The 144,179-nt window shown below is 38.5% G+C and overlaps 7 protein-coding genes across 17 annotated transcripts in view; 4 read left to right on the forward strand and 3 right to left on the reverse strand.

Annotated features, from left to right (window-relative positions):
* Positions 1-3,290, forward strand: part of iqsec1a (IQ motif and Sec7 domain ArfGEF 1a) — a 91,050-nt gene extending 87,760 nt beyond the window's left edge. For 7 of the 8 annotated variants that reach the window (XM_036591652.1, XM_036591653.1, XM_036591649.1 and 4 more), the window contains exon 14: positions 39-3,290. In XM_036591652.1, coding sequence (XP_036447545.1) covers positions 39-569 — 531 coding nt within the window. In that variant the 3' untranslated portion in view covers positions 570-3,290. The remainder of the gene's footprint in view (positions 1-38) is intronic. The other variant, XM_036591656.1, reaches the window with a different exon arrangement.
* A 7,901-nt stretch (positions 3,291-11,191) lies between these two features.
* On the forward strand, positions 11,192-14,148 carry gp9 (glycoprotein IX (platelet)). Its single transcript, XM_036592494.1, has 2 exons — positions 11,192-11,347; positions 13,013-14,148. Exon 2 carries the CDS (start codon positions 13,020-13,022, stop codon positions 13,743-13,745), a length of 726 nt encoding a protein of 241 aa, XP_036448387.1. The 5' UTR covers positions 11,192-11,347; positions 13,013-13,019; the 3' UTR covers positions 13,746-14,148.
* Positions 14,149-17,826: 3,678 nt separating this feature from the next.
* cnbpa (CCHC-type zinc finger, nucleic acid binding protein a) lies at positions 17,827-21,681 on the reverse strand. Of its 2 annotated transcripts, none has more exons than XM_036591606.1 (5): positions 21,564-21,681; positions 19,870-19,981; positions 19,729-19,794; positions 19,400-19,598; positions 17,827-18,878 (listed from the first exon to the last, which is right to left on the reverse strand). In XM_036591606.1, exons 2-5 carry the CDS (start codon positions 19,976-19,978, stop codon positions 18,761-18,763), a joined length of 492 nt encoding a protein of 163 aa, XP_036447499.1. In that variant the 5' UTR covers positions 19,979-19,981; positions 21,564-21,681; the 3' UTR covers positions 17,827-18,760. The 2 variants fall into 2 exon arrangements, with proteins under 2 accessions (XP_036447499.1, XP_036447501.1); XM_036591608.1 differs by having other exon boundaries at positions 21,568-21,651.
* Positions 21,682-23,823: 2,142 nt separating this feature from the next.
* Positions 23,824-48,331, forward strand: raf1a (Raf-1 proto-oncogene, serine/threonine kinase a). Of its 2 annotated transcripts, XM_036591028.1 has the most exons (18): positions 23,824-23,927; positions 32,822-33,040; positions 33,591-33,703; positions 34,780-34,882; positions 34,975-35,132; positions 36,455-36,547; positions 37,664-37,817; positions 38,824-38,883; positions 39,146-39,179; positions 39,290-39,399; positions 40,003-40,120; positions 40,249-40,333; positions 41,668-41,844; positions 41,976-42,022; positions 43,124-43,242; positions 43,565-43,696; positions 45,420-45,554; positions 47,141-48,331. In XM_036591028.1, exons 2-18 carry the CDS (start codon positions 32,840-32,842, stop codon positions 47,279-47,281), a joined length of 1,980 nt encoding a protein of 659 aa, XP_036446921.1. In that variant the 5' UTR covers positions 23,824-23,927; positions 32,822-32,839; the 3' UTR covers positions 47,282-48,331. The 2 variants fall into 2 exon arrangements, with proteins under 2 accessions (XP_036446921.1, XP_036446922.1); XM_036591029.1 differs by lacking the exon at positions 38,824-38,883.
* Positions 48,332-54,014: 5,683 nt separating this feature from the next.
* Positions 54,015-80,748, reverse strand: LOC118822119 (peroxisome proliferator-activated receptor gamma-like). The gene is made up of 6 exons (XM_036590987.1): positions 80,490-80,748; positions 75,221-75,378; positions 73,661-73,799; positions 70,471-70,670; positions 66,657-67,137; positions 54,015-55,539 (listed from the first exon to the last, which is right to left on the reverse strand). Exons 1-6 carry the CDS (start codon positions 80,725-80,727, stop codon positions 55,292-55,294), a joined length of 1,464 nt encoding a protein of 487 aa, XP_036446880.1. The 5' UTR covers positions 80,728-80,748; the 3' UTR covers positions 54,015-55,291.
* A 21,019-nt stretch (positions 80,749-101,767) lies between these two features.
* syn2a (synapsin IIa) lies at positions 101,768-127,761 on the reverse strand. The gene is made up of 12 exons (XM_036590886.1): positions 127,394-127,761; positions 123,576-124,241; positions 108,302-108,359; positions 108,091-108,182; positions 106,758-106,914; positions 106,100-106,189; positions 105,532-105,594; positions 105,143-105,285; positions 104,982-105,056; positions 103,996-104,098; positions 103,767-103,904; positions 101,768-102,796 (listed from the first exon to the last, which is right to left on the reverse strand). Exons 2-12 carry the CDS (start codon positions 123,899-123,901, stop codon positions 102,662-102,664), a joined length of 1,380 nt encoding a protein of 459 aa, XP_036446779.1. The 5' UTR covers positions 123,902-124,241; positions 127,394-127,761; the 3' UTR covers positions 101,768-102,661.
* On the forward strand, positions 126,215-134,866 carry vgll4a (vestigial-like family member 4a). Of its 2 annotated transcripts, none has more exons than XM_036590887.1 (5): positions 126,215-126,830; positions 127,756-127,927; positions 128,920-129,139; positions 129,253-129,373; positions 129,788-134,866. In XM_036590887.1, exons 1-5 carry the CDS (start codon positions 126,740-126,742, stop codon positions 129,985-129,987), a joined length of 804 nt encoding a protein of 267 aa, XP_036446780.1. In that variant the 5' UTR covers positions 126,215-126,739; the 3' UTR covers positions 129,988-134,866. The 2 variants fall into 2 exon arrangements, with proteins under 2 accessions (XP_036446780.1, XP_036446781.1); XM_036590888.1 differs by having other exon boundaries at positions 129,815-134,866.
* Positions 134,867-144,179: the final 9,313 nt, after the last annotated feature.

Raw genomic sequence — 144,179 nt, forward strand, 5'->3', positions numbered from 1 at the left:
TTCTGATGACGTTCTCCTCGGCCTGTCTCTGCCCACAGGGCTCCATCATTAGCAGTCCTCACCTGCGCCGGAGAGCGCCCTCCTCAGCCCGGGAGTGCCCTTCCCACCCCGGCCCGAACCCCCCATCCTCCTCCTCCTCCCTGCTGGGATCGCTCTTTGGCAGCAAGCGGGGAAAGCCTTCAGCGCAAGGCTACCCTCCTCATCCTCATCCTCATCCTCTGCCTCCGCACCACACGGGGCAACCCACTCTCATTTCCCACAAGCCCCACCCCACCAACCTGCACCACACAGCTCAGGCCCAGATGGCGGTTGCCCACACTTACCACGGACAGCGCTGTCCACTTCCGCAAAACCCTCCACCGTATCACCACCATCACCACTACCACCCGCCCCAGCCTGGGCCTGGGCCCCGCCTCTACCGACAGCACTCAGGCCATGCCCCCATCCCGCACACCCACACACACCATCCTCAGTTCGCTCACCACCACCACCATCACCGGCACCACAGAGAGCAGCAGCAGCCGGCCAGCTCCAAACCCAAGCACTGTGGCATCAGCACTGTGGTGTGACCCCGGCTACACTCTGAGCCATAGAACTTCACAAACACACAGCAGACTTACGGTCACTGTGGGCTGCCGGGGAGCGCCAGGCTCGGTTGGCTTGAAAAGCAGGTTGGACTCAAACTGTGGAGAGGCTTTCTGCTCCGAAAATGCAGGTTGAACTCTAGCCCCGGAGAGGCTTTTCTGGAGCTTTTCTGAGGTTTAACGTAGCCACGGTCAGGTTTCGGTAGGGGTGAAAAGGTTTAAGGATTGTGAACCAAACTATATGTCCAAAACTATCCAGACATCCCTTCTACTTAGTAGATATTCAGCGGCTTTAAGATACATCCATTGCTGATACAGGTGAAATGCAAACAACCATAACACCTCTGCAGATTAGCATTACCAGGATGTCTCTGTAGCTCTCTGGAGGCCCTGCATTGGACTGTGGAGCAGTGGAATTGTGTTTCTTGGGGTTATAAAGCTCTATTGAACATCTTTAAGATGCATTAGAGTGATGAAACTCCATTGAACACCTTTAGGAAGAGTTGGAGTGATGAAGCTCCATTGAACACCTTTGAGACAAGTTAAGACTGATGAAGCTCCGTTGAATATGTTTGAGATAAGCTGGCATCATGGAGCTCCATTAAACACCTTTGAGATGAGTTGGAGTGAAGAAGCTCCATTAAAAATCTCAGTTTGTGATCCAGATCTAATCCGTCAGCATAACATCAAAATACAACTCACTGATGCTCTTGTAGCTGAATGCAATCAAATTCCAGCAGCAATAGCTCCAACATCTATTGGAAAACCTTCTCAGAAGAGCAGAGGCTGGTGTTTAAGGACAAACCTTGTGCTAATGTCCTTCATTTTCAGAAAAAAAAAATGCTGGACAAGCAGGTGTCTAGATACTTTTGGACATATAGAGTATGAGCAGTGGTTCTCCTCCACATTCCCCTACCCAGAGGGTCAAAGGCGATGAGAGACGGGCTTGTTCAGACAAGGCTCCGTGTTTTCCTCACAATAGCTCATTGTAAACAGTCTCTAAAGACTTTGTTGTTGTTGTTGTCGTCATTTCAACACTCTGCCTACATGTATCTCCAAGATGCTATTTTTATTTCGAAAGAAGTGTGCGTGTTGCTCATTGTAGGACGCTTCATATTTTTTATGAGCCTGAACATGCTCTCCTCCTCCTGGATGGCTAGCAGGCCCAGCTGAACGACCGAGCTGCCAGTCACGAGAGCATAGTCATCCTAATACTGTATTTATTGTGGATAACAGCTTTATTTGTTGTCCTAGCAATCATATATAAATGTGCCAATAACCATTGCATATCTACTCAGTCAAATGCTCTGCTCTGTGTATACTGTATTGTGTGTAATAGTATTTAGTAGTGTAATTGCATCCATTGTAAGATGTTCTATAATACTGTAAAAAATAGACATATTCAGAATTTTTTTTTTTTTAAATATTATGGTCAAATATAAGTCAAACGAAATGGTCACAGGTGCAGTCAATGTCAGTTGTACCATATATGGTACTGTGCAAAAGTCAGAGACCACCATTCCTTTATTTGATTATAATTTTGCCTTTATTACAGCTTCCATGCTTTCACTTTTTAAAAAAGTATATTTTTTCACAGCTCCAAAGTTCAGTCTTAGAAGTTGGTTGCATTTTCCGCTTCTCGCAAACCAAGATATTCCCAAACATATTCAACGATGGAAGCTTTAAGTGCTGTTTATCTGATGGGAATAGTTTTGGTGGTCTAGCAGATCTTGCAGGTGGTTGTTAGGAATCACATTTTTTCTTTAGATTTTAATCATTGTATGAACTTTTGGAAGCTCCTGTTTTTTTCACTTACTTTTCCTCTGACTTTCTCCTTCCTTGAACAAGGGGATTATCTTCCATCCAGTCTCCTCAGAAATATCTTCTGAAACATGAATAACTTGTCCTTAGTAGCTGTTTTGACTAGAAATTAAATAAATAAAGGGTGGTCTCTGACTTTAGCACAGTACTATTTTGGAACTTTTGATGCCTTTGCAATATTCTCTGAAGCAATTTTGGAAAACAGAAAGCACGCCCTAAGCAGCCTAGCACAGATTGTCTAAGCTGGACTGTACAGTTGTTAAGGCTGCTGAAACTAAGCAGTGTGGTGTAGATAAGGAGTTACTGACCCTCATGTTTACAAATGTAAATGGCTCAGTAATTGAAAGTAATTGAAATTGAAAGCTAACAGACTATGAACGGTGTAAAGTACAGCAAACCATGAGCAAAAGGGGCAAACACAGCACTTTTTATAGAGCTCAATGTGTGGTAACAATTCACTGAGCACTTGGACGATCCTTTTACATTACACCTTATACAAATATACGAATTGTTTTCCGAGAACGGGGAAACTGCTAGTGTTTTACTAAAAAGAAGTAAGCTTTCTTTTACATTTTTCAAAGAAAGTGATGAAATCTAATTTCGTTTTGTTTTTTTGTTTTTGTTTTTTGTTGTTGTTTTTTAGGATAAGGTTAAGTAAAAGTAGGATAGATAGTCAATGTTTGTCCTGCACATATCCTACAGAGTTATGCACAAACCATATGAGGGCCAGTGACTGAAGTATTTTTCTTTTCTTTGTATGTGCAATATATTTGTAATGATTTTGTGAAGAATCCCTTCCTGTTATGCTGAGTGATGGCATTTTTTTCCATAATTACAAACACATTACATTATTGTAGTGGCTCTCATAATTGACCATTTGCAAAAGTCCCTCGTCCTTTAGTTAATGTTGCTATGTCCGTCGAACTTTCAGCTCAGGCCACCTGGTAGCAACCTTAGCACTTGTGCTAACAGGCTAAAAACTTTTGCAGCACAAAGGAAAATGTAGAAGCACATAGAGGAGTACATATAAAGATGAATCATTATTCAAAAATAAACTTGCTTTACAAGATGTTCAGTGCAGACATACATATTTGAGCAGTTAAAGTGGTAGGTTTTATGTCTGACGAGGAGATTTGGGCCATGGAAGTTGTTCCTTCAGATGAGCTAATGCTGAAGCTAATGCTGGAGCTAGTCGGTGCTGAGAACACCTTTTAGCAAAATTTAATGAAACAATAAAAATGATTGTTTGCATACATGTGCATTAATATTACAAAGATAGCTTCAATCACAAATGTGAGTGCAATACATTATGGTTGTGTTTATTCTATCAAGATAACTGCCAACAGCTAAGATATGAAATGCTAACATTTAGCTAGATCAGTGGTTCTCAGATTGGTTCACAATTTTGTTCAAACTCAACTTGAAATGCAGAGACAAAAATGTGTACGTTCTGAGGCCGGTTTGAGAACCACTGCACTAGATAAGTGATCTTAACATTGTTCTGTAACGTTAGAAATCACATTGAAGTCAGTGTTAGCAGGTACAGTAGCCCAGGTAAAGTTTAGCTAACCTTAGAGCTAGTCTAAGTCATAAGTCTGCCTTGTTACTAGTTCTGACATTGAGCTATGAGTTTGGTCTTCCACATACAGTCATAAAAGTTTGAACACCACTGATTAAATGACATAATTTGTTGATTAAAATAAGATCCTCTACAGAGATCAACTTTAGTGCAGAATTTCTATTTATTTGCTAATAAAATGGAATATAAAATGTGCCATAAATTTTGCACAGGACATATTTTATGTTTTTTTTTTTTTCCAAATATGTTAACCCCTTAAAATCCCAAGCTTATGATATACTAAGGCTTATTATGCAGTAACTACGTGGGCTACAGTGCTAACTAGCTGAGTTATTCTTAGGTTATAGAAGTATGTAGTAAAACGTTGGGCCTGCTGGTGGGTCCTGGCCATTTAAGGGGTAAAATTCAGCAAATAAACAGTAATTGTATATTAAAATGTGCAGAAGGATGTTCACTACAGAGGATGTGTTTAACTTGTTTTCACTTAGAAAGCCAAGAAAATATGTATTTTGACCAGGGGTGACCAGAATTTTCCAGCTTCAGTCTGCATCTGAATCTCAAGCTCCCTAAATAACATTTTTGCACTCTTTTGCATCTCTTATTCTGATAATTCTGAGTAATTTACTACCACCGACGTTCTTACTGTAGCTTTGTTAGAGTAGAGTTTTTACTTCACGTGATGGAGGAAGTACCACTTCGTAGAGACGGCTGCGATTGGCTTAATTCATTATTTTGCAAACGGTCAATGCAGGTGGCACCACAATACAGTGAACCACTCGCTTGGGATTTAGTGGAAATAGGCTGTTGTGTCCTCTTGTGTATGATATGATACCATTTGGCCAAAATAAATCAGTGTTACTTTGGCGATGAAGTGCAATCGTTTAGAGTGCATTCACACATTCTAGATAATAGCAGCATCTGTTATTCCTTCAAGAGATTCAGGTGAATGTTCAGACAAATTATGCAAATATCTTTCCTTCCAGAATGATGAAATGCGATGGCGAATGTATTTAGGAAGATAAAATGTATGTTTAGTGTTATTTGTTTTTCTTTTTTTATTTTTGCTTTATTGCACCATAAGGATGCTTTGCAGAGTTGGCTCTTTGCTGATTGGTCACTATATCTGAATGGCAATTTAACATTGTTCTCTGCAGGCATGTTTATTCATGGCTTGTGTTTTATCGTCCCACTTAATTTAAAGGAATATAAGCATTTTCAAACATAACCCTTGTCTCCTACACTCTTAAAAAAGATGGTTCTTTAAGGGTTCTTTAGTAAAGAAAATGGTTCTATATAGAACCATATAACCTGCATGATTAAAGCGTTCTTTGCATCATGAAAGGTTCTTTAGATTAATGGAGAATGTGCTGTAGATGGTTCTATATATCACCAAAAAGGGTTCCTCCATTGTAACAAGCTTAATGTTGTAACAGTAGAAGACACTTTTTTGGTATATTTTCCAAATTTTCCCAAATTTTCCCAGAAAACTTGAAGCATCTTGCCATTGACTTTCATTGTAAATGCGTTTCAGGTCAGTGGGTTTTCTGTTAGGTAAAGATAGGTAGAGATATTGAAATTGCCATCCATGGTATTGACCATGTGTTACAGATGCAGCAGATAGAAATTAGGTTGAAAAACTCTGGAATATACAGTCTTAAAAGATGGCTCTTCAAGGTTATTTAGTAAAGGCATTGGTTCTAATTAGAATCATGAGTTCTAGATAGAACCATTTCTTGCTCAAATGGCTCTTTGCATGGTGATATGGTTCTCCAGATAGATGGAGATTGTGTTGTATATGGATCTACATAGAATCTTTATTAAAACAGTTCTTCTATTGGAAAAGTGTTCTTCTATTGTTACGCTGTTAAGTTTGTAGCAATAAAGGAACCCTATTTAGCACTAGGGCTGTACGGTAGCACAGTGGGTAGCCTCACAGCATAAAGGGTTTGATTCCCCAGCCTGGCGACCAGGGTCCTTTCTGTGTGTGGTTTGCACATTCTCCCTGTGTTTGTGTGGGTTTCCTCTGGGTGCTCCAGGTTCTTCCCATGGTCCAAAGATGCTAAACTGGCCCTAGGTGTGTGTGTGAGAACGTATATGTCTGTGTTACTGGCCTGTGATGGACAGCTGCCTGTCCAGGGTGTTTCCTGCCTTCCAACCAGTGACTGTGATAGGCTCAAATAAGGATAAGAGGCTCAAATAATGTGTGCATGTATTTCGTCCTATATAGAACCATAAACAACACATTCTCCATCAATCTAACAAAACTTTTTCAACATGCAAAGAACCATTTAAACATAGTTCTATATATAACCATTGTCTTTACTGAAGAACCCTTGAAGAACCTTCATTTTTAAGAACATACACGAATCAGCTTATGTTTGTTGTGCAGTGTCCTTCCTATAGTTTTAGGCAACATATATGTGAATTGTGTTCTTTTAGGCATCATGTCTTTGTAACCATTTTTTAGAATTCTGTTACGAAATATTTATGAAAGTAATGTTGAGAAGAGCATCGGTCCTTATCACTTGGACTGTTCTTCAGTCGCGGAGTCCGAGAACGTATCCCAACGAAGCACTGCATGGACCCAATGCATCTTGTTCACTGTGAGCTGATGGACATTCAGCCTGGGGGAAAAAAAAGGTTTCTTTTTATTTCTTTTCTTTTTTCGTACCCTCGACGTTGACTTGCAAATGCTGTTCCGTACTGCATTGTGTTTTACTAAGTGCAGCATGCAGATCATTTTACATATCCACTGTAGAACAACGAAAGAGAGAAAATACAGGAAAGAATGAGTCCCACTATTGCACAGGACATAAGTCCATCAGTTGAGGACTTTTAGCTGTGTAAATATGAGCTGTAGACATCAGAATTGTCTGAACAGCAGGTGTAACCGGATATGTAACAGTTGCAAATCTATCAGTGGACCAAGTGGGAGAAATAGACCTGTACATAGTGTTCATAGTACAGTTCCTCGTAACGTAATGTCCTCATTTAAATGGAGGGTGTGTTCCCGTCTCGTCCAAAGTGGACGAAAGCTATACGGTTTTGGTTCATCTCCGCTTTGATCCGTACTGAGCTGTGATGCTGTGCATTTTAGAAACAGACTGTTGGAAATGTAAAGAAAAAAAATCACTGCCTCTCACATCGACCCACCAGACCGCTGCTGTCCTTAGAGCATGTTTCAGGAAAGGGAAGGATTTTGGAAAAAAAATAAGGGAATGAATGCTTTCATTTTGATATGCAGTCTGTTTGTAAGTGCTTAAGATCTGATCAATGTAAAACTTCAACTGTGACAATGTTGAGAAATAAAACATGATAGAAAGAAGAGTTGGTTTTTTCTTGCTGTGCTTGAACTCTCCATTGTGTGGTTTACCCAGAACTGTGGCTCTGTTTTGGCAAGACAGCAGATTATTTACTAGTGACAAATATATCAGATCAAATATATTTGTCACATTGTAAAAATAATTTGATGCTTCATCTTTAAAAAGTTGATTTAAAATTTTACTATTACTATTAAACTTTAATAGTAAGTTAACAGAACAATCGGTTTTGCTTTCAGTGCAAAATGTACTTTTTTATATAGAAAGTTGAAAACATTCTGACTTTTAACGGACTTTAGACTACTTTTTTTTTTGCTGTGAGTGACCTAATGTCTTGATTATGTTTATTTTATCAAAATAAATGATTAAACATTCCATTTTGTTACTAACAAAACAACCATAACACTACTGAAACTTTACCAAGTATTTCAGTAGTGACTGTTTCAGTAGTGACACTTTTAGCTAATTCTGAGCAGAACTCAAAAACGCTAGCTAGCACATAAATAGCAAACACAGCTTTTAACAACAGCTGTACACACATAAAATCATAATATTTTTAATAAAACACAAAAAAGTTTACTAATTGTAAAAGATTTGTGTTTTGGTAGTGACAATTCTTAATGTTCCACACTGGTTTTCAGACTTTCGGGACCCATTTACTTCAAAACGATGAGATCTAACTGTTCACCACATGGCCATGAGGGACAGGAATGCAGTCTCACTTCCTGCTCTAAAATGCAGGGGCGTGGCTAAAATAAGGCTCCACCTACAAACTAAAACTCTGTTTCGGTAGTGATATCAAAACATGGAACAGAATATTTTGAACAAAGCTTTTTTTTATTCAAAAATAAACTCATGATAAGTCTTTCAACTTTAAAATACATTTAAAAAGATTTTTTAAAACAAAACATTGATATTATTTTCACAGATGTATATTTAAGGGTTAGGTTTAGGTTTTAGGTTGAGGTTAAGGTTAGGGTTAGGATTAGAGCCAGGTTTAGAGTTAAAGGAAATGATGGTCAATTAAGTAGATATTTCGCTGGGGACTACAACTAAATGATCTATAGCAGACTTTGGTGGACTACCCAAATAAAGTGAGACCCAAATGTCATGTCCTCTCATTCTCTGTTTAGAGTTCCAATGATTTCAGTCATCACCCTCAGTTATCAGATGACTGAACATCATAGCTTCACAGTTGCAGATTAAGCTTAAGCCTAGGCTAAAAAGAATTTCCAGGGGTGAATCAACACTGGCACTGCTATTTAGTCCAAGACTAGGCTTAATCCATCTGGGAAACTGGCCCCAGTGACTTACAGCAAAGCCCACCATGAGCCCTCTTCTTGAGGGAGGAGAGAGAATTCAAATACCAGACTGCTTATTTTAGACATTCAGGACTGACTGCAGATAGAATTGACACTAGAGCCGTGCAGTGTACACACATGGTTCTACAAGGGTTCTTTAGTAAAGAAAATGGTTCTGGATAGAACCATGGACACCATGGAACCCTTTGCATGATTAAGAGGTTCTTTGCATCATAAAAGTGTTCTTCAGACTAATGGAGAATGTGTTATAGATGGTTCTATATAGAACTTTTTTTAAAAGGGTGCTATATAGCACCCAAAATGGTTCTTCTATTGTTACATTGTAAAGCTTGTAACAATAGAAAAGCCCTTTTGGATGCTATATAGAACCCTTTTCAAAAAGGTTCTATATAGAGCTGTCTACAGCACATTCATGCACAATTTTTATCAACCCGAAGAAATGAGTGTTCATGGTTCTATGTAGAACCATTTTCTTTTGGCACCATCTTTTATAAGAAGAATATTTACATTCAAGATTAACCACTGATATATTAATACTGCATTAAAGGGGAATTCTACACAGTCTAGTTGGTAGCATCCTGTATAAATAAAAATAATGCGTGGCCACAACTTAGTACGGTGTGAGAATGAGATAATTAAGCTTTAGTCACAGCTTAATAAGGCATGACCTCATTCCCACATCTTATTAATTCAGGGCCATGATTCATTTATCTTGTTCACACACCTTACTAAATTGTGGCCATATCATATCAACGTGTGGGAACAAGATCCCAATGCGTGGCCATGACTTATTAAGGTGTGGGAATCAGATAACTGAGTCTTGGCCACAACTTACTAAGGTTTATTGTTATTTATACAGGATGTCACCAGCAAGGCTCCATAGATTTAGATCTGAAATAGTTCATTGTAAAGAAACATACTGACTCAGATTTCTTTACAGTGGTGGTGAGAGGAACCAGGGGCCATATTACAGAAAATTCTTAAGTCTGAGATCATATCATCATATCATATCTTATCTGCTTTGTTGTCATGGTAACTTCAGTTAAGACTAAAGTTAGGACAGAAGTTATTACAGAACAGCAGTTCTTAAGTCTATAATCTTATTTCCAGATAAGAAAACGATATTACAGAAACATCCTAAGTTGCCAAAATATCCTAAATATTTTCTTAACTTTAAGACAACCCCAGAACTGTCTTAACTTCTTTTTTAATTGTCTGTTTCTATTGTTTTATGTAGTGATAAGCAGCACAGTTCACTATAACTAGCATAATGATGCTACATTTATCTACATTGAAAACTGTGCTTTGACTTGTGAGTTTGTTTTTAAAACAGCCTTTTTTAAGAACTCACGCTGCAGACACGATCTCCACCATCCTCTTATTACCTTCAGGTGTTAATGTTTGATAAAAACTCATTGGAATAACGTTAGCATGCTCAGCTAAAGCGTTTGGGAATGGAGACTGAAACTGTGGAGCAGCGACGCTCTGGAAAAACAGCGCGAAGCACTGCCTCAATATTCTTACCTTTCAGTTTATCTCGCTTTAGTTTTATTTGACTTTTCTTTACATCAGTAACAGTAGCTAACGTTAGCTGTCTGACTAACTAACTTGATTGCGTGTTTACGTTTCAGCTGTGCACGTATAGCCGGTTGCTAGGTAACAGACACGACAGTTGATTGTTGACTTCAATCAAGAAAGTTAAGATTTCCTAACTTGAGATAAGAAAAGATGCTGTAAGATAAGATTTGTTTCTGTAATACAAATTTCTGAAAAATCTTATCTTGACCTGTCAGATCTTAAGTTAAGACAAAAAGATAGGAAGTTTCTGTAATACGGCCCCAGGAGTCTCAATGCCTACAACACAAATATAGCCATTTTATTTACTATCCAAACCCACCAGTGAACCCACACATGAGTTTTTATGTATAATGTTGAGGATGGTAAAATGGAGGTAAATCTGCATGCATGTACCCCTCCACCATGAATGGATTTCAAAACAATATTGGTTTAGCCACAACCTTCTAAAAACTGCCCTAAAATGTCTCATGTCTTAGGCAGAGTATTTGTAACCATTTGATGTAATAACTTTCAGTGAAGTACCTTTAAAGGCATTAAAAGCTTAAGGTGTCTGGTTCCCATCACCACCACTGCAAACACCGTGACTTTGGGAGTTTCTCTAGAAATTTAGAAAAGTTGGTGAAATTCCTCTTTATCTGTGCTGACTTTACAAAATGCAAGCTTGGACAAACTACGACCACTAGAGTCCAAACCAAAAACTACAGCTCCACTCATCATTCAAATTCCTGTCTCAGTCAAGTGCTTTATATCATTATAACATCATAGTTTCATTACTCATCATTATTCACTGTAAAGAGGCCGTAGTTGTAAAAATGAAGCCGCACACTGAAAAATAAAAGTCTAAAGCACACGGAGGCCTTTCCACACAGCCGTTAGAGCACTGGTGTGAGAGATAGTCTTATCACGGGGCCACAGGGAGAGATCCCTACTGTCACATGATCAGTGTGAGCAGAGTTTTGGTCCTCCAAACCCTGTCCAAGGCAGAAACGTAGAAAGGTCTGCTATAAAACACAGAGACTGCTGCGGGCAGAGGGCTGAATTATTTACAGATAACCACTGACAGAGAGATTTATACATTTAATTCTTCTCACAGAGTGCTAAGAGCTAGAAATGCCTCTATCACTGCAGAGTCCGCACTGAAAGGTGAGTTGTGTGCAATTTGCAATACTAAAATTCTTAGTTTCCTGTATTTTCAAAAGTCAAGATATCTGTCTACCGAAATATCTGAAATGAACCTTTTCAGATATTGAAATTTTAACTAAAATGAACAATAATCTGTCTTCTATTCTAACTTATTTGAAGTTCAATACATTTTATGTCAGCTTTATTGACATAATTTTACATTAAAAACTAAAAGTGGGAGAGGGGACAGAGGGGGCAGAGGAGGCAATAGGGCCCATGGCTCAAGGAGGTCTATGGTGACCAGCCCCCCGAAAGTCTTTAATGACATAGACAGCGAAAAAAACTGTACAGCAATGGCTCACAGAAAGATCCAGTTCTTAAGAAAACAACACCAGTTAGCTTCCATTAACACCACAGCGACAGAACTGATGTCTATTTATCTTGCTCTTCATTCATAATGCAGCTCATCCATGGTAACCATTTTCAAGCGTTCAATCATTCACAACCTGTTTTTAATTACTTATTATTGCTTAACAAAGCCAAAAAACAGCCTAGCAACACTTTAGCAACTTCTTGGGATACCATAGCAACAGCCTAGCAACACCTTAGTAACCTCCTGGGGCACTGTAGCAACAGCCTAGCAACACCTTGAGCAAACACCTGGGATACTATAGCAACAGCCTAGCAACACCTTAAGCACACACCTGTGATACTATAGCAACAGCCTAGCAACCACCTTGGATACTATAGCAACAGCCTACAATACCTTAGCAACTTCCTGGGGTACTGTAGCAACAGCCTAGCAACACCTTAAGCACACACCTGTGATACTATAGCAACAGCCTAGCAACACCTTAAGCACACACCTGTGATACTATAGCATCAGCCTAGCAACACCTTAGCAACTTCCTGGGATACCATAGCAATGGCCTAGCAACACCTTAGCAACCTCCTGGGATACAATAGCAACAGCCTAGCAACAAATTTGCAAGCACCTGGGATTTCATAGCAATGGCTTTGTCAAGCTAACTTAAAATTAGTTAAGAACTTTCACCCCTGGTTTATAATTATATACTTTTGAATAGGTAGTCAAGTGTAAATATTAATGTTAATGTTAGATGCTGCTGGGTGGATTTTCATGCCTTGAAAGTATGAAATTGTTTGAGACATACAATCTTATGCAAAAGTTTGTGCACCGCTAGTCAAATGACATGTTCAGTTGATTTTCTAAGTGAAAATAAGATCGTCTACAGGCAACACAGTTCTGCACATTTTAATTTATTTTTTTTTTGTTGGTGTATTTAACATAATGGAGAAAAGGATAAAACATAAAATGTGGCCTGTGAAAAAGTTACTGCACGTTTTGTATTTTATGTTTTATCTTTTCTTATATGTTAATGGGTGTGTGGAGTCAATACAACTTAGAAAATATAATTTCAGTGGATTATTATGGTACAATTATGTTCCCTGACTAAAGATACTGAGATTTACCCTTGAGGTTACCACCCCAGAGACAAGAGGGGCAGTTTCTATAAGTTTATATAATTATATTGTACTTGGCAGCTTTGAAAAAGTTCTGTAAAATATGTAAAATGAAGGTACATAGTTTTGTTAGCACGATTAAATAAAATATTAATATTATTTTATGATAGTATATGTTTCATAATATGTTCCATGTTCCCACAGATACAGGATGATGTTGGGTCCAGGGTTTGCTGTGCTGCTCTTTCTGAGCTCTTCATTCGCACACAGCTCAGACTCCTTCAAGTTCTCCACTTTGCCCTCTGGAGGACTAAAGGTTAACTGCATCTCCCACGGCCTCAAGCAAATTCCCACATTTCCAGCAGACACCGCTGAACTGCACCTACAGCACAACGAGCTGAGCACCGTGCCTGCGGGGCACTTTGACGCTTTCAAGAACCTTCGGATGGCAAACCTGTCAGAGAACCCTTTCCACTGTGGCTGTAACATCCGCTATCTGCGAGCTTGGCTCCTCAGGAACAAAGCCGTGACCCCAGTGACCCCAAAATGTGCCAGTCCACCATCACTGGCTCACAAAGCCATAGTTGAACTCAGTGAGAAGGACTTCTCAGCCTGTGTGCAGGACCCATGCTCTGAAGTGCGTTACAATTTCACTGTGGCCTTCATGCTCTGCGTCCTCATCGGCCTGCTCTTCTGGTGCTTCCGTTTGGCCAAAGACCTGACCTTCACCCTGGGCATCGGAGAGAGGCACGTAGGCCTCGAGGCCGAATCCCTGCGCTCGCTCAAACCCAAGCACAGGATGAGAATGAGTTTCGCTGCAGGTTCTTCCAGCTCAAGAGGCGATGAGCTAGAGAGGCCTCTACTCAACATGGAGATCCTACCGCAGATTATTGATGCCCTGCATAGGCAACACAACATTAAGATCAAAGAAACATGAAGAGGCTGAGACTGTGCTGTATTTCTGCTTATACACCTGTGAAAAAGTCACATACAAGTATGTCTATCCAAATATGTCTATTCCATTTAAACTAATGACATTCACACAAAAATGGTGCATGTTTTCTGAGGTAATGCAGTTCTGAGGCCCATTCTTATTGTTTCTCAATACTAGTTTTCTCTACATTCAGAACCTAAAACTCTGTTTCTAGAACATCTGCATTCATGTAATTTTACATGTTCATCCCTAACCCTATTTTGAAGGATATTGCATATCAAAATTCTTAATATTTTGCTCATAGTTGGATTTATGCCAGATTTTGTACTAAAAAATAACCTGAAAAGAATTGTAATAACAGTGCATAGTGTTTTCTCAATTAAACAATAAAACAATGACATTTCAATAGTCTTTTCTGTAGAAAACTTTCTCTGGAGTGTGTCATCACAATGACAGACAAGTGTTCATTGTGATATGTTTTTTTTAATTGCCTTTGTGAATAAAAGAGTTGGATGTACTATGTAAACACTGCTGAAGGTCCAGAACATGCTGTTCACTCTCCAGCACATACAGTCCATATATGGAAACTAAGCTGCAAAAACAGCATGTTTTGAAATGATCCTGGTTGTGATGTCACGAGGCACAGTGCAAAGCAGCCAGTCAGAGCAGAGGTCATTTACATATCAGTCTTAAAGGTCCAGCTTACTCAATTCCAAGGTATAAAAAGTGATTTTACCCTGGAGAAATGATTTTAAATAAAAAAACAAACACACACATGTTTTAAATGGAGGAAAAATACAGAAGTCTGTGACATTTACACTGAAAATGTCATAGTTGGGGTTTTATATTAGTATGTAAATTATTTTTTGATATGATGTCAAAAATCAAAACTGACCTTTGTAACCTTCTTCATTCATGATTTGTCATATCATATTAAGTTCTCGCAGTATTGCATCATAATATAATTTTGCCCCACCTCTAAAACATCTTCTCATTCTTGGTGACATCACTGTGCACCAGCTGTCAGGGAAGAATAATAATAATAAACAATAATATCATGTCTCACCCTCCCACCAATAATGAACAGAAAACACTACGCTAGCTCAGAGATCCCCCCCGATACTGTGATTCGCTTGGAAATACACTATATGGACAAAAGTATTGGGACACCTACACATCACACCTACAGGAGCTTTTATGACATCCCATTCTAAAGTCCATAGGCATTAATATAGAGTTGCTTCCCCCTTTGCAACTGTAACAGCTTCCACTTCTCTGGAAAGCTTTTAGAGTGTGTCTGTGGGAATTTAGCTAGGGTGTATGCATAGCTGAGTTCTATACCAAGAACACCTGTATTCTAGAACAGTAGAAAAGATAGAACGACAAGCTGGGGTTCTACAACACAAGCGTTCTGATTAAAACAACTAACCTTTCTTGTTACTGTACAAGTGCCATAGTTAGAACATAAGTACGCACTAGCTAAGCATTCTACAACCCAAGTGCCTTACTCTTAGAGCACTAGCTAGGAGTTCTACAACACAAGCGCCCTAGTTAGAGCACAAATATACACTAAGCATTTTATATGACAACTGCTCTAGTCACAGTGCAAGTAGATACTAGCTAAGCGTTCTACAATACAAGCACCCTAGGTAGCACAAGTACACACTATCTAAACGTTTTACAATGCGAGGACCCTAATTACAGCACAAAGGAGCACTAGTTAGCTGAAGTGTTCTTAAGCACAAGCGCAAATGTGGTCTAGCTCTAGTGCCCTATGACACAAGCACCCTAGTTAGAGCACAAACTACTTTTTTACAACGCAAGTGCCCTAGTTAGAGTATAAGTACGCACTAGCTCAGCATTCTACAACCCAAGCTCTCTAGTTACAGCACATATGAGCACCAAGTTACTTAGGTGTTCTTAAACACAAGTGCCCTAGTTAGAACACAAGTGAGCATGACAACACACACTAAGCTAAGCTTTCTAGTTAAAGTACTGGTACATATTGGGACACAGTCTAGATGTTCTTGATACAATGCAATGAATACTTTTTTATTTTTGCTTGATCATCATCGTGATTGTCATGTCCTCCAAAGCATTGAAAACATTTTATCTTCATGCCTGACTGCTGGAATTATTCTCTCACTGTTAAAATGTGCTTTTAAAACCAGGGCCAAAAATATTTTGCGCTCCATTAACCTGCTATTACAAAAAATATTGCACACTCGGATGCATTTTACTAAAACTGAAAGCAGTACTGCTTCACTTTCTTGCTACTCTGCAAATAAACCTACATTTCTATAATGAGCTACTTAAGAAACATTGATGGCATAGTCACAAGATGAAAAGTATGTTTTTATTATATACTGTAGTTATTAGTGGTTTATTTTTTAAAGTAAAGGACACTTATAGTTTGTGCTTGGAAATTTGTAAACCCTTCCCAACTTACCAACAATGAGTTGAGTGACAAGTCATGAACACACCATTTCCCATTTGGGAGAGCACATTAAGAAATCATTAACCTCAACCTTAATCTTTATTGAAATGTAGGGCTTTCATTTCTGATTAGTAGCTGCATCATCAGATACAACCTATTATAGCAGATATAAGAGCAGTCACCCAGCAAATAACCCAGTAAATCACAATTGTTTCTGCATACTGAACTAGTCTTATACATGGCATGTACAGTACTGTGAAAAAGTAAAAGACCACCCTTCAGTTATTTACCACACAGTCAAAATGGCAGTATGCAAAAAGCATATTTAACAGAAAATTATACAGAAGCATCAACAACTAAACAACATCAGTTTTCTCAGTATTTAGTGCGCCCACCCTTTACCTTTATTACAACTTCCAACTTTTTAGACTTGCTTTCAGCTTTCCCAAAGAAATCTGCAGGGATACTTTTCCACATTTACAAATTTCAGTTCTAGACTTTGATTACCAGTCAATTGTTCTAAGAACACCAGTATATTCTTTGTTTTGGCTTCTTGACAGCTACACATCCTTTTAGACCCATAGTGCTGAGTTCTTACAGTGGAAGGATGGACAGAAACACCAGTGGATGTTTTCAGATCTGAAGCAGCTTGATTTTCTCCTCTCTCTTAAAGATTAAAGTTTTAAAGTGGAACTCCACCAATATTTCAAAATTTCTGCATAATTAAACAGTTGACGCCAACAAAGTCAGTCAGAGCGGTTTAGTCTGAAATGCTTCATTCTAGAGCAGGGGTATCCAATCTTATCCACAAAGGGCCAGTGTGGCTGCAAGTTTTCATTCCAAATGAGCTGGCGCGCACCTGATTCCACTGAGACACCGTTTTACACAGGTTGAGGATAAAGTCTTGGTCTAAAAATGACTTTAATCAATTTATTTCAAACCATTCATTGCGGAGGAGTACACACAGGGCACTGTGAGGCAATAGTCCCCAAAGAGAACTTATTTGTTCAGATTTTCTAGTTTTACCATCATCAACATTACATTTAAAAACTCATAGCTTCATTAACAGCTTTTGGATAGTCAACAAATTTGCTTTATTTGTGTTGTAGATATCGGGACTCCTGGTTCCTATCACCACCACTGTAAGAAATCTGAATATGTAAGTTTCTCTGCAATGAAACATTTCACACCAATCAACTCCATTTCTATCTGAACCACTGAATTATAGAGAGCTTTTGAAAAATTCGTGGAATTTTCTTTAAAACACTTTATCTGATGGAGTTTTAGGTCTTACAACAGGTGGTTGTTAGGAGTCCCAATTTTTCTGGATCTTTTCATCTCTTTCGAACTTCAGTTTTGGAAAGTCCTGTTTTTTTTCAACTTATTTTCCTTTGACTTTGTCCTTCCTTAAGCGAGCAGATTATGTTCTACGTAATCTCAGGAATATCTCCTGAAAAATGAACATTGGCACTTAATGGTCATTTTCACTGGACATTAAATGAAGGGCAGTCTTTGGCTTTTGTACAGTACTGTATATAATTGACCCAGAGTGCATTATGGTATTATTAGGCTGCTTTTTTCCTTTCTCAGCCATAGTACCATAATTATTGAGATTTTAGGCTAGAAATAAATATCACCAACACCATCACTTTCTCAATCCTCCTCCAGCTTTATTGATAGTTTAAAATTACATTTTCTATGTTATAGGACTCAAGTTGCATCTTCTTTCCGACTTAAAAACTGAGTACAAGCAAATGATATTCTTACAGTAGTCCAAGTGATATTGTACAAAAATAATATTTGATTTCTGTGAAAACATTCTCCTTTTGCAAATTACTGATAAATCCACAAGTTTATTGTTCTTGATAATTTAGGATAGAAATGACTAAAATTACTTTTGGAATATTTAGGCATTAATGAGCAACGTTTGCTGAACTTGCAAACTGATGACTTTGTACAAAAAAGTCAAAAGAAAAAAAAAAAATAAAAGGAAAAAGAACCTCACAAGAACTTAGGATTTCTCGAAATTTCTGAATTTTGTGTTATCAGCATTATTGATACAACATTTCTTCACAAGTTAACGCCCACCTTGTTTGTGGGGCCCGGATTAAGATGGATTCCTATGCTGTGAATGGTTATCCCGGTCATACTCTCTTAAGCCAACTCATTTATCCCCAACTGAATCTAACCAAAAAAAAACAAAATCAAAAAATCTGTACACAGAAATTGAGGCTTCCCCAACTTCTGCCCCTCAGCGTCAGGCTCGCTTCGAGCTCAGAGGTCCTACATAGCACACTGTGCCCCAGTCATTGATCTTCTCACCAGCGGCATGAAAAGGGGTCTTTTAACAAAGCATTATACATAACACCTCTACCAAACTAAACAGACATTTTGTATTGAATGCAGAAAGATTTTTCCACCCCTTCATTATTTTTTGTTTTTTTAAGTTTAAACATGTCAAGAAGCTCACTGGCCTGGGACAAGCCTCTGTCTGCCAACCTTTGGCCAATGAAGAGGATTCCGAGAAAATAATACAACCAACCATCAATCTGAAAAAGGAGGGGGTGACAGAGGAAGCCGGTTATGCCGAAGCTTCAATCGTGCATTCTCTGGCCAGGTGACCGGTCTTGCCACAGTTGTAGCAGTTCACCTCACTGGCCTTGCTGCACTGCACTGCCACATGGCCAATCTCACCACACCTGCAGTTGTGGTAAAAAATTAGAAATGCATCCAATAACAATCTCTTTCACTTTTTATCAAGCACTATTAAAAAATGCCAAAGTGTACCATATTATGAAGAAACAAAGGAAAGATATGGACCACAATTAATCAAGCATCTGATCTAAGATCAGTTCAGGTAATACTATACAAGGGACTACGTATTCCATACTATATATGGAAAGGACACAAACTGATCCCTTATCTGCTTACTTGCTCTGTGAAGTTTTAAAGATCTAAAGATGAAAAAATACATTTGTTTCTATTTTTGTTTCGATTTCTTACCAATTTTCTCCGCATGTCCAATTCCACAGTTTCATATTTTTAATATGTATTTTTCAGATAACCAGTTAAGTAAATAAATACTAAGATGAGCTGCCATATAGAATTATGTGAATATCCATGCCCATCCCTAGCAGGAACACGCCAGGATGTCAAAATTAAATAAATCAATGCATACTAAAGTTTTATTTTGGACTCACACTCAGTGGCAAAGACCTACCGATAGCATTTCACTTTGTCACAGAGTTTCTGGATGTGTCCAAATCCTCCGCAGGAGTAGCACTTCTGCTCATTGGCATGGTCGCAGTCTCGAGCCACATGGCCGGCCTTGCCACAGTTGTAGCAGCACTGCTCTCGCTCCTTCTTGGGCTCCTTACAGTCCCTCGAGATGTGACCACTCCTGTGGCAGTTGTAGCATGCTGTAAAATAAAATACATGTGAAAATCCCACCTGGTTGGCTTTCCAAGCACCCCTTTGCTACACTAATGCCTCTAACAGTTCACACCAAAACATTACAAGTGTAAAAGACTTTGAAAAACAGTGCCTCACCGTCCTCCGTCTGTTCACAATCCCTGGCGATATGCCCTTGCTCTCCACATCGGTAGCAGAAGAGATCTGAGGAAGACACAAAAATGAACGTCTAGCAGGTAAACTATATACGCTCTTTGGCAACTCAAACAACCAGCTTACCCTTTCCTCTTCCTCTGCCCCTCCCGCGGCCACGGCCAGCATTGGGACAGTTCTTGACCCAGTGGCCAGATCGGCCACATCCAAAACACTCACTGCTGCTCATATCCATTATCTAAAGAGGGACAAAAATATGCATATACAATTTATCAAGTAAATCATAAGATGCCAACAGAAAAAAATTAGAGGGTTCATGGAAAAGTTACTGGTGTAAAACCTAATAAAAAGAATAATTCATTAATGCTGGCTGACGAACAGTTGGTGTTTTTTTTTTTAAGCTGAGATCACAACTGTCAAACCTGGCTTTTAACTTAGCTGTCCATAAAGACATGCAAATTAAATAAATATAAAAATGAAAATCTTATATAGCCAAGAGGCCAACTAGAGATTTGTTTTTTAAAAGTCTATAGTTACAGAACGTCCCATTCAAAGCCTATGCAGTTTAAATAAAAGTGAGTTAGCTTGCTAACCTAGCTTGCTAAAGACACATGCCATGTGAACCAGCCCACATGGAATGAGGCAGGAATCAGCCAGCTGACTTTCCATGAGGGTGCTATAACTCAAATTAAGCTACTGTAAGAAAGGCCCGAGATTAGGGGTTGTCGATCTGGCAAAACAATTATATCATGATACTTCAACACATCTTCACGTTTCCCGATATGTAGCAAGCTATTTAGTTTTTCTTAGATTTCATAAGTTGAAACCGACAAAATAGAACCTGTAGTGTCATAACAGTTAAAATAATAATAATTATACACATAAAACATATTTAACTTTACTACACTAAATCTAATTAAGTAGACCTAATTATATTTACTTTGTAATTAAACATGGTTATTCGTTGTTCTTTAAGCACTGACGATATGCTCAGAAGTACAGGAGCGTATTATGACACGATTGATCACGATAACGATAAAACATCCTATTGCCTACCTGTAGTGAGCTACTGAATCGTCGTGTCAAAGTTACTTAAACTAACAAACTTGGAGACCAAGCAATAGCCCGATAACGTCTTTAAAAACGTGTTGCAGGTCTTGCAATACCGATCAGGGTGAAATTCGAAAGTTGATCACAGAAAAAGCGAATAAGAAACAGAAGAGCACTAGTGTGAACGGGCGCCAGCCAACGTGCGCTGCGCTCAGAATGTGCAGCTCAGCGTTTCTTCACAGGGCCGCAGCAACGAGGCTGAAGTTGGCTTCCTATTCGCCATCTGCTTATTCTAAATACCCTGTTCCACCTTAAATGGTGCAGCAGTTACATTCTGGAGGCACCAGAATGTAACTGCTGCACCATTTAAGGTGGAACGGAGAAATTCGAACAAGAAGCTGACTTAAGCTTCGTGCCGCAGCAGTGCACCACGTTACAGGTCCAACGATGTCGACCGGACAGTCTTCGATGGCTTACATTTCCCAAACGGACTAAAACCTGCATTTAATCGGTTTCGCATTAATTTAATTTCAAACGAAAAATAAACACGAGAAGTCATTTTTTTTCCCGCGCAGCCACGCTGCAGCTAGGCCACGAGACCTGGCTAACCAGCTAGCCTAGCTGAGAGAACTCACTCTCCGCTGCATTTACTTGCTATTTTAAGACATTATTACTGCCCAGCTTTAAAGATTAGACGTTTTGTGTTTAATATAAACCGACAAAGTAGTAAGTTTGCGAACAAAAAGAGCGTAAAAGCGTCTCGGACTCACCTACTTGCTTCGCTACAGGCTAGTTAGCTACGTGACTCACTGGCGTGTGACTCCGCCCCCCTCTCCGCTGCGCCACATGCGGTTTGCGCATGTCCGTTTAGACTGACGGACACAGCAACCAATCACAGATCGGCCGAAGCGAAAACCCGAACCAATGACAAACGCGCGATGCTGGCCACCACCCCCATGAACTATCCAATCAGAGGCGGCGTGAAAACCACAGTCCCGCCTATGTGGAGTTTGCTCCAACGCGATGATTCCAGTTCCCTACTCCCTATGCCCTACTCTCTCTGCCCTGCTCCCTATGCCCTACTCCCTATGCCCTACTCTCTCTGCCCTGCTTCCTGTGCCCTACTCTCTCTGCCCTGCTCCCTGCAGCCTTGGCTTCGCTGCACTGCAAAGCCACATGGCCAATCTCACCTCACCAGCAAAAAAGAGTTTTGTGTTAATAAGGGCTGTAATTAGCACTTAGAACATGTAACAATCAGTGTATATCACAGTGAGTTAACAAAGACGACATTAGCTACAATTAATTAAGCATCTGATCTAAGATCGGTCCACGTAATACTATTCATGGAACTATATATTCTGTACTATACATGGAGAAGACACAAACTGACCCCATATCTGCACACTTGCTCTGTGAGGTTTGGTAAATAAGGGTCTTTATATTAAACACTCATTTATTGTATGCAACTATGATAAGAGGCAATGCGTACTTGTGAGCTTATGGCATATACAATTTAACTTAGGTCATGTATAACTACACATTAGGGTAAGAACAACTACGTCACATTCTGTTCTCTGCAGTGCTTGAAAAACTACAAAACATGCTTATTTTTATTTCTTTCCAATTTCCTCCCCATGTCCAATTCCACTATTTCATTTTCTTAGTATTCTTAGTAAACTACACGTGCATTTCCCTACTCCCTATATGTCAGGGTGGACGGTTGTATGCAAAAGTTTGAAGGTCAAATTATACATTTTGTGGATTTTCTAAGTGAAACACATCCTCTACAGAGAACAGAGTAAATATGGCATTTTCTCAAAACTTGGACTGGAGACTGGAGGCCTCACCAAGATACCCCACACAAAGCAGGAATGTTCATCCAGTGTGGTATTTAAGTTGCTTTGGCAATTTTTGCCAACAGTCTGAGTAGCTGATGTTGGTATTTAGAAGTGTTTAATGCAGAGCAGTGTTAGCTTGCTTGTAGCATGTATGCAGCATTACTCACTGTATTTCAAACGATCCATGCATGTATGCAGGACAAAACGTGTCTGGTCTTGTTTACCACAAAGTGTGACAGCAGCGATTTTTAAAACTCTATTCATTTCATTTCTCCCATAGAGAAATCTGTCAAAACCCAGAGTTCCTAATGTGTGCATGACACCAACCAGAGAGCCATAAAATGAAAACACATAAACAAAAAAAAAAAATTAATTAATTAAAAAAAATTGCTTTCCAGCATCTTGTTTCCATCAAACTGACTTAAACAGACTTTTAGTGATTAAAAACAAAATTAAGTAATGATGTCATTCCCTGAAAAAACTGTTGCTGCATATGTTTTGGTTTGTTGTTATAAAAAGCTGTGTTTGACATGCTTCCATCTCAAATTTCATGTAGGTCACAACTTATGCACATTTCCTGACTTCCCCATTACCTACTGATTAGGAAATTGTGTTTATGTTATTTATTTATTTTTTTTTCCCATCGCCTCCTCTTCAGTCCAGCTAAGCCTCTCCACCATCCGTTTGTTAATGAGTTTGTTTGTGTTTGAAGCATGTGAGGGAAATCTGTCACTAAATTTATGTCTATATGTGACATTTTGCCCCCCAAAATGTTACAAACATAGGTTTTTCGCAACACTTCAACAAACATAAACAATGTTTTGATAAACAATTTTTAACCATTTTTTATCAAAATACTACATGCAATGTCCGATTCCATAGCCTATATAGACACATTTTTAATGTGCTTAAAATGCTTTATGGAAAAAAAAATATTTCAGATGGAAACAAAGCTACTGACACAGGTCTTCTTGGGATAATAATAAGGCAGTTAAAGAGGAACGAAAAGTAAACAGCAATAATAAATAAACAATTGATAATCGTTATTGAGGAAGGTATTTCTTTAGAAAATATTAAATTGCATTCAGCTTAATGTGTCTATCTGGTACTCTCTCCTCTTTCGTTCTCTCTTTTCCTTTCACACAGACTCTCTTTTCTCTTTCTATGTCCCTCTCTCTCTCTCTCTCTCTCTCCCCTCGTTTGAATATGCAAATACGATTACGTCATCGGACCTCCGCTTTTTTCGCTGAAGTTAGCTCGCTATGGCGGAGCTGAAAGTTTCAAACTTTCCTTAAGGTACGTTTGTTTTAGTTTGTAACTTTGTGCGTTTGGTCCTCATTTCAACGCTTCTTAAACTTTCCCTCGCCTTCTTCCCACAAACGACAGTGTACGGAGACTCGCCTTTCAGATAAAAATACGTGTAAATAATAACGCGCAGTGTTTCGGGAGGTTTGTATGCGTTAGCTTAGCTTAGCTGAGTTTTATGAAGGACGTCGGTTTGGTTTCTTTCGGAAAAAATGGGGGCTTTAAAACGGCACGTTTAGGTGTTTTTCCTACCCCAGTACATGTATTTGAACCTCAGGGTGGTCTTGGGGATTAATTTGAGCTGAATCAGCTGTCTTGGAGCAGGACAAAAACAGTAAAATGTGCAGAGCTTTGAGAAACTCTGCAGTTAAACTCCAGCGCTACAGGGCTGTATAGGTGTTAGCTTAGCCTAGCCTGGCCGGGTCTTAAAGTGTAAACAGTGCTGGTTTTGGTGTGTGTAGGTAAATTAAGTGAGAGCAGTGTGATTCATTCAGATTTTTAGGAAATCCGGATTACCTTTTAGATAAGTTAACGGTAGTTTTTTTTCTCTCCCTGCGTTTGTGGTGGTCAGACTTTGCGCGGACCGTCTGCCAGAACGATGCCAGCGTTGGTTTAGCAAACGTTACGAGTGCAGAGTGAAGTTAGGTGGACTACTTTAAAGGGGAATTTCACTGATTTTTCTAAAATTCTGCATAATTCAATGGTAGATATGTAAACAAAGTTATTTAGAGTGGTTTGATGCGAAATGTTTTATTGGTAGAGAAACTTGCTGACTACTACTTCCTTACAGTTGTGGTGAGAGGAACCAGGAGTTCCGATGTCTACAGTGCAAATATAGCCATTTTATTTACTATGATCCTGCTCGTGTCTTCTGAGTGTGTATGTGTTTATCTATCTATCTATCTATCTATCTATCTATATATATATCTATCTACACACACACACACACATACTCCAAGATTTCATTTAATTCTGTGTATGTATATATATATGTATACGTATATTTGTGGGGACAGTTTTGCCCTACAGCACCTTGCATGTATGCCTCCACCATGAGTGGTAGTGTATTCATAACCACTTCATGTAATATCTTTCTGTGAGGGAGCTTAGAGGTGGTTCCTTTCACCATCACTGTGACTAATTCTGACTCAGTAAGTTTCTATAAAACAAAGTGGTTCGCACCAAACCACTCTGAATGATTTTGTTGACATGTCAACAATTTAATTATGCAGAAATTTTGAAAAATTATAGGAGTTGCCCTTTAGTGTCACAATTAGGCTTTTGTGAAAGTATACGTTGGGCAGAAGTGACAAAGCAAAAGAGGTTTTGTAGCTGAGGTGAGTAGTAACTAGTTACATTTATTCCTTTACATGCACTTAAAGGGAAATTCCACCAATATTTCAACATTTCTGATTAGTTCAGTGGCTGAGATGTAAACAAAAGTGGTTTGATTTGCACCATTCTGGAGAAACTTAACAGTAAGTTGGTTTTGAATGATGGTGAAGTGCACATCACACTGAACAATCTATCATTTAAGATGATGTTAATACTAAGATGCTTTTGGAAAAATTGTAATGGATTTGTACTTTGTATTTTTAAATTATAATACTTGTACTTCTACTCAATGTTTGTGAGGAAAGTAATCTACTTTTTACTCAGGTACATTTTAATCACTAATTTACAGTCACAATTTTCTAATTTTTAAGCTTAACCTTATTTTATGCTGATAACGACACTTGAACTGTTTTTGCCATTACTCACACCTCTCACTTTGGAGCTTTATTGTTTTAGTTTAGACAAAGAATGCATCAAAAAAAAAAATAGAGGCTAATAAACTTCTCTTAATAGATCCTGGATTTATTAAGAAGTTCCATTGCTCTATAAGTTGCTCAGCAGTTTTTGACTTGCTACTTTTGTACTTCTATTCAGGTTGTTTGGCATTTTTACTTTTGTTTAAGTCATTAAATTACTAAAGTCACAGTATTTTTTCTTACCTATGAGTTTAGGCTACTCTGCCCTCCTCTGTTTTGTCCACTTTAACACTTTACTTTTAACTTAATGTATGTTTTATTGAGTTTGTCAAGAAAATGTTCTGCTTGACTTTGTGGTGGGTGTTTAAAAGTGTTTTTCTCAGTCGTTGCTGTTTTGACCGACAGAAAAGGAGGGTGTTACTGCGTAGTGCAACATTGTGGTGCTGTCAGCTAATACGTGCATACTTTTTGCCATAGAAGTGGCCTGTGATGCACTGGTGGTCATTAACGGGGCCAAAATCCTAAATTTGCCTTTTATTTTATTTTTTTGTTGCCCTGATGATGATAATGTGGTTTTATGTATCATAATTTATCATAATTTATTTTTACACTATCATTTTCCAACCTCGTTTTATCCCTTAAAGCCTTTACACGTTTATTTGTATGTCAGTAAATGAAATCGAGCGCAAGTACATCTGATGTCTTGAACACACAGCCTGATTTTCCACAGGGCAAAGAGTCAACATTGTTTTATTTGGCCTTTGTTTGATTTTTGCTGATTCTTACTGGTGACCGGTCCAGTCACTGCGGTCTTTGGTGTTGGATTAGCTGTCTTCCATCAACTGCACTGTTAGAAATAAAGGTCCTGTGCATGTACATTTTTCATTTATCGAAGTACAAACAATGTAAATGTACTCTTAAAGGTACAACAGTGGTTTTAAGGTCCAGTTATGAACCTTAAATAAGTTTTTCCAGGTAAAAAGTACATATTTGTACATTTTCATAACCTAATGTTTTAAAACAGTACAATAAAATATAAAGCCTGGGGATGAGATGGGGTGTGTGTGGTCAATACAACTTAGAAAATATAATTTCAGTGGATTATGGTACAAATATGTTCCCTGAGTAGGATGTACCCTTGAGGATACGACCCCAGTGACAAGAGGGGTACTGCCCCAGGGACAGTTTCATACCTTTTTTTCTGAGAGTGTAAGAACGTTCTGACAAATGTGTAGCTTTCACTAATTGGTTTTCTGTTTCTAATCCAAAAATAGAATGGACTGAATGTTTCATGATGAATCAAGGAAATTAAACCGTTTCTGCAACATCCAAGCTTCAGCTCCTGAATGAGTCGTCGAAACTTCCTCGCTGATATGTAAATGGTCTCTGTTCTAATTGGCTGCCCTGTCCAAGCGTTCTGCTTCCCACCTCGGAGCGTTCATGTACCATCATTTGTTTTCGATCTGAGAAAATAGATGCTGACAGTAAGATGTCACATTTAAGAGCTTAGTGCATATAAAAGGCTCTTAATAAGCCTTTACACTGGAATTAAAATGTTGTTTGGTTTGTTCATTTTAAAAGTGAATGTAACTAACAATCTGTTCTTAATGCCCCAAAGGTTACATGATGGTGCTCAACTCAGTCAAAAAGTAACCATCCAATTACACAGGTGTCCTCTTTATTTAGCAAAGTAATATGTAATTAGAATGTCATGCGCAAATAAAAACTCGAAAGTCTACATAAACAGCTTAAAATGCACTTTTAGTCTTCATCATGACGACATTGTAACTGAGAATTCAGAGCTCTTGAGAACTTTGGAGTAATTTTCAAGTACAGTTTTCCCACTTACCAGTTCAGACTTTGTGATGAGCATATCATTATGAATTTAGTGGGACTGGGTGTGTTAAGTTGTATCTTCGTATATGCAAAAGTTTTATGACCTCACACAAACAGTAAATTCAAACTGGGCTGTTTATTTTCAGTATGTGGACTGTAAAGACTGGGTAGTGAAATGGTAAATGCTTACATGCAAAATCAAAATAAAAAAAAACAACCAAGAAAACTTCCGTTTTTTATGACGTTAGCTCTTTAAGGTCTACAAATACTGGCTGTTATTGTAGTGCACATTTGGAGCAAATGCCTATAACCAAGGCTTGGATGATTGATGCAGAAGTTGAGTACATGTTTATGAGAATGCATTCTAAATAGTATTGCAGCGGTTCGTTTTGTCTGTGGATGAGTGTGAAACTGTCAGGTCCAGATCCGTGGCTGTTTTAGTAGTGCAATATTGACATTCATTTCAATTGAATTTATATATATATATATATATATATATATATATAAAATATGCATGCCTAATGTGTGATTCCACTGTATTTTTGCAGGATAAATAGCCCAAAAGCTGCATTCTTGCAGACTTTCTAGGGTTATCAACACCTGTGAAGTATCAGCATTCACCTCGCGCATGCATTAGCATAGAGCAGAAATGTGTACTAGTATTGAGTTACACATACCAGCATGATTAAAGGGGTTATCTGTTATAAAACTAACATTTGCTGTTATTTGTCATGTTATTTAAGGTTTTGTAGTGCAGTATTGCATCCCACAGCCTTAATGGTTTGTCAAGCTAACAATTTTGTATCCTTTTTGTGTTTTTTCGTTCATTGGTGATCTCTCACTACAATACCCAGCATGCATAATGTAAATATATAATCATTGACGTAGAGGCTTTAAATATAGAGGTGATATTTGGCTTCCTAGCAGTAAGGTTAGCTAATTAGCTTGCATTCGCCAGCTAGCAGAAAACAAAAACATCACAAACAATCCTTCCTCAAGTATCTGCCTTAAAGAGGTTTTCAAATATTCCTCCCACCTTCAAGAGACATTATCAGGGGGTTTTCCTGATCTTTAAACAGTAACATTTTGCTTTAGAGTTTGCTGCGACACCTCTGCAGGATGCAAGTAAGCATGTTTATGAAAGATGTAGCGATGGATACATTTTTCATTTTAGTCAGTGAGCCTTTAATGAATTACTCAGAACTGTGATATTTGGTATCTTGACGGTACTTGTTGTCAGTAGGCTAGAGATGCTCAGCTCTGCCCTGCGCTGAGTTAACCTTCCTACTGTTTAGTACCAGAGTTAACACATTTGATGCAGTTAATTATGGTTTCAGGAGCATATGGGTGATAACGACTGATATGTCCGATAAGAGCTGTATGAATGTGGCCCATATTCAGAAGCTGGATTGGGTTTTCCACATGAGCTGAAAACACGCTCAGACAGTGTGCTGGATTGACCATGAATATTCTCATTGCCATCTTGACAGCACAGATGAATTGTGGCAGCCCAAAGGTCCAGCTAGGCTATGCTGGAAGGTTAGCATGATTTTGCAAGATGTAGTTCTGCGAAAATGCTGTCAAATCATGCCTAGTGTAACCTCTCAGTAACAATTATGGTTTTGGGAGCATCTGGGTGATGTCTAATGTATGAATAAGGTCCATAATTAGACGCTGGATTGGCAGTTCTGAAGGTGGACGTTGCCTATTACCAATTGGTTTATTATTTTGAATTTTTTCAGTTCTGGTTCTTGTTCCTCATTTTGATTCTTGGTCAGTGTTGGCATTTACTGCAGTAATAGCTAATTCCAAAAGGGCAGTAGTAGACCTAATCAGTGTTGTTCTGCATGAAAAGCTGTCCAGCCCTTTATGTTAACAGGCAGTATTGTAGGCCATGTGTTAAGAAGGAAACAAACCCACACAAAAAGAACTCGCCATACTGCTAATGCAGCTGAAGTTCTGTAATTCTCTACTCACCTCTGAGCCTGTGAGTTGGATTATCATACACTTTTTTTCCATTGTGATATGATCAAACAGTTAACCAACATTTTTAAGTTTACAAGTTGGGATGTACCGATTGTGAACCAATTAAGAGTACTGTGAGCAAAGGACAGTGATTATTTTATCAATGTATGGACTAATTTAAAACATGAAATTTTGTTACAGAAAAGGCCCTAGGACAATATAAAATTCAATAAAAAGTTTACCTGTATTTCCAACTTGGGCTGTGTATGGGTCATTTTTTTTAATGCCAATCCGGATTACCTTGACTTCAATTCTGACTTCTGAACGACACCTTTTTTTGTTTTGATAGCTTTTTTTGAATTACAAACAAAGTGGATGTGGCTTAAACCAGAAACTTAACTAAACATTATATTATTGTCTTAATACATAGAGATTTATAACTACCAAACCACACCATGAACAAAGCTAGTTTGACCAGAAACACTCAAACACAGAGCACTCTGGTTTTTGCAGGCTTTTCCATTGCATTCCCACATTACTTCTCATGCTGCAAACAGGTTATCAGAGAAAGATGCTGCAGATATTGATTAAAGTTCTCTACAGCCCATAGGTTAGGGTTAGGAGCAGCTTCTCTGGGAATATTGGGATCTTTTTTCCCTGCATGAGCTGAAAACATGTTCAGACAGTGTGCTGGTGGTGCATTACAGAAAAAAAATCTGGATCTAAATATGCAAATTGCTGTCTTGACAGCACAGATGAACTGTGGCAGCCTAAGGTCCAGTTAGATTGTGCTGGAAGGTTAGCATGATTTCACAAGATGTAGTTCTGCGAAAATGCTGTCAAATCATTCTTGGTGTGACCTCTCAGTAACGAGAAGGTTTAAGAAGCTGTAGTTTGGGGAGCTGTGGTAGTCATTCCTTTTTCCTGACTGTTTTCTACCTGACAGCTTCCATATAGCACTGACAGAGATGTCTGAAGAGTAGCCTTGGAAACCATAATGTTGCTGTAATAAATGGAGCTACTTGCTTCTAAATGTGCGTTTGCCATCTTTTGCCAAGATATGCTTTTTTGTGCGTCATTACTTCTTAAAGAACTCTGAACAACTGCAAGTTTCATTGTAAAGAGAGCATGAACAGTCCTGTTTAATTAGATTTAGTGCAATGTAGTGTATAATGTATGTAAAATGTACAATAATGTGTAGTTGTGGTTTTTTCCACAGTGTTTTTTGTGGCACCACTGGATCTTTTTTTGTTTGGTCTGATCCAATTTATCAGATATTTGGACAAATCATGTATAGTGAAAATTTCTTGAAATATTGTGATGGTACATTTTTTTCAATTTTCCCATCTCTACGATCTCGCACACTAATCACTGTGTAGCAGTCCTCACGTTCTGTCACATACAAAACAGTGCATTATTAATAATCCGTATTGGTGTAGGTATGGCATTTTACTACCTGTTGCAGTGCATTCTGGGATTGCAGATGTGCTGTGGAAACTCTGCTATAGCTGCGTACTGAGAGCTAGGCTGCAGCCGAGAAAGGGAGGGCTGCCCTATGAAGTATCCTCTTTTGTATTGCATAATGCAACGCAGAACAATCTACCAAGGCCGCTTTGTCATATCATAAAAAGCACAAAATTAGTGGAGAATTGGTGCATTCCATTTCGCTCGGAAGTTGAATGTCGGAGCTGGGGAAGACGTCACACCTGAATTGACTGTGTTCCAGGAAAACATTCAAAAAACAAAATGGACGCCTCCAAAAAAAAAAAGGTTCTTGTGCCAGTTGATAACTATGCATTATGTAGTATTTTGTGAATTTGAACACAGCAGCAACAAGATAGAAGTTGGACAGTACTGTGTATTTAATTATAATCAGTATATTACTACAGCTTTTACTTACTGTTGATGTATAGTGCAGCCATCTTGGATTTTGAGTTTGGAGTTGTTGAGGCTCTCCTGAGTTTTTGAGTAGGAAATCTTACTTGTGTGGGCATTCCAGTTGAAACTTCCTTCTGGGAACTTGGAAATTCGATCTTCCCAGTTCCGATGGAATGCATAATATGATGAGCTGGCAAGCAAAACGCTGATGTGAGTGAAGTGATATGTGGCAGGCTAAACTGTTTGTCCTGCAAGCTAAAAACTATAAGCAGTTCACACCCTGTATTCAACGCACACCCTCTTAAACACATATACAGCTAATAAAAGACCATACTGTATATGATGCTGTATATTTTACTGGCCTTTTTATTTGCTTCATCAGATTAGACATGTGCACAGAGGATTCTGAGTGACAGAAGATCGTAAAAGATACTTCGGTATTGTCTTGGAGAAATGGTCAGAATGCAGGTTGCATTTTGCAGTCATATCTGAATAATCCTTCTGATTGGAACAACCTAGGATGATGTAGCAGTCTAGAAATGCAGCCTAGTTTTTGGAGTGCAGGTTATGGCTCTGTTAAAAATAGCCCACTGCATACTGCTCATGTAGTGATTGTGCTCAAAAGAAGAAAGGAGTATGCAGTTTGTGGTCAACGTAATTTTTTTCCAGTATGCTAAAGATACCTGCTCTGGCCAAGTTTTCCTGTATACATGGCATACTGCATCCCATAATGCATTTCCGGAGGATGTAAACATGTATGTACCTTGTAATATGGTACACAATGGTAATTGTTGCATACTGGATACTATACAGCATATCACTAGGAGGAGTAGCATAGAGTAGGGGTAGTAAAAATAATCGATTCTTACATACGTCATAATTCTCTCTTGAAAGATTCTGAATTAAATTACTAAAATATCATAATCAGATGTTTATATAGGCTCTGCTTTTCCAGGACAATAAACAATAAAAACCTAATTTAAAGTACTAACAAAGGTTAGTAATAGCGTAGCGGTGTTATTTGGTTAAAAAGTCATTTTATTAAGTTGAAGTTTCTGCAATGAACTCTTCTATATATTGTGATTAAACTGTTACTTTTGTTTTAATTCTTAGGTGGTGAAATAGGCCTAAGCCTAGGCATAGACTTAACAAGTGCACAGAGTTTAGCCTATGTTCAAATTCAACTAAGCTATCACTGTGTAATCGAATTGAATTGTGAGGTGCCTAAAGAGTCCCACTACTAGCATGGAGTATACAGTACACACTGGTAAGCAGTACACAGTATGCTATTTCAAATGCTCTGTTTTCATGCACCCCTATGTAATGTCACACTTCCAATGTAATGCAGCATACAGTGTACAGAGCATAGTTTGAAATAGCTTGACTCTGCTGCTGCTTAAGGTATGTTTAACCACTTTCGGAACCTCTGAAATTCTGAATGCTTTTCTTCCGCAGTACTGCAATCTTATTCCAATGGAGCACCTCCAAGGAGCCTGGAAGACCCTAAGCAATGGGCTAGGAATGAAGGATTCTGTCTTTGACAGTACGTGCGTCTCCCCAACGACGGTGCAGGGATTCCCCTACCAGCGCCGCTCATCAGATGACAGCAAAATCCCGGACTCCAAAACAAGCAGCACCATCCGAGTGTACCTCCCCAACCAGCAGCGCACTGTTGTGAGTGAGAAACAGAGTCTTGCCAGTGATGCACAATGTAGTAATATCACAAGACCATTTTGGACCATTCTGCTGTTCCATTCATCATGGAATGCTCACAAAATGTTGAAAGGGGCAGCTGACAGTTTTAAAATTATTTAAAATAAAAAAAAATCATAGGAATAACCTTCTGTGTATATTTTGTGTGTTCTCATGAATCATAAACAGTGGAGTCAATTTTATTCATGTTTGGCTTTCTGTGGTTTTAGCCTAGTGTTTTGGAGGCCTACCCTGTCCAGAAGGCACTTTCTGACAGTTTATGAATTTCTGCTATTCATGTACTGTAAGGAAAATTCTTTTACAAGGCATGTGTTGCTGTGAAAAGCCATAAAGAGTTGTAATTATACTACTCTTTTCTATGCCAGAGTAAATAAACAAGAGCTCTAGTTTTCATTTGATTCCTTTGTCCTCCAGCGATGACTGTCACATGCAGTGCTTTAAACCTTAAATCTCAGCTGTGTTGATCCTGTAGCAAATAAAAAATAATTATTTGTTTGCTGTTACTGCACAGGTGAACGTGCGGTCCGGTATGACTCTCCACAGTTGCCTTATCAAAGCCCTGAAGGTGCGAGGGCTTCAGCCTGAGTGTTGTGCTGTCTACAAGCTCCATCCGGGCCACAGAAGGTACAGTTGCTGTTGCTTATTTTGTTTGTTTTGAATAGGGCTGTCACTATTGATCAGTAATTATGTAATCTACTAATTATTTTGATGATTATAAAGTTTTTGAAAATGGACTTAATAATAACAAACCATGAAGAACATTTTCAAAGACAAACCTCATTAAATATACATATAAAAAACACAATATGGCAAGAAATGTTTATAAAGTGTGTTTGTTTATCCATTAGAATATAAAAATATCATACAGATTTGTAATTCATCAGTCAGATGAGTTATAAAATGTACATATTGTTATACATTTATACATTTGTTATACACATATGCATTTGTTGTGTGTACTAATATTGTCCTGTTAAACCTCAACCCTGTGATGTTACTTGGATATTTTCGTTTGTAGCATCTCTTTGAGAAGTTGCAGTGTTTTACTTGCTCTAAAATCAACGCTTTTTTTACATTTGTAAACAAAGGACAGAATTGTGGGTTTGTTGTCTAACCACAGAACTGAGGTCAGTAGAGGTGATGCAACTGGGCGGGTGCATGTGTTTGTAGAAGTTTGAAGAAGAGACGGAAATGAAACAGCACAGTTGTTGGAGTTGAAAATAGTCGACATTTAAAACAACATGATAATAAATGATATTACAGATCTTGAGCAGTGCTCTGCTTGTTTACTTGAGCATTTTTGGTATAGGACAGCAGAAGCAGAATGTTCTTCATATTAGAGATGATTTTTCTGACCAGTATTGCAATTCTGGTTTAAGTGTGATTATTTTCTATAAACTAAACTCCAGGCCTTTTTTGCCATGAACACAAGCACATTTTTCAGGCTTGAGGCTTGAATACTGAATATAGTCTGCCAGACTACCAGTTTATGAGCTCTGCATTATTAGGTGAAATTTCCTTGCTTAAAACTTATCACAGCTTTGAATAATAATTTAAAACAGCAACTCTTGTGATTTAAAAAAATTCACTCTTTCAAATTACAATTTCGATATAAAAAGGATTACTCAATCAGCTCTACTTTACTTTAATAAACTGGTTATTGCTTTTCCACATCACTAATTTCTTATTTATTCTTGCAGTAAAAAGTCGCGAATGGATTGGAACACAGACTCTACCTCGCTCATCGGGGAGGAACTGCTGGTGGAGGTTTTAGACCATGTGCCTTTGACCACGCACAATTTTGTGAGTGCTGCAGAATACAGGAACAAGTACATAATTTTTGACTCTAAATTTAGTTCTTGGTCCTAAATATGCTCTCCGTGTTCATGTTTTAGGTTCGGAAAACATTTCTGAAGTTGGCTTTCTGTGACATATGCCAGAAGTTCCTTCTGAATGGCTTTCGTTGCCAGACATGTGGATATAAATTCCATGAGCACTGCAGCACAAAAGTTCCTACGATGTGTGTGGACTGGAGTAACATCAGGCAACTCCTGTGAGGCTCTGAATATTTGTTTTGTTATTTACACAAAGAATCAAGTCAAGTCAGCTTTATTGTCAGTACTCCAATATGTACAGGACATACAGAGTATTGAAATTGCGTTACTCTCAGACCCCATGGTGTAGCAATAACATTAAATAGACAGTAATGACCATATACTGAGACTCAAGTGTTGATTGTATTGTTTAAAATGTTGTGGTGAGGATTGGTTGATATAATCACACGCACACATGTATGTGTGTGTGTATAAATATATGTGTATATATTTATTGAATGTATGTATGAAACATAATCATGTCTGATATTAATGCACACTTAAATATTGTCTGATATTGTGATATAGTTAGAAAAAATACATCAAATTTGATCAGTATCACCCAGTACATTTTTGTAAAAAAGGCTACAACCAACACATCTGACTTCTAGTGTTAAAACCCTTCCTAGAATGCTTACTATCAGGAATTATGTAAGATATACCAGAAGTTGCAAACCTCGCAAGCACCGAAACTAGATTTCAAGAATAGTAAAAACTACAGGAATGAGTCACCAGAGTTCGGTTTAATGTGTTATGCACAGATGAGACAATGATAAACCACCACTAAAATGATGTGAAGGTTAAAATGTGGGGAAAGTTGTTTCATCCGTGGCAGATGACTAAAGATAAAACCATGACAATGAGTTCAGAAGAGAAGGAGCATCAGTTTCTGAGGGGAATTCTAGCTGCCTCAGGTTTGACAGATAAGAATTGCATGTTAACTTCTTAACTACTGATTTAGTGTTAATTTGAATATTATCAGATGTATTGTATAGTTTGGAGCTTGCTCTTATACAGTCAGCATGTTTATACTGTTAGAGATGAGTCCTGGAAGTTGTGCAGCACAACTGCAGGGTACTGTAAAAGCTGTAAGCATGTTAATTTTATTTCACAAGACATATTCAAAAAGCAGCACCAGTGAGAGGAGCTAAATCAGCACTTGGCTTATTACCTGAGTGAGAAGCAGAGCTAAATAAGGATAAATATAGGTGGTCTTTCTATCTCAGCACTACTGTTTTTGATTCATAGAATCAGCTTACAGTGCAAGTGTTTAAGAGGAGGCTCCCCAGTAAATAATAGGCCTGCTTATCCCTATTTAAAGTTTGATCAGTTCTTGGCACTTGTTTTCCTAGTTGAAATATATGATTCAGAACTTTTTTCTAAAAGTTATTCAAAATGCAGACAGTGTTTGGAAATATCATAAATTCAGCCCGGAATAACTCTTAAAATGCGTGGCTCTGTTTGATCAACAATTTTATCTGGACTGTGTTCATTCTGGCAGGTTGTTTCCAACCCCTGGTGAAAGTGGGGCTCCATCTCTGCCTCATATTACCTCAAGGAGAATGAGGGAATCTTTCTCCAGAATCCCCAGCAGGTAAAAACCCTTTTTTGAAAGCTCTTTGATGCAATCTTTAAATCTGCAGTAGCTGTTTAGGTGCTGACTAGATGTGTTAAACTATGCTAACAGACTGAGTGAACCCAGTGTTTCAGCAACTGTCAAGGCACAGTCATAATAATTTACTAGCTTTTTGGGGAAGACATGGCCATGTTCAGTTAGTTTTAACATGTTAATTTGTCTTATAATGTTAAGTTAAATGACCCCCCTTTGGGTAGGACACATTAAGTTCATGCTGTGAATGTTATTAACTAATGTTGGTGCAAATGAGAATGATAGAGTAAAATTATTTGGCTAAACCTGTGTTTATCCAGTCTTAAGTACTATTTGGACAGGATTCATTTTACACGGGGAGGTGGAGTAATGTAATTTTATCACAGGAAGTCTGTAACATTTATGACATGCACACGAGATAAGAAATCGCGGCAGAAGTTGTAGGGATGGGTGTAGCTACTTGAGCTATGCACTGCCTTCACTCCAAAAAGAGAGTTGAAAAAATGTTCATTTCACATTATTATTTTACATTGTTTTGTTTATTCTAACCATCTGCCTCACTGTCTTAAGTAAATGCAATGTGTCATTATCATTGTCATTAACTTGGGTATTTACAGTCAACATGGCTACATTAAGATAACATTTTTTTTCAGTCATTTTACATGTTATAATATTGGTCCTTGAGGGACCAATATGTAAATTTTATAATGTTTATGTATTAGTATTAGCATCAGCAGATATTTACATGAAAAGTATTGGATATTGGCATCAACCCACAATTTCTAAATGAGTGCATCACTAATATAGACTGTAGAATTTGGTGGAATATGTTTGTTGATGAAGTTTTGTATTTGGAAAATAGCTAGATAGCTTTATTTTAGCAAAAAAAGCAAATATCTTATAATTATAATGCAGTAAATTGCCACCTTCAGGTGAATCACAATGCATTGTTTTTTTTGTTTTTTGTTTTTTTTTTTTAAACATCACTGCTGATGAACATTTTATCATGTAACAAGTGTTCTGGGCAAAAAAGCATATGTTGTACTTGATGCTTGCTTTTTGGCATGACAGCCACTTATATTTCTTTTGTCTCCCCTTCAGCTCACTGCACAGACATTCGACCCCTCACGCTTTCAATCACACCACCGCGTATCCACCCTCGGGAGGTGCACTCTCGCAGAGGCAGCGGTCCACCTCCACGCCTAACGTGCACATGGTCAGCACTGCCCTGCCTGTTGACAGCAGCCTGATCGAGGTAACAACAGGACCTCTCTCCGCTTCTCGGGTTTTCTTAAAGACGCTCTTAAAATAGCAAGGAGTGCACGACCGATCCCAAGCATGCCTCTGCCATGATTTTTCCCCTTCACTTCTTCTCACTGTTGGAGCTTTTCTTTACTTCTGATAAGTAAACTTTCTTCTCTCGTTGTGTCTGATACTGTCCCTTTATTTTCAATTTTTTCTGCACGTCACTAGCTGGTGTAAAACGGTCAGCAGTCCTGGAGAACAGGGCTGCACAATGTGAACGAAATACTACTATTGCAGTTATTTTGCGACATATTGCTAGTGCGATATGCATTGCGATATATTACAAATGCACTGATGAACCAGTAATGTGGCATGGTTAAAGATTGACCTGCATTATTTTGACCAAGATAGTTTACTTTTGTTTGATTACCTTAATTTGTCCGAAGCCCAAATACTCATCTGTACAGTATAATTGGTCAGAATGTCCAGAGACCACAGTAAGTCATTCAGAGTGGTTTGATGTAAAATGATTGTGGAGTTATTTACTGACTTAACATGAATATAGCCACTTTATTTACTATCCAAGATTATTAGTGAGCCTACACATATCTTCTGAATCTTCATATGTAATGTTAAGTATCAAATAGTGGTAAATCAGATTTTTTTTATTTATTTATTTTATTTTCTTGGGGACAACTTAAAAAAAAATCTTACTTTTATCACCAATTTGAGGAATTGTGAAATGATATTTTTTCTCTAGAATGTCACAACAAACCACTCTGAATGACTGTTTACATCTTCTTGATGGAATTATGCATAACTTCTGGAAAAATGTGCAGTGCTGTGGTACTCCTAGATTGGCCTTGTCCACCAAGCCATGGCTAATGTTTTCAAAAGCAGGTTCATTTTTGATCTGGACACCAGTTAGTGCTCTGTCCACTTCTCTTTTCACCCTCACCCTCTCTCTATTTCCCTTTTTCTCTTTACTCTTGTCGTTGTGCCATGCTGGGGAGTAGCTAGATTGCCTGAATACTTCTCCTAGCTCCTGGTGCCGACGATTTTGTCTGAAGAGAAGAGTAGGTATTGTTTGCCTCTTCAACACCTCTAGTTTTAAATATGCAACAGTTCTTGATCTAGTCAGAGACCAGCAACCGCCCAGCAGCTGCTCTGTAAAAGCACAGCATGTTTTAGTATTTATTGTAAGCTTTCCTCAGAATGTAATGGAAAGTATGAACGAAGGGGTTGTTGGAATTTGTTAGTCATGTTTTGTTTTTGTTTTTTGTTTTGTTTTTTTCTTTAACCCTCCTTTTATTTTACTTCTTTTACATTTCCATATAGGATGCAATACGTCATGGTCACGGTCACGGCTCAGGTAAGGGGAGCACTATTGCATACGAAGCTTTAACAAATGATTTAATGTGTTACATTTATGCCTTTTGGCATGGAAACATACTCGTTCTAATTGTTTTCTCTTTTCTACAGCCGGTAGTTCCCCGAGCCAGAGTCCGACTGGCTGGACCCAGTCCAAAGCTCCAGCACCAGCTCAGAAGGAGAGGGCATCGTCCTTCAATTCTCAGGAGAAAAACAAAATCGTAAGCTCTCAAACAGGCTACTTCCTTTCCACCTAGAACCAGAGTAAATGTATTGAGAACACTTCCCCTTTTTCAAGCACATCCTGTGAAACATAGAAGAGAAGGAACACTTCTGATAGACCGTGATTAATTCTGAACCTGTAGCCCTCTGCTTATTTGAATCATTATCTCTGTGTGAGCTGGGGTACTAAATGAGCAGCCCCCTGCTGCATTATTTGTTTCCTTGTATCCTCAAAGACGAAGGTACTGGAGCTACTGGGAGTGTAAGAATAAACACATTTTCAGGTTCGATACAGTTTTCAGTTCTAAAGTCAGCATTTGATTCGATTTAAGATTTTATGTTTCGAGAGTGCTGATTCTACAGAGCTCTAGTTACATTCTGCACAAGTTGGGCAAAGTATGTCCTTGTGCAAAAAAAAAAATAAAATAAAATAAAAATTGAATACACCTAGATGCCTAGATTGGTAACTGACTATGGTTTTCAATAAAGAGAGCAAGTGAGAGACCCTTGTTTTGTATATATTGTATATTTCCAGGAACCTTGATTCTAATATAGTTTTGCTGTGTTGAAAATTGACTTATCTTGTTTATTTTGTCTTCTAGCGCCCAAGGGATAAGAGAGACTCCAGCTACTACTGGGAGATTGAAGCCAGTGAGGTTGTGCTGCACTCGAGAATCGGATCAGGTTCCTTTGGAACAGTATTCAAAGGGAAATGGCATGGTAAGCGCTTTTGTTGCTCCAGCAAGTACGGCCTCAGCACTTCTTTCATCACAGATTGTTCTCTGCTGCAATGTTGCACATGGACTTTGCAACACTTCAACTCTCTTCCTCTCTTTGGTGACTCGTAGGTGATGTGGCAGTAAAGATTTTAAAAGTTACAGATCCGACACCGGAGCAGTTCCAGGCCTTCCGCAATGAGGTGGCAGTTCTACGGTGAGCAGTGTTATTAAAGGAACATTTACTGTATTTCAGCATGAAGCTCCATTGTCTCAGGGCCTTCACTGAAACCCGCAGTCTGTTTTTCAGCTGCTCTAAAATGTGTTCTCTACAAATCAGAGACATCAAATTGAAGTGTTATATGATAATTATTGGCAATATTGAGTGCTTAAAGTGGTTTGGCCATAAAATCTAATCAGAACTTTCACCTTGCACTAGAATTTAGCAAACGTAATGGAAGCATATAGCCGCATGTTTATCACCATGCAGATTGCATGCCTAAACGGAGTGTGATTTGTTTGTGTGATTTATTTGGACATGCTGTGCCCCAGCAACTAAAACATTTTGACAAACATCAGACGGATGTTCGTGTTTGGCTTCATCACATATGATGCTGCATCCCCAAAAGCAGTTCAGAATAAGTTATGGGCATCTGAGCTGTGTGCAAAAGCAGAAGTTTTGACTCCTGAATGAGGTGATGAAGCTTTCCAAGCTTATTTCACTTTTTTGAAAAGTAGCCTCCCCAGTGGCACCGTTTGCCCGTTTCATGAGAAGCAGAGGATCTCTTTTTGCACCTGAAGACTGTCTATGCGGTTGTTTTTCTTTCTTTTGCAGTGAACAACATGGTGAAGTTAAAAAGTGAAAAAATATTTTGAATATTTCACATTTGCATCTTGTGTCAAAGAAAGCTGCTCTTTATACAACGTGGACTTGATTTTACTGTTTCCCTTGACAACTGAGATCATTTTATATTCGAATATTAATTAGAACTGTGTGCTACAATGTTTCTGTCAGTCTGTAGAAGATGCATGAGGCTTCCTTTCTTTATGGATGCCCGTGCTTTTGACTCATTCAGATGATAATTCCAATCAGCAAATGCTTATTATTATCATTATTAATTGTTTAAAGTACCAAAGAAGTGTGACTGATGTGTTTATTCCTATTCATGTGTTTTCAAGTAGTGTGTCAGACAAATGAAATAAAAATCTCAGGATTTTCAGCTTTATTAGATCACATTCTTTACGTATCAAGTAAGCACAAGGACTGCATTCAGAAATCATACTATTAATGGAAAAAAAAAATTAAATTGCAGAAACTGACATTTTTTTGCATGAGCCTTTAAACGTTAAGTGATCTCAAGTAGATTTGCGAATGTCATTTCTGACACAGACCTGCTGTTTTCATAAGAATAGAGGAAAACCGTTTTTAACACAGGTTTTTAATGCTATGTTGGTGTGCACCATGCTAAATTGTCACTACTAAATAATTTGGACCCTGCTTGTGGTTGATGGCTGCGATTTTGATTCCTCTGGCCCTCTGTCTGACCACAGGAAAACCAGACATGTCAACATCCTGTTGTTCATGGGCTACATGACAAAAGATAACCTCGCTATTGTGACGCAGTGGTGCGAGGGCAGCAGTCTGTACAAACACCTCCACGTGCTGGAGACCAACTTCCAGATGTTCCAGCTGATTGACATCGCCAGACAGAACGCTCAGGGCATGGAGTGAGTTCAATTAGGACATAAACATCAGTGTTGATTGAAGTTCGGAAAATGTCCCATTTGCTTTTGATATTTTAATATCTCATCTGTTGTGAATTGACAATGTAACGTAGATTGTTATCTCTTCTTTTTAGCTACTTACATGCAAAGAACATCATCCACCGGGACATGAAGTCAAACAGTATCCTTCTTATGAGAACATATGCTTTCTTTTATGGATTTAAGGCAGCTTTACATAAGTGCCATATTTTCTTCACTATTGAATTTAGTGATGTTGAGGATGAATCTTAAGGGATTAAAGGGCCCCTGTTCTGTGTTTTTTGTTTTTTCCCTCAATTTCCATTCATCCACCAGTCATGATTCATTTTATGTGAAGATTTTCCAATCTCTCTTTATCCCTTGCAATTAAAAAGGCTAATTTCATGTGAATGGGCAGAGCAAAACTGTTGTAGGCTGAGTACAGGTGGATATATGTTAATGTGTTTGTTTTTGTGACATCACAAAACAGTGAATTCCTAACGGGCTGATGATATGAGAGGTTGTAGCCATGATATGAGAGGTTATAGCAAAATAAAAATTATTATACTGTAGTCATTCCATAAGGGTAACACTAATATTTATAACTGTTTAACTCTTGTTTCTTGTTTCTAAGGGTGGGCCTACACTACACAATTTTTTGCCCGTTTTAACTCCAAAACGCCCCTTGCGACAAATTTTCACAATCTGTTAGTGTGAGAGGAGAAAAGAGTAAATCTTTAGCCCTCCGCTCAAACTCTGAAGTGATCAGAGACCCTCCGATACTGTCAAACTTGTTTGATATTTACAACTCAAAATGTTTACAAGTCCTGTAGTGTGTGAAGGTCAGAGATTTACTCAAGTTATTCATGCAAAAGCCAATCAGTGAGCTAGAAGAGCAAAAAAAGCAAAGAGATGTGCATGCACACCGCCTAAACAGAGGAGCTGCGTGTAAAACACTGGCAAATAAGAGCGGTTATCATGTTTATAATTTGTGGATCCAGATGTCAAAGCACTCTCTTTACAATTTCAGCTCAGCTGCTAGTTTGTAGTGGAATATTTCTCCAGCTCTCATTGTATCAGTGCTTCAAACTGACAAACTGAAGTTAAGTTTGTGATGCTCTCTGTTTTAGAAATCTGTGAAGATTTTACAAGTTGTGTAGTGCCCAGTGTAAAGCAGCCCAGAATTCACAAACACAGTGGAGGTTGTCACGTATGTGTCATATGCTAAGCTTTTCAAACCTGTACACCTTTAACTCAAACACAGACATCTTCTTGCATGAAGGCTTGACCGTGAAGATTGGAGATTTTGGCCTAGCCACAGTGAAGGCCAGGTGGAGTGGCTCTCATCAAGTGGAACAGCCTTCAGGATCCATATTATGGATGGTCAGTTGCTGACGAAAACAGGACTAAAATATTTGAGATCACCTGTAGATGCTGGAATATACACACATTTACCGTCATGCACAATTTAGTGGGCAAATGCATATACATCTTTCTTTTGGAATGATCTGACATTAACTTTAACCTTTGATCTTAACCTTTCTAGTGAAACTGTCAAATGTGTTTCTGTAGAATATGATAACGGCTAGAACTTCTGCAACATGAATGTGGTTCTTGAGGCTTTTTTGCTCAGCTTGTTGTGTTTGTCAAATTGAACTACATCCCTTACCTGGCAATAATACATTGTTTGTGCTCATTGTTTCAGGCTCCTGAGGTGATCCGAATGCAAGACAACAACCCATACAGTTTCCAATCAGATGTCTACTCTTACGGCATTGTTTTGTATGAACTGATGACTGGAGAGCTTCCATATTCACAAATAGCTAACAGAGATCAGGTATGTCCCTGTGTGCACACCAAATTAGATTCATTTAAATCATTACAACCAGTGACCACTAGTGTGTATATGGCCGTGACCTCACTCCTGCCTTAAGGCTTACAATAAAGAGTGGTTGGCATTTTTCCATCTGTCAAAGGGCATTTATGTTGGAAAACTGAATTTTATGAATTTTTTTTAGAGTTTAATGTCGTCTGTAAACAGCGTTAAACATACTGTTTCCTCCCCAGTCCATATGATCCCTATGCAGACTAAGTTGAAAAAACAGCCTCATTTGAATTCACTGCTTTTGTGGTGTAATACAAACCATCATGTTCATTGTACCTTTTAAGCCTGTAGCAGTTCAGCTCCACCCATTCACACTGAAGTTACAGAGTGTGTTTAAACCCAGACTCTAATTGGATTAGGCACAATACATGGCAGCTAATCAGAACAGAGATTATATCATATAGCAGTCTTAACGGCACAGTAAGAAAAAAGCCTGGTTAATTCTAAGGGAGAAAGAAAGGTTGGAAAATGCCATGTATAATGCATTATGACTGTTTGTTTTTGGTACATAAAACCACACAAACATTATAAGTGGACCTCAGGGGATAAAATAAAACTCTTACGTTTAATATATTTGTAAATATGTTTTAAATACAAAATTCAACACTTCTAATGTATTCAAAACAAATGCAGTGCTGGTATTACAATATTGGATGCTCATAGGTACTCGAATATCAGAATTAGTCAGAATGCACATCTCTAAATTGTCTTGTTTGCTCAGTGTATCTGTAGAGAGCAGTTACCATATTGTCCCTTGAGAATAAACAATATCAGTGGATTCCTAATTTAAAACGCTATGGAACATTTAAAACCATAGACTACATAAAAGTATGTAATTAAATGCTATTCAATAGCTGTCTTTTTACAGTTTAAGAATAGCTATGCCTCCATTTGTGGTTTAAGAGGAAAGAAAATTAAGTCAGTGGTTCATTTATTATTTTGTGTGTCAGAGGGAGAGAGAGACGGACATCTCTCCTGGCATGGCCTCAGGCTTGCTCTCTGACTGGCCCAGTCACTGTGGAGCCTCAAGACTAAATTTAGCCTGAAATCCAACCTGGTCTCCAAAGTCCCCACACCACGAGACAGACTCGCTCCGCAGCGCCTGCCCCGCTTGTTTGTTTGTTGTGTCGGCATGTAGCCTCACTCTATTCCCTTTGGCCTGCTCTGGCCTGCAGCCCACAACTGCATTCTTAGTAAAGACTGTGCTGGGTCTGGATACTGTGGCTTCCAAATCAAGTGTCTAAAAATGCCTTAAGACACTATTAGTGTTATTCGTATTACTACTAGAAATTCTTTTAGGACCATATTAAAAATCAGCCTGTCAGTCTAATAGCCTAAGAATTATATTTGGCCAAAAAAAATGGGCAATATTTGTTGAATATTAATTTAATCAGTTATAATATGATGCAAATTAATCGCTACCTTTTGAATTAACCTTTAAATGGATGATGCTTGAAATGATCAGCATGCCTGTTTTTACGCCCCAGTCATTATGTTTCTCAAACTGTGTTTAATACATTGTCTTTGTGCTGAAAATCTTCTAACCTTGAATGCAAGTGTTCTTCTTGTTTGCAGTCAAACATCTTTAAAAAGGAACATATACAACGCATTGTTTAAAGTACCATTCACCCTGTCCTCTCTCACTCTTTTCGCCTTTTCTTCTCTCTGTTTGTAGATCATCTTTATGGTCGGCAGAGGTTATCTGTCCCCTGATCTCAGTAAGCTGTATAAGAGTTGCCCCAAAGCCATGAAGCGGCTAGTCGCAGACTGCATTAAAAAGTCCAAGGAGGAGAGGCCTCTGTTTCCACAGGTACGTGTTAAAGTTATCTTACTTTCAGATCCTTACAGCTTGAATTAGGTGCACATCATAATATTATGTGGTTGAACTTTTAAATAAAGGTCATAAGGCATTGCACCATCCTTTGCTGTCTGTATAGTTCTCTGCTTGATATCAGCTGTTTGTATCATGCAGTTTTTCATTTCTACTGTTGAGCAAACAGCATTGTATAAGATTGCAGTTGATCTTTATAGATTCTAGTCTATACAGTACGAATCACTGTTCAAAATTCTGTATACCATGACGCTGACTTTCTGTAGGTTTTAAAGAAAGTGTAGGAAGATGAATAGGTTTACAGTGAACGGAGCTGTAGATGACTAGTATAGGATAAAGCTGTATAGGATCAAGAGTTGTTCTACCCAAAATGCTTCAGATTGAGAATAAACCTTTGGGTTGTTTTGGTGTCTGGCTGATATATTTGAATGGTAGTGTACATTCTAATTAATTTCAGTGTTACTAGGCCTGGGCGATAATAATTACCAAATAAGTATCTGAACATTTTTAATTATCCTCTTAAAATTTTATTACTTATTGTTATAAACTAAGAATAGCTCTATTAGGTTGCATTTAAGTCCCTGTAGTTACTGAATAATAAGCCTTTGTACAAAATAAACCTGGATTATTAAGGGGTTTATTTTGAGTATTTTTAATACAATGATTATACAGTTTTGTTCCTCAGTCTGGTTTTTGCAGCAAAGGCTTGAACTTTAAGCAGTTGCGAATAGCAAGACGTCTCTGCTATTCACAGGTAACTACAGCTCAAAATAATTGTCTGAACCTGATAGGACTGCTCACAACTGAGCACAGTTTGGTTTGGTTTGGACGGGTTTAAATTTAATTCCCGAATATGTGTCTGGTTCAGGTCAGGTTAACATTTCATGTTCAGCTTTTCACAGCCCGCCTCCTACTTTGAAGAGTTTTAAACATTCTACGTGCAAAAATAGAGTTTTAGTATTAAACAGGTGAAGCCTAAAATCAGAGAACAGCACAACATAGAAAGACTTAATGTTTTAGATGCTGTTCAAAAGTATTACTTGACAAATCGGTTTGTTAAAGCAGACTTGATTTTGGTCAGCATATTGTTATAGCATATCACTTTAAATTGCTTTTTTTTTATAACAGCTGTTATCAGTACATACTAACTGGCACTGTCCTGACAGGTTTTATTCTGCACTTTGAATGATGATGGGCCAATTTGGGTCAGATTTGGACAGAATTGGTTCGGATTGGGTTCAAAAATGATTTTCTGGGGGAGTCAGGTTCAGACTCGAAACAGGATGCTGCATATCAGCCTCAGACAGAAAATTCCTGGACTGAATTCAGGTTCTGACCAAAATTTCTGGCCCAATTAAAAATCTAATTTGCTTTCTTCAGGGTTCAAACTACTATAGAACTTAAAATTTAGTGTTATGCATGTAGTATTATGCATACAGTAAATATTGATTGAATATGAAAAAGTAGGAAGGATTTAAACTTCTGTTAGTCTTAACAGTTTTATTTGCCTGACCTAATTCTGATCTGTATCCCCCTTGTTCTCTATCTATCTTTTGCCTCTGTAGATCCTGTCCTCCATCGAGCTGCTGCAGCACTCCCTCCCCAAAATCAACCGCAGCGCCTCGGAGCCGTCTCTGCACAGAGCTGCACAGCCTGAGGACATCAACTCCTGCACTTTGACCTCCATGAAGCTGCCTGTTTTCTGAAGCAACAATCCATGCCAAATGCTCACCGGCCAGCGAGCCACTGCCGCCCGATCTAGCAGGACGAAACAAAGGCGTCCCGGAGCTGAAGGGAACTCACTTTGGGTTTCAGATGTTTCTGGAAGTTTCGCTGAACCTGCTACTCTGCTCTGATGGCAAAGTCTGCCTAACTTAACTATCTAAATCTCTCAACTGAAAGCAGAGACCCATAGAAGGATGGAGTATATAGATTTTTTAGCCAGTTTATGGACGAATGCACTTGTCAAGAGAGAGTGTGGGTTTGTATATGTACTCCCTTAATTATTCATGTTTCTGAAACAGATCTCATCATTGCTGTGAGATCTAATTCATGCACAAAATTATTTTAGATTTGTATGTTTGAAAACTCCCCAAATGAATAGATGTATTAATTGCGACACTTTCAAGCATGTAAACATGTAGGCGGACAAAACTGTTCGATTTTAAACGCAGAAACAATAAAAGTTACCGCTGAGAACTGGATTTTGTGATCCCACCACAAGTAGCCTGTAATAGTTCTGCTGTTTGGCTGCAAAACAACAGAATTTTGATGGTTACCTTCACAAATTACAGTAGAAAATATTTTCCATAGCTTGTCGCCACACTTTGCTGTGCTGGTTATGTTACAGTCTGCAGAATACCTTTGTGTGGCTCTGTGAGAGTGAACGAGATTGTGGTCCTGGTTAGCAAAGCACAGAAGTGGAAGACTTTGCGAGGATCGCCACTGTACAAAACAATTTGCAGTCTTTCTCAATCGCCGTGCCTTTTGCGTGTGGAGTTTTGTAACCATTCAATCAGTTTTCATAGACGTTTATAATGCCTTGTTTGGAGAAATGTATGGACGGTTCATGTTCATGTGGTCAGTGTTCAGCTGCCGTTTAATGGTGTTGAATAGTAAAGTAGGGCTCAACATTGTATAATGATTGAGTTTTTAGTGATTGTCAACTGTTTCATTTGAAGGTTTTGTTGCAGACTCTTGAGTACATACTGTTTATCATTAATGGTTATTTTAATAAAATTAAGTTAAATGCCAAATTCCTGCCTATAGTTGGTCAAATTATCATTTTCTGTAAAGTACCTGTCAGATTCACATCAAGCACCCAGATGTGGAAAATGTTTATTAGATAGTATCAGGGCAGAAGAAAATACTTGTTTTTAAAGTCATCCTGAACTCCAAATTGACTTTTCTTAAAACCCTGTTAGTTCATGCCCCTTGTCAAATTAAAGGGGAACAGAATTAATAATTTAATGGTTTAGATGGAAACGAAATAATTCAGAGCAGTTTGGTGTGAAAATGCACTTTTCTAAAGAAATTTACTGAGTCAAACTTGTTCACCATTGTAGTACTAGGAACCAGACGTCATGTCTACACTACACTACGTCATGTCTAATATTACCATTTTATCTGCTATCCAAAATGACCAGTGAACTTACATGTCATAAGTTTTTATATAAAACGCTGAAAATGGTAAAATAGCGCTAATTTGGGGAAATAAAACGTTTTCTTTGGGTACTATTTTTTTCCTTACAACGCCCTGCATGTACCTCTCCGCCCCGCACGCGTTTTAGAGAAGAGTCTGACTGCAGAGCCGCAGATTTACACACCCGCAGTTTCACTCCAGCAGAAACAGGATTCAAGGTAATATTCGTGAGTGCAATAAAATAGTTGTCGTTAGCTGTTAGCTTATAACACACCGTCTAGAGTAGGCCATGCAATAAATGAATGAATAAATAAATACCTCGCTAATCTACCCCATAAACTGGTAAGCAGAATAGCAAGTAGTTCGTTGTTGACACCAGTTTTCATTCTGCTTTGGCGCGGGTTCAGTCTCTCCCTCTCTCCCTTTTGGCTCCGTCTTCTTTAAACCGCTGCAACTCCTTTGTGTATTCTGGTTTGGTATGAATCTACGACATTTTGGAAACAGACCCATCTTCGCCATCTCCCAAAACAGGTAAGAAAACCGTAAAAACAAACTGTAAACAAAAGCCGGCGTTGGCCGTGTTGATCGGCGGTAGCTACAAGATAATAACAACAAAAGCACGTTAGCTTGCGCGCATTGATCTCAGTTAAAAATGCGGTTTTGAGAGGAAACACGGAAGTGATCCTGGAGTAATAGTTTATACTAAAAATACGTTCTAGGCCAAACCTTTATAACAAAACTATCACAAAACAACGTATCAGATATCAAGCAACGCATTCATAACTATTTTGTATAATAACTTAATGGAATGTAGCTTTTAGAGGCATTAAGTGCTTTGGACATCTGGTTGCTTGTATGGTGAACCGTTCAGTGGAGTTCCCCTTTAGGCGCGATTCATCATATAATTTAAAGGACTAAATTCTTGCTTCCTGCAGTCTTCCGTCAAAATGTAATGGTATTTGCTCCACCTCTAAAGTATCTTATGGGTTTTGATGACGTCACCAGGGCCTGTTTATGAGGAGCCTGCACTTCCTACCGCCCCCCTATCAAAAACAGGACTGCTAAACAGCAGAGGGCGCCCGCGAGCGAGTCCTCAATAAATGGGAGAAAATGGAGCTCAAGAGGAAAAGTAGTTTCTAATCACTCACCCAGAGCTTTCCTTTAATTTCAGAAAGTAGACGGATTTATTTCACTAAAAAGTCAAATACCTATATATTTCCTTTTTTTCTACTGCAAACGGGTTTTGGGCAGCAGAACACTGGCATTACTACAGAGTGCTGATTGGTTGACGAGCGGAGCAGCTCATTGGCTGTTCACGTTCACTGATGTCATGAACATACATGAGGCGCCGTTTTGAACTTCTGTAACTCGAGTTTAAAACTTTAAAAATATAACAGCGGTGTTCATGTTTTATGCTATTCAGTGTTCAGGAAATCAATGTATTATTTTATCTTTAAAATGTTTAATCATTTAGAAACTATGATTTTGCTCAAATGCTCCATCTTAACCCATTCATTTGGACTCGCTCTTGAACGCCCTCTAGTGTTTGAGAGACCTGGAAGAAATTACAGAGTGGTAATTCTCCTCTCTGCAAGTTCTCTGACGTCACCCTACACCTGCGGGTGGGGCAAAATAATTAACCACTTATCGCTTATCATCAGCTGGCTCAGAGACCCACCCTGATACCATTTTTCAATTACAGTTTATTGTTTAAAAACATTTGTTAATTTTTTTTTATTATTCCCAAACTGCTTCAGTCTGTGAGTAAACTATCGGTTTGTTTTGGTGTCTATCTTACAACATTTCAGTCTATACTGTACACATTATTACTGATTATTAATATGACAAGTGAATCCAAAGTTTTGTGAATCCAGAACTTTTTCTTTTCAATTAATATTAAGTATTTTTAATAAAACTATTACATCGTTTTGTTCCTCAGTCAAGTTTTAGCAACAGCATTTTTGCCCTTCAGCTTCTGTTTTGGGGGGCATCCACCATTTTTCAAAACTTCTGCATAATTCAAATGTTGAAATGTAAACAAAGTCATTCAGAATGACGCAAAATGCTTCATTGTAGAGAATCTTGCTGATGTTCTTTACAGTGGTGGTGATAGGAACCAGGGGTCACAATGTCTGCAATGCTAATATAGCCATGTTATTTACTACCTAAGACCACCAGTGAACCTACAAATCTGAAAAACAATTTTTTTGAGTACTGTTTAGACTTGCACTGCATGTACCCCTCTGCCATGATTTATTAAAAAAATATAAATATAAATCTTCTCAAAGATATCCCAACTATTTCAGATAATAATTTTGTGATTGCACTTTTTTAAAGAGTAGAACATTTTCACATCAAACCACTCTTTGTTTACATCTTCACTGAGCTATACTTTTAAAAATTTGTAGAATCCCATTTAGAAGGCAAGTTAAAAATGGTTTCTGAGGCTGAATGCCTGGCACGCTCTTGTGCATGAATGGTGAAAATAATGAGCTTGGAGCTTGTTAATTTAGTTGGACTTTTGATGTCAGAACTACACTTAAGCAAAAACGTTCTCTGAAAGCCAACTGAGGCAGTTTGGTAACTCCAGTTATTCTACATCTCACACATGTGCAACAGTTTGACCGTGCATGTCATGTTTGCTGTGGCAGGGTGGTGCAACTTGCTGGTCAGTCTCAGCTGAACTGCACAGCTGTAGAGCTCCGAAACTGAGATAATCAGGGAGCACGTTCTTTAAAATGGCCAGAGTGTGTTTTCATAATCCTTGCTGCGTTTTTGATCAGAGGTTTCTGCTGAAGATAATTTGGTCCCAAATCAGCAAAATCAGAGGTGCACAGACGAAACCTGACTAACACACTGTAGTCATCTATAGTTTGCCTGCACTGTAGTATTTAGCTGCAGTTTAATTACTGCCAGCTGAGAAAACTAGATACAGTCATGTAGTAGTACCACCCTGCTGAAAAAACATAGAAACCATGAAGTGTTTCTGTAGGTTCCTAATAGTTTTGTAAGGTGTCTTGGCTTTTTTAATGGGTTGATATCACAATGAGTGCGTTTACATGCACTCAGTAGTCTGATCATATTTGCATCATGGGCTAGAGGTTAGGGAAACAGCCCCGTGACCGGAAGGTCGCTAGTTCGATCCCCTGAGCTGACAGTACGTGACTGAAGAGCCCTTGAGCAAGGCACCTAACCCCCAACTGCTCCCCGAGCACCATGGATAGGGCTGCCCACCACTCAGGGCAAGTGTGCTCACTGCCCCTAGCATGTGTGCTTTCACTAGTGTGTGTGTGGGTGTTTCACTGCACGGATGGGTTAAATGCGGAGGTGAAATTTCCCTGTTGTGGGACTAATAAGGGTCACTTAGTCACTTAGTAATTTCTGCAGTTATCTGATTATTCAAATGGTCATGTAAACAGCACACTCTGATTTCTTAGATCGGAGTAAAGTCTAGAAATCTGGTGAAGAAATCTGATAAAGAGAGCTGGATTTTAGCTCAGTAATCAGATTTCTCAGTGCATGTAAACTCTTACTCTAATTTCTTTCGGATTTCTCTGTCTGTGCATGTGCAAAAACAGACTGCGGTACCGGACTGGGGGTGTCAAAATCTCAGTATACAACTGTATTCATAGCTGGTTTACTGTCAAAGTTGATTGTTCTGTCATATTTTATCTTTCTGTGTTCTCATAACGTATGGGAATAGGTAGTTCTGCAGTTTCTTGAATTATTTTTTCCAAAAGGAAAACGTAGCTTTGTCCTACAGCAGTATACCCATGTGGAAAAAGTATATGGACATACTTTGGTATATGAAATATACTTCAAATACATTGCAGTCCATGCTGAGGTACATTCCAAACACTACAAAATGTATATCTGTATATATTACCATATTAACCAAATACATTTTAAAAAACATTTATTTTAAACGCGTGGGTAAATATTACACATATACCATATAAAAATAAATGTATGTAAATATACATACAAATATATTTGAAAATGTATGAAAACACCCACAACACTTGTGTAATGCACTTTATTGTTTGGATACCTTTTGAAATGTGTTTGTATTCCACTATCTTAATTTTAAATATTAGCAAATGAACCTTTAACATGACAAAAGCAAGTGTTGTAGGTATTGATACATTGTGAAAAAAGCAGTTATGGTTGATAGCTTGTTCATAGTTCATGTATATTTGGTCATATCTGTAACCTTTGTTAAAACTACGTACAACAGAAAAATAACAAATACAAATTAATACACTTTAAATGTATTTAACAAGTACATTTTTTGCCATTTTCATACATTCCAAAGTATGTTTAATAAATACATTGGGAATATATTTTTTTCCTTATGGGTACAATTGAACACAGATGCGAGTACCAAAATTGCGAAGTACTCAAAGTTCTTTTTTGTACTAATTTCTATTCATTTTTTACTGCAGTTGCATCATTCATGCAGTAATGGGGTTAACAGCTAAATAAACCAGCATTCAGCTTGTGGGATGATTTTTCCAAACAACTGTTTAGGCCTCTGTTAAACTCAGCAGCTCTGAGTGGAGAAAAAATCCTCAGTTTTCCTCGCTGTCATCAAAAAATCCAAGTCTGAAAGTTACATAACTGGATGGAAATGGTGGGTAGCATCTATTCCTACACCTCACTGTTTAGGCATATGCTGACTCCTGGTTTTCCATTTTAACCACATCTGTCTGTTTCTGTGACTCCTGAGAATTCAACTTTATAAAACGATTTCCCAAAATCATCACAGTAAATGAGTTTCACTGTGAAAGCTTGCTTTAATAGTTGATCTTAATGGGGAACTCCACCAATTTTTCAAAAATTCTGAATAATTCAGTCCTTGAGATGTAAACAGAGTCGTTCATTGTGTTTTGGTGTGAAATGACCATGGATCACTATGTCCGCAACACAAATATAGCAATTTTATTTATTATCCAAAACCACCAGTGAACCTACACGTGTCTTCTGAGTTTATGTGTGTAATGTTGATGATGGTAAAATTATGGAAAATCTGTAGAACGTAGAATATTTTTCCCTTTAACACTAAACAGCTTGTAGGGAAGCTTCCTATTTAGTCAACTCTAGATAAAAAACTAATAATTATCATTACAGAGTCTGAGAACCTATAAAAGTTTGGGTTATTTCTACATAATAAAACATTTTTGCAAATAAATCTCTGTAAATGCATCTTCTAAGTCAGTCAAGGAGGCAAATTCTGTAATATGACTATAAATGATCATTGCTTGTTTCCTGTGTAGACATTCAGTCCACAGCTTTAAACAGAGGTCACTGTTCATTAATGGAGATGGACAGGCAGGAAAAAAAAAGAAGAAATAGGGCGCCCCCTTGTGGAAGTCATTGACTTCTGCATTGCTGGATTACTGCCAGTCTGCACAGCCAGTTAATGAAAAGTTGAAGTTTTCACTTCCTTCACAATGTATTCTCAGCTGTTTTCTGTTATATGCATGTATATGAATATAAAAAATTGATTGTATTTTATTTCTTACAGATTAGAACTGCTGCAGCTGAAAACACTGGTCTGGATTCATTCCATATTTGCTGATATGGTTTTGATATCCAGGACAAAAACAAGATAATCTGCCTGTTTTTTAAAATGATTTATCAGGTTTTAGCCTCATATGTTTAGAATTAAATTGCTTGTTATAGTAAACCTATTTGTAAATACAGTGATGTCCAAAAAAACACCACAATGAAAGAAATAATGAAGATCTGGCTCTATTTCTGAGTCACTTTAATTTAAAATCAGCGAAATTTAACCAAAATATATTCGTAGTGCTGTATTCCAAATTGTTTTTGGTCTTATCTGTTCCACTGCAGCTCATGTTCAGACGACTCTCAGGTGGATTTGATCTGCTCATCAGAAGCTTTTTCACAAAGTCCATTTGGAAAATATGGCCATGTATTTGTAATATGCACTGTAAATGTATTGTTTTATTCCAGAATGTATTTCAGTCACTAAAATACATTAAGTAAAAATATATTTGTGGCCATTTTCATACATTTTCAAATGTATTTGATAAATGTACTCAGTGGGGTTGAGCTTGAGTGCTTGCTCTCATTAAAGCAAAAGAGGGACATACCATCAAATACTAAAATTACTAAAACTTCATATATTCTACTTTTCACTCAACGTGTTATTCTGATAAAACAATTTGTAATTAAAAATGTTCTATTAAAGGGCCCATATCCTACATTTTTCTTGTATTTTGATGTTTCTCTAATGGTTTTGTGTGGCTTTATGCAGCAAAGCTTCAGTGAAAATAGGTGGTGCCAACCTGCTGTAGGCTGATGTGGTGGATACATGTGTATTTTCATTTTCCTGGTTTTGTGAGGTTATTAAATTGCTTGCTGTACAGAAAATAAGGAACGTTTTTATCCACATATTAACAGCTTATCATTACTGGTGGCAGTAGTTGGTAGATTTTTGTTGGTAAAATTCTTTCTTCTCCTGTTCACATGTTTGTGGAAGCTTAGGCTGCATCACATCGCTAGCAAAAAGGACAAAAGCTCCTCCTTTCATCCTCAGATAGACTCTCTAGTAAAGATCCTTCATGATCTCTTTAAAGAGCGGGTGAAGGCACATGTCCAGCTCAGTCTTCTTCAGCAGGTGAATGATGCGGACATGTTCGGCCACCAGGGGCCGGAGGTCTGTCATCTTCTGCAGCAGTTTGGCGAAGAGATGGGGTGATTCAGGGTGAAGAGTTTTCAGCTGGAGCTCCAGAGCCTGCAGAACCTCATCCTGCAGCTCCTCGATAGCTTTTGCATTCACCAAACCGGGTCTATCTACAAATTAGGCATAAAAGAGTGGAGTATGAGCTGGTTTCAGGGCTGTGGAACGTGGAATGCTAGAATTAATCCTAATAAGTGATGGAATGGGGGCCAGCTGGCATTATCAGAAAGAAATTCTGCTGTTGGGACCTTATGAGCATTGAATAAACCTTACGCAAGAGTTACATAATCTTGTGCATGTTCCCATCCCCCACCCCCACACACACTGTGTACAGCATATCATTATGAAGAGTATTCAAAATATACAGTACTGTGCAAATGTCAGAGACCACCTTTCATATATTTAAGTCAAAACAGCCATTAAGAACAAGCTATTCATTTTTCAGCAGGTATTTCTGATAAGATCAGATGTATGATAATCCATGTGCATTAGGAAGGAAAATAAGTGAATAAACAGGGAAACTTTTCAAAAAGGGTCCATATTGTGGAAAATAGTTTTTTTTTTAATTAAAACATTTGATGTAGTATGCATCAATGTAGCAAACTGTAAAATGAAAAGAAGAAAATATCTGCCTATAGACCACTGTAGTCATGTCGTCATTCTGTAGTCGGCGCCATGTTCTTATGCCCATATTAGGAACTCCGGGTCTAAGCTTCATTTCTCTATGGGCAGAATGAACAGGATTTTCGAAAAATTGCCTCTATCGCACCCTGTGTTAAATGAAAATCTTCAGAACCCGATACGTTTTGTCCTGTGAACATTCTTCTCTCGAATAACACTGGATCCTCTGAATTATGAAATCGTTACAGAGTTGAAATATGAATATTACTACATGTAAACTAAAGCTACTGCGTACTGAATTCACGTCACTAGACTGCCTAAAAGCCTCATCTGTGAAATAAAGCTTACACGCTTAAACTCGCGCCTTGAATCCGGAGAGAGTGAAGTGTCAGAGCTGCAGCTCATCACAGTTCAGTTCTCTAAGTGAAACTCCTGATTCCCAGAAAAAAACACGTAATTTACGCACGTAATCATAACAGAGCAGCAGCAGGAGGAGGAGGAGGAGAAGGACCTTCAGCTCCACTCAGTAACGCATCTCTCTGGATTCAGGTCTTAAGGACCTCCCAGACACAGAGAACAGTAGAGGTTCTAAATGAGCTTCAGAACTTTCCAGAAAGAAGATGATCAAAGGAATAAAATCATTCCTGAAACATTCCTGATTAAAGGGCTTTAAAAACCAAACCTACTAAAGAAATACAGCAGAAAGAGCTACAAAGACTAAAGGTACCAAAGTAGACTCTGAAAAGGAGGATCCGCCATAGAAGACCTTCCTCATAGAACTGATTTAGACAGGATGGAAAGCAGTTTAAGGTTCTACGTCTGTGTGGAGGTTCTTTAAATGTCTTCACACAGAAAAAAAAACATTCTCTAAACTTTAGGGAACCAAATGTGATTCTTCAACAGAATCGCACAGAGAAGCTTTCTGACACCTTTATTTTACTTCAGGTAACAGAAAATAAATAGAAATAAAAATTATTATTCAGCTGTGTAGATAGACAGACAGATAGACAGATAGATAGATAGATAGATAGATAGTCAGACAGACAGACATATAGATAGCCAGCCAGATAGATAGACAGACAGACAGAGACAGACAGACAGACATAGACAGACAGACAAAGATAAACAGACAGATAGCCAGACAGAGACAGACAGACATACATAGACGGACAGAGACAGACAGACAGATAGATAGCCAGACAGAGAGAGACAGACAGACAGACAGCTCCACATCCTTGATAAAGTGATAAAACAGGCCTCTACTCTTTTGTATCTTACTCTTATGTGTACAGCACTTTGCCAATGAAATAAATACATATTAAAAAGTTGAAATATTAAAATATTTAAAAATATTCATTTTTCAGTTCATTTTGAGGACAGTTTCTAGATAAAAGCTCAAATTCACTATAAATAAAGTCCTAGATGAAGCTACAAATATTTGACAGTAGTCTTCGAGTGTGGCCACAAAGCCAAAATAGATAAAATGAGTTTCTGGCTGAAAACACAAAAAGTACAGGCTGTAACAGTGGACACCTTAAATCACTTCCCATGAGGTGTAAACAGACATTGCACCCTTTTCACAAACAGCTTACTTCTGGTTTAAAGCATTAACAGGGTAAAACTCACTCACGCTCCATGAGGCACTGGCAAAACAGCCATTTCCTGCACTGTTGTGACAAATAGTGAGAATAAGTGGATGGAGGTGCTGATTTAACTTTAAACACAGCTACAATGCTGTATGTGTGCTGTAGCCCTGGTGGGCACCTGCAAGAGAGTCACATGGCTAAAAACAATACATTACGGAAAGTTAGATGGAGGAAGCATGTACAAAGAGAAAAGCAAAGGCCCTAAAACTGAACCCTGCGGGACTCCACAAGAAATGTTAAATTTTTTTAAAGAATGATTTCCCAGTAACACCATGAACTTTATACTAACTAAATATGATTTTAACCTTTATAAAACTGTGCCTGAGAGGTGGAACTGTATTCAAGTCCAAAACAGAAGGATTGAGGTATTCTGAAGGACTCTTATTGTGAAAACGGGGCTAACCTGCAAGTTGTGTTTATGTGTAGTCAGAGGCCCTCCTCCAGAGGGAGACAATAATCATTGGTCTAAAAGGTACAACAGTGTGCGACTCTGAGTGAGTCAATGAAACGGAGGAAATGCCCGAGTACCTGAACAAACTGCAGATCATAATAGAGTAAATTGCCTGTTCTGTCGTTCATCATCATGTTATCTATTGCATGTCCATTTTTAAATGGTTTCATAAGAGGAGTAATAGCAAGTTGGAGTTGCGACAGTTAGGGTTCATTTACAGCACTGTGCCAAAGGGAGACGGCCTGACCAACAAAAGATTAAATAATGTGGAACAGTATGTGATGACTGACTGGTCCATACTTGTACACTCGTTTTAGATGGTAAAATAACTGAAGATGGTTTACTTTATGTTGTTTTTCAGATATCAGCCCATCAGCAACACTGCGGTGAATTAGAAGCTTCAGCCTCGCACTTATTAGCTAAGTAATTTGCTAAGTCTAAGCTAACATTAGCTCTGCTGACTGACTAAACTGAGTAAACGAGGCTAAAGTCAGCTTACTTGAATTTCCCCGTTCCACCTTAAATAGTACAACAGTTACAGTCCGGCACATCAGTTTGCCTCAGTCACCAGAATGTAACTGCTGCACAATTTAAGGTGGAACGGGGAAATTATAAACAGAAGCTGGTGAACAAGAAGCTTCAGCCTCGCACTTATTATCTAAGTAATTTGCTAATGGTAAGCTAACATTAGCTCTCCTGACAGACTAAACTGAGTAAATAAAGCTAAAGTCAGCTTCTTACTCAAATTTCCCCGTTCCACCTTAAACAATGGACCCTCCATCTAACAGTTACATTCCGGTGTTACGGTAAATTCAGTTCCCCCTGTTCCCCCTCATTGCGCACGTCAAAATCATGACGTCTTCACTTGACGCTCCTCTGCGGGGCTTAGATAGGTTTAATTAGTTTTTGTACCGTAATATCGCCCTATTCCTCACGGTAAGCGATTATCATGTTGTTTGTAAAATAACTTGTAGTTAAACATGTTTTAAAAGTATAAAATGTGTTGTTAGCAGATGTTTTAATGCCCAAACACTACGTGGGCTATCTTTCTAATGCTAGCTTTGGCTCCGTTTCAACTACTCCAAGTAACATAAGTTAGATTTATTGCGCCATTTCTGATTTAATTACCGTACATGCAGACACATTTTGTTGTTCAGACTTCAGTGATTTTAAGGTGTATTTATGTCCCATATTCTCATCAGTCTGGCTAAGTTCTCTAAATAGATTTGAAATATTTGTTGCTGAAATAAATAAACTGCATTAAGTTACACAGCACAGTAATTAGTCTGTGTTATTATTGTTAGACTACGTATCTCAGTGCACCTAGGAAGTTGGTTTCCCTGTAGTCTTTGAGGCTGAAGTCTGTTACTGTTACTGTTATGGTATTAATGTGATTCATATTTTATAATCTTTAGCACTGAGAATACAGGGGGAACATCTTTAACCAGAGCCTAAGAAAAGTGGTTTCCCCTTGTATATTACAGCTGGAGTGGATTTAAAGTACAGCAATGATGCTGGTAATCTTTACACTGAGAATACAGGGGGAACATCTTTAATATACAAGGGGAAAGCACTTTTCTAAGGCCCTGGTTAAAGATGTTCCCCCTGTTTTCTCAGGGTAAAGGTGGTATAATATGAATAAAAGTTACTGGGTGAAATGATCATGCACAGAAATAGAAAATCAGCATCATTGTTGTACATTAAATTCACTCCAGCTGTAATATACAAGGGGAAACCACTTTTCTCAGGGCTCTGGTTAAAGATGTTCCCCCTGTATTCTCAGTGTAAAAGTGGTCTGGTTAAAGATGTTCCCCCTGTATTCTCAATGTAAAGATGGTACAGATTGACTAAAACTTACTGAGTAAAATGATCTTGCACAGATATAGATTTTCAGCAGCATTGTTGCACTTTAAATCCACTCCAGCTGTAATATACAAGGGGAAAACCACTTTTCTCAGGGCTCTGGTTGAAGATGTTCCCCCTGTATTCTCAGAGTAAAGATGGTATAATATGACTAAAACTTACTGAGTAAAATGATCTTGTACAGATATAGATTTTCAGCAGCATTATTGCACTTTAAATCCATTCCAGTTATAATATTCTCAGTTCTAAAGGTGGTATAATATGAATAAAAGTTACTGTAAAGACAAGTCACATTAGTACCATAACAGTAAGACTTCAGCCTCAAAGACTATAGAGAAACCAACTTCCTAGGTGCACTGAGATACTTAGTGTACCAATAATAACACAGACTAATTACTGTGCTGTGTAATGCAGTTTATTTATTTCAGCCACAAATGTTTCAAGTCTATTCACACAACTTAGCGAGACTGATGAGAATATGGGACATAAATACACCTTAAAATCACTTAAGTCTGAACAACAAAATGTGTCTGCATGTACGGTAATTAAATCAGAAATGGCGCATTAAATCTAGTTTATGTTACTCGGAGTAGCTGGAAACGGAGCCAAAACTAGCATTAGCAAGATAACCCAAGTAGTGTTTGAGCATTAAAACATCTGCTAACAACACATTTTATACTTTAAAACATGTTTAATTACGAGTCATTTTACAAACAACGTGATAATTCGCTTACCGCGAGGAACAGGGCGAAATAACGGTACAAAAACAAACGAATTAAGTCTGTCTAAGCCCCGTAGAGGAGCGTCAAGTGAAGACGTCATGATTTCGACATGCGCAATGAGGGAGAACAGGGGGAACTGAATTTACCGTAACACCGGCACATCAGACTTTCCTCAGGCACCAGAGTGTAATGCCATTCACCACCATCACTGTAATATTTCATCATCAATATTAACAGATTAAGGTAATCAGAGGGACGGTGGAGTTCGAGTCTGCAGCGTCTGAGATTTTTAAAACGCAGAGTTAGAAAAGAAGAACATCTCACAGTGAAAGCAGCGTTTTATAGTATGAACAAATGTAGCTCATTATGCTAATAGTGAACTAAGCTGCCTGACTCAGCTGCCTAAAAGCCAGATAATAAAGGCTCCAGGCTCCCTTTGTAGTGCAGGTCAGACGATGGCATCTACACCAAAATAGTGAATTATATGTTCAGTAAGAAGTCGTGCAGCCTATGGCTGAATCCCAAATGACTTTCTATTATATTTACAGCGCCTTGTTCGGATGTAGAAGCTATTAGCTGTTATAAGAGCTACGTAGTGCACTAGATAGGGAGTAGGGAGCGATTTGAGACGGAGCTAAAAAGAGAACGCGCTCGCTCGTCCCACTGAAGCTCTCAGTAGTGAACAGCAATGAAACTCCAACCAGCACCGATAAACATCGCCGAACGGCTTAGAAATGGTCAATAAAAGCTAAGAGTTTTATTTAATGGGGTTTATTCATACACACACACACACACACACACACACACACACACACACCCACGTATGCATGTATAAAGTGCAGAGTCTGGTTTCCATGGTAACCGAGCAGCGTCGAGGACACTACAAAGGGGCGGAGCTTGCCTATAAATAGCGGAAGATTTCAGCCTCGTGTTCAGTCGGATTGATGACCTCATTGTGTTCGGATGTGCGACGTCATTTATTCTCTCTCTCTCTCTCTTCTCTCTCTCTCTCTCTCTCTCTCTCTCTCTCTTCTCTCTCTCTCTCTCTTTCTTCCATTTTCTCTCTCTTGCTCTCCCATTCTCTCTCTCTCTCTCTCTCTCTCTCTCTCTTATGCTGGTTATTATTTTGTGTATTTTACAATCAGTTATTATTAGTACTAATGTAATTATTATTGATGTTATTATTACTAGGCTACTAGTACTGTGAGTACAAGTACTATGAGTATTTTGAAGGTCTAAATGAAAATGAGGAGTAAAAATGTTGTTTTCTTTTGCTGTTGTAATTGAGTAAAAGTACAAATATTCAATTTCAACATATCTTCCAAAATAATACCAACAGATTAAAAAATTTCTGTTATAAAATCTCAGACTTGTGGTGTTTTCCTACCTTTCAACAATGCACCTGATAACTATTGTGCTAGTAGCGCCCCCTTGTGGAGAATGCCACTTTGTCAGCAGGAGAAATGGTTGACACATTAAAGTTTGTGTCATACCAAGCCAAAGGCTGCTGTGGGATGAAGTTGGTAGCTCTGTGTAATGGTGTAATCTGGTAGGTATTTCAGTTCCCTGATTTCTTATTTTTTCTGTGTTTTAATATCTCAGGAGAGTCTAACATGGCAGAGAAATCTCTTCATAACGCAGCAGCAGGTTCTCTCTCGGAGCCTGGCGACTCTGCTAAGTATCAGCATGTCTCCCGTTTCCTACAGAGCCTGACTGATTGGTATGTACCAAATACAAACATACAAATATCCAGCACAATGTACAAATGTATATACAACGATAGAAATATGAAATATACATATGAATAACATTACTATGCATAAGCAATAAAACACATATATGGCATTTATTATGGCTTATCTTCCATTACAGCTGTGTTGCTAGTGGGTTAGCTTTCAAATTACTAATATTATGGTAACAGATCTGAATCCTGATTGGTTAATCCTGGTTCTTTAGCTGCTGGTAGCCAATAAAATGTGATGAAACAAGCTAACAGACATGACATTTCCCTCTAGGGTGGTTAAATATACAAGACTCAATAATGATGAATTTGTCTACATTTATGATCATGATTTTAGTGCAAATGTCGCTGTCTCTGTTACATTAGCACTAAATGGCTGTTCTCCTTTTTTAATCTTTCAGGCAACTACAAGTGATACTTGGTGGAATGCATCAAATGGTAAACTTTTATAATTCAAATACAATTCATTTATATTTTTATTTTAATATCATTATTGTGAAATCACAGCAGATGAACCCTGTAAGACTATGCTAGTGATGACTAATACTGTCAATATGTTCTTTTGCTTGAAGTTCACGAGGGGCGAAATCACCCCAATGAACATGGACATTGAGAAGACTGTGACCACATTGTCACAGAAAGTCATCATTCCAAAAGTATGTGAAGTTCTGAATGTGGATGCTAGGTCGCTTTTCCTTGTGAGACCAGGGTTCTCAAACCATTCTTTGGAGTCAGTCACCAAAGAGGTTCTGAATGCCATTGTGAAGACAGTCACTGACGCTCTTGATGATTCTCACGTGTGAGCTGTGTAGAAATGTGACAGAAAAGACTGAGCTCCTGGCATCTTCATGTGGGTCAGTTGAGCTCTGTAATTTGTCACTGTCTGTTGAGCCCAGTGCTGAGAGCTTGACGTCCAAAGACCAGGCACAACTTCAGGAATGTGCTAAAGATGTGATTCTTGAGGTTTACACCATCTATCGGGCCAAAGAACTCAAGAGTGCGTCAGATTTGTCTTGCCCTCCAAAGATGTGCGCGACAGATTTTGCAGAATGTTTGCTATCAGAGCTGGGTGACATGAAAACATCCTCTCGGAGTTCATCGATCAGTGATGATATCAGCTCTGATCCAGCCTGTGGTGCAAGTGACAGCATGGCTGATAAAGCACTCAAAAGAGCTAAGTCCTGTCATAGAATCCCCAGCCTCATGAAACTCACAAATATGGCTTGCAAGATGGAGACTTCTGTTCCTGGACAAACTCTGAAGAACGCGTCCTTGTATGCCAAAATTGTTGTGGATGAGCTGTTATTCCAACTGGACTCATTTACAAAGTCCGAGGTATCTGAGGATGCTCAGTCAGTACTTGGACAATGTACCTCTGATACATCTCTCATATCAGAGTTGCTTGTAGACCATTTAATGGCATACATCCAAGAGGTGTCAGGTTCATCCTTTAGAGACCGCATACCTGCCACTACTCTGGATTGTCGGGTACCTTCTTTCTGTCGAAGCTTCACAGCTAAGAGCTTCCAGAAAATCCAGAGTGAGGATACTCAGACCAAGGCAGCTCAGGAAGTGAGTAAAATCTTACTCGAGTCTTCAAGCTTCCTTGTGAGTTCTGCACATTCCCGGAATGCTCACACTAGCCAAAGACATTGCAGTGTGGAACCAACTCCGTCGGAATGCTTGGTTAAGGCCTTCGACCTCATCGATTCTGTCATCGATGGAATTTGCAAACGTCTGGATTCTGCATCACCCGATGTCCCTGAGGAGATTCTGTGGTACACTGCGTGTAGTACTGACAACAGTGCCATGAGACACCTAACGGATTTTTCTGCAGTGTATCAGCAGAAACCACCTAAGGTCAATCCTTTAGAGATCAGTGTTGGGGGAACTGTTGGTAAGAAATCACACCTTGAAAGACCATCAGTGATCGATGAACACGAGCCACTCAAGAGCAGAGAGAGGGTTTCAATGGCCTCTTTACTGGACACCATGATGGCCTACCTGGGTTTACAGAGCTCAGGTCCTTTTAACTCTCTTGAGGAGTTATCTGCAGCAGCAGAAAGAGTGGAGGACCTGTTTTCGACCACAGCCCCTCAGGAGTTGGCCAACATGGTCCAGCTCATACTGACAGACAGATTAAGTTCTCTGAACATGTCAGCATCTGTTCTACAGCACTACCCTTACCTACAACGACCCTTTGCTTCTGAGTTTCTTGTTGAATTTGCAGACAAGGCGGTGAAATGTTTGCTCAGGTCTTGCATTGCTCCCTCAACCAGCTTCTACCACTGCTAACGGCATTCCAAGTCTGGTGATGCCCTTCAGAGTCACTCCTGAGAGTTTTGAGATCTCAAGACCCCCATCTGAGGTGTTTGCTGACAAAATGGATCTGTTCTCCGAAGTAATGGTGAACAGTGTGATGGACAAAGTGTCAGCACTGTCCGATCATGAGTTGGGATGCTGTGGATTCAAATGCTGAAGAGACACCTGAAAGTGACTCACACAGCTCTGAAGAACTCAATGCATCTTCTCCAACCATTTCCGTGGATGCTCTCCGTTGTTGCATACGTGCAATATTACACAAAGTACAGGAGATTTCATCCACTGGGGTCCTTGGATCTCCTCTCTTAATTGATGAGGACCAGGTACAGAATGTTACAGACATGGTCAAAGGAATTTTAGCCCTTTTCACTACTGTCACAGTAGAGGATGGAGAACACGCACTCAAAAAACTTCACCGCTCCATCATTGATGCTGTGTACGCACAGCTTCTTCTGAGAATGAGATCCGAAAATCAGCTCATTGACACAGTAAAAGCCCAGAGTGAGCTGTTGGCAGGATCTCTGGCTGTCTCCATCGTCAGGGCAATTAAGAGTGCAGACCCTAAAGACTTGTACCATCCTGCATCGGTTGAGTCTGGTTCCTCTCCCTCTATCAAAGAGGAACGTTTGGTCCCCAGCCAGACCATTGACAATGTTTTTTTATCAAGCCAAGTCTCAAGCAGAGGCTTGCTTACATCAGAAACAAAAGATCATGCCATCCTGGCAACTTGGCTTGTTCTTCGGCACAGTCAGCAGCAACTTCATCAGACCTGAGAAAAGAAGCAAGCTCGAACGATCCGAAAGAGCTGATTGAGGGAATTCTCAGAGAGCTCTCTGCATCCTCTAGTGCTGAGGTTAATAATTGTCTCAAATGCTGTGAATAGACCTTGGAGAAAAAAATAGTGCAAGAAAAAATGTAGGGTATGGGCCCTTCAGAAGATACACAGAAAATCTGACTCCTAACAATTGTGCAAAACCTGGTAGACACCAAAACTGTCCCCATCAGATAAACAACACTTAAAGCTTTCATCTTTGAGAGAGAGGAGAAAGTCAAGCTGCTTCAGATCTGAAAACATCCACAGGTGTTTCTGTCCAACCTTCAACTGTGAGAAGACAACTCAGTGCTATGGGTTTGAAAGGATGTGTAGCTGTCAAGAAGCCCTCACTGAGAAAAGGAGATAGACAGAACAATGTATTGACCAGGCCAGACCTAAACATCACTGAATGTGTCTGGGATTGCTTGGATTGTAAGAAGCAGAAAATGCTAAACCAACTTCTAAGACTGAACTTTGAAAGTTTTTTTCTGGAAAACTAAAAGTGAGTCTCCCGAGCAGAATTGAAGCTATAATAAAGATAAAGAGCAGACACACTAAATACTAACTAAATACTAAAAATGTTGATATTGGAGATAGTTTTGAAGTTTCTACATAAATGTTTTAAAATTAATAACTTGTATTTACTGGCCCCTTCGACTGGAAATGAAATACTGAAGGATGGTCTTTGACTTTTGTACAGAACTGTAACTTACCACTTTACTAGCAATGCATGTCTCTGTACTTTCACTCACTTTGATATCCGCCTACCAGTCCACATTATAGGTGTACAGTGACAGATGGTAGCCCATCTGTTGTCATGCACTATTTGTCAGCCAGCCTCAGACCCATTCATCATTGGTCAGTTTCTGATCACAGGGCTGCTGTTGGCCAGATACTGTCCAGCCGTGAGCAGTTCTGTGTGCATCAACAGATAGACTACAGTCTGTAATGTCCAGCATGATGAAGCTACAAGACAGGAGTTTCTGATAAAGTGGCTCATGAGTGTAGATCTATAAAGCGTGATAAATACTAACAAAAACAGTTTCATACCTCCACAGAGAATGATGGCGGCGATGAAAAGTGCCAGGTCACAGTCCTCCAGCTCCAGTGTATTGAACTTTGTTGAAAACTCAAATTTTGGCTCCATCATGTCACAGAATGGCTTCCGCACGCTCTTGAGGAACTCTCGGGTCACAAAGACATCACCGTAGGCCATCAACGCACCGTCCTTATTGGTGAAGTTTACCAGGCAGATGATCAGCACCTCAATAACGCTGTATTTTAACATGGTCACTTGGTCATTTATGTCCAACTTCGTGAAGCCTGGGATGCTCTTGGCGAACTTGGTGACCTGCTGGACTCCTGCAGCCTGACGGAACTGGACTTGACGGAAGAAGGAAAGTTCTACCTCCTCGCTGAGCTCCTGAGATGGGAGCGGCTCAGGGGTCAGCATAGGGAGAGGAGGGGTCTGTATGGAGTTTAATATTTCCTGCCCAGCTATCAGAGACTTCATATCATGGATGACAAAAGGCTGATGGAGGGAAAGTTTATTGTAATTATTGTTAATAATAAAGGGTGTAAAAATCTGAATCAGTTGTGGAAAATTAGAATCAATTATGATCAAACTATGTTCAATGAAGTGCACATTTTTTATTGTATAGATTTGTCTAATGCATTAATAGTTCCCTCAGCCCTGTTTGTGTATAGCCTTTAAAAAGGGCTCTTCAGGGGTTCTTTAGTAAAATCAGTGGTTTCATACAGAACCATGCCAACTCAGGGAACCATTTGAATTCTTAAATGTTCTTAGCTTGGTTAAATAATTCTTCGTCATGACGGAGAAGCTGTGAATGGTTCTTTGAAGAAACTTCAACAAATTTTTTGTTATACGTTATTCAGTGTATTTTTAAAAAATCATTCTAAATTCTACCAAAACGACTGAATTGAATCAAGTTGTGATTAAATTTGAGATTTCACATTGCATTGAATAATTTCTGAAATGATAATAATCAAAAAGTCCAAAAGTATCCAAACACACCTTCTAATTAGTACAGCCCCATTTCCAAAAAAGTTGGGGCGCTGTGCAAAATGTAAATAAAAACAAAATTCAATGATGAGCAAATCATTTAAACCCTATATTTAATTGAAAATAGTACAAAGACAGCATATCAAGTGTTGAAACAGGGAAATTTTATTGTTTTTTTAAAAATATATGCCCATTTTGAATTTGATGCCAAAAAGACGTTCCAAAAAATTGGGACGGGGCATGTTTACCACTGTGTTTTATCACTTCTTCTTTTAACAACAGTCTGTAAGCGTTTGGGAACTGAGGAGACACTGCTGTAGTTTTGAAAGTGAAATGTTTTCCCATCTTTGCTTAACATGGGATTTCAGCTGCTCAACAGTTCAGGGTTTCTAGCCAGTTTGTGCCCAGAGTCTTTTAATACGGAGCCATGCTGTTGCAATACATGCAGAATGTGGTTTGACATTATCTTGCTAGGCCTTCCCTGAAAAAAATGTTGTCTGGATGGCAGCATATGTTGCCAAAGCATGTCTGTATCGTTCAGTATTAATGGAACCTTCACAGATGTGCCAGTCACCCATGCCATGTGCACTCATGCCCCCCCATGCCATCATGAATACTGGCATTTTAACTTTAAATGAGCTCAGGCCCAGAGAAGGTGGCAGCATTTCTGGATCTGGTTTATGTACAGTTTCTTCTTTGCGTTTTAGAGCTTTAATTAGCATTTGTGGATGCAGTGCTGAAGTGTTATCACAGACAGTGTTTCTCAGAAGTTTTTCTGAGACCATGTAGTGATTTCCACTACAGAATCATTTCTGTTTTTAATGCAGTGCTGTATGAAGGCCCAAAGATCATGGCCAGCAAATACTGGTTTTTGGCCTTCTCTGAATCTTTTAATGATATTATGTACTGTAGATGATGAAAATCAAAAGCTCTTTGCTATTTTATGTGGAGAAATGTTATTCTTGAATTGTTGCACTACTTGATCATGCAGTCTTTCACAGAGTGGTGAACTCCTCCTCATCTTTACCTCTGAAACCATCTCTGATGCTCATTTTTTCCAATCATGTTACTGACCTGTTGCCAATTAACCATTTTTAAGCATTACACAAATTGTTGCCCCTGTCCTGAATTTTGGAACATGTTGCTGGCATCAAATTCACAATAGGCATATATTTTCAAAAACAATAAAATTTCTCATATGATATCTGATAACAACATCTGATATGTTGTCTTTGAAGCATTTTCAATGAAATATAGGGTTTAAATGATTTGCACATCATTGCATTTTGTTTTAATTTTCACAGCGTCCCAATTGTTTTGGAAATGAGGTTGTAGATTTTTCTGTTAACCATTGGAGTCTGGAGCAGTAACATCCTCTGGAAAGATGAAGCTCCTCAGTGTTCTACTGAAGAATAGAATGAGTTTGAGAGATAAAGTTTGACAACTTCTTAATGAGTTACAGAGATGTAGCTCCTAGTGTTGTACTAAAGACTGAGACCAAGACACATCCAACTCAAGACCAAGTCTTTTAGCAGTCAAATCAGATATATATACATAAGTGTCTAGAGGCCAGCACCAGCCAGTAGCATGTTGAAACAAAATATGTATATCTTAAAACATTATTATTTATTACTTGATTAGTCTTTGAACTCTGCATTGTATTTGAAAGCAGTAGTGAGGTCATTCTCTGTCCTTCTTCTCTAAAATATTTTCACCACCTAAAGGCGAACATAAGCTAAACTACATCAATTTTTTTTAAAAATGAAAACATCATAGTAATAAGATTTTGATCAGCACTGAAACTTTGTGAACTTTGGAATAAATGAACATCAACAAACCGTATTCAGTTAAGCCATCCTAGAAAGGCTCAATTACACCCTCAACAAACAGATTTTAGCTTTGAACAATTTACATGTCACTTGGAGACTAAACACAGTGAATGTGTATCGGAAGCTGTCAAATTGTGCCAGAGCTCTGATTGCAGCTTTCCTGTATTCAGCCTGACATCCAGCACGTGGTAGCTGCCAAATCAGCCTTCTCATTAGGTGAGTAAAAAAAAAGTGGGCAAAATACAAGGAAGCTTTTGTGGCCGCTTGTGTGGACCGTAAGTTGCAAATGTTTGTGAACCCTTGATGATTCTGGTTTTGTTGATATTCAATAATAATTCAGCTTCCACTTACTTCAGACAGAGTTATCATGCTCGCCTGGTCTGGACAAGAATTTCCAAATCCTCTTTACCAAGACTAGACCTAGTCTAAATGAGGATGAGACTGAGACGAGACGGAGACTGGACATCTACAACTCTAGAAGCTCCAGTGAACACCTTGGGGTGAGTTAGATCACGTGTCAGGCTCCAGTTCTCAGGGACCAAAACACTGCAGACTTCAGCACATTTAATGCCTCATTAAACACACCTGATTCAGCTCATCAGCTAATTTGCAAGGCCTTCATGAACTAAATTCATAGCCTTAGATGAGGGTAAACATTAATCTCTGCAGCACTTTGGCCTGGAAGATCTCCAGTTTGACATGCCTGAGTTAGAGTAATTAAGCTCCAGTGAACATTTCTGGGATAAGTTAGAGTAAAAAATCTCCACTGAACACTTTTAAGAAGAGTTGGAGTGATGGAGATCCATCCAGCACCTTTGAGATGAGTTGGAGTGATCCAAACCTAATTAATGATCGAACTAATGTTTAAATCCTCACAGCAATGTTCCAACATCTAGTGTACAACCTTTCCAGAGGATTAACTTCCTATTAATACTGGATAACAGAAGAAATGCTTGACCATGAGGTGTCTGGCTACTTTTGGACGTACAGTAAAAATGTGTCTGGATCTTACCGTATGTTCACCATCCTTTCCTGATAGAATGGCCCTTGCTTTGCTTTTCGTCAGAGGGAAGTGTTTGAGGTAGGAATCATATAAGTGCTTGGCAAGAGCCTGCAAATTTGCAGATTGTGGGTCCAACTGGCCTACTTCTGTGCGGAATTCTGATATCAGCCTGTCTTTCTCAGCTAGGGGCGTTCGACCAAAACGAATAGCTGTGGACACAGAGGGAGAGGTGAAGAGAGCCATACTGGACATCTGTTCAGCCACAGTGGGAGGCGTTACTAACAATATTTAACTCCTCTGCAGGTTGTTTTTATGGACATACAGTCCTGCCCTAAAACACGATTGAATGTAGGGGTAATCAGGACTCAGAATTCAGGACATGAATTAAATTTAGAAGATGTTTCTAAATAAAGCTTAGCAGGTTTCCAAATGCACGTGAGCTTTCTGAATTTAAGCAGTGCATGGCTGCTTTAATATAACTGGGAATGCTGTATTTGGCACCAAATGGTGCTTTAATAACTTTACAGTTTAGCATTTAGCATTCAGAGCTCCTACACAATTATTATGGCTAAGCCATAACCATAACCATAACCACTGTTTAAGCCAAAACTCTTTTCAGTCGGTAGAGGCCATATTCTGTTCAGGCTGCTTAACACCTCCCAATTTAAAAGGAAATTTCCCCATTTTTCCAAAATGTCTGCATAATTCAAATGTAAACAAAGTCATTCAGAGTGGTTTGGTGTGAAATGGTTTATTGTAGAGAAACTTACCACTCAGATTTCTTTACAGTGGAGGTGATAGGAACCAGGGGTCGGAATCTCTACAACACAAATATAGCCATTTTATTTTTATCCAATACCACCAGTGAACCTACAGGCATCTTCTGAGTTTTATATGTAATGCTGATGATGGTAAAATAGTGAAAAACCTGAAAAAAAGGTTTTCTTGGGGACTATTTTGCCTCACAACACCATGAATGACTTTAAAAAGACCTAAATCTTCTTTCAAAACTATCATAAAACAGTATTTCAGGCGTCATAACTTCCTGTAATATAGCTTTTAGAGGCATTAAACTCTTCAGATGTCTGGTTCTTATCACCACCACTGTAAACAATTCTGACTCGTAAGTTTCTTCAGAAGGAAATATTTAACATTAAGAAACTGATTGACCTTATTGACATCTTTACCATTTAATTATGCAGTAATCACAGAACAACCATAAAAACCTCGTAGTGCTAGTGGATAAAGTATGTGAACCCTTGAGTTAATGATCTCAAAAAAGCTGATTGGAGTCAGGTGTTAGCATACCTGGAGTCTGAAGGTGTGAACTAGAGCTATTTTCACTGATAAAAATCACTCAAACTTTTTAAGTTTGCTCTGCACAAGAAGGATACGCGTATGTGAGCCATGCCTCGCCAAAAAGAGCTTTCAGAGGATCTACGATCAAAAATTGTCGATTTACATAAAGCTGGAAAGGGTTACAAAGTGATTTCAAAGACTTTAGAAATTCACCAGTCTATAGTAAGGCAAACAATCTACAAATGGAGACAATTTGGGACTGCCAAGAAGTGGGCACCCAGTCAAAATGACCCCAAGAGCACAACGGAGACTCATCAATGAGGTAAAGAAACAACCCCGAGTAACAGCCAAAGATTTGAAAGCGTCATTGGTGCAGGCTAACATCTGTGTTCATGAGTCTACAGTCCGTAAAACCTTGAACAAACAGAGTGTCTATGGCAGGACACCACGAAGGAAGCCGCTGCTTACTAAAAAGAACATTGCTGCACGCCTGAAGTTTGCAAAAGAGCACATTGACACTCCACAACAGTACTGGCAAAACGTTTTGTGGACAGATGAAACTAAGACTGAACTATTTGGAAAGAACACGCAGCGCTACATCTGGCGTAAAAAAGGCACTGCACATCACCATGAAAATATCATCCCAACCGTAAAGTGTGGTGGAAGGAATATCATGATTTTGGCCTCCTTTGCTGCATCAGGGCCTGGGCAGCTTACAATCACTGAGGGGAAGATGAATTCCCAAGTGTATCAAAAAATTCTACAGGATAATATGAGAGTGTCTGTACATCAGCTGAAACTCTGTAGATGTTGGGTGATGCAACAGGACAATGACCCAAAACACTGGAGCAAGTCCACAACGGAATAGCTTATGAAAAACAAAATCCGCCTTTTGGAGCAGCCAAGTCAGCGCCCAGATCTCAACCCTATAGAAATGCTATGGATTTACTTGAAGAGAGCCGTACACATGAGGCGTCCAGGGAACATGACAGAGTTAAAGCAGTTCTGCCAGGAAGAATGGGCTAAAATTCTTCCTGAACAATGCGCAGGTCTGATCCACAGCTACAGGAAGCGCCTGGTTGATGTTATTGCTGCCAAGGGGGGGTCAACCAGCGATTAATTCCAAGGGTTTACTTACATTTTCCACTACCACTTTGAATGTTGAATGAGTGTGTGCAATAAAGACCTGCAAGATCATATATTTTTTTGTGTTATTATTTTAGCCACATTATATTTGTCAATGCACTTGACTTGAATGAGGATCAGATCACATTTTATGACAAATTAATGCAGAAAACCATAAAATTCCAAAAGGTTCACATACTTTTTCTTGCCACTGTATATATGTATGTATATATAAATATATATATATATATATATATATATATATATATATATATATATATATATAGAATCTCCACTTTTGGTTCCCCTACAGAACCTTTGAATGGATCTTGTACATGAATTGTGTTAAATTGTGTTATAAATTAAAGAACCTCCACATAATGTTAAGATTTTATATAAACTAAAAGCTTTTTCCTAGAACAGTACATTCAAGCCAAGAAACTTTGGGAATCTATTTTTGAGAATTTACACAAATAAGTAGTGACTAATAGTGACTTTATTGAAATGTGTACTTCAGTTCCACATATTTCATCAACCAGTTATGTTCAAAAGTAAGTAAACTGAAAGGCAATATATTTTATTCATGTGAAACCAAGATTCACATTTAAATCAAGTCAATTCAAAGCACTATTTTTCCAGTGTGGGCATCTTCAGTCTAGAAAGAAGTCATAAAGTTATACATGAAATTCACACTGTGACCTGCCAGTAAATGTACAGCATTTTCACTGAAGGTATATGTGCAGCAGAGTTCTGTTCATCGAGCGCTGAAACCTACCAGCGTGTGACATTCCTGCCAAAATACACTTCTTGAAGCGACAGAACTGACACTTGTTCCGGCTCTTTTTGTGAATGCGACAGTTCGAGCCGCAATATTTGTACATCAACTTTAAGTGAACCGTTCTCCGAAAAAAGCCCTGAAAGAGAGCACATTACAAAATATTAGAAAAACAAAACTATACACTATACACAGTACCAGATTAAACTTAAATATGGCGTTTTTTCAGCATAATTTCTATTTATTTCTGAGTTTGACATGATACAAAAAAATACAACACAAAATAAAAAATGTGCCATAACATTTACACAGGCCACTTTTTTTAATTCAGCAAATAAACAGTTGTTGTGCATTAAAATGTGCAGAAGTTTGTTCTCTGTAGAGGAAGTGATAACTTATTTACACTTAGAAAATTTAACAATATATATATATATATATATATATATATATATATATATATATATATATATATTTTACTTTAATGTAAGTCAATGGAACCAAACTTTTGTCCAAGTCATTTTGGGCTGTTTTATTTATGGTCTATTCATTATGAAATTTACACACAATGTAAAGGTCAACAGACAAAAACTGAAAAACGACAAAAGTGGAGATACAAGGTTTGACAGCAGCGATATATACAGGGTGATTCAAAAAGATTCATCCAATTTCAAAGCGCCATATTTTTACAACCGTGAAAGAGGGGGTCATAGAGTTTCTGAATGTCACCGGAAGATGGCTCCCTTCAGTTTGCGAGGAGATGGCGACCCCTGAACACAAAGCGTTTTGCGATCTCTACTTCAATAAGAATCTTTTTGAATCACTCTGTATATCTCATAAACTGGTATCTCTATTTTTGTTGTTTTTTGACATAATTTGAAAATGGCCCTTTACATTGTGTGTAAATGTAATGATGAATGGACCAAAATAAACAGAACAGGTTTTGTTCTGACAGCAGCAAAATTTTATCAAGTCAGTATCTGCTACTGGCTGCTTGTTACTACTTTTAAGCAATTACTAGAATTAATTAACATTTTCAAGATCTCTTTTATTTCTCTCTTGTACATCATCACATTAATGCTGCATTCACATGTTTGCAGTAGATGGATGACAGCTGGATATTCTGTTGTTTTCAAAGGAGCCGTGATGGAAAATTCTGTCAACTTATCAAAAGTTCAGTTTTACCAATTTTTGCTGACTGCAGCAGTGCAATAAATTAGATGTTGATTTCAACCAAAGACCCAAATGTCACGCTGTTCAGTTCCAGACGAAACCAGTTTTGTAAAACAAACAGAAGAAGGCACAGAGCATCCTTCTGCTATTTTCCACCTTAAATAAGCTACACTGCTAAAGCTCTCCTCTGTTTATCATCCATTTAGCTGGCACTGCAGTCACGGCACCAGTTGTGTGGCTTCATGCTAGCGTTGGCCACGTATCGCTATGAGTAGAACGCAGACATGTGAAGGCATATGTTGTGGTTCTTAATACTCAAATTTATTTTTTTTCTCAGTGATACAGATATCTAAACGCTAGAAATCATAAGGATTTAAATCACACCATTACCTTACATCCTTCACATACATGGACTCCATAGTGGTACCCCGAGGCCTTATCACCACACACTTTACACTCTATGTTCTGCAAAGCACTGAACACGTCTTTGTGAGGTTTTGCATATGAAAAACTGCTTTCTGGAGGCTTTGGAGCCACCTGTCTGGAATCTGAATGGGGAGAAAGAGTACAGAAAAAGAGAATTTTTTTTAAATTGGTCATTACTAAAAAAAGTTTCTTTTTTTTAATCCCCTCTATCAGAAGTGAGTAGAGTAGCTTGAACTTGTTCTCAATAGTAAAAAGTGCCTTTCTAAAGTGCTGCTCCATTCTTTTTTGGATCCTTTAGGTCACAAAGTAAAATAATAACCCTTCAAAGTGAGATGTGGGACCAATCACAATGTAGTACACATACTGTCACCAACAGAACCGAATAAAATTATAAACTCAGAAAAAGAATTAGCATCAGAATTGTAGTACAGAACTGAGTAAATGAAGTTGGCTTCCATGCCTTTGCTGGGTATTTTATATGAGGGTGAATTTTTCCTTTTGCCATAATATTTGCACAGGCCACATTTAATGTGTACAACTGTATAAACTGTACATTGGAAATGGTGCAATATTGGTGTATATTAATGTGTATATTTACAGCCTAATGTGTATATATTCTTTTAAGTACTTTAAGTACTTTATATTTTTTGTATTTACCTAAGATTTTCACTCACCTTTGCACCTGTGTTAACATGATTTAAATAGGCTTGATTCCCCAAGGTCAGCAAATAAATTGACCAGGGGTGCCCAAACTTTTGTTTATGACTGTATGTATATGTTTTTTTGTGGCTTTATAGTAATTGTAATACAATACACAATGTACTATCTATCTATCTATCTATCTATCTATCTATCTACATTTTTGTTAGAGGACTATGCCTAGAATGGTGCTATATAAACTTCTACACAAAATAAAAACAAGCAGTATACTTAATTATGACCTTCCTCTGCTGTTTACTACAGGTAATTTAATCAGATTTTGTGTAAAACAAACAAATAAAAACATCATCTGTGCATTCTGAATTTTGTAATTCCTAAAGAAAGTCATGTTTCTGAGAGGAATAGTAATTCTGTATTTGAATAAATTGAATATAAACCCATGAATAGGTGATTTAACACAACCTTATCATCCACTTCTGCTGATTGCCTTATCACATTTATGAATACATGCTGTAATCTTGCAATTACCAGAAAACATTTGTACGTCTTGAACTCCAGGCGAGCTTTCAGTGGCAGCTGGCAGTCTACCAGCTTCAGATAAGCAAGCTTTTCATACACAGAGGTGGCACACATTGGCATAGAAGATTACAGTGCTTTTCTTCTGTGGAGTGTAGAATCCCTATCAGCTCAGGAGGGAGTGCCATGCATTTCAAAAACCAGCATTAACATCAGGGCTTCAGTCTGACATAGTGGTCTTACTGACTGACGTCTGACTAAGCAGAGAGCTATGATCTGAGGGCAGTGGTAGAAACAATGGGCTTTCTGGATCTCGTTCCCACGCCTGATGGTTCTTCATGGATTCTTTAGTATAGAAAATAATTCTATAAAGAACCATGAACACTCAAAGAACCCTTTGCCTGATTAAGGTTGCATCATTAAATGGTTCTTCTTCAAATTAACAAAGAATGCACTATATATCGTTCTATATAGAATCTTTTTGAAAAGGGTTCTGTGTAGCACCAAAAAGGGTTCTTATATTGTTACAGTGTCAAGCTTGTAACAATAGACGAACCTCTTTGGTGCTACATAGAACCCTTTTCAAAAACGTTCTATATAGAACCATCTACAGCACATTCTCATTCGGTCTGAAGAACCCTTTCACAATGCAAAGAACTATTTAATCATGCAAAAGGTTCTTTGAGTGCTCACGGTTCAATGAAGAATCATTTTCTTTACTAAGAACATCTTTTTTAAGTGTGTACTTGAAGTACATATCACTCAGTGAAGTATCTTTGAAGCTACTTAACACACTAGTGTGGAACTACTTTACAGAACATTTTAAGTAAATGCAACATTTTATTTTTAGTTTGGTGTGAACTGAGAGAAACATGTCATGACACATGGGCTTTTTCATTTGGGATTGACCAGCTCCAGCTCCATCCACTCATTACTATGAACACCTGCAGCATGTTTCCAGAACTGATTAGTACCTCTATATGTTCCTGAGTGGCTGGTCTCAGCCCTTGCAATATCTGATCTGCAGTTTGTGCAGTTCTAACCCTGATTAAAAGGGGGGGTTCTGGCTGTGGTTTATCATTTTGGTTTAACAGTCAAAGAACTGTTCAATACTACATCCTTTGAATATATTGCTTTGAAGGATGTTTCCTCTTCGCCTCTGTCGTTGTTGTTAGTTTATCTCCCTCCCAAACCTGCTGCTATCTTCTTGTCAGTCCTTAATGAACACCTCACAATCATCTCATCTCTTTGCTTTGCCGTAATTGTGCTTGGTGACTTTAATATCCATGTCGATACTAAATGCTCTTTCACAGTATTAGAGTGTTTTAACTTGATACAGCATGTTGATTTTCTAACTCACGTTCATGGTCATATTCTTGATTTACTCTGTTCCACTGGTTTGAATGATATCTCTGTCTCTGGTTCAGTCTCAGGGATCTCTGACCATAAGCTAATTGAATGTAGCTTCATATTTCTACTCCCCTCTGAGAAATCTCTATTGTCTATCGTGATATTAGGTCTGTCAATCACAATCTCTTTGCTGCTTCTCTTCAGTCTTCAGCCCTGTCTCACCTACACAACCTATCATCCCCTGACAGTATGGTTTCCCTCTATAATGACACTATCTCTGGATTGCTTAATGACTTAGCCCCTTTAAAAAAACGGACTTCTCCCAGCCACCCACATTCTTTGGCGTCTTGAGCGCCTTTATAAAAAACTGGCCTTACACAAGTATAGAGATGCCCCTAATACTGCCTGCTCCAACTACTACTCCTGCATCATGAATGGTGCTAGGTCTAGGCCAAAAACACTCTTTAGAATTTTTAATAAACTCCCTCATCCTCCTGTGTCAGTATGCCCCTATTCACCTGAGCAGTGTCAGGCATTTCTACATTCCTTTGAAAACAAAATTGATCAAATCTATCATTTACTTTCTTCTCAGTCACTCACCTCTACTAATTTTCCTACTCTGGGCACAAAACTAACTTGTTTCACACCTGTTGACTCATTGTCTGTCTCTGAACTCATCATTAAGTCTAATACTTCCTCCTGTCAGCTTGACCCTGCCCTCACCCTTTTACTCAAGGTCTGTTCATCTGTAATAAAAACTCTAATTGCCACAGTGATAAATTCACATCTCTCTTCTAGTTTTGTTCCTACTGCCCTTAAAACTGCTGCAGTTACTCCCATACTTAAGAAGCCTGAACTGGATCTGTCTTCTCTTTCCAGTTACAGACCCATCTCACACCTACCCTTTCTAGCTAAAGTAATGGAAAGAGTGGTTGCTTTGCAACTCCAGACCTTTCTCAGTGATAATGCACTCTATAAGCCATTCCAGTCTGGTCTCCATACACACCACAGCACTGAGACAGCTCTTCTGCGTGTGGTTAATGATCTTTTCCGGTCTGCTGATAGTGGTTATCTCAGTATTCTTCTTCTCCTTGACTTAAGTGCAGCATTTGATTTTTTCTCATTTTTTTTTCTCAATTGGTATCAATGATACAGCTTTACACTGGTTCAGGTCATTCTTACAAACAGACAACAGTTTATCACACTAGGTCCACACAAGTCCTCCACATCTCCTGTTACATGTGGTTTCCCTCAGGACTCAGTTCTTGGACCCCTACTTTTCCTAATCTACATCCTACCCCTTTGGCCATATCATTCGTAGCCATGGCCTTAACTTTCACTGCTATGCTGATGATATTCAGTTATATCTCAGTACACACTCCCCCTCAGATTCCCCTCCCAATACACTGTAATACACTAGAACTGTATTTCCAGTGGTAAACATGGATAAAACTGAAGTTTTACTGGTTGTGCCTAAATCTTTACTATCAAAATCATCCAATTTTCTGTTTGTATTGAAGGTTTGCTTATTAAGCCTGCACCTGTTGGCAGAAATCTTGGTGTTTTACTCGACCCATCAACCCTTAATTTTGGTCTACATATCAAGTTCCTCACAAAGACTGCATTCTTTCATTTACGTAACATTGCTTGTCTCCCGTTCCTGACTAATAATGATGCACAAACTTTGGTTCATGCCTGCATTATGTCCCGTATTGATTACTGTAGCTTCCTCTTTGTTGGTCTCCCTGTAAAGTCTATACAAAACCAGTATACAGTATATTCAGGACTCTGCAGCCAGAGTTCTCACCCATACTAAGCGTTCAACTCACATCACCCCATTCTCTCTCAGCTACACTGGCTACTGATCCTGTCCTGCATGAAGTTTAAAATTTACTACTCAGTCTCAAAGCTCTGCATATACCTTGCTCCCCTCTACCTCAGAGAACTCCTGACCTCTTACTCTCCCTCTTGCTCTCTCAGGTTTTCTTGTAATAACTTACTTGCTGTCCCAAGCTCCAGATTTTCCACTTTGGGAGGGAGGTCATTCAGTGCCTCCTCTTTTTTTACTTTCAAATCTGATTTAAAGACTTCTTTTTCATGAGCATTTCTCTTTGTCCTTTACTGCTTAGGGTACTGATTCTTAGGGATTTTTTGCCTTTAGTTCTTTGTTATGTAAAGCAACCGTGGGATTGTGAAAGGCGCTATTTAATGTAACTTGGGCTAACAGTGATTAAATACTGCAGACGCTTTTGCTTTGCCTCAAATATGAATCAGCTGGTGATCTTCCAGCAAGAATGAATTGAAATCCCATAATTAATTGCGATGCTATGATTAATAAAGCTGCTACAATGAAAATAACAATTTACATGAAGGCTATATCAGCGAAATAAGATCAGATCATTTGAGGTAGTCTTTGGCTTTATTATAGCTCATGCCCAATTATTATTTGAGCTTGTCTTTGGCTTTTTTTAAAGGACTACACATTTGTTAATAACCAACTATATCTCATAAAGAAAGAACAACACATGTTTATTGTGTTTATGCTTAGCACTGTTGAGCTGAGCTAAGTCGAGTATTGTGCAATGGAACATCAAGAACCTTTTTCCCAAGAATGCAAGTCCGTTCCTGGTATTGAGAATCTCCCATGAACATATGAGTTCCTCAAAGCAGACTGTTTGCTAAGAAATAAATATCAGAGCTTACATACTTTCTCCTTTCGTCCAAAGACGGTGACTTTCCATATGTGTTGCATCATTGCTGGTTCCAGGTCTCCCATGCGAGTCCTCACTAGAGGTCCTTGAGACATTTGATAATGGGAAGGACATCCCATTAAACTCACATGTGGTGGTCTCATCCAGTCCAAGCTGACTTAGTCCAAAACTCATGTTCCAGGTGTCTGCATGGCCGACATCTGAAGACAGCGTTCCGTAAGAACAACTGACCATAACTGATTTGTTCAAAGAGGAGTCACAATATGGTCAAGAAGAAGTAAATGATTTACTGTGTTTGCTGAGTTGTAATGACTGCAACAAAAACTGGATGATCTCAAAGGTCTGCTTTTCAAATATTAACCTGAATTTGATTTATGTGTTATAAATGTGGTTACTATCAACACATACATCTTAATTTGATTGAAAGAGTCATTGATTATAAAGGTCAGTTGTTATCGAGAAGCTACAGTGACACAAATACAGTTATATAAAGTTGCTATAAATCAAGTCAAATTCATTGCAGACGAAAGCCATACACTAATAAAGCAACCTAATAGAGAGTCTGTCTCTGTTTTGCTGCAGTAACTCTACTGGGAAGGCTTTATGCTAGTTGTTGGAACATTGCTATGAGGATTTGATTGCAGTCATAATAGCATGAGTGAGGTCAGGTGCCGATGTTGGATAAACAGTTCTGGATCACTCTAACTCATCCCAAAGATATTGGATGGAGCTGCATCACTCCAGAGAACAAAGTTTTACTGCTACACAGCCCAATGCTGGGGGGCTTTATCCCATGCATTACACTGAGCATGATGATTTTAGGCCCACTTTTAAGCTCTAGAGCATCTCATTCAGTTATTAATGCGTTTCTGTGGAGATCAGATAAGCAATGTGTGGAACTGAGCACCGGTCAGCTATTTATAAAGAGTCACAGTAATGGTCCAAATAGAGGTGGAACCCAACAACTGACTTATACATTCTTCTCCCATGTGTCAAACACAAGATCAGGCCTGCCACAAAATTCAATCCAGCCAGCAGAAGTATTTTAATTTTCTTTTAATATTAGCCCATGTCACAGTGTGCTGCACTTCAATCCCCAACGTGCACTGCAACGTAATGTGCTCCCCAACAACAATCTATGGGACAGTGGTTACATGTTAATTCTACACAATTCTGTGCAACTTCACACCAGTTGTATCACCAAAATGCATTTCAGCTGCAGTTCAACCAATATGAACACTTAACATCAGCTCAGCAGCTTGAAAATTGAGCCCAAGTCTTAATGAACTTGCAGCAAAGAAAGGATGCCAGGTTTCTAGTTCAAGCAGACAGGTAGATTTAAAAGACCCTGGGGACATTTAAATTTTGAATATTTCAAGTATTCATGTAATATTTCAAAGTCTACTACAAGTGTCTGCATTTTACTGTTGAAGTTTTTGCATATTTTGAATAAACAATGGCCAGGTTGGGTTATAGAACAACATTAATTAAAATGAAATAAAAACATTTTTTCTCTGGCCCACAGATTTGATAAGATTTTTTTATATGGCCTTTTTACTGGTTGAGTTTGACACCCCTGGTCTAAACTAAGGCTGCTTGTGTCGGTTAGTCAAAAACCATTGGTTAAAAAGCTGCATATATGGTTGTCTAAGGGAAATCTTAAAGAGTAAACAGACAATGAGTATAGATAAATGGTTTTATTCACTTTAACTTGTACACATCGTTCTCTTCTAGGCCTGATATTTTTTCCATGGAAAAGTTAGAGCCAACTGCCATTGTGTTTCCATGGCAGTAGGTTTTCGGATTGGTACTGAACATGTTGTCATCATGTTAAAGAAACATACACATTAGTGGTGGTAAAAGGAACGTTTAAAACTATCTAGTGTAACTGAGGACTTGGTAAAGATTTTATGCTCAAACTTAAGTATAAACTTACACCAGTGCAACCCAGACCTGGTATTCCCACATGGTCTCCCATCCAAATACTAACCAGGCCCAATCCTGCTTAGCTTCCGAGATCAGACGTTCTCATGGTGGTGTGGCCATAAGTGAGAAACACACTGAAAAGAGCCACATTTAAAAAAGAGTAGACCAGATAATTAGACCAGCCTATCTGGTGAGAGTGATATAGAGATGTATTATGTGCTGTGAAAGAGCTCATACAGAAATATTTAAAGGTGTTTGTGCTATTTGCTATGTGTTATTTTACTACTTGGCCTATATAGTACATTTTCTCAGCATACACACAAATTTTGTTTATACAACGAAATGGTGGCAAATTCATGTTGAAAAAAGAAGCTGACCTGATTTCAAGAGCTTAATGCGCCTGTACGTCTCTGGACACAAACACAACCAGAGCTACAGTTTAGTCAATAAAGGAAATGCCGCCAAAATGAAAGTGAACAAACATACTTACGTGGACGTTATCTGTTCTCTTAAGACCAAACCTGTTGATTTCACATTTATTTGGATGTATTTAGTCAAACACTACAGTAATAATATTAGAATAATGTACTGACAAGAATTTCCATTTCACTCTCGTTATTCATTTAATAATGAAAGTGGATGTGTGTTGTTTGGTCTATATTCAGTTGACTTCATAGGTGGTGATAGAAGAAGAAGGAGGAGAATAATCTCAACACCAATGCCTCCAAAATTTACAGTGCAAAATTGGACTAAGACTATAATATAATAATAATGAAAAATATTTAGGCTACATATTACTAACGAGAATAGTGCATTTTCAGAAAAAAACAGAGAGATTGCGCAGCTTAAGCTATTTGAGAAAGGTTGCTAAGGTGTTTGAGGTGGTTGCTGTCATACCTTACATGGTTGCTAGGGTGTTTATAGGTAGCTGCTGTGGAATTCAAAGTGGTTACTGAGATGTTACTTGGTGGTTGCTATGGTATTCCAGGTGTTTGCTAGGGTGTTGCTAGGAGGTTGCTATGGTATCCCAGGTGGTTGCTGAAGTGTTGCTAGGTGGTCGCTATGGTATCACAGGTGGTTGTTATGGTGTTGCTAGGCGGTTGCTATGGTATCACAAATGGTTACTAAGGTGTTGCTAGGCAGTTGCTATGGTATCCTAGGTGGTTGCTAGGGTGTTGCTAGGCGGTTGCTATGGCATTCTAGGTGGTTGCTAGGGTGTTGCTAGACAGTTGTTATGGTATACTAGTTGCTATGGTGTTGCTAGGGAGTTGCTATAGCATCCCAGATGGTTGCTAAATTGTTACTAGGCAGTAGCCATGGTGTACATTTAAGTGTTTATTAAGTCAGTGTTAGGGGGTTGCGAAGGGGTTGCTATGTGTTGAAAATGAATGAGAGTCTATGAGAGGAACAAGGGATGAAAAAATGACATATAGAAGAGTGCAGGTCAGTATATCTGTGGATTAGAGCTTTGGGGACCTTCCCTGAGTGAGTACATGCAGTTTGGTGGCTGTTGGGCAAAGGAAATATTAGAGTATGTGTGAGGGTGAAAATTAATGGGACTCTATGGGAGAAAATAGGAATGAGAAAAAAATGACAAACAGATGAGTGCTGATCTGAACAATGTTGAATTAGTGATAAGGGGCCTGCCCTGAGATAGTACATGCGAAACCGTTTTTTTTGGTCGAGCACCGAACACCTCTGCCTTCTACACTGTAGACTGGGGTTCAATACCTTGCTCAGGCAAGCACCCTAGACTATACCAATAAGAGTCCTTGGGCAAGACTCCTAACACTACCTTCGCCTACCTGTGTAGATCAAATTGTAAGATGCTCTGGATAAGAGCATCTGCCAAATGCCATAAACAGTAAATGAGCAGACGTACAGTAGATGGATATACAATTTTTTACCCCATTCAAAATTAGTAATTTAACAAAGATCGTATGAAGACCGTATGTCGGATTAAAGAGCTGTATACAAGCACACCAAACATTCCAAAGTTGGAACAGTGTTGTTATCTTAAAAACTATGGGACGAGTCAGTGGACAGAAATGAAGAATGTATATTGGATAACAATAGTGTCACTATTTAAATTTTTCAAAACATAAACAACATATGACTAGGAAACGTTAGGATAACTAATTGGCTTTGGGAATGTGAGCTGTACGAATGAACCAAATATATTCTGTCAAAGTCTATCTATGTTTCTATTTATGTTCTGCTAAGCTAACTAGCTAGTTATTCTAGTGTTAATCCTGCAGGCATTGGTTCATTAGCTCTTAGCTGACCTCACAGTTGTTTTCAGGGACTGATTTCTCTTTACTGTTGGAACTGTAACTCTGAAAGCCCCTAATTAGACACTGTGCCATTCAAATGACCCGACATTTCTGTTTCAGACCCGGTGCAGAGCCTCCAGTTTGGATTGGTGGAGCTGAGTGCTGTACATGAGGAGAACAGACTGCTCAGTAGAGCCCAGGATGAGGTAAATTAGTCATTAATTAGTCAGTTTATTAACATATTTTTATCTGTGTATGTGCTGACTGACCACTAAAATGTATATTGTGCCCCCTTTTGTAGGTGGTCATTAAGGAGAATGGGTGAGCCCATCACCCTGTGCAGAGATCACTTCCCTGTGTGCTCCATCTATGACTCCATCTCAGGCCACACCCAGTTCTCCTCTCTCGGACATGTCCACTTCACGAAAAGCTCTGCCCACTTCACCTCAGTGGACTCTGTCCACTTCTTCATCCTGAACTTTACCCTAGATTCCATCCACTTCTCCATCCTGGGATGGGTCCACTTCTGTTCCTCAGTCACTGCCTGCTTTAGAACCCTCGACTCCATCCACTTCTCCATCCTGGGATGGGTCCACTTCTGTTCCTCAGCCAGTGCCTGCTTTAGAACCCTGGACTCCACCCACTTCTTCCTCCTGGTATGAGTCCACTTCTGTTCCTCAGCCAGTGTCTGCTTTAGAACCCTGGACTCCACCCACTTCTTCCTCCTGGTATGAGTCCACTTCTGTTCCTCAGCCAGTGTCTGCTTTAGAACCCTGGACTCCACCCACTTCTTCCTCCTGGGATGGGTCCATTTCTGTTCCTCAGCCACTGCCTCCTTTATCACCCTGGACTCCACCCACTTCTCCATCCTGGGATTGATCCACTTCTGCTCCTCAGCCCCAGCCAACTTCTCCACCCTGGGATCAACCACTTATTCTGCATTCCAGAGAGGAGACTGCATCTGTCTGTGTGTGGTCAGCCCACCTCACCTCCTCAGCCTCATTCCACCTCTGGTGGTGCCCACCAGGTGCCCGCTTTGTAAGTATTGTGACAGCTTTTACCCTTTAAATGGAGTCTAGGTGTTTTTCTTTATTTTCATTGAAAGTTATTTGGTAAATGTTGACATCATATGTATTGTATTTCTAGCGTAACCACTTCATGAATGAGAGGATTCACAAATTTCCTATTTGACTTGCTGCTTTGCGACAGACTTTCACCGTAAGTGCACCACATCATTTTTCACATTTTAGGCTCACTGTCTTTTAGTAGTAATGTGTGTGTTGTCCTTACCTTCCTCACCCTCCTTTCTCTGTTTCATACCATAGATCATTCTGAGCAACTCACAGTATTGTCATTACATGTCTCAGGCTGTGCTTTAGTCAGATCAGCAACAACTTTTGTGATTTGTACAGCTGATGTCACAGTGATATGTGCTGTGACGATAATTTTTTCTATTACTTTCAGATCCAGCAGTTCAACTTAATAGACGTCATCTATGAGTTGGTGCTGCATGGAGTCCTGAGAGGAGTGAGGCCTCCAATCTTTTCAGTAAGAAAAGCATGTGTGTCATGTGGTCAAGCTTAGGGCTTGGACAGTATAGAGTATCTCAGAGTGCTGATTTAGGATCAGTCACCTGCATCTATATTTTTCAATAAAGTTGTGAAAGCCTGATTGAACGCTGATTATAGATTAATACTGTAAGAGTGCTTATCCATAAAGTAGAGCATGTAACTACCTGGTATTGCTCACATCTTTTTCATCACTCACTGTATTCCAGAGGCCAAGAGGCTTTCTTTCTCATCTAATGACCATGCTGTACTCAGTCTCTGCAGTCACCGAGCACAGAATGCCCAGGACTGAGGAGTACATGTTCCACCTCTAGGTAACCATCAGTATCCATCACAATACACAAGTGCACTTATTTGGAACTCTCTTCTAGCACTTTAGAAAAGTTTGGCACATTTGATAACAGTTTCCTTCTCTCTGCCTCTCAGAAGGAGAGTCTCTCCTCCTGGATGACATCTTTGCTCTGCAGGAGAGTGTCTATGCAGTGTCTGGCTGCTACTGTGTGGGAGCATCTGTACTATCGCATTCAGCAGCTCCTAGAGATCCTGGAGGCCATCTAACATCCCAGCACTAATTTGGATCCCTTGTCCTTTTATTTCTTTCTCCACTATCATTAGCTTCTCTTTCCTTTTCTTTCACCCCTTCTTCAGTGTTTTCCAAGAAATATGTTTTGAATTTCCAAACGCAAAATAAAATGAAAAAAAAAAAAATGTCAGCTGTTATTCATCTGTGTAGTGAATCTCACCACCAGCTGATCACACATCACAATCAACAACATCTTTTCTCAAAGGTGAGTTGTATCATTTACTGTTTAGCTGGTAATGGGCTAGTTTGGCTGGATAATCGATGGCTAGTACAGAAACACGCCTGTAAAAAGTCTATCACTGGCTACGAAACCAAGCCAGTTTTAGTCACCAGCCCGTGTCAATTTAATTGTGTCACATACTGACTACTAGGAGAATAAAGTTTAACCAATCAGCGCTACCCACTGTTCTTGGAAAGGTGATTTGATTTGAAGAGTTAATTCATTTTTAGTGTAACTATTCCTTTTAAAAAAGTATTATAGTAGGATAACATACTACACAAGTATTATAGATGACTGTAAGACAGTTATGTTACACGCTTAACGTGAAATGGTTTTTCAGATTGATGGAGAACGTGTTGTGTGTGGATCTATATGGCACCAAAAAGGTTTCTGCTATTATTACGATGTTAAGCTTGTAATAGCAGAACCCATTTTTGGTGCTATAGAACACTTTTCAAAAAGCTTCTTTATAGAACCATATACATTACATTCTCTATCAATCTGAAGAACCATTTCACCATGCAAGGAACCATTTAAGCAGGCAAATGGTTCTTTGAGTGTTCAGGATTCTATATAGAACCAAGTCTTTACTAAAGAACACTTGAATTTTTTTTTCAAGAGTGTACACTAGTGTGGATGCAATTTCTTTGACAGGTTATGAGACTTACTGAGAAAGGTCATAGAAATGAATTGTTCTTTCTTTCTTTCCTTCTTTTCTTTCTTTCTTTCTTTCTTCCCATCTCAGAAACCACACAATTTCATTGACAGATATTTTGATTCGCTAGTCGCGAAGCTGAAATTAGCTTCTTGCTCGAATTGTCTTGTTCCACCTTAAATGGTGCAACAGTTACATTCAGGCGCCTCAGGCACCATTTAAGGTGGAATGGGAAAATTCAAACAAGAAGCTGGCGAATGAGAAGTGACTTCAGCCTCATAAAAAATTGAACATTGAGAGACATTTTACAAAAAATTATTCTACTGCGAAAAGTTTCCTGTTGGGGATGTAAGAATAGCGGCTATAAGTCTGCATTATCATTTAGATTGTTTAGCCTATACTAGCACATCAGCACGTACTGAGACATATTTACAGCCACAATGGTAAATTGGACATAAAATGTTGTGGCTCCGAAAGGTGGTTTGATGTTTGCAGAAAGGACAAAATGGCTCTTCTTAACATTTGGGTTTCCCACCCCTGCTATAGCTTCTAATGCAGAGAGTGCCGGTCAGATTTCTCTCTCTTCCATTAATGTTTTTGTTATATGCCACCACAGACTGTCCGAGCGCTGCACTTACCCACTTCCAAGTTCCGCCTTTTGCGTTCCATCAACATTACGTTATTAAAATTTAGAAAATCTATTTTTGACATTTGTAAATCGATTCAGAATCATCCATGACGACGTCGCGATGCATCTAAGAAACGATTTTTCCCCCCACCCCTAAATTTTTTATGTGCACTCCGACTCTCCTACCCTAACAACAGTCTATGGGACAGCGATTACACCTCAATTCTACAATTAACCGTCAACAAAATAATTCTTACATGATCAGCTTGGTACAAACAGCTAACGTTAGCTGGCACATTATGTCAGAAACCTTATGTGGCTCTTCCCAGATCACAAACAACTAGTTAGCTAGCTATGCCAGAAAATGGAAATCAAAATGTCACAGCATAACCGTGATGCCGAGATACAAGTTAGCTAGGAGTCACGTTTTTGATTGATCAGTGCAAGGTGGATGTTATCCAAAGTACTGCTTCAAAAATTGCCATGAAACTAAAAGAATAATGATAATGATGTTTGGCAGATCGCTAACATAGCTAGCCAGCTAGCTTTAAAGTCTGCTACTCATATGAAGCTGGTGTCCCTTAAACTGCTAATGGTAGGCTAGCTAATTAGCGCATGTAGCCTGCTAGCCTACCATAAGCTAAAAGAGAGTTTATATTAGAGAAATCGCTGGCATGCTGTAAATGTGTCACAGAAACTGCTCCACGTTAGCCAGCTGGTGCAGGCAGCTAATCAAAACTAGCTTCCTTGTTTGAGAATACAGCTACAGATAGCAATGGCCTCTAGCATAGCTAGCTAGCTACAGCTAAACAACGTCTTTCACATTTATACTACATATAAAAGTTCTTCTTTCTTTTCAAAACAGAAAATTACAGAAATCACTGGCATGTTGTACAAAGACAGAGAGACTGCTTGATGTAAGGCAGCTGCAGCAGCAGTAAGCAGGGCTAAACCACACATACAGATACACACAATTTATCTCTGTTTAAAGTTAAATCAGTGTTTTCATCCACTTTCTGTTCTCACTATTTGTCATGACAGTGCACGAAAACTAACATATGTCTGTTGTAGCTCAGTATTTGAGCATTATAGTACACTACTATAACATTTGTCATCACTTCTGCAGTAGTTGTATGGATAGTTTTAGCCTGCTAACGTGTAAACCGGAAGAAATCGCGACTCTTTGTGAAAAGGGCCCATTCAGCTCAATTCCACACCAGTCATCAAACATACTAACTGCAGTTCAACAACATAAACACATAACATCAGCTCAGCAGCTCAGAAATTGAGCCCTAGTCCTAATGAACTTGCAGCAAAGAAAGGATGCCAGGTGTATTTCAAGCAGATAGGCAGGTTTAAAAGACAGAGCACCTGGGGACATTTAAATTTTGAATATTTTAAGTATTCATGTAATATTTCAAGAGAGAGAAAGACGAGCAGCAGCAGAAGAATAATAAGAAGAGACTGAGTGAAGAGCTGAAACGCTCCAGTAAATAAAAGGACTGAAAAGTGGGCAGCGTAGCGTTGGTTGTTTCAGTTTGTGTTGTTTATTCGGTGCGTGAATAAAATATGGCTGCTGCAACCCCGAATCCTTCCTCCAGCGTCCTCCTTGAGCCCGGGGGACGCATGACGTGCTACAGTTGTGTTTTGGATGCTGGTATGCTGATATGTGCATGCTGGGTGACTAAGCCAGCAACAGACCAGCATAAACCAGCTTAGACCAGCATGGAATTCGTGACCCTGTCAGCAGGGTGGTGGTTGGCTGTGTGTGAATTGGTGGACAGTAGGGGTGGGAATCTCAAGGCACCTCACGATTCGATTCGATTACGATACAGAGGGCTGCGATGCGATTATGAAACGATTATCGATGCATCTCGATGCATCTTTTTTTTTCTATACATAATTTCTATTTTCTCACTGTGTGAGGACTTGGTAGTTTTAAAGCAAAGGATTTGTAATGATCCATAATGAATTTACTAATATCTCATTAATAAATCAAATGGAAGTGGTGTGGCAAGTGAACTAGAAGGCTCTCATTCACTGCCTTTGGAGCACATGAGACGCTGCTGCCACTCATCTGCGATAACATGCGCAGTTACGGTGAAATAAGATGGTAATGGATGTCCACGCAGAGCGTTACAGCCATCCTACCCGTTTTTAGTGACTTTATAACTTCGGGATTGGTCTCGTTGTAGAGAAAGGGAAGGGGTGGGGGTCGCTGTGTCAGTAAAATATCTTTGAGACAGGGCGTGTGCAACATTGCGAGAAAGCCCTGTTTCGCAATGACTGAGAATTGCTGTGCAGACTGTGGCTATAGCTAAAGCTTAAAGCAGAGCAAAATAAAACTGCGCTCTCGTTTATATTGTTTAGTCTATACTATACTATTAAATGTTGTGGCTCCCAAGGTGGTTTGTTTTTTGTTAAAGGACAAAATGGCTCTTCTTATCATTTGGGTTGTGACTCCTGACCTAACCTGGCTGCAGAGGGAGCTGGTCGGGTTTCTCACTCATTCATGTGTGTTTTTGTTGTGTGCCGTCACAGAGTGTCCGGGCGCTGCACTTACCCACTTCCAAGTTCCGCCTTTTGCGTTCCATTAACATTGTTATCAATTAAATATTAAAAAAATCGATTTTTGACATTTGTGAATCGATTCAGAATCGTTCACGTCTGCATCGTGATGCATCTAAGAATCAATTTTTTCCTGCACCCCTAGTGGACAGTATTCAGTAGCCGACAAATAGTGAAAAGGGTATCTCGTCAAAATAAGTTAGTAAAATGCATTTGCCTTGGGACAGTGTTGAGGGTGCTATTTATAATTTTAGCTGAGGCACTTGATTAGCATGTGTGACAATATTCATCATGCCTGAAGCATTTCCACAGGCTACTAGTTCAACATAGAGTTAGTTGTGCTTGTGTATGTTTACAATTGGCCAGTTAGCTGAATGGCTAAGTTACTCACTTCCAATGCAAGAATGCAAGGCTCCAGCGCAGGGAAGCATGTGCTGGTTCTAACGCTATGTTCTGCCAATCTTCTGTCACTCTGGTGCTGCAGGTGTCAGGTAAAATGTTCCTTTCTGTTACTGCAGCCCTGCATGTGTTTATTGTGGAGGCTCAAATCATGATAACAGTAGACATCTGATTTAATCTGAGGCTGTTTTTCAGTTCTCTCATCATCCTCACTGCATGTTATAGAAGGACACAAATACACTTGCTCACAAGTAGAACTCCACTTTAGGCTATTCATCATTTGTTAACTTTATTAACAGTCATGGACAAATATAACAAACACAGCTTGGCACAGGTTAGTCTCAAGCACATCCAATACACATTTCTCATCTATATGGCAGATGACTTAATTTGAGTGCTCTGATTAATGCACTTCTGGGAACTGCTTGTTTACATGAAGCAGCTAATCCAGTTAATGCATATTAGCCTTGGCGATGGATGACTGTAATGGCAAGATTTACTGTACAAACATCTCTCATCTGCCTAGTTTGTCATGACTGATCAAAAACTTTGTTTCAGATTAGAATAGCAACTGAATTTTGCCCTGGCTTTAAGGTGAGCCCCAACACCAAATACCAAATATCTTTCAGATCTACAGATATCTACAGATTGTGATTCATTTTTTGTACCTACACTGCTTCCAAGTTGCTAGTTACAGTTTGTTCTAATCTACAAGATCAAATAAATGTGGCACTTTTAAACTAATGTCAGGATGTGCTGGTCATTTTTGCATAGAGAACAATGTTGAGGTGGCCACACAAATGATATGTACAAGTCAATTAAATCTATTTGTCCTCTGACAGTAACAAAAGTGTATACAAGCAAAGACAATATGCATGTTTTGCGTTTGGTGTGCTAACACTAAAGTCAATAGTCACCCAAATCTTTTCCATAAACACGTCCACAAAACATCTCTCAATCTGCTCTTTTTGTTTGCTCTGCTTTGTTCATTTTTATGGTTTACAGTAAGTCATGACCTTAATAAAGTCCCAGATGAGCAGGTTGAGAGAAGAAGCAAATAAACAGTAATTGTTCAATTATGCAATGAACTCATTGTGCAAGTAGAAGTGTGTTCTCTGTAGAGGATTACAGTGTTAACTTATTTTCACAAATCAACAAAATATGTAATTTAACATGTCATACGTATGGGGGCTCAAACATTTCCATTCAACTGTACATTTGGTTTTCTCAGAGCCTTTCCTTTAAAGTAATAAAGGTGGCTCAGAGACTTTTTGGGAAAACTGAAAATTGAATGATTGTGTTTGTATGTGCTGAGATTTCTGGATATGAAAGAGGTGCACTGGACCTTTAAAATCTGTAGGCTGTGCTGCTGCTGTTCAGCAAAAAGCCTTTTTTTTTTTTAGTTAAGCACTTTTTACTCTTACCCAGGTCTTTTCATAATGGAGTATTTTTGCTTAGGCAGCTATATTTTCCTAAAAAAAGACATAGCTCCATATGGGAGTTGTTTTTATTTCTTCCACCACTGTGAATGTGAATATTAGTGTTCAATAAGCACCATACGGTCTTCAGCATCTTACCTGCACTTGGTATTCAAGTCCTACTCATGTGTTTCTGTGGCACAATCTAAAAAATGATGACCGTTCCTTAATCCAAACATGTCATAAATTGCCATATCCAACATTTTTATGGCATTTCATTTTCCCCTGATGTCCACTTGTAACTTTAGTGTGGTGTTATCTCCTAAAAATGTATTTACTAATTCTCATTACCATTATCTTATGTGTCATGTGTTTTTTAGCACTGATTTTGTTACTGTGACTTTAAGATGGATATATGTAAATGAGCTCATTTTTGATTGGCTGGCTTGTATTGTGTCCCATTCGAAAAAGCAGTCCAGACTGAAACACTCCTCACAACTTCAACTTGAATGAGTGGAGCTGAACTGCTGTGCACAAAATTGGTGGATACGTGCAAATAAAGTGTTTTTTGTGACATCACAAAAACACTGAATTCAAAATAGGCTGTTTTTGAAACATACTATACTACTACATACAACATTACATACTACATCCAAGTCTTGCATTAAAAAAAAGAAAAAAAAGAGGACCATTTAAACCTTAGACCAGACGTTTTTCCTTGTAGGCCTTTAGTCTCAAAAGGTAAAAAGGACAAAATGAATAAAGTTCATATATAAGTTCATACATCACAGCACTTTACTGACTGACAATGAATTTGTATTCATACCTGTTTCCATACCTGGGATCAAAACTAATACGAGAAGCAGGTCACACAGTACCTGTATACACTATTATACCTACAATCAATTTGACATACGACCACAGGACAGAAACCAAAACCATTTAAGACGGTTCATTTGCCTTTTTTGTTGAACACTGCCTTAAAAATGGCTTTTTACTCAATCTGTTTTACATGCAAATATATGGCTTTGTATTCGTCTCACTCGGATGGCATAATCAAAAACACTGACTCATGCATTGAACATGCAACAACAACACTACACAGAAGAAAATACAGGCAGAAGTAGGATTAAAGGAACAGTCTGGCAAAAGAAATGTAATTTGCACAGTTTTTCCTCTTACCGCAAGTGTAACCAATCAGTCAAGATGTGTGTTTCTTTAGCTTTGCACTGGAGCTTTAAGGCTAACGTAGCTAACAAAGAATGTAAAATTGCATTATGATAAACACTATAGGCTTGCTCCTTGTCCAGGAAACTGACCCATAGTGACCTTTTAATTGATATTATTGTAAACACCAATCTATGACTACGACTGATGTAATTGGTTCAAAATAGTGAAGAGATATATAAGAGCAAGGAATATAAAGAGTGTCAGTGACATTATTCTTATCTCTTTTACTCGTTCAAACTCATTCACATCTATGGAGTTCCTTAAATTTCCACTTAGGCTAAAATATTTGGCATATATTGGTGTTATATATACTGACCACCCACTTCATTAAAACCACCTCTTTATTTCCAAAATCATTGTCCATTTCATCAGGTCCACTTACCATATAGAGTCACTTTGTAGTTGTACAATTACACAGTTTCTCTGCATGCTTTGTTAGCCCCCTTTTACCCTGTTCTTCAATGGTCAGGACCCCCACAGGACCACCACAGAGCAGGTATTATTTGGGTGGTAGATCTTTCTCAGCATTGCGTGACACTGACATGGTGGTGTTAGTATGTGTTGTGCTGGTATGAGTAGATCAGACATATCACAGCAGTGCTGCTGGAGTTTTTAAACATTGTGTCCACTCACTGTGCACTCTATTAGATGCTCATCAAAATCCTATCACAACTTCAGCAGTTGCTGAGTGACGTTGGAGTCCCTACTCTTGCCTTGCAGAGTGACAACAGAGCAGCTACTCCTATAGATCCTAGCACCCTGTTATCTCTGCATAATATATATTTTGGCTAAAGCCCCCCAAATAATGGGCCTAGCAATCTCCAACAGTGTCAGAAACCACCTAAGCCAAGATGCCAGAGTTTCTTAACTTGGGGGTCGGCACTTCCCTAGGGGTCAAATCGATTTGAGATTACTTACTGCATGCAGTTAGCACAATGCTAATTGATGTGGTAGAAACTTCCATTTCTTTTTTGGCTGCTTTAGCCTCGTAGCTCCTGTGCAAAACTAAAAAAAGCAAACTTTAGACACTGAATATTCTTTAGCTGATCATCTATGTTTTGGTTCAGGATTAAAACTGTGGAAATTTGACTTCCACTAAACTTTTCCTTCAAGACTGGACACTATACACTGCATGGAAAGGTACAAATATAACTCCAACAGTGTGGGATGAAAGGTCAATTTTGTGCTGAACTGTTCCAGGGATCTTCTCTCAGTCAGAGAAGAGACTGGTGAAGGACTCTCGCAGGCTTCGGATGGCCTCAGCTCTGACCACATCCTCACCAGCCGAGCGGAAGAAGTACTTGTCTCTCAGGCCAAATGTGCTGGACTGGGACTGAGACTTGCTGAGAAAAGAAAAAGAGTTCATGTACCAAAAACAGTCATGTTTCATTTTTACTTACAATTTCCCAACCTCTATTCATCCTTTAGAATTAACCAGGCTATTTTTGTTATTATGCATTTAAGACTGATTATATGTCAATGATCTTTGCTCTGATTGGTCGCCCTGCATTGTGGCTCATTCACAAAGCAGTCTGGGCTGAAATGCTGTTAATCTTCAGAAGCGTAGGAAAAAAAACTTCAATCATTCATTTCAGAAGTGTGGATTGATACATTTGCTTCCTGACAGCCATTAACAGTACAACATTTAATCATTTTCCCAAATCTTCCACTTCAATAACCCTGCTGTCTGCAGAAATAACACGTCATGTCACTCAAAACATGGGCGGGGTTAACTGCTGCAGGCTGAATGGAAAGTCATATGTAAATATGTTCATGGTTGTGATAACACACCTATGATTAATTCAATATTGTCTGTTACTGCTCTCTTACAGCTTAGATTCCAAATATGGATTGTACAGACTGGAGAGTGAATAGTTCTGAAGCTTTAACAATGTTTACATAGTCAATCACTTTTTTAAAAAAGCAACGAAAATACATTTTTAGTGTGGCCTTTTAACAGATTCATTCCTTTTTACCTGAAACTTTCGCTCATGGTGTACTGTAAAATAAAAAGTAAAAAAATACACTATAAATTAGTAGATACAGTCAAACTGGGAAACTGCTTACTTAAGCGGTGGGTGGGCCTGAGAAGGAGGCTCCACTGGTGGTTGTGGTTCTTTAGAAGCAGGCTGGCTGGAATCAAAAGCCTGTGGTTTGCCTGATGTTGGAGGAGACTGGAGCTCCACTGGACTCTGGCGCATGGTCAGAGGCTGGCCTGTGGTCGCTGAGGGATCGGGAGACCTGGCCTGTGCACGGGTTTTTGAATTCCGCCGCTTTGGAGGCAGAGGCTTGGCAGGCTGAATTTGTGACGTCGGCTCTGGTGGGCCACATCTGTCTTCTTTTAAAATGTGAGGAGGCTCTGTGGTGAGAGCAGTTGGGCCTCTGATTTGGGGATTGCTAGCTGCCCCAGTAGAAGGCCGATCATATGAAGATACTGATCCTTGGGGTTCCAAGCAGCCCCCTAAATTTTGTATGAGAAACACTGTGGTATTAATACATGCATTAATACATCTTTTGGGACGTTTCAGTGTGGAATTTGAAAACCCTCTCATTCAGCCATTTGATAATCCCTGTCAGGGCATCATTGCTATTGCAGGACACAGTAGACATTCAAAGCCAGAGCAATAAGGGGTTAAATCTATAGCAAACACTAATGCAATAAGAGCGGTGAAAAAAGTGAATACTTTTTTACAATACTGCAGGACATTGCTATTCATGCAACAGAAGCGGGGCAATGTGGAGGTGGCATGCTTTTCAAATTCAGCACACAGGTTTCCTCACAGAGGGATTAGATATCACAGTCTGTGTAAATCTATATGTAAATGGCCTCATATTGTCCCCAATACTAGTGCTTAGCCTCCGTATTACAAAGATGTGTATGCTGAGGGTTAGATTCTGTCAAAAACACATTGATATGCATTGCTGGTGTGTTTTAGGTACTTTTACTGCCAGAGGTCATCATTTTTCCCCTCTGATGTAAATGGGAAACTCATTCAAACATGAATTTTCGTAAGTGAAAACAGAAGGAAACAAAAAAAAGTGTGTGGATATCACAGCATCAGAACAACAAAGGTGAGCAGGCATTTGACTTGGCACTTTTCAAGCTACTGGGGCGATACCCCACCAATTTTTAATTTAGTACAGGCCACATATTCCGTGGATAAAATCTCCAACTGCAGGGACCACTGACTTATAGGCACAAATGAAACTTTGTGGCAGAACCATTTAAAATCGCTATTTCAGCAGGGGGACACTTCCACACTAACGCACTTGGAAACATAGTTTATCTTACCACATTGTGTGAATTTAATTAAATGGCGGCTGCTTATTTCTTATTCCTGCTTTCCTAAGATTCAATCTGCGCTGTCCCCAGTGAAGCACACTGACAATGTTCATGAAAACAGTTATTGGCACAAGTTACTGTACAGCTAGAAATAAAGCTACTGCTTTATTTCTCATTCATCAAATATACAAACAATGTAAATGTAAACTCAAAGGTACAACAGCAAATTGTGTACTATAAATATTTTTTTTTCCTAGTGGAAAAGTACATATTTGTATTATTTCATAACCTAATGTTTTAAAACAGAACAGTAAAATAAAAAGCCTGGAGACAAGACGGGGTGTGTGGAGTCAATACAACTTAGAAAACATAATTTCAGAGAATTATGGTTCAATTATGTTCCCTAATTAAAGGTACCGAGATGTACCCTTGAGGGTACCATGCCAATGACAGAAGGGGTTCCACCCAGTGACAGTTTCGTACCTTTTTCCTGAAAGTGGGTTATAGCCACAACATATGCTCAATGTAGTGTTGAAAGGTCACCATTAAGTGACTGACTGAAGATGTGGCCCAGAACACTTCCTGTTGGCTGATGTACAGTTATGTTACATTATATTCTGTCAAATGTTTAACTCTGGTTATTTCTTACCATTAGCAGTTTTAAAAAGCAACTGAAAGCATATTTATTTTGACCGCCATTTCATTAGTATTGGCTACTTCATTTTAGATTTATTGTGTTTTATTTATAATAACTTTATTTGTGTTATTTAACTGTTTTATTTTTGAAATATTTTATTATTGGTTTTTATTATTGTTTTTTAATTTTCTGTTTTTATTCTTATTTCATATGGTTATGTTGCTTTCAGCACTGTGCAAAATTTTAGGCACTTAGAGACATTATTTAAAACCATTTATCTCAGCAGTGTATTTTTTTACTTGAAAAAGTGACATATGTCATTTGAATAAATACAAATAAGCATAAATACAATAAAAAAGTAACAAGAATGTATTTTTTCCAAAATGTAGTTGATCTTCTGAGCTAGTCTGAGGATAAAGTTTGGTTCCATGTTTCTCTTGGGCAACCCACAGACATCACATGAATTTGTTAAATTCTATCATGAGCACCCACATTTTAACATAATGTAGCATTAATTAGCTATTTAATTAGCTAAATGAGTGTTTTTACTGTTTTATTATCTTATATTTACAGCATTTTAAGTTACACTTTATTATAAAAGGTGCTATATAAATAAGTTGTTATTATTATTATTTTTCAGACAATGAACCAAAAAAATCTAATCAAAACACTGCACTGTCATGCAACAGAGTCACACAAATGTGAAAATTATGAGCTGAACTTCCATCCATGCATTTGCCAATAAGAAACTCTTAGCAAAATGGAAGAGCCAACTGTCAACTGTCAACATTTAGCTCTAAATATACAGTCTGAGAGTAACTGGTTTGGTTAAAACTCACAAACATCATTTATGGTTCATTCTATGAAAAAGAGCAGCAACAGCCAGCAGTTCTCACTAATAGGTTTTTCAGGTTTGAATGAATTTCTCACTCTCATCAATCTCTGCCCACAGTCACACCCACAACAAACCAGCAATGCGTATCAGTGTATTTTTTGATGGATACCAAATGTCTTGTGAATACGGTCCGAACCCCCTGAATGGCCAGAAGCTGCGGCAGACCCAGGGTTTCAACCCTCACCCCTAGAATTTAACAATAATTCAGTCAGTTTGCATTGCTTTTAATGTAGTTATGGAAAAATAAGCCTTAGGATTTAACAAGCTTGGGAATTTAAGGGGTTCAAGACTAAATGTGCACAGCAGTAGCCCTTCTAATGTAGTCCTGAGTCATCAGTCATGCAGGATTGAAATAACTGACTTGCCAACACAGAACAGATGTATATATTGCGATGTAAGCTTTATTGCCTGTGAGAAAGGAAGATGTCACAAATGCACTGACAATGTTTTCAGCATTTGTTCCGAATGGTCTTTGCTTACTCTGAGTTTTAACAGCTGCTGTATGACTGAACGTCCTTTTACACTGCAGCTCATAAATCTGAATGTGAGATCAGGCAGAGCAGCACTACAGCTGAATTCAAATGACATCAGTTCAACTCATTCAGATAGAAACCATTCAGACTCGTTAAAACTCTACAGGTAAATTCTACAGTTAAAACTCAGTGTTACTATATTATACTCTTTTCTACAGCCATGTCTGTATCTCATATAATGCAGTATGTATAGCTTAAAGTAGTAGCGCACAGCGTTTTGGACATATCGTGATTTGCACAAGTACAGTACATTTACAATTCTATCAAACAATTGTGTTTAGGATACAAATGTACAACACTTTCAAGGGAATTGTGTCATGCTTCTTTTGACAGAAGATTACTACATATGAGGACAACTGCATTAGTATAAACCAAGGACACAAATGTTAATATCCTGCTAAAGCGAGCCTCACAGCATCAGAATTCATTAACAGACACACATCAACATCAACATACTTTTATACAGCAAATAGTTTTCCACCCCACATGCATTGGAATGCTTACCCTCTTGACTAAAACATCAATATGCGGGGATACATAACCTCTAGTCAAGGAAAATACACATTTTCAGCACTACAATCATGAATAGTATACCTCTCTGTGTGGCTCTGTGGCAAAAATAGTACACGTACATATTGCACTCAGCATCGACTGACGTAAATAAGGCAAACAATTCAAAGAATGGCAGTAACACAAAGACGTCTTTCAGCAGTGTGAAAAAAATCTGCACCCTTTAAACCATTGTCACAGTGACAAACTTACACACGGACCAGAACAGGGCAAACGCGAGAAGAAAAATACAGTGCCGTCTCATCTCTACCATTGTCTTGTGCTGATATGGCTTAGAACGTAACATCTAACCATTTATTAAAGGCGTGATCCTTCAAATTTATACCCATTTATTTATATATAATATATACCTTTTAATAGACTTTATTCATTTAGTATTAAGAATTCAACCTTCAGTAACCACTCTAGTGCAATCACAGCCAAACATCCTAGCTGCCTTAAAAGAAAGTGATACAAATAAGTAACCAGAATTAAGGGAGGGGGGTATAAATCCTTTGGCTCATAAATACTATATATATATATATATATATATCTGTGTGTGTAGATACACTCACTGACTACTTTATTACACTTACTTTATATCTATGCTTGTCCATTTTACCAGCTCCACTTACCAAATAGGTGCACTTCGTAATTCTACAATTATAGATTGTAGTTCATCACTAGAACCCCTGCAAGACCACCTGGTGGAAAATCATTCTCAGCGCAGTCACTACTGGACTAAGAATAGTCCACCATCCAAAATATCCAGTTAACAGCGTCCTGTGGCCAGAAAGTGTGTAGCAACAGATGAGCTACCGTCTCTACTTTCACATCTAGAAGGTGGACCAATAAGGTAGACGTGTCTAATAAAGTGAACATTAAAGGAAAGATGTACATACGAGCCCAGGCGCAGCACAAAATGTGACTTAATGCGACGGCAGTAGGCGCCCATAATGCGCCTGAATTTGGCATTTGATAAACTAAGACTGAGGCTTATCATACAAACTGCGTAAACAATATGCTTGCAATGATATGGAACAGATATTTATTTTGCCCAAAACATTCTATTGGGGGGGGGTGTATGTGAAATGATATGGGCTGTGTGCACATATGGTGGCCGCATCACAGCTTATTTTGCATTGCGTCTTTTTCACACATACATCTGATCTCAATAGTTTAAACAGTTCATTATTCTGATGGTAAACATTCCTTCAGCTCATGCCCACATCTAGCTGCTGTGTCTGCTGCCATCGTTAAAGAAAGACTAAAACCCTAAAGCAAATTTACTCCTGGTTTTAAAAGATGCAAGAAATCAATGCATAATAGGCCACTGAGAGGTGCTCAAAGTTTAGTAAATTGAGCAGAATATGCAAAATGTAATTAGATGCACTTCCAATATCTCCACTACTTTTCTGCAGCCCTCCCTCAAATGCATATGCATGAGGAAGACAAGGGCATTTCAGGTTTTACCATGCACACAATCCATAAACTCTGTTTCTTACGTAACACGCAAGCAGAATGCGTATGATCTGCACCTGAAATTGGCACAAAAGTTTTACATTGCTGGGTCTGATTCGCTTGTACCAACACAACACCCATTCACTGCAGTGCTGAGAATGATGATACCTATTCTGTGGGGGTCCTGGGGTGTCTTAATGACTGAAAAACAGGGTAAAAGGGGCTAACAAAGTGTTCAGAGAAATAGATGGACCACAGTCTGTAATTGTAGAACTACAGAGTGCACCTATATGGTAAGTGGAGCTGATAAAATTGACAATGAGTGTAGATACAAGGAGGGTGTACCTAATAACATGACCAGTGAGTGGATAATTTGTGTTGGGAAAAAATAAAACTATAATCTAAACACCATTAACCTACCCAGTAACTTCCCTAAATAGTTTACATCTACCATGACATGCATCGCCATAATATCCAAAACAACTACTTGACCAGTTAAAAACATCTCTAGCAAAATGATACAAAAATTCAGTGTTCAGGTTATTATTTTCTTGAATCCACTAAAAAAAGAAAGTATGTGTTCACTATGAAGCTCTAAAAATTCTACATTACTCAAAAGACTAACGCTACACTACAATGTTTTCTCACTAAGTTGTAAGCTGACAATATTTAGTACACATTCACAATGCCATGAGCACTACTAATGTGTCTGAATCATTAGAACGGTGACCAGAAAAAGCACAGCGAGTCTGTCTCACCTTTCTACACAATCACCTGCCTTGGAAGTGTTCATGCAAAAAAAAAGGAAAAAAAGAAAAAAAAGGAAAGGAAAAGGAAAAAAAAGTGTGTATGTATATCAATACATTTATATTTATATCATCTCCACAATGGCCATACGCACATATATACTGAACACACAATGTCAAACTGCTGACCAGATCACAGTTTGAACACCACCGATAAATACACACTGAAATGGAGACAAAACAGGGATAACGGAAAAAAAAGAAGATTGAGAGAGAGAGTACAGTACATGAGGGGTAAAAGCAACACTGAACTTTGTAGGCACACTCTGCTCATAACACCACGGAAAAACAGCCCTGAAGAAAACAACCGCTTTACAGAGAAACACAAGCAACCATCACAAGCGCACAGCTAAAGTACACGTTGACACTGCATAGGGGAAAAACACAGTCCAGGCTTTTCTCTCTGATTCTCTGAGAGAAGAGAGATCGGCCCACCCCTCCCCTCCCAACGCCCTCGTCTCATCTCACTGTCTGAACGTCTGCCTTCAGTGCTCAGCGCATGGAGAGCGCTGTCATTATGGCCTCTCTCTCACGTCTCAGTTTGCCTGGACCGGTTTTGGGCCTACTGCAACGCCATTACAGTCAAGAATGTACTGCAAACAACCTTGAGGTGGGGGCTTCTGTGGTGGGGTCTTTTTCAGGTCCGTCATGGCTTCCTTCTGAGTGGCGCTCTGAAAGAAACACAGATACTAGTAGCAATAACATAGCGCGCACACATCGGTACTGATTTTTACTGATATGGAGAGTATTCTGATATACACTACTATTCAAAAGCTTTGAAACAATTCTTGTATTAATAATTAATGTTATTCTATTTCATAACAAATTATACAGCGTAGACCAAAATACCATAAGCTAGACACCAACGTATTTTAAAATGTATTAAGTTTTGGGGAAAATCTAGAAATTCTGGGCATTTATTTTATTATAATTCATTCCCAATGTCAGCTTTTCAGTCAATGTGTAATTATCTACAGTTCTGTTCATCATTCTGGACACATTTCACATTTCTTCATTTTGTACAGATTTCTAGGAATTAGTTTAAACCTATAAAGCACTAGCATAAAAATTATTTTATACACTGTACACAACCAGCCTTTACATTAGCAGGAAATGGTGATTCCACAGGACTAGCCTGCAAAATCCCCAGATTTGAATACTCTTGAAAATCTGTGGGAATACCTGGAACAACGAGCAAGATGCCAAGGAAGGCATCCACGAAATCTGGCCAAACTGCACCATTCTTTGATGCAAGAGTGGCTGAATGTTGATGTCACCTACATCTTATAATATTGTAAATGAAATTAATATCCATAATGAATCGTATTCAAAACTGGTGACCAAATCTTGAGGCAGATAACTTAAAGAAATGACTACAAATAGATAAGTACAGTATACCACTTTGATAATGATGCATGAAAAAAAGGAAATGTCTAACAATCTAAAATAACCCTTGTGTGTAGTTTGCAATATTTCGATCTACACTGTACATCTGTTATTACTGAATTACTATTATTATCAAGTGACTCCTAATAATTAATCAATAACGTTATTAATAATATACAGTATTATTAACATAACAAATTATTCACTTCAGCATGAAGTGACAAGTTTTGAATGGAAGTGTATCAGTGCATGTACCTGTGATGGCTGAATTGTAGTTGGTCTTTTAGGGTTCTGTGCCATAGCCTGGTTCATGTTGGCTATAACCATATCAGCAATAAGCTGCCTGTCCTCTGCCTGGTGATCTCCCACCAGGGGCATTGATGAGCCCACCACCTGATCAAAGACAAACAGCACGATTCAGCACAAACCAGGAGTTAATAATAAAATACACACTAATGTGTGTCACCTGCTGTATTAAACTTACATCAGTAATGTAGTCTTTCCCATCTTTGCCATGAATGGCTTTGACTGCACAAATATCAAGGCCTCCAAACAGCTCACTGCAGGTGTCCACCCAAAGCTTATACCTACAAAAGAAAAGTTTGTGTCAGTAATTTTATAGACTTTAGACATTTTTTTAAAAATCTGTTCAGCAAATGAACAATGTTACTTTTTTTTTACAACAGTCGTGCAGATTAAAATCAGCCTCTTAAATGTGAAATTATTCTTGTCTGTGCTCTGATGTTTTTCACTCTGCTCGCTGTAACCCAGTAGATAATCTCTAGTGAACAGAAATCAGTGGGATAGAAAGTCAAGGCCTCTGTAATGAGAGAAACTTTTAAGAAACTTTTAATTGTTGGAAAACTCAGGAAAGAGATGGCTCTAATTAGAACTATTTTGGGTTCCTCAGACTATCCAAGTAGAAGAATGTTTACATGGTGTTATACAAAATCCTTTCATAGAGAGTTCATAAATGGCTGTAAAGAATATTGGAATCTCATCACATATGTATAAGAATTGAGTAACATTCTTGTATTAAATGCATATATATATATATATATATATATATATATATATATATATATATATATGTGTGTGTGTGTGTGTGTGTGTGTGTGTGTGTGTGTGCGCGTGTGTATGGAAAACATATGCTCTTAATTAGGACTCTGCGTTATAAACCCTGTTACTTGGGTGTGTTGATGCTTCATACCAGTGTTATAAATAACATATAAACATCAGTTTAATTTAAGGCCTCTAATGTCAATGCAATGTCATTTACTTTATAAAACATCTTATGTCATCATGAGATTACTGCCATGAACTATTTCCTTTATAAATATGTTACTCACTGTGTTATGAAGCCCTTATGTAGGTAGCCTTCAAATAAGTGTTACCAGAAAATTTGAAAGTAGCCCTAATAAATTTTACTCATGAATATGTACAATTATTAAATGTTTTTCTCTATGTTACCTATCTGTCATTGCCACTTGTTCCAGCATGGCAGTGCCTGTATTGGACTTCCAGTTGCCTGAGATGGAAGTTCTCCTAAAAGACAGAGACAGTACACATGTTATAATAATCTCATCATCAGTATATGATCACTATCTCTAGTCAGTAGCAGTGCCACTTACATGTAAGCTTTGTAATCGTTGCCGATTTTCTGAATCCTGATGTCATACTTGGAATCGATGAAAGGCTCAGATGTTGTGTAGGTCTGTGTGAGAGCGACCACACTCGCTATGTCCTGGAACTTTGTGTGATTGTCGACTTTCACCTTAGAAAAAGGATTAAAAAGAACAGTTTACTCATTGTAATGGAAAAAAAATGACGAATAACTGGAAAATGAACAGCTATTACATTATCAAGCTGTTCATTAGATACATTTAGTTACATTATGAGCCAATGTAAATGCAAAATTGATTACATTATTAGTTATTTAATACATTATTGGTTACATCATCCCTTATTGTTCATGTGCATTTATCTGTTTCATAGGAACTGTGCTTGACTTCTAGCTTACCTTCCCCACACCAGAGTGAGCATGTCCAATTTTCACCACGACGGGGAACGTTGGCATGGTTACCTGGACAATGCAGAAAGAAGCAGAGATATTTATAGTTTGTGCTAATTGTTCTGCCCTTTGTTTAATTGCAGTAATGTTCAGTGCTGTATTTTAGCTTGACACTCATAGGTCGGAAAGCGAGTGATCTGTCTTAAAAGTAAAGGGCACTTTGGAGTGATGCCATAGTAAAACCACTGTTGGTTTCCAAAAGAACCTTTCAGTGGATGGTTCCTTAAAGAAGCATGTTTGGAAATGTTTGAAAACAATTAAAGGGTTATTTCTTTGGAACCACACAGCCAAGCCAAAAATTTCAGATCCTTTATTTTCAAAGAACGGCTTAGGGCAAGGCAAGTTTATTTATACAGCACCTTTCATACACTGCAGTCATTTAAAGTGCCTTACAAATAATGAAATACAAAGATAATTCAAATAATAATTTCAAAAGTAATAATTTAAGGGAGAATTCAAATTAGAAACATGATTAAAACATGTTTTAAACAACAGATTTTAAATGTAAATTTCTTACCATCTCTTTGTGGTTTGGATAGAACGTTTGCTCGATCAGTGGAAATTTCTCCGGTCCAAGTCTCCTGTGTGTGCTGATCAGCTGAGCAAACTTAAAACAACAAAACAGAAGCAGAGCATAAGACTATGGCTTTTACCATTCATCCAAGTCTTCATTACATTATTACCAGTTTCTCACAGTCAGTTTAACTGTAGGATGGCTTTTCTAAATATATGATATGATAAATAAGCCAGTTAATTGTTTAAATAAGAAAGTGGTGTGAAGTGCTAGGATAGGAGGATGTACTTAATGTTGTATGAGGGCATGGAACTGTATAGATTATAGGCATGTACATTACACATATGTCTAAATGTAGATCTGTCACAGCCCAATGCTGATGTTTGGCACTGGGTATGGTGACCTTAGGCTTATGTGTGGCTGCTCCAAAGTGTCCCATTCTACTGGCAGTGTTTTTCTATGAAGATTATACTGCATAAGCTGTGTGTGAGCAATTGAACGTCTGTGTCAGCAATGGATGCACCTGAAATTCACTAATATGAAATGGTGTCTGGATACTTTAACATATAGTGTATGTTAAAGCTCTACCTTTGCATTATTTTCAGTATTACATGTGTTTATTTACTTTGTATTGTCTGCATGTTTATTCAAAAAAACTCACCGCCCATGGTTTGTCACACAGGTTGTAAATAGACTCCAGTGAGTTGATGCTGGGGATGCCTGCGTACTGTAACCCGATGATCAGGTTGCGGAAATCTGCATTCTCAGTCATACTGAAGGCGTGTTGTCGGATGAGGACAAAATCAGGCTTGAATGACCTGTGAAGACATTTAGACACAGTATTTAGAGTGCATTAGATTCTAAAACAGGTTTAATTGTGGTTTCATTAAATGACTTGCTGTGATCAGATACATGGTGTTGGAACACATTGTCTGCAATTATGGGTGCCACTTGTGAAGCCTCAGTGGTAATGACTGGGTATTTCTGAGTACATGAGACAGCAGGAATGTGATTCTATGGGCTATTTAATGTCACATAGTAACATTTCTGTTCCATCAAGCCATTGATAAGGGATTAAGGATTATTATGTTTTAAAATGACAGCTTGCCCTTTCCACTGTATGAATATTTTATGATGAACAGTCAAAGAGAAGTTTTTGCTGTCTCCTATAAAGTTCCATTTTTACTGACTGATGTAAAAATTTCAAGCAAATGTTGCAAGTGTTAAACTTGTCCATATTTCATGCTACACTAACAAAGCCATCAACCCTCTGTTTTCTTGGACCTCTCCCATTCAGCCAAGGATTCTAATCAGCCAGGACATCTACCACTCCTTTTGGGTTGTGAGGTTAACAAATGCAACTGCCAGAACTATCAGCTGCTATGCGCAGTGGGATCTTTTTAGGGATATGCTTGGTTTAGTCTCTGAGGCTTCCAGCCATTAGATCCAACACAATTACACCGTAGCAGGCAGGCAGCTTAAATGGGACGACTGCAGACTCTAATGCAGGGGCTGAGCGACTGGACAGGCTCGGCTTGGCATTTAGCCTAACCCATACTCAGATGTTGCATACAAATCATGTATTAGAGAGCGCCAAGGTCAGACAAGCACCAGACAAATGCACTCACTACTAATTTTCCAAAAACATCTAACTTATACGTCCACTCACTGGCCACTTTATGAGCTCCAACTACCTTATAGGTATGCCATATAGGTGTACAGTTACAGACTGCAGCCCATCTGTTGCTGCACAATTAATGAGTGCAGTGTCACTGTTGGTTAAGAGTGGACCACCATCCAAAAATATCCAGTCAAGAACAGCTCTGTGGTCAGAACTGACCACTGATGAAGTGGATGGCTAACACAAATCATGCATCATCAACAGATGAGCTACAGTCTCTAATTGTGCGCCAGCAAGGCAGAGCTACAAGAGAGGGGTTTCCAATAAAGTGGCCAGTGAGTGCACAAGCAAAAGTGTGTATTAGTATGCTTACCTCACAACCTTGGTTCCATTCCTAAGGACTTGCATAGCTACGTTACAGGTCCCATTAGCATGGGACACCACATTCAGGTCACGAAACTCCGCCTAGAATAGAAAAAACAAATAAATCAATAAATCCATACAGTGCTGTTACCAAAAAACTGTAATAATGGAATATAACCACAGTGTGGTTTGCTTGTACAAATGGTGATCTAAAAACCTACCTGTTCCACTTTTATATCATAATCTCCCTGTAGCTTCTTCCCTCTGAAAATTTTGACCCTAAAAAACACAGAAACAATGTTTGTCAATGTAAAGGTATTTATGATTGTAATGTAGCACAAATTTAAGAGAACAGTCCAGTCAAAAAAGCTGATGTTTTTAGTAATACATGAAAGTGAACAGCCGTTAATTAGCATCCAGCGTCATTGCTGGCTACAAGCTTTCAGGCACTGTTTTTGCACCATTTTTGCACACCGGCTAAACTGTTTCTTTAAATTTTGCATGTCACAGGCAAATATTTGTCACCTTTGAGTACAGTACTGCGCAAAATCAGTCATTTATTTCATTTCTGGTCAAAACAGACCTTAGGTACAAGGTATTACTTTCTCAGAAAACATATGTTAAAAAAAATGTACAGCTAAAAAATTACGCAGAAGCCCCAGTAACTAAATATAATGTTACATTTTTCAATATTTAGTGCGTCCACTCTTTCCCTTTATCAAAGCTTCCATTAATTTCAGGAGACTTACTCTCAGTTTTTGAAAAAAATCTGCAGGGGTATTTCTCCACGCTTCCAAAGTTTCGTCTTAGAAGTTGGTTGCAGTTCCTTTTTCTTACAATTCATGTAATCCCAATTACAAATTTAGTTTAATCAATCTATTAAACCTTCTATCTCAGATGTCCAGTTTTGTCATTTTAGTGCAAATGTTTCTCTTTTTTGTCTGTTTCCTTTTCTCAGTGAGGCTTCTTTACAGCTACACATCCTTTCAGACCCATAGCGCTGAGTTGTCTTCTCACAGTGGAAGGATGGACAGAAACACCTGTGGATTTTTTCAGATCTGAAGCAGCTTGATTTTCTCCTCTCTCTCAAAGATGAAAGCTTTAAGGGGAATCAAAATTGACTGGACATGAAACAAATAAAGTGTGGTCTCTGACCTTTGCAAAGTACTGTATGTGTCAAGACACCGCAGGAAATCAGGATATCAGAGTATACACAACCACAGCATTTGCAGCATTTAGTGGAAAACCAGGTATTAGACTCGTATGTTGAGCTGCACTCATAAACTCAGCTGAATTGCACCAGTTACCTCCTTACCATTACTTTTTTTGTGGGGGGTGGGGGGTTGCCCAATTGTTCTCCCCAATTTTAGTCATGTCCAATTCCACCCATTAACTAGGCCTCCCCCTGTTACACAGTTACGGGAGGGTGAAGGTTAGCATGTGCTTCCTCCAACACACATGAAGCACCACCATATCTTCTCAAATTCAATACACTTGGAGGAGAACACTGGTTGCCAGTTCTGTTACATCAGCTAACAGATACCTGCATTCGCTAGCACTGCACTTAATAGGGGGAGAGGGAAGACCATCCTACCCACCCAGAGAGAGATGACCATTATGCTCTCTTGGACTCCAGGTTACGGATGGCTGTGGCATCACTGGGGATCAAACTCACAATTTTGCAATAACAGGGCCAACGCTTAGACTACTTCTCAAGATTTCTAAAGTTGTTTATTCTCTGAAGATCTGTAAAACTTTACTGGTTATATTCAGGTGGATTTTGTGTCTTGATATTGGAGTAACAGAATCCAACCAGACGACAGGTGGCACATGTTTGTTTGTTTACGCTGGTGCGCCTGCCATTTGTCAGATAGCTTCAGATGATAGCAGACTGGCAGGAAGTAAAGAGTGAATTATTCATATTAGCTCTCCCTCCCAGCTCTCACTACAGAGCTGAGCAGGCGGATGACGGTGACTCACCACGGAAAGATCAAAGCGGGAGAAAATAAATGTATGCAAGGCTGAACGCTCCGCCTATTCATTTGCTCCAAATGATCAGTGCGGAAAAAGAAACAAATCATCGTGACTGTGCTTGAATCCACTTAGGTTGCTGGTGGTCCAGAAGATTTTCAAAACAAAACAAACAAAAGGATTTGTGTTTGTTGCAGATTTGGTCTCTAAAAGCTTGAATGTTTTCTATGTGCATTTTTGAGCTATTTCTATACCTGCTGCGCTCCTATAGAGATGTTTCTCTTTGCCATAGATATTGGAGCCAATCTGTTCAAGTGTGCGTGACACAGCATGTCTCCCTGCCTCATGCTGTTCATAAGACAATGATAAATGCCATTAGCTGGAGGAAGGGGAGGCCTGTGTTGATAGCAAACATGCACATTATATGGGTCTACAGTGTCTTGTGCCTTTAGCTGTTAATTGCTGATTAGCCATGCATTATTTATAACTTCAAATATAATACATCAAATGATCATAATGATAAGCACTGAATTTGGCACATTAATTATTATATTTAATCTTTCAGTATCTATCTATCTATCTATCTATCTATCTATCTATCGTACTGTGCAAAAGTCAGAGACCCTTCACTGAGTCAGATTAGCTATAAAGTAGAAGTACGCTCACTTTTCAGGAGATATTTCTGAGGAGATTAAATATAAGACAATATACTTAAGGAAGGAGAAAGTCAACAAAAACATTTCCAAAACTGGAGTCTTGGAAAAATTATTAAAAGTTACACTCCTAACAACCACCTGCAACACCTGGTAGACCCCTAAAACTGTCCCCTTCAGATAAACAGCACTTCAAGTTTTCATCTTTGAAAGAAAGGAGAAAATTAAGCTGCTTCAGATCTGAAAATGTCCACAGGTGTTTCTGTCCATCCTTCCACTGTGAGAAGACAACTCAACGCTATGGGTCTGAAACGATGTGAAGCTGTCAAGAAGCCTCACTGAGAAAATGACACAAATAAAAAAAAAAGAACATTTGCAAATCAAACAAAGAAACTGTTGGTGTTTCTCAGAACAATGGACTGTACACCCCAGAGCCAGACCTCAACATTACTGAATGTGATTGAGATCACTTGCACCGTGAGAGGTAGAAAATGCTAAACCAACTTCTAAGACTGAACTTTGGAGGTGTGGAAAAATATCCCTGCAGATTTCTTTAAAAATCTCAAAGCAAGCCTGACTGGGAATTAAATAAATGAATGGTGGTCTCTAACTTCTGCACAGCACTCTATCTATACTTGCATCCATCCATCCATCCATAAATCTATGTATATATAGGGGAAGCACAAGTGGAATAGGCCAAGACTGGAATCGGCAGATTTTTGTGCTAAACGTGACTGGCAATCAGCCAATTTATTATTTTGATTTTGGCTGATCTGTGTTGCAATTTAAGATGTAGCATGAAGCAGGTAAGTGCACTCGCACTGTATTTGAATGCTGCTGCTACACAAACACCAGCTGTAGTAGCATAATTATGTATGACTCATTGTAAATGAGAAAAAAGATTTTTCATTTAAGAATTTAAAATGTCAGTTTGGCCCATTAAAGGGCAAACAATGTTATTTATAATGCAACTTCAGTTAACAGAAAGTACTGGAAATGTTCCAGTGAATTTCATGTGTTCATTCAGCCCACACAGTGTGAGCATTGGGTTAAAAAAAGGTTATTACTTGGTTCAGTCTGTAATACTTAAATGCTCAGAGATTTATCATGGTTACCCTAGAGATCATTCCTATTTAAAATGGATGAACAAAATATTTTATCTGTTTGAACCACATATCACTGGATTATCAGCTGCATTTAGGAATAGTCACGAAAAGCAAAAATGGAGGGGGACACAGTAGCACTCTGAATTGTGAAAGAAAATGAACACAGTGTGCTTGTGCCATGCAGCCTAAGTGTCAAAATTCCAAAAAGGCCACGTTTACTGAATGCAAAGCAATTTCAGCTCTGACAATGCCACAGAGTAGTGTCACTGTTTATGATCGCCTACACATCATGACGATGATTATGGTGCTCGCCGGGGTGTAAAATGGGTCTAGTCAATATGATGGCTGTTTATTCTCCCCAGTATACAGTACTGTGAACAATTCTCTTCCTATGCTCTCTATAGTCTCTCTTCGCATCTCTCTTTAAGAGAGGGCTTGAATTAGTGAGACTGTCTTCCAATCCTGTGTTAAAGGCAGCACACTCCCAGTAATTTTAGGGCAATGCTGTCCCTCAGCTACATTGATTAGCACTTAAGGAGGGGCCTGCCACTCAGATCCTTATCCAATTACCATGCTAGAAGCTCAAACAGAACAGATATTTAAAACTGTACCATTCCCTTTGGTCATAATTGAAGAAATAAAAATAAATCACATTCATTATGTACAACACTTATGCATTTATCTGTATAGTACAGCCATTAACAAGCTATTCATACATACATACATACATCTAAACCGCTTATCCTTCTGGGTCGCGGTGGGGTGCTGGAGCCTATCCCAGCTGTCATTGGGCGGAAGGCAGGATACACCCTGGACAGGTCGCCAGTCCATCACAGGGCAGAAAGACAGACATATACAATCACACACACATTCACACCTAGGGGCAATTCAGCATGTCCAGTTGGCCTGACTGCATGTCTTTGGACCGTGGGAGGAAACCAGAGAACCTGGAGGAAACCCACGCAGACACAGGGAGAACATGCAAACTCCACACAGAAAGGACCCTGGTCGCCCGGCCGGGAATCAAACCCAGGCCCTTCTTGCTGTGAGGCGACGGCGCTACCCACTGCGCCACCGTGCCGCCCCAAGCTATTCATTTTTTAATGAAATATATATGCAATCCATATATACAATTTCCAAAAAAGTTGGGACGCTGTGTAGAATGTAAATAAAAACAAAATGCAACAATGTGCAAATCATGTAAACCATATTTTTAAATGAAAATACTACAAAGACAACAAATCAAATGTTGAAACTGAAAAATTTGATTGTTTTTTGAAAAATATATGTCCATTTTCAATTTGATGCCAACAACACGTTTCAAAAACGTTGGGACGGGGTCATATTTACCACTGTGTTTCATCACCTCTTCTTTTAACACTCTGTAAGCGTTTGGGAACTGAGGAGACACTGCTGTAGTTTTGAAAGTGAAATGTTTTCCTGTTCTTGTTTAATATAGGATTTCAACCGCTCAACAGTTCAACAGTTCATTTCATAATGCGCCAAATGTTTTCAGTGGTGACAGGTCTGGACTGCAGGCAGGTCAGTTTGGCACCCGGACTCTTTTAATACGGAGCAATGCTGTTGTAATACATGCAGAATGTGGTTTGTCACTGTCTTGCTGAAATAAACAAGGCCTTCCCTGAACAAGACGTCGTCTGGATGGCAGCATATGTTGCCAAAATATGTATATACTGTTCAGCATTAATAGTGCCTTCACAGATGTACATATCACCCTTGCCATGTGCACTAATTCACCCCTGTACCATCATGAATACTGGCTTTTGAACTGTGTACTGATAACAAGCTGAGTGGTCTTCAGCCCGGAGGACAGAGTGTCCATGATTTCCAAAAAGAATTTCAAATTTTGATTAGTCGGACCACAGGACACTTTTCCACTTCACCTCAGTCCATTTTAAATAAGCTCGGGCCCAGAGCAGGTGGCAGCATTCCTGGATCCTGTTTATATATGGTTTACACATCCTTTCAGACTCATTGCACTGACTTGTCTTCTCACAGTGGAAGGATGAACAGAAGCACCTGTCGATGTTTTCAGATCTGAAGCGGCTTGCTTTTCAACTCTCTCTCAAAGATGAAAGCTTTAAGTGCTGTTTATCTGACAGGGACACTTTTGGTGGTCTACCAGGTTACGGGTCCTATTTTTTATTGCATTTTCACTTATTTTCCTTTGACTTTCACCTTCTTTATGCAAGTGGATCTACATCTAATCTTTCAGAAATATCTCCTGAAAAATGAATAACTTGTAATTAATCAGTTTTGACCGGATATTAAATAAAATGAAGGATGGTCTCTGACTTTTGTACAGTACTATATACACCACAGAATATTTTTTATTTACAGAGCATGTAGCATCTTCTCTACATAAAATATGTAAAAATATAAAGCCTGCAGGCCTACTTAGTCTGCTTAAGCTGCTACCTTTCTTTCACGGCAGGTTCACGTTCTGAATGTAAATTTGGTAGTATTCAATCTGATGAGTCACTGTGCTGAGTTCATTAAGAGGCTTCTGTGTTCATGCCAAACTGCCTACGTGCTGATATTGTGCAGAACCCACGTCAAGATGAAATACACATGCACATGAAATACAGCGCTGCATTGTGACTGTGCACAGTAGTTAGTACTTGTCATGCTGTACAAATGCCATGGACTGGGAAAGGAAAACATATGCTTTCCTTAGAAAGATACATGTAGCAGTGTTCTTAGATATGCAAAAGTTTGGGCACACCTGGTTGAATGACATGTTTTGTTGATTCTCAAAGTGAAAATGATTTAACACGTCTTCTACAGAGAACACACGTCTGCATATTTTAATGCATCAAACATACATCGTGGCCTGTGTAAAAGTTATTTTATATTGAATGTTTTTTTTTCATGTTGAACTCAGCAAATTAATTGAAACTATGCACTAAAATTAGCTGAAATATTTGTGATATTTAAGTGTGATCTCTCTAGAGAATGTGTTAACTTATTTTCCCTTAGAGAATCAACAAAATAAGTAGTTTTAGGGTTTAAAAAAGAGTTTTGCAATATGTCTGTACAGCTTTACTGAGGTACCTGGGTGTATTAACTGTTCTAGGTCAATATCAATATACAGAAATGAATCTTGGCAAGTAAAAACATTAAATGTAGGCAATTTATCTAATGTTATCTGGCATTATATGCAATAAAAATACCATTATCATATTATACAAATTATTATAACATAATAATTATGTATTATAATATTATATTTCTCTAATACTTTATTACGTATTCCTCTAAACCAGTGGTCTCCAACCCTGATCCTGGAGATCTACCTTCTTGCAAATCCTAGTTCCAACCACAATTTCCCACACTTGCTCCAACTAATCAACCTCTTCCCAAGTTCCTGATTGGCTGTATTAGATGTATTAGAGTTAAGTAAGGGATGGGGCAGCTTATTGGATACAGATTCGAACTAAACTCTGCAGAAAGATAGCTCTCCAGGACCAGGGTTGGAGACCACTGCTCTAAACGCTACATTACAAAATCATTATGAATATGCCGCCTGAAGCCTTATATGATGGTACTGATGCAACATTTTGGCCCAAAACATATTTTTTGTAATCTATTCATGGCAGAGAGGTACATGTAGGAGTCTGTAGTCGTGTAGTGATAACAAACACTATTTATCACATCAAACACTATTTATCCCTTATCAACATGTGTAGACGTGTAAGTTCACTGGTCATTTTGAATAGTAATTAAACACATTTGCGCTACATTTGACATTAGACATTGTGACCCCTCGTTCCTATCAGCACCACTGTAAAGAAATCTGAGTCTGTAAATTTCTCTACAAAGAAACCATTTCATATCAACCACACTAAATGACTTTCTTCACATCTCAGTGACTGACTTATGCAGAAATTTTGAAACTGAACAATCAAGAAAACAGTAATGGCTCTATTAGGCTTTAATAGAGAGAAAAATACTTTGAGCAAATGAGATATAAGTACTTTTGGATGGGGTCATAAAACGGGGTGTTAAATTGCAGTCCTGGGGCAGAACCGTTTGGTGATTGTCCTGCTTAAACAGATCTTCTGAACCTGGTAACAGACTGCTGAGTTGCTGAGGTCTGCTGAGGTGAGTCTGAGGAAGAAAATCACCTAACTATGCTGCAGTGAGGCCCTCCAGGAACAGAGGTGGGCTCAACTGAGGGAACATCTTGCATTGATCATTTCTGCTTATCATTCTCCTACCTAGAGTGTCATGCTGAAGGTTACCTTCAAGCTATTTCAAAATCAGTCCACACAGATAATGACCAATTTAAAAATGTGAGGTGAACAAGATTGTATCTTCCTCTGCATGAGCTCATTCTTATCAACAAGTAATTCTCTGTGAAGTACAGAGAGACCGAGCACCTCATATCTTTGTAAGCTGGGAAGCACAGCATTCATTACTAAGTGTTACAGAGAGTGACTGCACCTGAAAATTCATGGTACTTAAGACACTATATCACTTAAAATGAGAAATATAACCCACAATCTTATAATATTTCTGCCAGAACTGCATGACATGGACAAAATACTAGCATTGTGATTATGTTTCTACCTATTGTGATTGTGATATATTAAAAGCACTGCACAAAGATTGGCCTAAATTATGTTGACAATTTTTTTTTTACCTTGATTCATCAGAAACTCATTTGGAGCTATGACTGATCAGGATGCTCACAGATCACAGTAAAAAAAGACTGATTGGCTAGAGGGCTATTTGCATATTGCATCCTTCTGCGATAGCACTGAAAAGGCCCATGTCATAAAACCACTTAAATCAATATATTGTGCAGTCCTAATCTCTACCCAGCATTTCATCTCCCAACAGTGTAAACATACATACAGAACACATACTAAACCATCAAATCCTACATTATGCCATAATAAGTGATGCACTGATCTGATTTTCTGGATTCGCACAGATGCTAACCTCATTAAACAGATGGTTGTTGTAAAATTATAACAGCACATTTTCAAGTAGCCTACTTTGTTGGGTTGTACTTTACTTAATGACAGCGTTCGTAAGGCTACATAACACCTACATATGTCTTTCAGGACAATTGACATATGTGCTTTATGGCCAAATGTATGAGTATAGCCAAAATTAATTATTGAGTTCAGGTGTTTCATCCACACCCATTGCTAACAGGTGTAAAAAAAACAAGAACACAGCCATGCGATCTCCATAGACAAACACTGGCAGTAGAATAGGTCATACTGAAAAGCTCAGTGACTGTCATAGGATGCCACCTTTTTTCCACAAGTCAGTTTGTGAAATTCCTGCCCTGCTAGATCTGACCTGGACAACTCTAAGTGCTATTATTGTGAAATGGAAGCATCTAAGAGCAACAACAGCTCAGTTACAAAGCAGCAGGCCATGTAAACTCATAGAGAAGGGGTTGCCAAATGTTGAAGCGTGTAGTGCGTAAAAATCACCTATGCTCTGTTTTATCACTCTCTACAGAGTTCCAAACTATGTCTGGAAGCAACATCAGTACAAGAACTGTGTGTTGGGAGCTTCATGAAATGGGTTTCCATGGCTGAGCAGCTGCACACAAGTCTGAGATCACTATGCGCAATGGCAAGGTTTGGCTGGCATGGTGTAAAGCGTGCTGTCACTGGACGTAAATGCAACTAATGTCCATGGTTTTGGAATGGGATGTTCAACAAGCTCATATAGGTGTGATGGTCACGAGTCCTCCAACTTTTGGCCAATATAGCGTATACAGATATTAAACTGAAGAAGAAAAAATAGCACCAAAAAAATGAGTATCAAAAATCACTCCTCACTACCGGCTGATACCCTGAGTTCATGTATCAGAATCGATACTGGGACAAAGTGGAATTGGTGTATCCCTAATACATAATCATAATTCTGTAGAGCATGTACAGAATCCAAACAGGGAATAACGGACATTAGGCATTAGGTCACAGTGACACTTACAACTACCTGCAATATTTTGTGGCTGTTACAGTCCAGGCTTTTTGCCAGAGGAAGCAGATCAATGTGAGGTGAAGGTAAGAACTGCAGAGGACGAGGTCACATCTTGGTCACAGATCAATCACTGTCACTTCAGAGATTTTCTATGAATGACACACTGTAACATTGTGTGCTTCTATGAAGTCAGAGTGGATAATCAATAATTTACAATTAAAGCAATGTAACAATTTTATATGTTAATGTACAACACAATTATATTTTATTTACTGTGCAAAATCACCAGTTAACCTATTCATGTCTTCTGTGCTTCTATACATAATGATAAGGTAAAATAGTGACAAATCTGAAAACAATTGTTTTCTTTGGGAACTATTGTTTTTAGAAGTTCCTGCATGTACCTCCCTGCCATGAATGAAATTAAAATTGTTTCAGACCAAAATCTTATTGTAAAGCTATACAAAACAATGTCATAGGCATCAGGCAGTGTATTAATGACCATTTCAGGTAATAACTTTCTATGAGGGAGCTGCTAGAGGCTTTAAATGCAGACATCTGTTTCCTATCACCACGACTGTGAACAATTCTGATTCGGTAAATTCTGTAGATCAAAGTATTTTACATCCATTCTGAATGATTTTGTTCACATCTTAACCATTTACATAAGCAGAAATAAAAAAAACTGGTGGATGTCCCCTTTATCTTCATGCTTTTGCATCCCTGGTCAAATTACGTTTTATTGATTTTCTACATTAGCATAAGCTCTACAGAGGACATACTTCTGCACATTTTAATGCACAATTGCTATTTATTTGCTGAGTTTAACATATTAAAAAACATAAATTGTGGCCTGTGCAAAAGTTATGGTACATTGTATATTTTAATTTGACTGGGGGTATTTAAACTTTTGCATTCTTTTACATACAACTGTATTATGGTATTTTGTGACACATACTGTGTTTTTTTTCCTACAGTACCACTTAATGATTATCAAGGAACCATAAATAATCTATTGCAGACATACATACATCATCTAAACCGCTTATCCTTCTGGGTCGCGGTGGGGTGCTGGAGCCTATCCCAGCTGTCATTGGGCGGAAGGCAGGATACACCCTGGACAGGTCGCCAGTCCATCGCAGGGCAGACAGACAGACATACACAGTCACACACTCACTCACACCTAGGGGCAATTCAGCATGTCCAATCAGCCTGACTGCATGTTTTTGGACTGTGAGAGGAAACCGGAGTACCCGGAGGAAACCCACGCAGACACGGGGAGAACAGGCAAACTCCACACAGAAACGACCCTGGTCACCCAGCTGGGAATCGAACCCAGCTGTGAGGCGACAGCGCTACCCACTGCGCCACCGTGCCGCCCTCTATTGCAGACAGTAATTTCTTAAATATTTAGTTATAGTTAGAGTTTTATGAACAAACGAGAACATACGGACCCATCTGCATCATGAAAAATAGCCATTTAAACAAACCACTGCGTCACTGTCAAGTCCTTTTAGTTTCTGATGGATTGATTCAAAGGAATATGGATTGTGAGATCCATCCTCATCAATATTTCATTTTGCCCTTCATCTTTGAAAAAAATCTTTAGCCTAGATGCAGCCTATACTGTCTATAAAGACAAAGGTCTGTGACATCGCAGCATTTCTGAAAACATGTCCTTTAAATCATCTACAGAGAATGTATGGCACTGATGATTTCACATGAAGAGTAAAGGGAGATATCAGTGGGGATTCCTACATGCACTATACAGCGTGTCAAATCTCAAGTGATGTGTAAACGTGAGAACACGATGCAGCACTCTCCTTTATATTACCGATGCATGTGAAATGTGAACCCCCCTCTAGCAGCAGCACGTCTCTGGGGAATCCTACAGCGATCACAGCCTGAGACCTGAGGGACTCCACCAGAAAGCAGAATATGGGAAATATGGGAAAGCCAAGGACTGAGAGTGATGTAACTGGGAAGAGGGGCTATATTCAACATTTTGTCCCTTAAAGGGTCCATATTTTTCTTGTATTTTAGCTTTTTCCTTGAGGTGCACTTTAAACAGGCTGTTTTTGTTACTGTGCCTTTAAGACTGATATATGTAAATGATCTTTGTTCTGATTGGCTGCCCTATATTGTGCCTCTTTTAAAAAACCTGCCTTGGCTGGAGGACATCTTATAACTTCAGTGTGAATGGGTGTGGCTAGGCTAAATAGGCATAAATGACTTTTTTCCGTGACATTACATAACACTTTTCTGTATTTTTAATAGGAATGCACCAATATGGGAAATTGTGAGCCAAATATATTTCATGCACAAATCTGCCAGTGCCAAAACTAAGACAAAAATATTTATAAAATAATTTTGAAATTTGAACTAGATTTATATGGATCAGCTTTACAGACAAATGTAACATTTATTTCTGTCAGGTTACAAATGCAATATAATGAATAAAATGTAGGTATTTTGACTCACTAACCCAGCATCACCTATACAGCCTGCTTTTCCAGAGTGTAATACATACGTCATTAAAAATAAGTTTGGAATATCGGTCAAAGCTAAACATCTGTCCAGTGTAGAGAGTTATTTTTTATTTTATGCAAATATCTGCCAAATATTATGCAATATCATTGTGCATCCCTAATTTTTACAAAATTGCAAAATTTTAATTTGTATTCTCTCTGCTGCTTGAAGCCAAACTGCTAGAACATTTCACAAAATGCCCACATTTATGTATAAAATTTTGAACTTTCGATTTCCTAAGTGAAAATAAGTTAACGTTTTTCTACAGACAACACATTTTAATGCACAATTATTGTTTATTTAAGGACTAATCAAACACAAAATGTGTGCAAAAGTTAATTTTATAAAAATTTCATATTTTGTTTAATTTTTTTCCCCAATGTGTTAATTTAAGCTAATAAACAGAAATTGTGCAATAGCAAAAAACATGCCATATGTATGTGTTTTAGTTAGAAAATAAACAAAAGATGTCATTTTAAACTTTTGCACACAACTGTATGTGTATGAAAGTACCTGTTTACACAACACCAACACCATTAGCCCACATCACTTTCACTCCACATGACATCAGCTCCTCTGCTGATCCATTTACTGCTGATATTATCCTGCTAGGCTGAATCCAAGAAAATCAGGAAAACAAAGCACTGTGATTAGTAAGAGTGCACACTGTACAAAGTTATCCATCTGCGTAATTACGAGGTGGTGACCCTCATGACACGTAGTGATTTATAGGGCTATAGTTAAAATCCTTCCTCTGACTCTTTCCCCACACAGCATGTTTGCTTCCACATTATGGAAAACTGATTTTTTAAATAAAAGATTTTGAAGCAGTATATAAACATTGCTGAAGTTTCAAAACATACTCACTCCTCAGTCCATACAGTCCCGTACAAAAACAGCATGCTTTAAATGAAATGTTTCTGTGATGTCACCAAAACCAACACATTTATATAAATCTGCCTATTCAGCCTACAGCAGTTTAGCCCTGCTCATTCACACTGAAGTTATCAAGAGCGCAGATTGCTTTTTTAAATGAGGCACAATATACAATACAGATGATTGATATATACAAATGATTGATATATATCAGTCATACAGGCATATTAACAAAAATAGCCTGTTCAATTCTTAGGGATTGAAAATTGGATTGAAAAATTATTGTATAAAACGAATTATGAATTATGCTAACAGTATATAAAACCATATGAACCTCAAGTACAAGAAAAACATAGAATATGGGTCCTTTTACATGATCTAATAACCATTTTCCTGAGTCACGTGTTACCTGTATGTTTCTGAGACAAGAGAAGCAGACCTCAAGGATAAAATAAGGATGTTTATTGCTATTAATATGTTTCCAGGATAATACAGCATTAATGCTAAAGTGAGAAGGATTGCAATAAATGAATTTCCTGGATTAGATCTGAGACCAAGAATGTGACAGCATAAGTGATCAATTAAAGAGTCTAATTAAATGGAACAGTGTGTAGATATATGACTGAAGTATTTCCAGTCTTGAAAAGCCTACTTGCTCGAATGACGATTGCATGCAGTACACAATATAGGTCAGTGGATTCGGGTCTGTTTAATATGAAGTACGACATCTGTGCATATGAACTATGGAAAATTTGCCATATAAAAATGTTCACACATGCATGACAATCTATTCTAGTATGAGGACTCTTTTGAACAATCAGTTTGCAGCCCACTAATAACAATCTAGCTACAGAGTGCTTTAAATCTATCTTATGAGCGAGCAGTGTAAGCTTTGCTTATAATTATGCATAGTGTGGGATGCAGGTCTGCTTTGTCCGATGCCTGAACGAAGCGTGCAATAAAAATCATAGCATTCATTCAAAGATGTGATCATGCATTTACCCACAAGCCTTAACGTCAATGACTGAATGTAAATGTGTTTGAAACAAAGCTAAAAGGTCAAATGTACACTTTTTTGCCACCCTCTTGGCTGTATAAATGACCAAAGTTAAAGGGCCCATTTCATGGAAAACAAATTATCCTGGCTTATTTGAAGTAAAAGAGTAACATTGTCTGTAAACACTGTTAAAGTTTTGGAACGTACTATTAACTCTCCAGTCCATATGTGGAAAATAAGCTGCAAAAACAGCCCATTTTGAATTTATTTTGTGATGTCACAAAAAACAATGCATTTACCTACTTATTCAGCCTACAGTGGTTTACAATGAAACTACTACATGATGAAAGAGTGTTTCAGCCTGGACTTCTTTTTGAATAGGCCACAGTACAGGGCAGCCAATCAGAACAGAGAGAATTTACATATATCAATCTTAAAGGCACAGTTACAAAAACTAAAGAATTAGAATTAAAGCCTGTTTATGTGTGTATATAAGGAGAGGTTAAAAGATTGTCATATAAAAATTAATTATGACATTTTTAGGTACATAATACAACAAACATTTTATGTATGGTGTTCCCTGAAGTAATCTGACATCAGGGAAAAGAATAATAAAATACAAAAATAAAAGTGGGTCATCCAAGGCTGCACAATATATTATTTGGTAATAGGGATGCACATTAAAATTATATCACAGATAAGATTAGCACTGGACAAATGTCTTGATCCGACTGATATTACAAACGTATATTTGATAATGCACTCTGGAAAAGCTTGTAGGTGACACTGGGCTACTGGGCTGAAATATATTTTACATATTTTATATATTTTATTCATTTTACTGCATTTGTGCAGACATAAATGTCATATTTCTCTGTAGCAGCAATGCAGGTATTTCCTACATTTCTACATTTTATTTATGCTGTATGTTAATTGGCATTGCAATACTGTGTTTGTCATTATTGCAATTGCATAAGTCTACAATATACAAAAAACATATCACAAAAATATTTAATGCTGTAGGCATCCTGGCCAATTTGTGAATGTTTTAACCCCTTAAATGCCAAGTGGGTCACTTCTCATTCCTACAGGTTAAGAATAATTCAGCCAGTTTGCACTGTAATTACTGAATAATAAGCCTCAGAATGCAACAAGCCTGGGAATTTAAGGGGTTAAAGAAACAAAGCCTTCACATGCTTTTACAAATGTAGACACAATAATACAGGCCACATCAATGGCTCACTAGTCGGATTTGAACGTACTGCAGCTGCATTCGGCTAGTATGCATTATTATGCATTATGTATGCCGACTGCCATATGCGATCTCGTCCATATCGCGCAGCCTTAATTGAATTGAACGTAATTGAAATGGCAACATCAGCGCACATACCACTCCTGCTGCGGCTCGTCGATCACAAGGAGGATTTTGAACTTCTTGGCCACGGGGACAGGTGTCTGCTCCACCAGCCCAGCCGAGGCTGCCGTCTGCTTCACCACGTTCGTGATGGAGCTGAAGAAGCCCGTCCCTGAGGACTGGGCAGTTGGCTGGGGCTTTCTCTCGGGGGTCGGAGAGACAGCGGGTGGCTGGGTGGCCTGCTGACCCGCTTCGGGTGGAGGCGGCTGGGGAGGGTCTGGCTTCTGGAGGTCCGATAAGTAGCCATTGGGCAGGTTGGAGATGAAGGTGCTGTCGGAAAGACGCCGGCGCAGGTAGTTCATGGCTGAGGCAGGAAGCAGAAGGCTGGGATCCTGATGCTGGACTTGAGAGAAACAGAGGCAGTGATTTTTCTGTGCTGATCAACGAAGGCTTTTGAGATGCAGGTGCCGAGCGTCCTCAGAGCTTATCGTGGATCATTTGAGTGGTACGGGTTCCCTCCTAGCCTCGCTGTGTTTCCTCTCCACTCCCCCCAGCCTGCCGAGGCTGACGTCGCAGGCTTCTGCCGGCCAATCAGGCGCAGTTTCTGCAGCCCGAATGCCTGCAGGAGATGCTCCCTCTCTCTCCTCTGCTGCCCCCTCCCCCATCCTACTGCCTCTCCACCGTCACGTCTCCTTCTTGCCGCTGTGGGGAAAGAAAAAAAGCATTTAAATAAATAAATAAAAGCACTGAGGGGGTTTCCAGTGCATGCATGCAGCATAAAATGGAGGCAACTTTATATAGATGCACTCTCTACCAGCTGCACATTCGCATTGCCTTTGGCCATCTCTGTGCAACAAGAGAACAGAAAATGGCACACGGGGGATTATTATAGTGTTTGTGTTTAAGAGAACGGCAAGCAGACTGTTCATTCGCTCCTACACCAAACCTCGAGTGACTTAAAGCTGGACAGGGAGGATCTGTAATCTGTAAGAAGGGAAAGCTGTACATGGCCCATATCATGCAAACTCAGATTTCCCTTGCTGATTTTTGTGAGTAATATGTAAACACTGTTAAAATACATACGGTAAATACTGTCCATATACGGAAACTGACCTGCAAAAACAGCCGTTCTGAATTGACTGTTTCTGTCATGTCAGGAGAACCAACACATTTACATGAACATCCACCTATTCAGCCTACAGCAGTTTAGCCCCGTCCACTTACACTGACATTATAAGGAGTGTTCTTGCTCTGGGCATTTGTTGAAAGAGGCACAATGACAGGGCAGCCAATCAGAACGGAGCATATCAGTCTTAAACAATAACTAACACAGCTGATTTAATTCTAAAGAGCATGGAATGGTTGGGAAATGGTCCTGTAGTGAATAACCATGAATTAGGACCAGTTTTGGTACATAACACCACATAAATGTCAGAAATGGACCTCAGATGAAAAATAATCTACAAAAAATCTGCCCTTTACATTCATTTACTGATCTGTAGGCCATGTAGTCCCCTATATTTGTACAGACTGCTTTCAAATCAAGGACCAAAATAAGTGTGCATCAGATATGCTGAAACTGAAAAGCTTAAGGCTATATATCAATCACAGTAAGTCAAGAAAAGTCTGTAAAAATGCCAAGGCAATAGCAGAAAAGTATTAATTAGGGATGCACAATGATATTGAAATCATATCACTATCAGCAGAAATATATCGGCACTGGACAGATTTTAAGATTCAAGCAAATAAGTATTTATTGTATTCTGGAACAGCAGAACTTTTAGCAACCCTGAGTTTCTGCACAAAAAAAGTCTGCATCAGTACACCTACAGAAATAATGTTAAATGTCCTCTTTGAAATGCTAATCCAAGTAGACATAGTCCCTTTTTAATAAATGTTTATGTGTCAGCATATGCTGATAAGTACATGAAATATCAGATATCAGATATAGGCAGGGCTGGGATGTAACAGAATATAAGTATTTGATGTATGTATTCAGAATACAGAAATAAAGTATCTATATTCAGTCCTAGTTACATTTTGTAAAGGCAGAATTCAGAACACATATCATTTTTACATTTCGTCCTTTATTGGGAATTATAAAGTCCTATCTGTGAGCAGTTTTGACATATTAAGCTTAAAAGATTTTGCATTCCAAATAGCAGAACTGATATTTTGTAAAACAATGTCCTATACATCAAGCAGACTAAATATGTCCATTTCATTTATTAACTTTTTGTGAGGGAGGTTTTATAGACGTCAGACGTCTGGTTGCTATTAGAACTGCTGTGAATAATTTTGAATGATTCTGTTTCTCTAGACTGAAGCGTTTCACACTAAACCATTTTGAATAATTTTGTTCACATCTCAACGATTGAAATCTGCGGAATTCTCCTTTAAAACGGTAAACGAGGGATCCTGCTGATCAGTCTGAAAAATCTCAGGCTACACTTTTACTACAGAATGGTCTAGGTCAAAAAATATGGATAACGCCGTGTTAAAAATAATTTGAGAGGTTAATAACTGTTTATAAAATTACGTTACGTTACACACATACTTTACATGGCCTAAATTTAAGTATAATGCATTTTTCACGCAGATCTCACAGGTGCCTTTCTTCCCAAACTAAATCACAGCACCGCTTTACAATCCTCCCTGTAAGTTAGTGAACGTCACCAGTGCAGGCCAACCTACAGTGCTGTAGAGCTAGCAGGCTAACATGCTAAAGTAGTTAGCCCTTTCACGTTATTTGGACTGTTTCGTCCAGATAATGTTTAAAAATACTACATAGACTATGAAAACGGGGCGTTTTTCTTTTTAAAATACAAAGCTCTTTATTGTTCGAAAGTGCGGTCAAATGCGCACATTTGAGGTTTTCTGGGTCAATGTTTGGCAAGTTAGCTATAACTAAAGTTCGGACGGTGGTTAGCGAATTAGCGCAGTTGTAAACTTCTGCTTGCTGTTGTTAGTGATGCAGCTTCGATGCTGCAGCTTAAACGTTTCTATCTTGTTAACGATATTGTTTAGTAGCTTGCTTCGTTGTTAAAGTGTATCACCAACAACTCTGCTAACAGCTCAGACACTTACTGCGACTGTAGCGAAAAGGAACATTTTACTAGTTCGCACTTTTCGTCGCTGCTAAGCTAGCTAGCTACTACTTTGGTTAGCTAGCTAGCTAGCTTGGCTAGCTCCGAAGCTAAATGCTTCTCCCGAGAATGGACCTTTTGAGCCACCAATTTATGGATAAAATGAACAACAACATCGGAAGACTTCACTACGATTCATATGATGGTAACGAACCCACTTAAACATATACTCAGTACCGTTCATTGCTGATGTTCGGTTGGTTTCCGCTAGTACGTTATTAGCCAAACATGGTTAGCTTAGCTAGCTTAAACTAGAGCGTATGGACCTTATTGCTAATGTCAGTTGTTTGTAAATAGCCGTGTCATTCAAAGATTAAATTGGACGTCTGAGTAATATATGATGTCTAGTTGTTGGTAAGATTAGGGATTTGACGTTTTTTTTGTTTTGTTTTCTTAACTACACGTCCAAGATACCTGCATGAACTCCAAAATAGCCATTTAGATTGTTCCTTATGTCTGCCAAGCTTTACACTTTTTTTGTTGTTGTTTTTTTTTTTTTTTACATCTTCACACATTTTACCTGTGTTTTCATCCTCAGAATACATTTACAATGCACCTCGTAAGAAACATTGGAAAATGTTTTACTTCATTCACACTGTTCTTTGCTGTTACTGGTTGGCAGTTTTCTTCTTGTAATTCTTCTGTATGTTGCTTCATGAAAAAAATTGCGTATCGTTTAAATGAAGTTCCAAAATGTTCTCTCCTCACCTGCTTCAGCCCACTGCTGCTCCCACAATCCTCTGAGCAGGTGTCCAGTACAAAAAAGATGCTAAGCTTATCAAACATGTCCACTACATAGAAGATTATTCATCTGATCGTCTTTCAAAAGAGCTCAGTAATGCTGAGATTGATAACTGGCGCTTCACATTAATTTGTCAGACTATTCAGGCTTTAGTAGGAACTTGAGCGTTTGTTAAGAAGCTTGTTAATTGAGGTCTTCTTTAGAGTTTGACTGAATACAGATACCTAATTTCTGTATTCTCATTACATATTCCCAATAGTTTTATTCCATTACATCCCAACCCTGATTGTAAAGCAGTGAGCTTAACTATATTGTCTTGTATTTTCAGATGATTCAGGGGACTCCAGGATGCACGCTTTGTCCTCTTCAGTGGGAAGCAGCAGGACAGGCACACCGATTAGTCCAGTTAAAAGAAAGTATGATGATGAACAAGTTGGAAACAGCCACGACTACGACACTGAACAAATGGCAAAAATGAGTCGCCTACTTACATCTCATCTGTAAGTGTGCACTGTGATTAGTAAGATCTCTACATTGTTGTCTCTTCAGCACAGGAATGAATTAGAACCTCAACCCTGACTTTTACCCACGACTTTGAGATTCGAGCCGAATGGGCCTGAACGGTGCTGCTAAATTTAAACCTGAATCCCACCCAAACCTGCTTACACACAGTTACGGAAACCTGATATTGCAGTTCTTTTATTTATTACTAAGCCAATGATCTGTTCAGCAGAAATAAACTTAAGACCCAAAACTAAGCCTTTCTTAGTTTGTGGTTGTCTCTTATAGAAATGGCTGTTTAAAATCCATTACAATTAATGTCAGTATGTTGTTCAGCAATTCCTGCTGCTTTTGTGTCATAGTGCAGATTGAAGGTTCTTTGGTCCAGCACAGTTTGGTGATTTCCCTGCTCAGACACACCTGGTTAAACTCCTATGTAAATTGCCAGGTTTAGTGGTTGTATTTGAGCAAGGAACTCGCTAAATTGTCCTTTGGTCTTCCAGGACGAGAGAAAGAACTCTTGTGTTAGAAGTGAGCAGTACAACAATATGTTGTCATTATCTTGATAATTTTATTGTGATACACATTATTCATTTGTATTATATTATTCTTTTATATTTAAGGCATATTGTGAATATTGTCCTTATTTAAAGAGCACTGACTAACTGCAATAATTGAATAATAATCACTAATTTTATAGTTGCTAAGGGAAGTTTTGAAGTGTGACCATGCTAGCGCATTTTGTCTGTGTCAAAATATTGTTTTACATTATGTAAATTGTGAAGTTATCTTTTAAGTATTCTCATGCACATCCCCCACTTTTCCATATCCACCACCTTTCTCTAAAGTTGTGAGACAGTACACTAGTACTGAAAACAAGATATTAATATGCATGTCTTTACACCCTTAGTGCATGTTTGAAATTGGAGTGTAGAACAGTTATGGCTCTGTGTTTGCATTTAAATTTTTTTTCGCATTTATTTATTTTTAGGGGAGCTCCTTCCAATGGAGATAGTAGGCAAGAACCTTGGAATCACTGCCCCAACGCTTTTGAGCACGCCTCCTCTGCCATCAGTGGCCTCCATGGAAACCGTCTGTATGCTCCCTTTCCTGTTTTTGCAATGGAGCAGCCGCTCGCGTTGACCAAAAACAGCATGGACACTGCTAGGTCCAATCTTCTCTCACCACTTGGCTCTGCAGAACGTCAGCAGGTGAGTATGGTTTTCTTTGTTGATTTAGTAAGTTACTGACAAACTTTGCTTGAATCATCAGCAAGACATTGCTGACTGAATGATTGTGCTGTACTCTTCTTTATGTGACTTAGAATCGTCCTTCTGTGATAACATGTGCCCCTGCGAGCAACCGCACATGCAATCTCTCGAACTGTCACATGTCTCCGAATAGTGGCAGCTCTGGAGTGACTAACGTAAAGAGCAAGACTAATGGTAAGTGTTCACAGAGACTACTCATGATACTAGGGCTATCACTGACAGTTATAATAGCAAATGTGTGATTTATTATTTTGACACAATTAAGCAAAGATTTAAAAAGTGTATAAATGGACCGAATTGAACAATAACAAATAGACCTTCAAACATTCCCAGATGCATTATTGGAAAAAGATAAAGTGGGATGCCTTTAAAAAGATTTATTTAAATATTACGTGGCAAGAGAGAAAGCTAGGAGAATTTTAAATACGTATTATTATTATCATCTTTCATATTTGCCTCTTGTCATTGCTGATAAATAAATTTGATGATTAAAACTATTTTAGTTCTGGCCTAAGTGTTTGAAGGTGATTAAGGTTTTCTGAAGCATGACAATAATTCAAGTATTCTCAAATGCCTGTTTGCCTCCAGCTAACACTGTCTGTGACCCTGTGATAGAAGAGCATTTCCGTCGCAGCCTAGGCAAGATCTACAAGGAGCCAGAGCCGGCCTCTAACTCTGTGTCCATCACGGGATCTGTGGATGATCACTTTGCCCAGGCGTTGGGTGAGACCTGGTTGCAGATCAAGGCGAAAGGCAGTGGCTCCGGAAGTCCTGAGTCTACTTCATAAAGGCCAAGTATTCCCCAAAGAAACCTGTTGAACCATGGTTGGTTTTTCCTGTGTTAAGGCTTTTTCACACCAAGTCTGGGTGTTGTTTTTTGTGAGTATGTGGAAAATGTGTCAAAATTACAGTTCCACTTTTTTGTTGTTTTTTTTTGTTTTGCTAAGCAGGCAGTGTTTGAGTGTTGCATCTTCAGATGTTCTAGTAGGCTTTTGATTTGTATAAGTATCTTTTTTTTTCCTCACAGTTTTTTCTTACATAATCTGGCAACAAGACCTCTGCTGAATTTAGAAACTGTGGCTTAAAACTGTCAGTGAAAATGTAGCCTTACTGAGTCAGGCTTGTAGAAAACCCAGAGACTAAGTTCTGTAAAAGAACCACTTACCCCAGTGGTTCCCAATATTGGATTACTTATGCCTTACATATTTCATAGTGATGCTAATTACTTTCCTTTATTACATTAAAATACTTTATAAAAAGCCAGCATCAGAGAACAATAGAAAATAAAGGCACTGAACAGTTAAAGGAACAAATAATGTGAGTAAAAATTACTATAATGAGTAAAACAAGGAACTGTAGGTCAACAAAACATAAAAAGTGGGTTTTCCCTGATCTAACACAACTGCCCCTACTACTCAATTAACAAGTGCTTCCTGAGTTGAAGTTGGTGTATTTAAGAGCAGAGAAAATGATCAAGTTTGCAAGGCAGGAACCAGGATTGGGAACCAGTGGACTGCACTGTAGAATGAAGAGCTTAAATGATGTAGAAGCTCAGTTATGTGCCATTAGAAGTTGGTTAGTTCTATACCTGTCTGTGCGGCGAAGCGATACCAGTGATTTAAGTGCTCTCTGGTTAAAAGGGAATTCCACTGATTTGTTCAAAATTTCTTCATAATTTCTTCATAATTCAATAGTTAAGACGTGATGGTTTGATGTGAAATGGTTAATTGTGGAGAATCTTACTGACTCAGATTTCTTTACAGTGGTGGTGATGGGAACTGGGCTCACAATGTCTACAACACAAATATAGCCATTTTATTTACTATCACCAGTGAACATACACAAGTCTTCCAAGTTTTTTATGTAATGCTGATAATGGTGAAGAGTAGTAAATATGATGTTCTTTGGAGACTATTTTAAAAAAACTTGCTGTGAGGGAGCTTTAAGAGGTAGTAAACTCTGCAAATGTCTCGTTTCTGTCAACATTGGTATAAATTATTCTGTCTGGGCAAGTTTCTTTAGAATGACACACTTCACATCACTCTGAATGACATCTTCAGCTTTTAATTATGCAGAACGTTTTGAAAATCAGTGAGTTTTCACTTTAATGAAATAGTTGAAAATCTCCATGCGTAGTCAAGGAAATAGGAAATTTTGCTCGTAACACCTTCTTTTTGCAGAAAAGATCTGATCTTTTCTGGATCTCACATCATATTCATATAGGACTACCCCCTGAATGTCCTTAGAGCATTGGTACCTCATGCAACTATTAGGATGCAGTTTGAAAAGGACATAATAAGGGTGGACAACCAAAGTCGAGACAAGTGCTTTAGCTCTGTGTTCCAGAATGTCACTTTCAACTGTGCTTCTTTTATCTTCTTTCATCTCCATGTGACCTACATGTTTCCAGAAGTCAAATTTCTCCTCTGTAATGCTAATTATTCACTTATTTACCAAGGAGATGAGTGCTGGAAACTGAAATTTCCTTTCATATCTCCTTAAGTGGAATAAGTCATCACTTACTTTAGTGTATCTTTTGCAGAAGAGGGTCACATGGTTGGATGACACCCATGAACAGTGTCCATGCATTCACTAAACAGAATGTCCCAATACTCCGTTGACCAAAGTGGAAAAAAAGGTTTTGGGGATTCTGCCAGCATCTGGATGTTGCTGTTTAGTAAATGTTGGTAATGTAGACCGTTATGCTACATGTGGATGTGTAATGTGCTTTCTCTGTAGCCTAAACCTGAAACACTACAAGAACTTTTTCAGATCGATTGATTGGCGGTCGTGTTCGGCCATACTCTTTGATGTGTGGGATGTAGTTGGCTAGAATATGCAGCAGTGTCCCCTGTACTGAAGGAAATATGTGTTTTCTTGATGCTCCTGTTAGAGGGACAACTTCAGCCTTTTGTCACATGGTTTTAGAGGATTGTCTTGCTAGTTGGGACATGGTGTGAAAAAAAAAAATAAAAAAAAAAGGGAAATTCGAACAATAGCAGGGCATGAACAATTTTGAGTAGCATCTGGTGTTGGTATCTTGTACGACTTGCAAGCAATTTGGTGATAGCCGATGGCGTTATAGGAATTCCACAGAATTTTCTAGTTTTCTGCATAATTAAATCACTGAGACGTAAGCAATAGTCATTCAGAAGGGCGTGATTTGAAAAGAAAAATGTGAAACTTTTGTTTTTCTGTTTTTTTTTGGGGGGGCGGGACTCTTGCCTTAAAAGTGTGTTTTATACCAAAAATCTTAGCAAAAAAACAGTCCAAATAGCATCCAGGCATCAGGCAGTTTTATATAATTTTATGTAATGAAATGATAACGTACGGTACCTTTTAGAGGTTACAGATGTCTGGTTCCTGTCACCACCACTGTGAACAATTCTGAAGTTTTTGTCGAAACTGCATCATTTCAGTCATCCACTCTGAATGACTTTGTTTACATCCTAATCATTAAAGTATGCAAAATTATTCAAATCAGTGGAATTTCCTATCAGGTAGGCCTACCAAAGAAGTCTTTTACCATTTTGGCTGTGTTTTTTGTGGCACACTTTGGTCCCCGAGTAGATATTTGCTCTCATGTGTTGCAAGTTATGTGTAAATTAGATAAGCCGTTTCGCATTAATAGGTTTGAGAAATTGCAGATTCTGTGATTGAGTCACGTTTTTTGTTTGTGTTTTGAAATTGTGGAGTGCTTTCTTTAAGTGATACACATTTTTGTAAACACTGAGTGAGAGACATTTAAAAAGTATTGTTAAATGAGTTAATCCTTAGAAAAACTTAAGTCATGCAGTATCCACTGTTTTGGTATGTCTAAACCCTTGCTAAGCCATCTTGTGCTTAGGACCAAGGACATACTCAAATGCTTTAATATACAGTCCCCACCCTGACGTATGCATACAAACTATTCATACACTATTTGTATTTTTAAAAAAAAATACTCTGCTTACATGCATATTTCCGATAGCTGGTATCTATTACAGACACTATCTTTATACTGTTCATTCTTAGATTCTGTTTATTTTTATCAGTAGAAAGTCCTGCTGCTGGAACAGTATACTCAATATATTTTTTTAACAAATTTCTTTAGATATGTTGGCACCTAGCTTTGAAGCACAGCCTCTGGAAAGGCATCTAAATGCAGTATACATGGCTCGGATGATTTTTGTTTTTTTATTAATTCAACCGTAATACAGATGTCTAAAGCTTCTTAACAGGACTGAGGTAGATGATCGTCTGTATAGTGATCCACTTACAGCTGTTCTCATTACGATGCCAATCATATAGCTTTTCTTTACACTGCAGTGATGTAATCTGTATGCAACTAGGCCTATATTTAACAACCTCTTTGGGGTATTTTTGTGCAAAGACAGCATATGTACCTTCCTTCCGGAGCAGTACAGCATTTTCCCCTCCCTGAAAATCGTAGAGAGAGGGCGTATCAAAAAATCATGCTTGGTCAGGCTTTCTCCCCGTGTGCAACATTTTGATTTATGCATTTTTCCTTCTGTCTTTTCTAATTAAAGTAAGATTCTCAGTATGTGTATAGTTAAAGGTCTCTAGTATTAGATTTTATGCTCTTTCTGACGTAGAATGAGTCGTTTGTTTAGCGGCCATAAAATGTTTCCTGCTTTACATACATTACTGTGCAAAAGTCAGAAACCACTCTTTATTTAATTTCCAATGTAAATGGCAAGTACAAGTTATTAATTTTTCTGTGTCAAAAATGCATGTTTGTACCAGAAAAGTATACAGAAGCTTCAACAACTAATACAATAGTAAAAATAAAAAGTCAGTATGAAGTATGTCCACCAGTTTTTGTAAGAAATCTGACACATTTGGTGGTCTACCAGGTCTTGCATGGTTGTTAGGAGTCTCATTTTGTCATCATTCATTCAGTCTTTTAATTTGTTTTAACTCTAGTTTTCCTTTGACTTTCTCCTTCCTTATGGAAGTGGATTATCTTATATCTAATCTCCTTAAAAATATATCCAGAAAAATAAATAACTTGTACTTAATGGCTGTTTTGACTAGAAAATAAATAAGTAAAGGGTGGTAAAGTAATTTGACATTGACTTTACACGCCAAAGCAAATACTAATTCCTCTGTTTTTTTTTCAGACTTGCCTGTTTATTCTATAGCAAATAATTCAAATTAATTTTTTTTCCGTTTAATATAAAATGACCATCATTACGCAGTGCGTGATGAATGACCAGTTTTTTTTTTCTTTTTGACATTTTAAACTACACTTCACTTTGTCTACATATTTAATATCCATTACTCGTTTCGCATGCCTATCTCCCCCCCCTCTTTTCCTCCTTAAAAAAAGTTGATCTTTTTTTTTCCAGAGTACCTGTCAAAGGTCAGTTGACTGCCAAAATAGTTTGGTGCAAAGTATGAAGAATATTAGTTGTCAGTTTGTTTCTTTTTGGTGATTAGAGGCCGCTTCCGAATCATGTGTTTGACATGGTTTGTCCTACATGGAAATGGTTGAAATGGCAGAGGCTGCGTCCTCGCTTTTAAGAGTTATGTTAAAAAGAAATAGTCAGAATATTATAGCTAGTCTATATGTAACTCTATTTACTTTTTGGCTTTATTTTTTTCTTACAAGTGCCACTTTTGTATTCATTAAACCTGAGAAAAATAAAAGAATCTTTTAACAAACGTCTTGGTGAATTGTGTCCTTGTAAAGCTGTGAGCAGTTTTCTGTAATACAGGTACCTCACGATCCGATTCGATTACGATTCAGAGGGCTGCGATGCGATTATAAAACAATTATCGATGCATCTTTTTTTTTCTATACAGGATTTCTTTTTTCTCACTGTGAGGACTTGATACTTTTAAAGCAAATTATTTGTAATGTAATGAAAAGACAAGATTCAAGACGAACATCTGGAGACGAATGGACTTATTTGCATGTATAAGCACTGCTGTTGGTTTCCTTGTATGTTAAATCTGCAATGACAAACTATCAAACACTAAAAAGTTGCGAACCATAAGTCATCTTCTTTTTCAAATTCTCCCATTCCCTAAATGGTGCTGCATTTACGTTCTAGTGCCTCAGGCAGAATTTAAGGTGGAACGGGGAAATTTGAACAAGAAGCTGGCGAATGAGAAGCTGACTTCAGCCTCGTAAAACAGTTGAACGTTGAGAGACATTTTACAAGAAACCATTCAACTTCTGAGGAAAAGTTTCCTGTCGGAAATGGGAGGAAAGCGGCTATAGCTAAAGCCTAAAGCAGAGCAAAGTAAGTCCTTTCGTTTATATTTTTAGCCTATACTAGGACATTAGCACATACGGAGACATATTGGATATTTAGACCCAATCTCATTTCACCCCTTGCCCCTACACTTAGCCCTTAGCCCTCAGTTTTGTGTGTTCACGTCTAGGGGTAGGGTGTCCCAATTTTTGTTGAGATAGAGGGGTAGGGTGAAGTGTTAAGGCTACATGGCCCTCCAAATGGAGGTTTTTCAGAGGCACACTCCAAACAGTGTTATGAGCAAAAAAGAAAAACCGGCAAGATGGCTGCGCAAGCGACTAAAAAACCCACAAATGTAAGTATTTTCTCCATTAAAAAATTACAATAACCATCATATTACCTTAGTTTAATGTCGTTTCAGTGTATTATGGTTGTTTTCTTCATAACAAGCATAAAAAATCGCTGATAGCATGCTAATGTCTCAGTAGCTAGCTAGCTAACTTTTACAGTTATAGTAACTTAAAGTAGTCCAGCAGTATCTGACGCCTAAAGTGCCAGAATGTAACTGCTGCACCATTTAAGGTGGAACAGGAAAATTCGAACAAGCAGCTGGTGAACAGCTGACTTCAGCTTCGTATCACCAAAGAATTAGCGGCGGGCGATAATAAATAATTGTCGCTCTTTGAAAGCATATGATGCCCTAAATGTAACTAAAGCCCAGCAGTGAGGTCGCTGAACTTTTCCCTTTTCTGCGATCACTGAAGATGGGCTGAGTCACCTACAGAGTACCGCTAATAGCCTGTTAATGAAGTAATGTTTTTTTTTTTTGAGGGTTGTCCCATTTCGTAGGGCAAGATTTCAACCCCTACCCCTTGTAGTTCCAAGGGGTTAGGGTGCTACTCGAAAACAAGAGGTAGGGATAAAAAGAAGAAATGGGATTAGGCCTTAATGTGGCTCCTGAGGTGGTTTGATTTTTGTTGAAAGGACAAAATGGCTCTTCTTAACATTTGGGTTGTCGACTCCTGACCTAACCCAGCCTTTAATGCAGAGGGTGCCGGTCGGATTCCTCACTCATCCAGTGGTGTTTTTGTTATGTGCCGCCACAGACTGTCCACAGAGTGGTGTCATCTGCAAACTTCAGGATCTTTACAGCTGGTTCCTTAGAAACACAGTCGTTGACATACAGATTGAAGAAAAGGGGTGAGAGCGTGTAACCTTGTGGTATGCTAGTATTGAGGGTCCAGGGGTCTGATGTGTGTTTTCCTAGCTGCACCTGCTGTCCCGTTTTTCAGGAAATCCAGCGGCAGATGGGATCTGGCAGCAACAGCTGGAACAGTCTGGCCTGCAGCAGCTCTGGCACTATGGTGTTACAAACAGAATTCCAGTATAAGTTGCAGGACTGTTAAGATGCTGTAGCATGAAGAGCAGTCATTGCATCGACAGACCTGTTAGCTCATCCTTTAATCTGTCCGAAAAAGAAAAACAACACTTCAGCCAGTCATACATAAAGTACCTCTGAATTCTTCAGGTCCCGAAGTCCATATAGTTACAGTCTGTAACCAGCTGCTACTGGAACTCCCTGCACAGAAATTTTGAAAGATTGGTGGAATAACCCTTTAATTTGCAGCAAAAAAGAGTTCTAATGGCAGCTTAGACAGCTTCCAAAAAACAGTGGTGGACAGTAACGAAGTAAATGTAATTCGTTACTGTATTTAAGTAGTTTTTTTCGTGTATCTGTACTTTACTGAAGTATTTTCATTTTGGGTGACTTTTTACTTTTACTCCACTACATTTCAAAGTCCAATATCTTACTTTTTGCTCCACTACATTATGTGAAATCTGTCGTTCCTTTTGGCTTATGTGTGTATAAAAATGTAACATGTCAAAATGAAAGAAGCACAAAGCAAGCACACCAATAAGGGCACAGCGCACACTTAGTTTTGAGCTTGTTTTGACCTGTTGGACAAAGCAACCACTGCAAGCATACGGTTCAACGTCAGTGCAGCAGCGTAAAAGTTTGGGAGAGTCTGTTCCAACATAAACGATGGAACTAACCTAACTTTGTGTAAATAGACCACAATATAGAAATATGTACACATATGTAGTTGTGACTGGCATGTGTCTTTATTCTGAATTTATAAGAACACTTTCATTTTATAGAAAATTTATTTTTGCTAGTTTATGTTTATGAACAGAGACCTACAGATGCAATATAGTAAAGTATATCTCATTTGTGAACCTGTGTTTAAAGCAAGTTTTTATTCAATTTAAACTTGTTTAAATTGAAACAATTTTTTATGTAAACTAAGTTGCAAATAAATCTTATACCAAAACTTTGCTTGTTTGCAAAAGGTTATTTTATGGCCACTTGGTTCTACCTAATGGAAACTGTTTGCCTTCAGTGTTTTGTGCTTTTGATAATTTTAATAGACATCAGCGTCAGACTAATTAATGACATTCGATTAAAAGATTGGTGTTACACGTGTGACACTAAAATATTTTCACCTAAAATTAGTTGATAAAGCAAGAGTCTTCTTACAAAAATGGTAACAGGACATTAGAGCCATAATTAATCTTTTAGTACTTTCACTTTTGATACTTAAGTACATTTGAAGGCAAATACTTTTGTACTTTTACTCAAGTGGGGGCCTAAAGGAAGGATTTCTACTTTTCTAATTTTTTACCTTGGGTATTTCTACTTTAACTCAAGTACATGGTTTGCGTACTTCGTCCACCACTGCCAAAAAGTCTATTTTGAAAGGCTGGTTTGTGCCACATATTTAGCTGTCCTCATCTTGGCACTGCTATTTATTTTAGATGTTCTCATTTTGGAGTGGGCCACAGGAAGAGTTCATAACGCGAAAGTTGCAACAATTCAGAATTGGCCAAATACTATTGCTTTCGTCAAAGCTTTGTAAGGCGAGAGTGATTTAATATCTCTTGCAAATTTAATCGCTATGGTATATTGTTAAATATGGATATGATGTGATACTGCCTCGCCACCCCTCACCCCATTTTTTGGTGTTTCCATGTATCGCAGAGTGTCTGAAGTGTTTGTGTGTTGTCAGCAAAACAAAAAACATTCATTAGCCAAAAAACAGTTTAGAAAAGTATGAGGATCCATATATTGTTAATTTTTAAGAAAATGTTCCCATAGAACATATGTTTTGTTTGTTTCCATGGCAGCGTTGTCTGATTTGTTACTGTCGTGTAAAAGCGACAGTGTTTACCTTGGTCACATTACTACTTATAGGTTTGTGGTGCAACTAAATTTAGTAAAGGGATCGTTTGAGGGGTCGCCTCACTGTATACAATTATTTGTGTATTTGCCTGTTAAAACACATTAGTGAAGCACGAAACCCTTCATGAAATAAGGCAGACCATTAGAGTGAGTCAAACCGTATAATACGCAGTGTGATAGTGCCACCTAGCATTAAATACGTGAACTACAACCCGGTTCATGCATAAAACATGGCTATGTTTCTCGTCCATGGTTAGGAAAAACAAAACTCCATATATTTCTACCTGGAAACACAAAAAAGTACAATTAGTTCTAAAATGTAATATTTATATAATAAAAGCATAACCAGTTAGAAGCACCTACTTTCTTTTTATTTGACGCGTACACTGGGAGATATGCAAAGTAGACAGTCTACTTGCATTTCTGATTGGGTGCTCTATTTGTGACGCAATTAGCTCATTTGCTATTCTTCGCATTTGATTCCCCTCAGCGGAGCCGCCCTACTAACGTCCCCCTCGCTCACTGGAGAACACATGACAAAGGCGCCCAGAAACCATCAGTAACTACAAAACAATAAACAGATGTTTATATATTTACAGAATCTGGCAGCCAGATTGGACCTCGTCTGCGTAGTCAGGAAGTAGTAGCCGGAGCAGCTGAAGCCTCTAAGTACACCGACGGGACAAATGTGAACCAACACAAACGTTTGGATGGCCATAGACCCTGGGTGGCCAGTCCTGGTCCCAGTGGCGGTAGTAGACCATTTGAACCGGGCGGGGCGGGGCGGGGCAAATCACTGTTTACCTACTGTTTACCTGGCGAAAGTCAGTGTTTCATATAATTCATACCTTCATAGCTTTATAACTGGAGAATTACACCGGCTCTAATGTTTATTTTAACAGCACAAACGAATGAGACCCTTTGGTGCGATTTGCCCAGTTAGCAAAATTTATCACATCCTTGGTTTAGTTCTGGCTGGGTCCCCGGCCTAGCTCTGGCCCATATACTGTAAAACGAGAAGAACTAATGGATGCAGCCCAGATGAGGCCCACACACTATAAAATTAGTACAACTAATGGATGTGGCCCAGCTCTGGCCTACATACTGTAAAGTGAGTAGAACCAAGGGATCTGGCCCAGCTCTGGCCTACATACTGTAATGTGTGTAAGTTTAACGGCTGTGGTCCAGATCTGGCCCACACACTGTAAAGTGAGCATATTTAAAATGTGTGGGCCAGATCTGGCTCATATATTGCACACAGGTACACAGTGTACCCACCTTGGTCCCTGGCCCAGAAGTGGCCCTGCAGGATGCCACACTCATTTATTACAGAACATGCAAAATATTAGTAATATTTCTTCCTAATAATGGATAGGTATTGACAAAAGCCATTTCAGAATGAAAACTCCATGCTGATTTTGGTTAAATAAATAAAAACAGAAATCAGGTCATTATCTGCAGTGTTTGTGTGTACAGCTTTAAGGACATATACTGCTGGTCGTTCTGCAGACCATCTGCCTTGTATCAAAGAGTATAATGTTTTCCACATTCATAAATACATTTCTCACAATATTTCTGCATTAATTTTAAACCATGGCAGATGAAAAAATCTTGTGCCAAGTGGAGAGGCCACTGAAATAGAGGCTAAATCTGAAATCTTCCTTGGAGCACTGTTCGAGTGGGGTTAGAATATAATTTCTTAGACATTTTATTTTAAATCATAGATGACAAAAATGTCTGAAAATTATACTTAAGCAGTCTGTAGAATAAAAACAGTTGTGTATGTCCCTAAAACATGTGTCTACCCATTCAGTATGTCTTTATAAAATACATACATTCCTGAGATCAAGCCAACTATGTATGTGACACAGTTTTGCAATTTAACTTGATCAACAGCTACATTTTCTGATTCTGTATGCAATAATTACTAGAGGTCTTTTTAGTAAACAAATACAAAACTGGATAATCTGCTGTATCACTAATGGTTTTATTCTATATTATGTTAAACACGGGCCTTTCTGGGATTTGCATTGGATCCCACTTCAGCAAGAGTTGGGTTTAGAAACCGGTTCCATCATGAGCTTACGTGGGTATGTTATGATAATTTTGCTTTGTTTTGCATACATTCATTTTTACCAGTGCAGAATCCCTTAAAAAAACAAAAGGCAAAAACATTTAGAATGTATTCAGATTGTTTATTGTGTATCACAATTATAAACATTTTTCAAAGTAGAAAAATATTAATGCACAAAAGCAAACACACAAAACAGACATGTTTTGGTCTGTTGTAGATTAACCTCATACAACAGCTAGTGAGTACACAAGATAAAACAAGCAATGTATGTTTTTTTGTTAATTACATAACCTATAGTAACATATAATAAATACTCTGAAGTGATTTGTTGTTCAAAAATTGATTTAAAATACTAGATAATGACAGTTATTCAGTGACCTTAATAATAATAATAATAATAATAAAAGTTTTTAAAATACTTGTTCTAAAGTAAAAACTTACCATTTCTACACATTCCTAAAATTCTACATCGGTCAAAACCTGTCCACTTCCTGATGCCTGAAGAAAAGAGGAAAAGCATTAAGCTATCATTTACTTAACGGATTTCCAGATAACACAGTTTTTTTGTGTTCCACTGTACAACAAATCTCTTTACCTGACAATCTGGAGCAACACCACAATCAGCATTCCCTCTGCAGACTGGATGAGCTCTGTCACTCTGAAAGTTGTTCCACTGTAAACCGTCACAGAGCTCCAATAACAGCTGGTCTGGAATAGATGGGTTTTACTTTACAAACTGAATAATGAGGCAAGAACTCCACAACTGCAAGATCTGTAATCAGCAAGAAAGGTTTTGTTCTAACAAACATTGAGAAACCCATAATCAAAAATAAGCTACTTACAGGTCAAACTAATGTAAAGCACTCCTGACAATGAACCCTCATATGAGCCAGGAAATATCACCTGAGGTGAACAACCACAGCACCTGTTTTTTCCTGTTTTCTTCTAGTTTTACTGACTTACACAGAAGGGTGATGTATGCACATAAGAGGACTTAACACTGCTGTCAAGACTGCGAGCTCCGAGCTAACGTGCTAACCGCGAACTAACATGCTACACCCTACACCGTTATGGCATAACACTTGAAAAGCAGTTGCTATTCCTTTAAATGTTCAGAGTAGTTCAGCTAACGTTGGCTCACGGTTAGCACTTTCGCTCGGAGCTAGCGCTTTAGCTTGGCTTAAGGCGGTTAACACGTTAGCTCCGAGCTAACCCGCTAACCGCAAGCTAACGTTAGCTAACTACTCTGAACGTTTAGATAAAAGGAATGTTAGTTAACATTATTCACGCCGAATTAGCAACGAAGGGTAACGTAACTAAACCTTGAACTGATAGCCATCTCATTAATCTAGCTAACCTGTGCTTTTCAAGTGTTATGCCAAAACGGCATTGTTAGCTATAACGTTAGTTAACTATAACTTTTCATTTCGATACTGGAACAATAATTCGAAATAGTTAATCTCACTGAACTAAACTTACACATCACACATCATGTTGACGTTTGTGCATGTGATTTCTAAAGTACATTAGCTACTTACCCTCTTAATGTCCTTTGTCTTCTAGAAGAGAATTTGTCTTCAAACCGAGCTGCTGGCTTGTCCATTTGAAAATGATAAACTTGGGCGGGAAAATTCATTAAATGAGGGTTTTAACCCTTACAGCGAGTGTCAGCTGTTTTCTGTAACTTCAGTTATGGGCCACTTATGACATGCCAGACTTGGGTCAAAAGTACTGAGACGCAAATCAACGATGGTCTGCCACAGCATTAAGGTGCGGCCCTCTTTCTTTATCCACACTGTTGGGCCACAAGTAAGAGTAAATGAGTAGTTCATTAAAAAACTACTTAAGTACTGAGTTACTAAGTTACTTTTTCGTATTTCCGCTCCCACAACCTAAAAATATTTTTGAGCTGACTCGGCTACATCAATGGAAACAATCTGTACAGAAAAACACTAAATCAAAAGTTCTGAGAGCTGAGACTGATCACAGTTCGCTCTGCTAGTGCACATTTACACACCTTTCTGTGAGCTGTGTAAGGAACAAGGTTTACATTAAACTGCATGCATTTCATGGTTAGATGATTATATAAGACTACCTAGTTTATCTGTTTCCAATAAAGTATTTTAGAATCAGTGAAAGACGGTGCAGAGGCTGTTACTGTTTAATTAAGTTCATTTAAGAGACAAAAGAACTGAGTCAACATTATGAGTATATTGCTTAATTAATAATGTAATTTTAGTAAGAGTCCTGCTGTCCATCAGCTCCCTGGACTCTAGCTTACGTTAACAGGTGTGAACCTCTACAGACAGTAAACACATTCACAGCCTTCAGACTGTATATTTTCACTGATATCAGTTCAGAACATTTACGCCATTAAAATCAGCAGCAACATCAGCAACTTACCCAGCTTTGATTTTACTGTAATATATTTCACCAGTAATCATGCTGATCAGCTCATACAGAATCAGACATTATTACTGCATTTCACAGTTAAACAGCAACATGGCCTCTCAGAGTTAAAGACAAACACCAAGGCAGAGAGAGAGAGAGAGAGAGAGAGAGAGAGAGACAGAGAGAGAGAGGAAGAGAGAGAGAGAGAGACAGACAGAGAAAGGAAGAGAGAGAGAGGAAGAGAGAAAGGAAGAGAGAAAGGAAGAGAGAGACAGGGAGAGAAAGATAGAGGAAGAGGAAGAGAGAGAGATGGGGAGGAAGAAAGAGAAGAGGAAGAGAGAGGAAGAGGAAGGGGGGGAGAGACAGAGAGGAAGAGAGAGAGAGAGAGGAGAAAGAGAGAGGAAGAGAGTGTGTCTGGACATCTCTTAGTGTTTTTCCTGCCAGAGCTGCTGTTTTTTGTTTGGTGAGTCTTTAAAATGTAACCGTGCTTCGTTCTTATTGGTGTCTGAGCTGATACGGTCATAATTTATTTTTACTCTGTAACGTTATGAAAATTAATGTAGTGAAGTAAAAGTATTTCATTAAAAAAGAACTCAAGAGTCCAAAAAGTACCATTACAGGGAAAACTGTACTCAGTTACAGTAACGAGAGTAAACGTAATTCGTTACTTACACCTCTGAGGATCTGTTAGTAGAAATGGAATACAGTACACAAAACCATGTTTTCCTTAGTGTATAATCATCTGTAACTATAAATCATTGTTTTTGTTAGCTTAGAATGAGCCCTTCATATCTAGAGAGGGAGCAGATCCTCTTCGAACAGAGGCTGCCATGTTGCACCACTATGTTTCTACAGTAGTCCGGAATGGACAAACCAAACACTGGCTCTAGAGGGCGCCTTGTGTGAAGCAACAGCTTGAATTTGGTGGTGCTGTAGCACCGTTTGGAAGATGTAGAAAGAAGAAGAATCAGTGGTTGCTGCTGGTGCTGGCTAACCATTTTGTATTGTGAGAAGTTTGAGAACCCAAATTCTGTCAAATGGAGGATCATATTTATCATTTAGCACAAGAAA

Source organism: Colossoma macropomum, unplaced genomic scaffold (genome assembly GCF_904425465.1).
Source record: "Colossoma macropomum unplaced genomic scaffold, Colossoma_macropomum, whole genome shotgun sequence".
NCBI classification, from domain to species: domain Eukaryota; kingdom Metazoa; phylum Chordata; class Actinopteri; order Characiformes; family Serrasalmidae; genus Colossoma; species Colossoma macropomum.

Coding starts and splice junctions, on each gene's coding strand:
- gp9 (XM_036592494.1), top strand. CDS start 13,020: ATGATGTTGGGTCCAGGGTTTGCTGTGCTGCTCTTTCTGAGCTCTTCA.
- cnbpa (XM_036591606.1), bottom strand. CDS start 19,978: ATGGATATGAGCAGCAGTGAGTGTTTTGGATGTGGCCGATCTGGCCAC. Junction 19,795..19,869: donor GGGCAGAGGAAGAGGAAAGG/GTAAGCTGGTTG, acceptor TGTCTTCCTCAG/ATCTCTTCTGCTACCGATGT. Junction 19,599..19,728: donor TTGTGAACAGACGGAGGACG/GTGAGGCACTGT, acceptor TTTATTTTACAG/CATGCTACAACTGCCACAGG.
- vgll4a (XM_036590887.1), top strand. CDS start 126,740: ATGCTTCTCCCGAGAATGGACCTTTTGAGCCACCAATTTATGGATAAA. Junction 126,831..127,755: donor TCACTACGATTCATATGATG/GTAACGAACCCA, acceptor TTGTATTTTCAG/ATGATTCAGGGGACTCCAGG. Junction 129,374..129,787: donor CGTAAAGAGCAAGACTAATG/GTAAGTGTTCAC, acceptor GTTTGCCTCCAG/CTAACACTGTCTGTGACCCT.
- LOC118822119 (XM_036590987.1), bottom strand. CDS start 80,727: ATGGTCAGTTGTTCTTACGGAACGCTGTCTTCAGATGTCGGCCATGCA. Junction 75,379..80,489: donor TCTTTGGACGAAAGGAGAAA/GTATGTAAGCTC, acceptor CTCCCCATTCAG/ATTCCAGACAGGTGGCTCCA. Junction 55,540..66,656: donor CGCCATCATTCTCTGTGGAG/GTATGAAACTGT, acceptor CCTAATTTGTAG/ATAGACCCGGTTTGGTGAAT.
- syn2a (XM_036590886.1), bottom strand. CDS start 123,901: ATGAACTACCTGCGCCGGCGTCTTTCCGACAGCACCTTCATCTCCAAC. Junction 106,190..106,757: donor TGTGTGACAAACCATGGGCG/GTGAGTTTTTTT, acceptor TGTTGTTTTAAG/TTTGCTCAGCTGATCAGCAC. Junction 103,905..103,995: donor GGAAAGACTACATTACTGAT/GTAAGTTTAATA, acceptor GTCTTTGATCAG/GTGGTGGGCTCATCAATGCC.
- raf1a (XM_036591028.1), top strand. CDS start 32,840: ATGGAGCACCTCCAAGGAGCCTGGAAGACCCTAAGCAATGGGCTAGGA. Junction 38,884..39,145: donor GATTTTGTCTGAAGAGAAGA/GTAGGTATTGTT, acceptor ATTTCCATATAG/GATGCAATACGTCATGGTCA. Junction 43,697..45,419: donor AAATAGCTAACAGAGATCAG/GTATGTCCCTGT, acceptor CTCTGTTTGTAG/ATCATCTTTATGGTCGGCAG.